Source organism: Haemorhous mexicanus, chromosome Z (assembly GCF_027477595.1).
Source record: "Haemorhous mexicanus isolate bHaeMex1 chromosome Z, bHaeMex1.pri, whole genome shotgun sequence".
Classification (NCBI taxonomy): Eukaryota; Metazoa; Chordata; class Aves; order Passeriformes; family Fringillidae; genus Haemorhous; species Haemorhous mexicanus.
In genome coordinates this window covers 85,122,715-85,266,893 of record NC_082381.1, presented here as the reverse complement: position 1 = coordinate 85,266,893, position 144,179 = coordinate 85,122,715, and the positions used below count along the sequence as shown (strand labels likewise).

The window sequence follows — 144,179 nt, the reverse complement described above, 5'->3', positions numbered from 1 at the left end:
TCTTGTAGTGTTGTGTTAAGTTGTTCCCCCCTCAGTTATGAGTTGGACTGTTCTGTTTTCCCCTGTATCTGGTACGGTTCAGCCTTGGCTCACTCCACCCTCCTCCTCACTGCCCATCAACACCGCTCCTCCCATCCCTCAATGTATCCTTCCTGGACTCCTCCCTGGTGCCCTGCCTGTCACTCGGCGCCCCCTCCCTTCCCTCTAGAAAGTTCCAGCTGGGGCGTCAGGTGATTGGCTCAGGGGCCAGGTTTCCACCCCCCACATTCCCTTATTGGATGTTCTTCATTGTCACTCCCTCAGAGGCCAAACCCCTCTCCGCTTCCCATTGGTCCAAGGACTGTCTCCACCCTCATTTCTGGTGCCCTTCAAAAGCTGGTGTAAGCCGGGTTTGTGCTTTGTCTCCAGCTCTGGGTTCGTCTTCTGCACTGGGACTTCCCAGTTAATAAAGGCTGCTTCAACCCTCAGCTGGAGTCCCTCTCTTTCCTGGCTGGATTGCTGCCGCGAGTCTCCCGTCCTACGTAGGGAGCTGTCTCCACCACAGAGTGGGGCAGTCGTCCCTAGGCACTCTCTGGGTAACCCAAGCCTGAGGGAGTGCCCCCTACTGCAAGCAGCATGCTTGCCAGGCGGCTGTGAGGGTCGAGCCCTCTTCTGAGATCACTCGCTGCTTCAGTTTGGTGCCCATCATGGGGGCTGGGACTGCTTCTGGACCCTGTGGATGGAACTCATGGAGCCTTTGGATTATACCTTCGGACTGCCACCAGAAGTTCCTCTGGTCGTCAGACTACCTCCTGGTGAGCAGACCCCTTTTTGGTGGGTGGTGCTCCCGGAGGATCGGGGACGGTCGCTCCAGGCACCCGTGGAGTCGTCCCCCTCAGCAGGACCACCAGCTCCAGTTTCCTTTCCACCCCTCGCTGGACCTTTGGTAAGTTGATTTTTACCCTGCCTTTTTAGTCATTTCCATAGCCGACCCTGACTCGGCTTCCCCTATTTTGCCGGTTGGCATTTTGCTGCGCAGCTTCTTTTGTCCTGGCAGGGTTTTGGCGTGGGGTTTCTGCTTTCTTTCCTTTCTGTCCTTTTCTGGGGCGGTGGTGATTTGAGTCACTTTCCATCATTGTTACATTATGGGTGCTTCCTTATCTGCGGCTCAAAAGAGAGTTTATATTCAAGTTGCGGGTATCCTTGTGGGGGGGAATGTTGAATTTAAGAACAAGGATTTAAAAAGGTTAGTGAGGTGGTTGTTTTTCCAGTTCCCTGAAGTCTCTCTGGACCAGGTTTCTGATCCAGAGTTCTGGACTTTACCTACACATAAATTGCAGAGCCTGGTCAAGTCAGGAGAGACTTCCCTCCTTTTAAATACCTATTTGGCTTTCCAAATTAAATTATTTTACACTCTGGAAAAAAATTAAAGAAGCAACCGTCCTCACACAGTTTAGTCCCCAGTTCTACCCGTCCCCCTTGTCCTATCCCTCATCCCTCTCCTGCTTGTCCTAAAGGGGGGATTTTGAGAGGAGCAGCTCGCTCCAGCACGGCGCAGGGTGTCCACCATTCCCCTGGCTACCCTCAAAGTTCTCCTTCCCCCCACCCGAGGAGTCCTGGCCAGACTTTTCGGGGCTCTTTTCCTTCTCCCTCTTCCCTGGTTAGAAAATCCCCAGTTAGAAGACCCTCTGTTAAGTTTTGCCTGCCTCCACAAGATGGCTCCCATGGAGCCCAAGATGGAGGCAAGCACATGGCTTTTCCCGCCTTTTCTGTTTCTTCTCCCCACAATCCTTTTCGCCTGTCAAAAAACCTCTTCATGTCCCTTGACTCCTCCCAACTCCCCTCAGATGTCCCTCCCTCAGTCCCTCCTCTAGCTCCACCCACAGTCCCTCCTACAACTCCACCCTCAGCTCCTCCTTCGACTCCACCCTTAGCTCCTCCCATTCCCCCACCCTTAACTCCTCCCATTCCCCTGCCCTCGGCTCCTCCCATTCCTCCTCCCCCTTCCCAAGCTCCGCCTCCTCAAGCTCCACCCTCTTACCACTCCCAGGTGGTAAGTCAGGCAGAGTCACAGGTCGGGAAAGTCCCCTCCCCTTTTCCCAGCTACTCCTCCTCTCTCAGTTCTGGTTCCCACGCCCCGCCTCCCGGTTCCCACGCTCTGGGTTTTGGGGCGGGGGGGGAGTGGAGGCCCGGGAACCGGAGCCAGTTCCCATCCCCACCGTGGCTCCGGTCACTTACCATCCTGAGAGGGAGGTGGGGGCCCGGGTTCAGTGGGCCCCATTCCCGCACCATTCCATTAAGGAATTGTGCAAGGCTCAAGGATTTGTCCCGGGAGAGTGAGTATTTCCGGGGGATCCTGAGGGCCACTCTTATGGAGTCCACTGTAACCCCTGCAGACCTGCGACGGCTTTTCTCCTGCCTCCTCAACCCCACTGAATTCCTCATGTGGGAGGCGGCATGGAAAAAAGAGGTCGTAGCAATGCTTCCCTTGCTATGGGACAACCCCAGGCTTGCTTTCGATACAGCTGGAGATACAATCTCCACAGAACACTTGTGTGGGATGGGAAATTGGGCTGATGGCTGGTCTCAAGCGCGCTCCATCCCCGCGGAGGTGTTGCAAGAGACTGCTAAAGCAGTGGAGAGAGCGTTCCTCACCCTAAAACCAATGGTGCCCCAATTAACCTATTCTAAGATTTTTCAGCTCCCGGACGAGCCATTTGTGACTTTCGTCGAACACCTCCGAAAGGCTGTTGATTTGCAGGTGCAGAGAGAAGAATCCAGAGTTGAGATCTTAACTGAGGTAGCCTTGGCGAATGCCAATCCAGCATGCCGGGCTGCCATTCTCAGCCTGCCCTTGGAGCCTCCACCCACCTTGCAACACATGCTCGAGGTGTGCGCTCGAAAGGTCACTGTTTCCTCATTGGACACCGACCCAAGGAACCGCCATCAATCCCGGAGAGCTGCCGTCACTGCTGCTGTCAACGCCCTGCCTGCTGCTGAAGCCCTGCCTTTGGAGTCAGCCCTGTCGGCTGACTATCAGCCGTGCCCCTGCACCCCAGGACCAGCCCAAAAGAGAGCTGCCACCACTCCTTGCCATCTCTGCAATAAGTTGGGACACTGGATGCTGGACTGTCCCCTCAGACAACAGTTCCTCTAATTCCGCAAGGCCCAGGAGAGGCAGAGGAATGCCCAGCCAAAAAACTAGGTGGCAAGCGCAGTCCCTCCCTGCGCCAGGATATAAATGAGGCGGGACTTTTAACATCGTGCAGGGAGGATACCGGAGGAGGAGAACCGAGCCTGCCTGTGACCACCACCGGACTTGACAGAACTGTACCGGACTTGACTTGTCTTGATTGCATTCAGCCTAAGCCAATCCTAACCACCTTTTCTAAAACTGTCCCTTTCAGGTTGCAGCTGACCGAGCCCCTCCACCTTCGGGACACCAACTTCCATCTTGTCTCTGTGAGTCCAGAGTGCCCAGGTACTTGGACTGAGGTCGGCTGTAAGTATGTTGTCGTTGGAGACACAAAATTTACACCGTCAGACATTAACATCATCCCAGGTCTGCTGACATCTGACCCAAGCAAATTCACAGTAGCGCTGTACGCTGTCCACTCCCCCGTGTTCCTACCTAGAGGGCAAGTTCTCGCTCAGGCTATAACAGTGCCTGAGCTGACCTGGGATCTAGAGCATCCATATACCACTGACACCAACACCCACACAGTTGCCTGGGCCCAGGTCCTTGGCCGGGAAAAGCCACGTTTGACCTGCTCTCTTTCCCGGGGTAGGGTCTCGAAAACGATGCGGGGCTTGTTGGACACAGGGGCAGATGTGACGATCATTCCCTCTTGGGAATGGCCGTCGCATTGGGAATTGCAAGATGAGTCAGGGCAGATTCGGGGTGTTGGAGGCATTCAATTGGCGCGTCAGTCGAAGAGCGTCGTACAAATTAAGGGGCCGGATGGGCAATTGGCATCATTACGCCCATTCGTTTTAGATTATACAGAACCCCTGTGGGGGAGGGACCTCCTTGCCCAATGGGGAGCCAAAATTGACTTTCCCACGGCTCCTCAGGTTTTTCGGGCAGCAGTCACTGAAGAGCGCCCTATCCACAAACTAAATTGGAAAACAGATAAACCAGTGTGGGTAGTGCAGTGGCCGCTAAGCAAACAAAAATTGAAGGCGCTCAATGAGCTTGTTCAGAAGCAGCTACTTAAGGGCAATCTGGTGGAGACCATGTCAGAGTGCAACTCCCCAGTGTTTGTCATCAAAAAGCCCAAAAAAGATAAGTGACGGCTCTTGCACGACCTCCGCCAAATTAATAACGTAATACAAGATACGGGTTCCCTCCAACCAGGGATGCCGTCCCCCACGATGCTCCCTCAAAATTGGAATCTGGCCGTGGTAGATATAAAGGATTGTTTTTTCAAAATTCCCCTTCACCCTGATGATGCCTCAAGTTTTGCCTTCACGGTTCCCACCATCAACTGTGAAGCCCCAAGGAACCGTTACCATTGGTGTGTTCTTCCCCAAGGGATGAAGAACAGTCCTGTCATCTGCCAATGGTATGTAGCTTCCTTGCTGTCCCCAGTTAGGCAAGCAGCCAAAGACTCAATAATCAATCACTATATGGACGATATTTTGGTTTGTGCTCCAACTGACGATGTACTTATCCATGCGGTTGACCTGACAATCGATGCATTGGTTGCTGCAGGGTTCGAGCTCCAGGAAGACAAAATTCAATGGATGCCACCCTGGAAGTACCTGGGACTGGAGATTAGTAAGCGGACCACTGTTCCGCAAAAATTTGCCATAAAGACTAACATCCAGACCTTAGCGGATGTCCACCAACTGTGTGGATCTTTGAACTGGGTATAGCCTTGGCTAGGCATTCCAACTGATGACCTAGCCCCCCTTTTCAATTTATTGAAAGGGGGAGAGGAGCTTAGTTCTTCTAGGTCCTTTACCCCAGAGACACAGGCTGCATTGGAGAAGGTCCAAAATTTGATTTCCACCAGGCAGGCCCACAAGTGTCAGCCAGACCTGCCCTTTGAGTTCATTATTCTTGGTAAATTGCCACACCTCTATGGGCTGATTTATCAATGGGATGGGACTGCTAAGGGTAAGGACCAAGGCTCGAGAGACTCTCTTTTGATCATAGAGTGGGTCTTCCTCAGCCATCACCGGTCCAAAAGAATGACACTGCCACAAGAACTGGTTGCGGAACTGATCCGCAAAGCAAGATCGCGGATCAGGGAGCTTGCAGGGTGTGACTTTGGCTGCATCCACATTCCAATTCAATTGAGGTCGGGCCAATTTAAATTGGACATCTTTGAGAAACTGCTCGGCGAAAATGAAAGTTTACAATTCGCCTTGGACAGCTACACCGGCCAAATTGCTGTCGATCGGCCGGCCCACAAAATTTTTAATCAGGAAAATCAATTTGCTCTTTCATTAGAAAGTGTTCAGAGTCGTTCTCCTCTTAAGGCCTTGACTGTGTTTACAGACGCATCTGGAGCATCCCATAAGTCAGTTATGACTTGGAAGGATCCTCAAACTCAGCGGTGGGAGGCTGATATCACAGAAGTAGAGGGATCTCCTCAAGTAGCTGAGTTGGATGCAGTCGTCAGAGCCTTTGAGAAGTTCTCTGAACCATTTAGTTTGGTTACTGATTCATCTTATGTAGCTGGTGTAGTGTCCAGAGCAGAAAATGCCATCCTCCAGGAGGTGTCCAATGCTGCCTTGTTCAGGTTGCTCTCAAAACTAGTTACATTAGTCTCCAACCAAGAGCAACCCTTCTTTGTGATGCATGTCAGGTCACACACGGACCTGCCGGGGTTCGTAGCAGAAGGCAACCGGAGAGCCGATGCTCTTGCTGCGCCCGCTCAAATGACCCCACTCCCAGATGTGTTCCAGCAGACTAAGATCAGCCACCAGCTGTTCCACCAGAATGCTCCTGGTCTGGTTCGCCAATTCCAGCTGATCCGCGAACAGGCCAAGGCGATCGTGGCAACATGTCCCCAGTGCCAACAACTCGAAGTACCATCCGCCAGCGCTGGCGTCAACCCCAGAGGTCTCTCTAGCTGTGAGGTGTGGCAGATGGACATGACGCACGTGCCATCATTTGGAAAATTAAGTTACGTCCATGTCTCAGTGGACACTTTCTCCAGTGCAGTTTTTGCTTCTGCCAACACAGTGGAGAAAGCCTCGGACACGAAAAAACATCTCGTGCAGGCTTTCTCTATGCTGGGTATCCCTAAGGTCATTAAAACAGATAATGGCCCAGCGTATAAGTCCAGGGAGTTCCGGGACTTCCTGCAGCAATGGGGAATAGAGCATAAGACTGGCATCCCCTATTCCCCATCAGGCCAAGCCGTGGTGGAGAGGACACACCAGAGCCTGAAGAAGGTACTCGAACGACAGCACACGGCAGTGAAGGTGGAGTACCCCCAAGCCCAACTGTCCAAGGCCTTATTCACCATGAACTTTTTAAACTGTTCATTCAATGATTTGAATCCACCCATTATCAGGCACTTTGGACGTCACGAGCAGCTGCACCTGAAAGACAGGCCTCCGGTCCTTATTAAGGATCCGGAGACCTGGAAGACAGAAGGGCCTTACGACCTTGTGGCCTGGGGTAGGGGATACGCCTGCGTGTCCACTCCCTCAGGCCCAAGGTGGATACCATTGAAGTGGGTCAAGCTCTTCCTACCCAAAAAGGCTGATGCAATCGAAACGGTGGAACAGGTCGAAGAGGCTTGTTGGAGGAGGAAGCGCAAACCCTTTGAGGGTGACTTCAACATCATCAAGTGAGTCAAGCTGAACCCCTTTTGAGTTCAATTTTTTACTTATGTTTGTTTTGTTCTAGTGACCCTGACCTAATGGATCCATCACTTGCTGCATACACCATCCTCCTGGCAGTACTGTGGTCCTGTTTAACACCAGTGGACCCTTGGATCGTTCCCCAACCGAAGGCGAATGTCTGGCGGACCCTCGCACAAGTCCTCGGCCAAAATCACATCTGCCTCAACACCGCATCAGCAGAGGACCCGATGTTGTCTTGCCTTGTGGGGATCCCTCTCCCTTCAAAAGATTTACCTCCCCCATTTAACTTTTCCTTCGCCCCTTTATCCTCCAAACAAGGTGTTGTTGCCCCTGGGTCTAATCCCAGAATCCTTTGGAGAGCCAGAACCAAAGGGCTGGTACCTTTGAGTTCCGAGCCCCCTGAATTCAAGTTGCTCAGCTCCGCCAACGCCTCTCTTTGTTTTCAATTTGACTCCCCTTGGACCCCAGACCCTTCTAGCTGGCAATACCCAGTGGTACCGCAACCTAAAAAGGAGTACATGGCCCGATGATGGTGCAGTACCATCGCCAAAGTCAATGCAGCCGCCACTGCGGGAAATCAGCCTCTATCCTTACCCCGAGGTTTATTTTTAATTTGCGGAGACCGAGCATGGGCAGGCATCCCCTCTCGCCTCATCGGAGGTCCTTGCACCCTTGGCAGGCTGTCGCTGTTTGCCCCCATCTTAACCCAAATTATCAATTGGAAAAGTAAGAATGTCACGGCTGATTTGGCCCGTCCCAAGAGGGACCTTCAAAATCTTGACCCAGACTGTAACTCCGAAATTATTCATTGCTCGGAGCCCAAAGGAGTTACGATCACCCTATTTTTGCCCTGGGTGTCCATCGCTAAATCTCTGGGTGAATTGGCCCACCCAGAGTGTTGGGTGGTGAAACAAGCAAACCTTACCTCAGCTGCCTTATCGGACCTCCTGACAGATGAGGAAATTACAAGGAAGGCGACTCTCCAAAATCGGGCTGCAATCGTCTTCCTCCTCCTTTTGCACAATCATCAGTGCGAAAAGTTTGAGGGCCTCTGCTGCCTCAATTTGTCATCTAGGGCCAAGGACGCGAGAACCACTATCCAGAAAATGCAGAGCATGGTCCAAGAGATAAAGAAAGAGACTTCGGACTGGTTGGGGAACATTTTCTCGAGATGGGGACTCTCCTCCTGGGTCGAGTCAATCCTAAAGACTGTGTTCTATGTCGCTTCAGTTATTATTATTGTTTTAGTTGCTGCTTCAGTTCTGTGGGGTTTGTTAAAGAGACTGCTGAACAAAATTGTGCCCCCGTTGGACATGAACCAAGTAGTGTGCCCTGGAGAAAACTCGTCCAGCAAAGAAGACCGACACTCTTGGTTCGAGGACATTCAAGCAGACTCCGACTCCGAAAACAACGCTCCATCCACCACGCTTTAATTTTTTTTTTAACAAAAAAAGGGGGAGATGTTGTGTTGTGTTAAGTTGTTCCCCCTCAGTTATGAGTTGGACTGTTTTGTTTTCCCCCGTATCTGGTACGGTTCAGCCTTGGCTCACTCTACCCTCCTCCCATCAACACCGCTCCTCCCATCCCTCAATGTATCCTTCCCGGGCTCCTCCCTGGTGCCCTGCCTCTCACTCGGCGCCCCCTCCCTTCCCTCTAGAAAGTTCCAGCTGGGGCGTCGGGTGATTGGCTCAGGGGCCAGGTTTCCGCCCCCCACGTTCCCTTATTGGATGTTCTTCATTGTCACTGCCCCAGAGGCCAAACCCCTCTCCGCTTCCCATTGGTCCAAGGACTGTCTCCACCCTCATTTCTGGTGCCCTTCAAAAGCTGGTGTAAGCCGGGTTTGTGCTTTGTCTCCAGCTCTGGGTTCGTCTTCTGCACTGGGACTTCCCAGTTAATAAAGGCTGCTTCAACCCTCAGCTGGAGTCCCTCTCTTTCCTGGCTGGATTGCTGCCGCAAGTCTCCCATCCTGTGTAGGGAGCTGTCTCCACCACAGAGTGGGGCAGTCGTCCCTAGGCACTCTCTGGGTAACCCAAGCCTGAGGGAGTGCCCCCTACTGCAAGAAGCGTGCTGGGTGCTTGCCGGGCGGCTGTGAGGGTCGAGCCCTCTTCTGAGATCACTCGCTGCTTCAGATTCTCTCAGGAGAACCTGTGTTTAAATGAACTGTGAGCAGCCCTCCACAATGACAGGGATCTCACATACGTCCTTTTAGTTAAAAGGTAAGAAGTATCCCTTGACAAAACACAACGGTGTTGCTGTGTAAGGGGTGGAGAATACCATACCCTATTTATTTACTTATCGTGTTGCCCCATGGTGTATTTTTAATCTGCGGAGACCGAGCATGGGCAGGCATCCCCTCTCGCCTGATCGGAGGCCCTTGGACGTTTGGACAGCTGACGCTGTTTACCCCCAAAAAAACCCAAACTAATAATTGGATTGTGAAGAATGTCACGCTCAATTCGGCCCATCCCAAAAGGGACCTTCAAAATCTCGACCCAGAGTGTGACTCCAAAATTATTCATTGGTCCAAGCCGAAAGGGGTTGCGATTACTGTGTTTTTGCCCTGGGTATCTGCAGCCAAAGCTCTAGCTGAATTGGCCAACCTAGAGTGTTGGGTGGCTAAACAAGCCAACCTTACATCAGGCACTCTATCAGACCTCCAAACAGACGAGGAAATAAAAAGGAAAGCGACGCTCCAAAATCGGGCCGCCCTCGCCTTCCGCCTCCATCTACACAACAATAAATGTGAGGAGTTCGAAGGTCTCTGCTGTCCTAACTTATCATCAAAAGCCAAGGACGCAAGAAGAGCCATCCGGTTTGAATGGGCTAAACAAGGTGCCGGACACAATAAATGAGGATGTTTGTATGAGGAAAGGTGTGAGTCTTTTGTCTCAAGCGTTGGAACTCCACCTGACAAAAAGGCTTTACGTAGAACAAAGAGTTTTACTTGTGTGCAGAGTGGCCAGCAACGGGAGTCGCTCACACCATGCAGCGCAGTACAGCAGTGCAGGAGGGGCTGTGGCGCAGCAATGCCCGATTCATGGCCTCCATGAGCCGCATCCTGGAACAGTATATTCATCTGTTTCAAGATGACATACTGATTTCAATGGCCTCTCTAACATATGATGTGCCAGATGGGCCAAAGCGATGGGAGCGAGTGTCAAGGAAGGACGTTAAAAAATGGAAGAAGAAAACATTCAAGAGCTATAGACTGTGGCATTAGCATTAATCAAGTTATAATAGGAGCCCAGCTCAGTTCCATGAACCAGCCTCTGGGCTGACTGACAGAAGCTCACAGCATATGGGAGCTCTCCTAAGATGCAGGCGTCGTATTGGTTCAGAGTCTGGGGGCACATGGATAGACCAATGACCTGTCTCGACCTGGGAGTTTTGAATGGGCTAAAACAGGTGCTGGACACAATAAACGAGGCCGTTTGTCAGAGCAAACAGGTGTGACTCTTACGTCTAAAGCGTTGGAACTCCACCTGACAACAGATGAAGTCTAAGGAGCCCAGAAATACCAAAGCAACAGAGCAGTGATTTTTTTTTTTTTTCCATTAATCAGATGACTTGCATGTGTTCGAGGAACTGAACATTGGTATCTATCTTTACGTGAATTTCACACATATAGAAAAAAGAGTCTTATTTGTGTGCAGAGTGGGGCAGCTGGAGGCGGGAGTGGCTGGCAGCAGGAGCGGCTCACACCATGCAGTGCAGTGCAGCAGTGCAGGAGGGGCTGTGGCGCTGCAATGCCCGGTACATGGCCTACATGAGCCGCATCCTGGAACAGTATAATCATCCGTTTCAAGATGACATACTGATTTCAATGGCCTCTCTTACATATGATGTGCCAGATGGGCCAAATCGATGGGAGCGAGTGTCAAGGAAGGACATTAAAAAATGGAAGAAGAAAACATTTAAGTGTGATAAACTGTGGCATTAGCATTAATCAAGTTATAATAGCATCCCAGCTCAGTTCCATGAACCAGACTCTGGGCTGGCTGACAGAAGCTCACAGCCAATGGGAGCTTTCCTAGGATGCAGGCGTCGTATTGGTTCAGAGTCTGGGGGCACATGGATAGACCAATGACCTGTCTCAACCTGGGAGTTTTGAATGGGCTAAAAAAGGTGCTGGACACAATAAACGAAGCCGTTTTTCTGAGCAAACACGTGTGAGTCTTATGTCTCAAGCGTTGGAACTCCACCTGACAACAGATGAAGTCAAAGGAACACAGAAATACCAGAGAAACCGAGCAGTGATTTTTTTTTTTCCATTAATCAGATGACTTGCATGTGTTCGAGCAACTGAACATTGGCATCTATCTTTATATGAATTTCACACATATAGAACAAAGAGTCTTATTTTTGTGCAGAGTAGCGCAGTTGGAGGCAGGGTTGTCTGGCAGCAGGAGCGGCTCACACCATGCAGTGCAGTGCAGTAGGGGCTGTGGCGCAGCAATGCCCGCTTCATGGCTTCCATGTGCCGCATCCTGGAGCTGTATAAGCATCCCTTTCAAGATAACAAACTTGTTTCCATGGATACTTGTATTGTACTAAAAAGTTTATCTAGTTCTTGCTTCTGCTCTAGGGGTTTGGTAATTTGCAGTGATCACATGGTTTGTCCCATTCTTCTCACCTGTAAACCCCAGTGGTAATGGTTTGTGCCATGTTTACTCGTCCCCTCGCCCCTTCCTCACTTATATCCCATTGGCTGTGGCCCCCATCCTCCGCCCACCTTCCCCTTCCCCTTAAAATCTCCCAGGAGGAGACCCCAAGCTGCTCTTTTCCCGTGGGACGTTGCTTGGATCCCTAGGTGACTCCTATCAAGGAATAAAATAGGACTTTGGTCCCAAGAAGAGCGCCTCCAGTCTTTTACTTGTGTCCTTGTAAAGGCTGCAAGGGGACAAGGGTCCAGAGCTATCTGAACGCCCCAGAGAGATCAGCCTTTACGTAGAACAAAGAGTTTTACTCGTGTGCAGAGTGGCCAGCGGCGGGAGCGGCTCCGCACTATGCAGTGCAGTGCAGCAGTGCAGGAGGGGCTGCGGCGCAGCAATGCCCGATTCATGGCCTCCATGAGCCGCATCCTGGAGCAGTATAATCATCCGTTTCAAGATGACATACTGATTTCAATGGCCTCTCTTACATATGATGTGCCAGATGGGCCAAAGCGATGGGAGCGAGTGTCAAGGAAAGACATTAAAAAATGGAAGAAGAAAACATTTACGTGTGATAAACTGTGGCATTAGCATTAATCAAGTTATAATAGCAGCCCAGCTAAGCTCCATGAACCAGCCTCTGGGCTGACTGACAGAAGCTCACAGCCAATGGGAGCTCTCCTAGGATGCAGGCGTCGTATTGGTTCAGAGTCTGAGGGCACATGGATAGACCAATGACCTGTCTCGACCTGGGAGTTTTGAATGGGCTAAAAAAGGTGCTGGACACAATAAACGAGGCCGTTTGTCAGAGCAAACATGTGTGAGTCTTATGTCTCCAGCGTTGGAACTCCTCCGGGCAACAGTTGAAGTCTAAGGAACACAGAAATACCAGAGCAACCGAGCAGTGATTTTTTTTTTCCATTAATCAGATGACTTGCATGTGTTCGAGCAACTGAACATTGGTATCTATCTTTATATGAATTTCATACATAGAGAACAAAGAGTCTTATTTGTGTGCAGAGTAGGGCAGCTGGAGGCGGGAGTGGCTGGCAGCAGGAGCGGCTCACACCATGCAGTGCAGTGCAGTAGGGGCTGTGGCGCAGCAATGCCCGCTTCATGGCTTCCATGTGCCGCATCCTGGAGCTGTATAAGCATCCCTTTCAAGATAACAAACTTGTTTCCATGGATATTTGTATTGTACTAAATAGTTTATCTAGGTCTTGTTTCTGCTCTAGGTGTTTGGTAATTTGCAGTGATCACATGGTTTGTCCCATTCTTCTCACCTGTAAGCCCCAGTGGTAATGGTTTGTGCCATGTTTACTCGTCCCCTCGCCCCTTACTCACTAATATCCCATTGGCTGTGGCCCCCATCCTCCGCCCACCTTCCCCTTCCCCTTAAAATCTCCCAGGAGGAGACCCCAAGCTGCTCTTTTCTAGTGGGACGTTGCCTGGATCCCTAGGTGACTCCTTTCAAGGAATAAAATAGGACTTTGGTCCCAAGAAGAGCGCCTCCAGTCTTTTACTTGTGTCCTTGTAAAGGCTGCAAGGGGACAAGGGTCCAGAGCTATCTGAACGCCCCAGAGAGATCAGCCTTTACGTAGAACAAAGAGTTTTACTCGTGTGCAGAGTGCCAGCGGCGGGAGCGGCTCCTCACTATGCAGTGCAGTGCAGCAGTGCAGGAGGGGCTGCGGCGCAGCAATGCCCGATTCATGGCCTCCATGAGCCGCATCCTGGAGCAGTATAATCATCGGTTTCAAGATGACATACTGATTTCAATGGCCTCTCTTACATATGATGTGCCAGATGGGCCAAAGCGATGGGAGCGAGTGTCAAGGAAGGACATTAAAAAATGGAAGAAGAAAACATTTACGTGTGATAAACTGTGGCATTAGCATTAATCAAGTTATAATAGCAGCCCAGCTCAGCTCCATGAACCAGCCTCTGGGCTGACTGACAGAAGCTCACAGCCAATGGGAGCTCTCCTAGGATGCAGGCGTCGTATTGGTTCAGAGTCTGGGGGCACATGGATAGACCAATGACCTGTCTCGACGTGGGAGTTTTGAATGGGCTAAACAAGGTGCTGGACACAATAAACGAGGCCGTTTGTCAGAGCAAACACGTGTGAGTCTTATGTCTCAAGCGTTGGAACTCCACCTGACAACAGATGAAGTCAAAGGAACACAGAAATACCAGAGCAACAGTGCAGTGATTTTTTTTTTTCCTTAATCAGATGACTTGCATGTGTTCGAGCAACTGAACATTGGCATCTATCGTTACCTGAATTTCACACATATAGAGCAAAGAGTCTTATTTGTGTGCAGAGTAGGGCAGCTGGAGCCGGGAGTGGCTGGCAGCAGGAGCGGCTCACACCATGCAGTGCAGTGCAGTAGGGGCTGTGGCGCAGCAATGCCCGCTTCATGGCCTACATGAGCCACATCCTGGAACTGTATAAGCATCCCTTTCAAGATAACAAACTTGTTTCCATGGATATTTGTATTGTACTAAATAGTTTATCTAGGTCTTGTTTCTGCTCTAGGTGTTTGGTAATTTGCAGTGATCACATGGTTTGTCCCATTCTTCTCACCTGTAAGCCCCAGTGGTAATGGTTTGTGCCATGTTTACTCGTCCCCTCGCCCCTTCCTCACTTATATCCCATTGGCTGTGGCCGCCATCCTCCGCCCACCTTCCCCTTCCCCTTAAAATCTCCCAGGAGGAGACCCCAAGCCGCTATTTTCCCGTGGGACGTTTCTTGGAGCCCTAGGTGACTCCTATCAAGGAATAAAATAGGACTTTGGTCCCAAGAAGAGCGCCTCCAGTCTTTTACTTGTGTCCTTATAAAGGCTGCAAGGGGACAAGGGTCCAGAGCTATCTGAACGCCCCAGAGAGATCAGCCTTTACGTAGAACAAAGAGTTTTACTTGTGTGCAGAGTGGCCAGTGGCGGGAGCGGCTCACACCATGCAGTGCAGTGCAGCAGTGCAGGAGGGGCTGCGGCGCAGCAATGCCCGATTCATGGCCTCCATGAGCCGCATCCTGGAGCAGTATAATCATCCGTTTCAAGATGACATACTGATTTCAATGGCCTCTCTTACATATGATGTGCCAGATGGGCCAAAGCGATGGGAGCGAGTGTCAAGGAAGGACATTAAAAAATGGAAGAAGAAAACATTCAAGTGTGATAAACTGTGGCATTAGCATTAATCAAGTTATAATAGCAGCCCAGCTCAGCTCCATGAACCAGCCTCTGGGATGACTGACAGAAGCTCACAGCCAATGGGAGCTCTCCTTGGATGCAGACGTCGTATTGGTTCAGAGTCTGGGGGCACATGGATAGACCAATGACCTGTCTCGACCTGGGAGTTTTGAATGGGCGAAAAAAGGTGCTGGACACAATAAACGAGGCCGTTTGTCAGAGCAAACACGTGTGAGTCTTATGTCTCAAGCGTTGGAACTCCACCTGACAACAGATGAAGTCAAAGGAACCCAGAAATACCAAAGCAACAGAGCAGTGATTTTTTTTTTTTCCTTAATCAGATGACTTGCATGTGTTCGAGCAACTGAACATTGGCATCTATCTTTACCTGAATTTCACACATATAGAACAAAGAGTCTTATTTGTGTGCAGAGTGGGGCAGCTGGAGGCGGGAGTGGCTGGCAGTAGGAGCGGCTCACACCATGCAGTGCAGTGCAGCAGTGCAGGATGGGCTGCGGCGCTGCAATGCCCGCTTCATGGCCTCCATGAGCCGCATCCTGGAGCAGTATAATCATCCCTTTCAAGATGACATACTGATCTCAATGGCCTCTCTTACATATGATGTGCCAGATGGGCCAAAGCGATGGGAGCGAGTGTCAAGGAAGGACATTAAAAAATGGAAGAAGAAAACATTCAAGTGTGATAAACTGTGGCATTAGCATTAATCAAGTTATAATAGCAGCCCAGCTCTGCTCCATGAACCAGCCTCTGGGCTGACTGACAGAAGCTCACAGCCAATGGGAGCTCTCCTAGGATGCAGGCGTCGTATTAGTTCAGTGTCTGGGGGCACATGGATAGACCAATGACCTGTCTCGACCTGGGAGTTTTGAATGGGCTAGACAAGGTGCTGGAAACAATAAACGAGGCCGTTTGTCTGAGCAAACATGTGTGAGTCTTATGTCTCAAGTGTTGGAACTCCACCTGACAACAGATGAAGTCTAAGGAACACAGAAATACCAAAGCAACAGAGCAGTGATTTTTTTTTTTTTTTCCTTAATCAGATGACTTGCATGTGTTCGAGCAACTGAACATTGGCATCTATCTTTACATGAAATTCACACATATAGAACAAAGAGTCTTATTTGTGTGCAGAGTGGGGCAGCTGGAGGCTGGAGTGGCTGGCAGCAGGAGCAGCTCACACCATGCAGTGCAATACAGCAGTACAGGAGGGGCTGTGGCGCTGCATTGCCCACTTTGTATCCTCCTTGAGCCACATCCTGGAACAGTATAATCATCCCTTTCAAGATAACATGTTTGTTTCCATGGATACTTTTATTTTACTAGAAAGTTCATCTAGTTCTTGTTTCTGCTCTGGATGTTTGGTAATTTGCAACACAGTGATCACATGGTTTGTCCCATTCTTCTCACCTGTAAGCCCCAGTGGTAATGGTTTGTGCCATCTTTACTCGTCCCCTCCCCTCTTCCTCCCTTATATCCCAATGGCTGTGGCCGCCATCCTCCACCCACCTTCCCCTTCCCCTTAAAATCTCCCAGGAGGAGACCCCAAGCCGCTCTTTTCCCGTGGGACGTTGCTTGGATCCCTAGGTGACTCCTATCAAGGAATAAAATAGGACTTTGGTCCCAAGAAGAGCGCCTCCAGTCTTTTACTTGTGTCCTTGTAAAGGCTGCAAGGGGACAAGGGTCCAGAGCTATCTGAACGCCCCAGAGAGATCAGCCTTTACGTAGAACAAAGAGTTTTACTCGTGTGCAGAGTGGCCAGCGGCGGGAGCGGCTCCGCACTATGCAGTGCAGTGCAGCAGTGCAGGAGGGGCTGCGGTGCAGCAATGCCCGGTTCATGGCCTCCATGAGCCGCATCCTGGAGCAGTATAATCATCGGTTTCAAGATGACATACTGATCTCAATGGCCTCTCTTACATATGATGTGCCAGATGGGCCAAAGCGATGGGAGCGAGTGTCAAGGAAGGACATTAAAAAATGGAAGAAGAAAACATTTACGTGTGATAAACTGTGGCATTAGCATTATTCAAGTTATAATAGCAGCCCAGCTCAGCTCCATGAACCAGCCTCTGGGCTGACTGACAGAAGCTCACAGCCAATGGGAGCTCTCCTAGGATGCAGGCGTCGTATTTGTTCAGAGTCTGGGGGCACATGGATAGACCAATGACCTGTCTCGACCTGGGAGTTTTGAATGGGCTAAAAAAGGTGCTGGACACAATAAACGAGGCCGTTTGTCAGAGCAAACACGTGTGAGTCTTATGTCTCAAGCGTTGGAACTCCACCTGACAACAGATGAAGTCAAAGGAACACAGAAATACCAGAGCAACAGAGCAGTGATTTTTTTTTTTCCTTAATCAGATGACTTGCATGTGTTCGAGCAACTGAACATTGGCATCTATCTTTACAGGAATTTCACACATATAGAGCAAAGAGTCTTATTTGTGTGCAGAGTAGGGCAGCTGGATGCGGGAGTGGCTGGCAGCAGGAGCGGCTCACAACATGCAGTGCAGTGCAGTAGGGGCTGTGGCGCAGCAATGCCCGCTTCATGGCTTCCATGTGCCGCATCCTGGAGCTGTATAAGCATCCCTTTCAAGATAACAAACTTGTTTCCATGGATATTTGTATTGTACTAAATAGTTTATCTAGGTCTTGTTTCTGCTCTAGGTGTTTGGTAATTTGCAGTGATCACATGGTTTGTCCCATTCTTCTCACCTGTAAGCCCCAGTGGTAATGGTTTCTGCCATGTTTACTCGTCCCCTCGCCCCTTCCTCACTTATATCCCATTGGCTGTGGCCGCCATCCTCCGCCCACCTTCCCCTTCCCCTTAAAATCTCCCAGGAGGAGACCCCAAGCCGCTATTTTCCCGTGGGACGTTTCTTGGATCCCTAGGTGACTCCTATCAAGGAATAAAATAGGACTTTGGTCCCAAGAAGAGCGCCTCCAGTCTTTTACTTGTGTCCTTGTAAAGGCTGCAAGGGGACAAGGGTCCAGAGCTATCTGAACGCCCCAGAGAGATCAGCCTTTACGTAGAACAAAGAGTTTTACTCGTGTGCAGAGTGGCCAGCGGCGGGAGCGGCTCACACCATGCAGTGCAGTGCAGCAGTGCAGGAGGGGCTGCGGTGCAGCAATGCCCGATTCATGGCCTCCATGAGCCGCATCCTGGAGCAGTATAATCATCGGTTTCAAGATGACATACTGATCTCAATGGCCTCTCTTACATATGATGTGCCAGATGGGCCAAAGCGATGGGAGCGAGTGTCAAGGAAGGACATTAAAAAATGGAAGAAGAAAACATTTAAGTGTGATAAATTGTGGCATTAGCATTAATCAAGTTATAATAGCAGCCCAGCTCAGCTCCATGAACCAGCCTCTGGGCTGACTGACAGAAGCTCACAGCCAATGGGAGCTCTCCTAGGATGCAGGCGTCGTATTTGTTCAGAGTCTGGGGGCACATGGATAGACCAATGACCTGTCTCGACCTGGGAGTTTTGAATGGGCTAAAAGAGGTGCTGGACACAATAAACGAGGCCGTTTGTCAGAGCAAACACGTGTGAGTCTTATGTCTCAAGCGTTGGAACTCCACCTGACAACAGATGAAGTCAAAGGAACACAGAAATACCAGAGAAACCGAGCAGTGATTTTTTTTTTCCTTAATCAGATGACTTGCATGTGTTCGAGCAACTGAACATTGGCATCTATCTTTACATGAATTTCACACATATAGAGCAAAGAGTCTTATTTGTGTGCAGAGTAGGGCAGCTGGAGGCGGGAGTGGCTGGCAGCAGGAGCAGCTCACACCATGCAGTGCAGTGCAGTAGGGGCTGTGGCGCAGCAATGCCCGCTTCATGGCCTACATGAGCCACATCCTGGAACAGTATAATAATCCGTTTCAAGATAACATGCTTGTTTCCATGGATACTTGTATTGTACTAAAAAGTTTATCTAGTTCTTGCTTCTGCTCTAGGTGTTTGGTAATTTGCAGTGATCACATGGTTTGTCCCATTCTTCTCATCTGTAAACCCCAGTGGTAAAGGTTTGTGCCATGTTTACTCGTCCCCTCGCCCCTTCCTCACTTATATCCCATTGGCTGTGGCCCCCATCCTCCGCCCACCTTCCCCTTCCCCTCAAAATTTCGCAGGAGGAGACCCCAAGCTGCTCTTTTCCCGTGGGACGTTGCTTGGATCCCTAGGTGACTCCTATCAAGGAATAAAATAGGACTTTGGTCCCAAGAAGAGCGCCTCCAGTCTTTTACTTGTGTCCTTGTAAAGGCTGCAAGGGGACAAGGGTCCAGAGCTATCTGAACGCCCCAGAGAGATCAGCCTTTACGTAGAACAAAGAGTTTTACTCGTGTGCAGAGTGGCCAGCGGCGGGAGCGGCTCCGCACCGTGCAGTGCAGTGCAGCAGTGCAGGAGGGGCTGCGGCGCAGCAATGCCCGATTCATGGCCTCCATGAGCCGCATCCTGGAGCAGTATAATCATCCCTTTCAAGATGACATACTGATCTCAATGGCCTCTCTTACATATGATGTGCCAGATGGGCCAAAGCGATGGGAGCGAGTGTCAAGGAAGGACATTAAAAAATGGAAGAAGAAAACATTTACGTGTGATAAACTGTGGCATTAGCATTATTCAAGTTATAATAGCAGCCCAGCTCAGCTCCATGAACCAGCCTCTGGGCTGACTGACAGAAGCTCACAGCCAATGGGAGCTCTCCTAGGATGCAGGCGTCGTATTTGTTCAGAGTCTGGGGGCACATGGATAGACCAATGACCTGTCTCGACGTGGGAGTTTTGAATGGGCTAAAAAAGGTGCTGGACACAATAAACGAGGCCGTTTGTCAGAGCAAACACGTGTGAGTCTTATGTCTCAAGCGTTGGAACTCCACCTGACAAGAGATGAAGTCAAAGGAACACAGAAATACCAGAGCAACCGAGCAGTGATTTTTTTTTTCCTTACTCAGATGACTTGCATGTGTTCGAGCAACTGAACATTGGCATCTATCTTTACATGAATTTCACACATATAGAGCAAAGAGTCTTATTTGTGTGCAGAGTAGGGCAGCTGGAGGCGGGAGTGGCTGGCAGCAGGAGCAGCTCACACCATGCAGTGCAGTGCAGTAGGGGCTGTGGCGCAGCAATGCCCGCTTCATGGCCTACATGAGCCACATCCTGGAGCAGTATAATAATCCGTTTCAAGATAACATGCTTGTTTCCATGGATACTTGTATTGTACTAAAAAGTTTATCTAGTTCTTGCTTCTGCTCTAGGTGTTTGGTAATTTGCAGTGATCACATGGTTTGTCCCATTCTTCTCATCTGTAAACCCCAGTGGTAAAGGTTTGTGCCATGTTTACTCGTCCCCTCGCCCCTTCCTCACTTATATCCCATTGGCTTTGGGCCCCCATCCTCCGCCCACCTTCCCCTTCCCCTTAAAATCTCGCAGGAGGAGAACCCAAGCCGCTCTTTTCCCATGGGACGTTGCTTGGATCCCTAGGTGTCTCCTATCAAGGAATAAAATAGGACTTTGGTCCCAAGAAGAGCGCCTCCAGTCTTTTACTTGTGTCCTTGTAAAGGCTGCAAGGGGACAAGGGTCCAGAGCTATCTGAACGCCCCAGAGAGATCAGCCTTTACGTAGAACAAAGAGTTTTACTCGTGTGCAGAGTGGCCAGCTGCGGGAGCGGCTCCGCACTATGCAGTGCAGTGCAGCAGTGCAGGAGGGGCTGCGGCGCAGCAATGCCCGATTCATGGCCTCCATGAGCTGCATCCTGGAGCAGTATAATCATCCGTTTCAAGATGACATACTGATTTCAAGGGCCTGTCTTACATATGATGTGCCAGATGGGCCAAAGCGATGGGAGCGAGTGTCAAGGAAGGAAATTAAAAAATGGAAGAAGAAAACATTTACGTGTGATAAACTGTGGCATTAGCATTAATCAAGTTATAATAGCAGCCCAGCTCAGCTCCATGAACCAGCCTCTGGGCTGACAGACAGAAGCTCACAGCCAATGGGAGCTCTCCTAGGATGCAGACGTCGTATGGATTCAGTGTCTGGGGGCACATGGATAGACCAATGACCTGTCTCGACCTGGGAGTTTTGAACGGGCTAAACAAGGTGCTGGACACAAAAAACGAGGCCGTTTGTCTGAGCAAACATGTGTGAGTCTTATGTCTCAAGCGTTGGAACTCCACCTGACAACAGATGAAGTCAAAGGAACACAGAAATACCAGAGCAACAGAGCAGTGATTTTTTTTTTTCCTTAATCAGATGACTTGCATGTGTTCGAGCAACTGAACATTGGCATCTATCGTTACCTGAATTTCACACATATAGAGCAAAGAGTCTTATTTGTGTGCAGAGTAGGGCAGCTGGAGGCGGGAGTGGCTGGCAGCAGGAGCGGCTCACACCATGCAGTGCAGTGCAGTAGGGGCTGTGGCGCAGCAATGCCCGCTTCATGGCTTCCATGTGCCGCATCCTGGAGCTGTATAAGCATCCCTTTCAAGATAACAAACTTGTTTCCATGGATATTTGTATTGTACTAAATAGTTTATCTAGGTCTTGTTTCTGCTCTAGGTGTTTGGTAATTTGCAGTGATCACATGGTTTGTCCCATTCTTCTCACCTGTAAGCCCCAGTGGTAATGGTTTGTGCCATGTTTACTCGTCCCCTCGCCCCTTCCTCACTTATATCCCATTGGCTGTGGGCCCCATCCTCCGCCCACCTTCCCCTTCCCCTTAAAATCTCCCAGGAGGAGACCCCAAGCCGCACTTTTCACGTGGGACGATGCTTGGATCCCTAGGTGACTCCTATCAAGGAATAAAATAGGACTTTGGTCCCAAGAAGAGCGCCTCCAGTCTTTTACTTGTGTCCTTGTAAAGGCTGCAAGGGGACAAGGGTCCAGAGCTATCTGAATGCCCCAGAGCGATCAGCTTTTACGTAGAAGAAAGAGTTTTACTTGTGTGCAGAGTGGCCAGCGGTGGGAGCGGCTCCGCAACATACAGTGCAGTGCAGCAGTGCAGGAGGGGCTGCGGCGCAGCAATGCCCGATTCATGGCCTCCATGAACCGCATCCTGGAGCAGTATAATCATCCGTTTCAAGATGACATACTGATTTCAATGGCCTCTCTTACATATGATGTGCCAGATGGGCCAAAGCGATGGGAGTGAGTGTCAAGGAAGGACATTAAAAAATGGAAGAAGAAAACATTCAAGTGTGATAAACTGCGGCATTAGCATTAATCAAGTTATAATAGCAGCCCAGCTCAGTTCCATGAACCAGCCTCTGGGCTGACAGACAGAAGCTCACAGCCAATGGGAGCTCTCCTAGGATGCAGACGTCGTATGGATTCAGTGTCTGGGGGCACATGGATAGACCAATGACCTGTCTCGACCTGGGAGTTTTGAACGGGCTAAAAGAGGTGCTGGACACAATAAACGAGGCCGTTTGTCTGAGCAAACATGTGTGAGTCTTATGTCTCAAGCGTTGGAACTCCACCTGACAACAGATGAAGTCAAAGGAACACAGAAATACCAGAGCAACAGAGCAGTGATATTTTTTTTTTTCCTTAATCAGATGACTTGCATGTGTTCGAGCAACTGAACATTGGCATCTATCTTTACCTGAATTTCACACATATAGAGCAAAGAGTCTTATTTGTGTGCAGAGTAGGGCAGCTGGAGGCGGGAGTGGCTGGCAGCAGGAGCGGCTCACACCATGCAGTGCAGTGCAGTAGGGGCTGTGGCGCAGCAATGCCCGCTTCATGGCTTCCATGTGCCGCATCCTGGAGCTGTATAAGCATCCCTTTCAAGATAACAAACTTGTTTCCATGGATATTTGTATTGTACTAAATAGTTTATCTAGGTCTTGTTTCTGCTCTAGGTGTTTGGTAATTTGCAGTGATCACATGGGTTGTCCCATTCTTCTCACCTGTAAACCCCAGTGGTATTGGTTTGTGCCATGTTTACTCGTCCCCTCGCCCCTTCCTCACTTATATCCCATTGGCTTTGGGCCCCCATCCTCTGCCCACCTTCACCTTCCCCTTAAAATCTCCCAGGAGGAGACCCCAAGCCGCTCTTTTCCCGTGGGACGTTGCTTGGATCCCTAGGTGACTCCTATCAAGGAATAAAATAGGACTTTGGTCCCAAGAAGAGCGCCTCCAGTCTTTTACTTGTGTCCTTGTAAAGGCTGCAAGGGGACAAGGGTCCAGAGCTATCTGAACGCCCCAGAGAGATCAGCCTTTACGTAGAACAAAGAGTTTTACTTGTGTGCAGAGTGGCCAGCTGCGGGAGCGGCTCCGCACCGTGAAGTGCAGTGCAGCAGTGCAGGAGGGGCTGCGGCGCAGCAATGCCCACTTCATGGCTTCCATGTGCCGCATCCTGGAGCTGTATAAGCATCCCTTTCCAGATAACAAACTTGTTTCCATGGATATTTGTATTGTACTAAATAGTTTATCTAGGTCTTGTTTCTGCTCTAGGTGTTTGGTAATTTGCAGTGATCACATGGGTTGTCCCATTCTTCTCACCTCTAAGCCCCAGTGGTAATGGTTTGTGCCATGTTTACTCGTCCCCTCGCCCCTTCCTCAATTATAGCCCATTGGCTGTGGGCCCCATCCTCCGCCCACCTTCCCCTTCCCCTTAAAATCTCCCAGGAGGAGACCCCAAGCCGCTCTTTTCCCGTGGGACGGTGCTTGGATCGCTAGGTGACTCCTATCAAGGAATAAAATAGGACTTTGGTCCCAAGAAGAGCGCCTCCAGTCTTTTACTTGTGTCCTTGTAAAGGCTGCAAGGGGACAAGGGTCCAGAGCTATCTGAACGCCCCAGAGAGATCAGCCTTTACGTAGAACAAAGAGTTTTACTTGTGTGCAGAGTGGCCAGCGGCGGGAGCGGCTCACACCATGCAGTGCAGTGCAGCAGTGCAGGAGGGGCTGCGGCGCAGCAATGCCCGATTCATGGCCTCCATGAGCCGTATCCTGGGGCAGTATAATCATCCGTTTCAAGATGACATACTGATTTCCATGGCCTCTCTTACATATGATGTGCCAGATGGGCCAAAGCGATGGGAGCGAGTGTCAAGGAAGGACATTAAAAAATGGAAGAAGAAAACATTTTCGCGTGATAAACTGTGGCGTTAGCATTAATCAAGTTATAATAGCAGCCCATCTCAGCTCCATGAACCAGCCTCTGGGCTGACTGACAGAAGCTCACAGCCAATGGGAGCTCTCCTAGGATGCAGGCGTCGTATTGGTTCAGAGTCTGGGGGCACATGGATAGACCAATGACCTGTCTCGACCTGGGAGTTTTGAATGGGCTAAAAAAGGTGCTGGACACAATAAACGAGGCCGTTTGTCAGAGCAAACACGTGTGAGTCTTATGTCTCAAGCGTTGGAACTCCACCTGACAACAGATGAAGTCAAAGGAACACAGAAATACCAGAGCAACAGAGCAGTGATTTTTTTTTTTCCTTAATCAGATGACTTGCATGTGTTCGAGCAACTGAACATTGGCATCTATCGTTACCTGAATTTCACACATATAGAGCAAAGAGTCTTATTTGTGTGCAGAGTAGGGCAGCTGGAGGCGGGAGTGGCTGGCAGCAGGAGCGGCTCACACCATGCAGTGCAGTGCAGTAGGGGCTGTGGCGCAGCAATGCCCGCTTCATGGCTTCCATGTGCCGCATCCTGGAGCTGTATAAGCATCCCTTTCAAGATAACATGCTTGTTTCCATGGATATTTGTATTGTACTAAATAGTTTATCTAGGTCTTGTTTCTGCTCTAGGTGTTTGGTAATTTGCAGTGATCACATGGTTTGTCCCATTCTTCTCACCTGTAAGCCCCAGTGGTATTGGTTTGTGCTATGTTTACTCGTCCCCTCGCCCCTTCCTCACTTATATCCCATTGGCTTTGGGCCGCCATCCTCCGCCCACCTTCCCCTTCCCCTTAAAATCTCCCAGGAGGAGACCCCAAGCCGCTCTTTTCCCGTGGGACGATGCTTGGATCCCTAGGTGACTCCTATCAAGGAATAAAATAGGACTTTGGTCCCAAGAAGAGCGCCTCCAGTCTTTTACTTGTGTCCTTGTAAAGGCTGCAAGGGGACAAGGGTCCAGAGCTATCTGAATGCCCCAGAGAGATCTGCCTTTACGTAGAACAAAGAGTTTTACTTGTGTGCAGAGTAGGGCAGCTGGAGGCGAGAGTGGCTGGCAGTAGGAGCGGCTCACACCATGCAGTGCAGTGCAGCAGTGCAGGATGGGCTGCGGCGCTGCAATGCCCGCTTCATGGCCTCCATGAGCCGCATCCTGGAGCAGTATAATCATCCCTTTCAAGATGACATACTGATTTCAATGGCCTCTCTTACATATGATGTGCCAGATGGGCCAAAGCGATGGGAGCGAGTGTCAAGGAAGGACATTAAAAAATGGAAGAAGAAAACATTCAAGTGTGATAAACTGTGGCATTAGCATTAATCAAGTTATAACAGCAGCCCAGCTCAGCTCCATGAACCAGCCTCTGGGCTGACTGACAGAAGCTCACAGCCAATAGGAGCTCTCCTAGGATGCAGACGTCGTGTTGGTTCAGTGTCTGGGGGCACATGGATAGTCCAATGACCTGTCTCGACCTGGGAGTTTTAAATGGGCTAAAAAAGGTGCTGGACACAATATCCTCTGCCCAACTTCCCCTTCCCCTTAAAATCTCCCAGGAGGAGACCCCAAGCCGCTCTTTTCCCGTGGGACGTTGCTTGGATCCCTAGGTGACTCCTATCAAGGAATAAAATAGGACTTTGGTCCCAAGAAGAGCGTCTCCAGTCTTTTACTTGTGTCCTTGTAAAGGCTGCAAGGGGACAAGGGTCCAGAGCTATCTGAACACCCCAGAGAGATCAGCCTTTACGTAGAACAAAGAGTTTTACTCGTGTGCAGAGTGGCCAGCGGCGGGAGCGGCTCACACCATGCAGTGCAGTGCAGCAGTGCAGGAGGGGCTGCGGCGCAGCAATGCCCGATTCATGGCCTCCATGAGCCGCATCCTGGAGCAGTATAATCATCCCTTTCAAGATGACATACTGATTTCAATGGCCTCTCTTACATATGATGTGCCAGATGGACCAAAGCGATGGGAGCGAGTGTCAAGGAAGGACAGTAAAAAATGGAAGAAGAAAATATTCAAGCGCGATAGACTGTGGCATTAGCATTAATCAAGTTATAATAGCAGCTCATCTCAGCTCCATGAACCAGCCTCTGGGCTGACTGACAGAAGCTCACAGCCAATGGGAGCTCTCCTAGGATGCAGGCGTCGTATTGGTTCAGAGTCTGGGGGCACATGGATAGACCAATGACCTGTCTCGACCTGGGAGTTTTGAATGGGCTAAACAAGGTGCTGGACACAATAAATGAGGCCGTTTGTCAGAGCAAAAACGTGTGAGTCTTATGTCTCAAGCGTTGGAACTCCACCTGACAACAGATGAAGTCAAAGGAACCCAGAAATACCAGAGCAACAGAGCAGTGATTTTTTTTTTCCTTAATCAGATGACTTGCATGTGTTCGAGCAACTGAACATTGGCATCTATCTTTACATGAATTTCACACATATAGAACAGAGAGTCTTATTTGTGTGCAGAGTAGGGCAGCTGGAGGTGGGAGTGGCTGGCAGCGGGAGTGGCTGGCAGCAGGAGCGGCTCACACCATGCAGTGCAGTGCAGTAGGGGCTGTGGCGCAGCAATGCCCGCTTCATGGCTTCCATGTGCCGCATCCTGGAGCTGTATAAGCATCCCTTTCAAGATAACAAACTTGTTTCCATGGATATTTGTATTGTACTAAATAGTTTACCTAGGTCTTGTTTCTGCTCTAGGTGTTTGGTAATTTGCAGTGATCACATGGTTTGTCCCATTCTTCTCACCTGTAAGCCCCAGTGGTAATGGTTTGTGCCATGTTTACTCGTCCCCTCGCCCCTTACTCACTTATAGCCCATTGGCTGTGGCCCCCATCCCCCGCCCACCTTCCCCGTCCCCTTAAAATCTCCCAGGAGGAGACCCCAAGCCGCTCTTTTCCCGTGGGACGTTGCTTGGATCCCTAGGTGACCCCTATCAGGGAATAAAATAGGACTTTGGTCCCAAGAAGAGCGCCTCCAGTCTTTTACTTGTGTCCTTGTAAAGGCTGCAAGGGGACAAGGGTCCAGAGCTATCTGAACGCCCCAGAGAGATCAGCCTTTACGTAGAACAAAGAGGTTTACTCGTGTGCAGAGTGGCCAGCGGCGGGAGCAGCTCCGCACCGTGCAGTGCAGTGCAGCAGTGCAGGAGGGGCTGCGGCGCAGCAACGCCCGGTTCATGGCCTCCATGAGCCGCATCCTGGAGCAGTATAATCATCGGTTTCAAGATGACATACTGATTTCAATGGCCTCTCTTACATATGATGTGCCAGATGGGCCAAAGCGATGGGAGCGAGTGTCAAGGAAGGACATTAAAAAATGGAAGAAGAAAACATTTACGTGTGATAAACTGTGGCATTAGCATTAATCAAGTTATAATAGCAGCCCAGCTCAGCTCCATGAACCAGCCTCTGGGCTGACTGACGGAAGCTCACAGCCAATGGGAGCTCTCCTAGGATGCAGACGTATTGGTTCAGAGTCTGGGGGCACATGGATAGACCAATGACCTGTCTTGACCTGGGAGTTTTGAATGGGCTAAAAAAGGTGCTGGACACAATAAACGAGGCCGTTTGTCAGAGCAAACACGTGTGAGTCTTATGTCTCAAGCGTTGAAACTCCACCTGACAACAGATGAAGTCAAAGGAACACAGAAATACCAGAGCAACAGAGCAGTGATTTTTTTTTTTCCTTAATCAGATGACTTGCATGTGTTCGAGCAACTGAACATTGGCATCTATCGTTACCTGAATTTCACACATATAGAGCAAAGAGTCTTATTTGTGTGCAGAGTGGGGCAGCTGGAGGCGGGAGTGGCTGGCAGCAGGAGCGGCTCACACCATGCAGTGCAGTGCAGTAGGGGCTGTGGCGCAGCAATGCCCGCTTCATGGCTTCCATATGCCGCATCCTGGAGCTGTATAAGCATCCCTTTCAAGATAACAAACTTGTTTCCATGGATATTTGTATTGTACTAAATAGTTTATCTAGGTCTTGTTTCTGCTCTAGGTGTTTGGTAATTTGCAGTGATCACATGGGTTGTCCCATTCTTCTCACCTGTAAGCCCCAGTGGTAATGGTTTGTGCCATGTTTACTCGTCCCCTCGCCCCTTCCTCCCTTATATCCCATTGGCTGTGGGCCCCATCCTCCGCCCACCTTCCCCTTCCCCTTAAAATCTCCCAGGAGGAGACCCCAAGCTGCACTTTTCCCGTGGGACGTTGCTTGGATCCCTAGGTGACTCCTATCAAGGAATAAAATAGGACTTTGGTCCCAAGAAGAGCGCCTCCAGTCTTTTACTTGTGTCCTTGTAAAGGCTGCAAGGGGACAAGGGTCCAGAGCTATCTGAACGCCCCAGAGCGATCAGCTTTTACGTAGAACAAAGAGTTTTACTTGTGTGCAGAGTGGCCAGCGGCGGGAGCGGCTCCGCACCGTGCAGTGCAGTGCAGCAGTGCAGGAGGGGCTGCGGCGCAGCAATGCCCGATTCATGGCCTCCATGAGCCGCATCCTGGAGCAGTATAATCATCGGTTTCAAGATGACATACTGATCTCAATGGCCTCTCTTACATATGATGTGCCAGATGGGCCAAAGCGATGGGAGCGAGTGTCAAGGAAGGACATTAAAAAATGGAAGAAGAAAACATTTACGTGTGATAAACTGTGGCATTAGGATTATTCAAGTTATAATAGCAGCCCAGCTCAGCTCCATGAACCAGCCTCTGGGCTGACTGACAGAAGCTCACAGCCAATGGGAGCTCTCCTAGGATGCAGGCGTCGTATTTGTTCAGAGTCTGGGGGCACATGGATAGACCAATGACCTGTCTCGACCTGGGAGTTTTGAATGGGCTAAAAAAGGTGCTGGACACAATAAACGAGGCCGTTTGTCAGAGCAAACACGTGTGAGTCTTATGTCTCAAGCGTTGGAACTCCACCTGACAACAGATGAAGTCAAAGGAACACAGAAATACCAGAGCAACAGAGCAGTGATTTTTTTTTTTTCTTAATCAGATGACTTGCATGTGTTCGAGCAACTGAACATTGGCATCTATCGTTACCTGAATTTCACACATATAGAGCAAAGAGTCTTATTTGTGTGCAGAGTAGGGCAGCTGGAGGCGGGAGTGGCTGGCAGCAGGAGCGGCTCACACCATGCAGTGCAGTGCAGTAGGGGCTGTGGCGCAGCAATGCCCGCTTCATGGCTTCCATGTGCCGCATCCTGGAGCTGTATAAGCATCCCTTTCAAGATAACAAACTTGTTTCCTTGGATATTTGTATTGTACTAAATAGTTTATCTAGGTCTTGTTTCTGCTCTAGGTGTTTGGTAATTTGCAGTGATCACATGGTTTGTCCCATTCTTCTCACCTGTAAGCCCCAGTGGTAATGGTTTGTGCCATGTTTACTCGTCCCCTCGCCCCTTCCTCACTTATATCCCATTGGCTTTGGGCCCCCATCCTCCGCCCACCTTCCCCTTCCCCTCAAAATTTCGCAGGAGGAGACCCCAAGCCGCTCTTTTCCCGTGGGACGATGCTTGGATCCCTAGGTGTCTCCTATCAAGGAATAAAATAGGACTTTGGTCCCAAGAAGAGCACCTCCTGTCTTTTACTTGTGTCCTTGTAAAGGCTGCAAGGGGACAAGGGTCCAGAGCTATCTGAACGCCCCAGAGAGATCAGCCTTTACGTAGAACAAAGAGTTTTACTTGTGTGCAGAGTGGCCAGCGGCGGGAGCAGCTCCGCACCCTGCAGTGCAGTGCAGCAGTGCAGGAGGGGCTGCGGCGCAGCAATGCCCGCTTCATGGCCTCCATGAGCCGCATCCTGGAGCAGTATAATCATCCGTTTCAAGATGACATACTGATTTCAATGGCCTCTCTTACATATGATGTGCCAGATGGGCCAAAGCGATGGGAGCGAGTGTCAAGGAAGGACATTAAAAAATGGAAGAAGAAAACATTTAAGTGTGATAAATTGTGGCATTAGCATTAATCAAGTTATAATAGCAGCCCAGCTCAGCTCCATGAACCAGCCTCTGGGCTGACTGACAGAAGCTCACAGCCAATGGGAGCTCTCCTTGGATGCAGACGTCGTATTGGTTCAGAGTCTGGGGGCACATGGATAGACCAATGACCTGTCTCGACCTGGGAGTTTTGAATGGGCTAAACAAGGTGCTGGACACAATAAACGAGGCCGTTTGTCAGAGCAAACACGTGTGAGTCTTATGTCTCAAGCGTTGGAACTCCACCTGACAACAGATGAAGTCAAAGGAACACAGAAATACCAGAGCAACAGAGCAGTGATTTTTTTTTTTTCCTTAATCAGATGACTTGCATGTGTTCGAGCAACTGAACATTGGCATCTATCTTTACATGAACTTCACACATATAGAACAAAGAGCCTTATTTGTGTGCAGAGTAGGGCAGCTGGAGGCGGGAGTGGCTGGCAGCAGGAGCGGCTCACACCATGCAGTGCAGTGCAGGAGCGGCTGTGGCGCAGCAATGCCCGCTTCATGGCTTCCATGTGCCGCATCCTGGAGCTGTATAAGCATCCCTTTCAAGATAACAAACTTGTTTCCATGGATATTTGTATTGTACTAAATAGTTTATCTAGGTCTTGTTTCTGCTCTAGGTGTTTGGTAATTTGCAGTGATCACATGGTTTGTCCCATTCTTCTCACCTGTAAGCCCCAGTGGTAATGGTTTGTGCCATGTTTACTCGTCCCCTCGCCCCTTCCTCACTTATATCCCATTGGCTTTGGGCCCCCATCCTCCGCCCACCTTCCCCTTCCCCTCAAAATTTCGCAGGAGGAGACCCCAAGCCGCTCTTTTCCCGTGGGACGATGCTTGGATCCCTAGGTGTCTCCTATCAAGGAATAAAATAGGACTTTGGTCCCAAGAAGAGCACCTCCTGTCTTTTACTTGTGTCCTTGTAAAGGCTGCAAGGGGACAAGGGTCCAGAGCTATCTGAACGCCCCAGAGAGATCAGCCTTTACGTAGAACAAAGAGTTTTACTCGTGTGCAGAGTGGCCAGCAGCGGGAGCGGCTCCGCACTATGCAGTGCAGTGCAGCAGTGCAGGAGGGGCTGCGGCGCAGCAATGCCCGATTCATGGCCTCCATGAGCCGCATCCTGGAGCAGTATAATCATCGGTTTCAAGATGACATACTGATCTCAATGGCCTCTCTTACATATGATGTGCCAGATGGGCCAAAGCGATGGGAGCGAGTGTCAAGGAAGGACATTAAAAAATGGAAGAAGAAAACATTCAAGTGTGATAAACTGTGGCATTAGCATTATTCAAGTTATAATAGCAGCCCAGCTCAGCTCCATGAACCAGCCTCTGGGCTGACTGACAGAAGCTCACAGCCAGTGGGAGCTCTCCTAGGATGCAGGCGTCGTATTGGTTCAGAGTCTGGGGGCACATGGATAGACCAATGTCCTGTCTCGACGTGGGAGTTTTGAATGGGCTAAAAAAGGTGCTGGACACAATAAACGAGGCCGTTTGTCAGAGCAAACACGTGTGAGTCTTATGTCTCAAGCGTTGGAACTCCACCTGACAACAGATGAAGTCAAAGGAACACAGAAATACCAGAGCAACAGAGCAGTGATTTTTTTTTTTCCTTAATCAGATGACTTGCATGTGTTCGAGCAACTGAACATTGGCATCTATCGTTACCTGAATTTCACACATATAGAGCAAAGAGTCTTATTTGTGTGCAGAGTGGGGCAGCTGGAGGCGGGAGTGGCTGGCAGCAGGAGCGGCTCACACCATGCAGTGCAGTGCAGTAGGGGCTGTGGCGCAGCAATGCCCGCTTCATGGCTTCCATATGCCGCATCCTGGAGCTGTATAAGCATCCCTTTCAAGATAACAAACTTGTTTCCATGGATATTTGTATTGTACTAAATAGTTTATCTAGGTCTTGTTTCTGCTCTAGGTGTTTGGTAATTTGCAGTGATCACATGGGTTGTCCCATTCTTCTCACCTGTAAGCCCCAGTGGTAATGGTTTGTGCCATGTTTACTCGTCCCCTCGCCCCTTCCTCCCTTATATCCCATTGGCTGTGGGCCCCATCCTCCGCCCACCTTCCCCTTCCCCTTAAAATCTCCCAGGAGGAGACCCCAAGCCGCTCTTTTCACGTGGGACGATGCTTGGATCCCTAGGTGACTCCTATCAAGGAATAAAATAGGACTTTGGTCCCAAGAAGAGCGCCTCCAGTCTTTTACTTGTGTCCTTGTAAAGGCTGCAAGGGGACAAGGGTCCAGAGCTATCTGAACGCCCCAGAGCGATCAGCTTTTACGTTGAACAAAGAGTTTTACTTGTGTGCAGAGTGGCCAGCGGCGGGAGCGGCTCCGCACCGTGCAGTGCAGTGCAGCAGTGCAGGAGGGGCTGCGGCGCAGCAACGCCCGATTCATGGCCTCCATGAGCCGCATCCTGGAGCAGTATAATCATCGGTTTCAAGATGACATACTGATCTCAATGGCCTCTCTTACATATGATGTGCCAGATGGGCCAAAGCGATGGGAGCGAATGTCAAGGAAGGACATTAAAAAATGGAAGAAGAAAACATTTACGTGTGATAAACTGTGGCATTAGCATTATTCAAGTTATAATAGCAGCCCAGCTCAGTTCCATGAACCAGCCTCTGGGCTGACTGACAGAAGCTCACAGCCAATGGGAGCTCTCCTAGGATGCAGGCGTCGTATTTGTTCAGAGTCTGGGGGCACATGGATAGACCAATGACCTGTCTCGACCTGGGAGTTTTGAATGGGCTAAAAAAGGTGCTGGACACAATAAACGAGGCCGTTTGTCAGAGCAAACACGTGTGAGTCTTATGTCTCAAGCGTTGGAACTCCACCTGACAACAGATGAAGTCAAAGGAACACAGAAATACCAGAGCAACAGAGCAGTGATTTTTTTTTTTTCTTAATCAGATGACTTGCATGTGTTCGAGCAACTGAACATTGGCATCTATCGTTACCTGAATTTCACACATATAGAGCAAAGAGTCTTATTTGTGTGCAGAGTAGGGCAGCTGGAGGCGGGAGTGGCTGGCAGCAGGAGCGGCTCACACCATGCAGTGCAGTGCAGTAGGGGCTGTGGCGCAGCAATGCCCGCTTCATGGCTTCCATGTGCCGCATCCTGGAGCTGTATAAGCATCCCTTTCAAGATAACAAACTTGTTTCCATGGATATTTGTATTGTACTAAATAGTTTATCTAGGTCTTGTTTCTGCTCTAGGTGTTTGGTAATTTGCAGTGATCACATGGTTTGTCCCATTCTTCTCACCTGTAAGCCCCAGTGGTAATGGTTTGTGCCATGTTTACTCGTCCCCTCGCCCCTTCCTCACTTATATCCCATTGGCTTTGGGCCCCCATCCTCCGCCCACCTTCCCCTTCCCCTTAAAATCTCGCAGGAGGAGACCCCAAGCCGCTCTTTTCCCGTGGGACGATGCTTGGATCCCTAGGTGTCTCCTATCAAGGAATAAAATAGGACTTTGGTCCCAAGAAGAGCACCTCCTGTCTTTTACTTGTGTCCTTGTAAAGGCTGCAAGGGGACAAGGGTCCAGAGCTATCTGAACGCCCCAGAGAGATCAGCCTTTACGTAGAACAAAGAGTTTTACTCGTGTGCAGAGTGGCCAGCGGCGGGAGCGGCTCCGCACCCTGCAGTGCAGTGCAGCAGTGCAGGAGGGGCTGCGGCGCAGCAATGCCCGATTCATGGCCTCCATGAGCCGCATCCTGGAGCAGTATAATCATCCGTTTCAAGATGACATACTGATTTCAATGGCCTGTCTTACATATGATGTGCCAGATGGGCCAAAGCGATGGGAGCGAGTGTCAAGGAAGGACATTAAAAAATGGAAGAAGAAAACATTTAAGTGTGATAAATTGTGGCATTAGCATTAATCAAGTTATAATAGCAGCCCAGCTCAGCTCCATGAACCAGCCTCTGGGCTGACTGACAGAAGCTCACAGCCAATGGGAGCTCTCCTTGGATGCAGACGTCATATTGGTTCAGAGTCTGGGGGCACATGGATAGACCAATGACCTGTCTCGACCTGGGAGTTTTGAATGGGCTAAACAAGGTGCTGGACACAATAAACGAGGCCGTTTGTCAGAGCAAACACGTGTGAGTCTTATGTCTCAAGCGTTGGAACTCCACCTGACAACAGATGAAGTCAAAGGAACACAGAAATACCAGAGAAACCGAGCAGTGATTTTTTTTTTTCCTTAATCAGATGACTTGAATGTGTTCGAGCAACTGAACATTGGCATCTATCTTTACATGAACTTCACACATATAGAACAAAGAGCCTTATTTGTGTGCAGAGTAGGGCAGCTGGAGGCGGGAGTGGCTGGCAGCAGGAGCGGCTCACACCATGCAGTGCAGTGCAGGAGGGGCTGTGGCGCAGCAATGCCCGCTTCATGGCTTCCATGTGCCGCATCCTGGAGCTGTATAAGCATCCCTTTCAAGATAACAAACTTGTTTCCATGGATATTTGTATTGTACTAAATAGTTTATCTAGGTCTTGTTTCTGCTCTAGGTGTTTGGTAATTTGCAGTGATCACATGGTTTGTCCCATTCTTCTCACCTGTAAGCCCCAGTGGTAATGGTTTGTGCCATGTTTACTCGTCCCCTCGCCCCTTCCTCACTTATATCCCATTGGCTTTGGGCCCCCATCCTCCGCCCACCTTCCCCTTCCCCTCAAAATTTCGCAGGAGGAGACCCCAAGCCGCTCTTTTCCCGTGGGACGTTGCTTGGATCCCTAGGTGACTCCTATCAAGGAATAAAATAGGACTTTGGTCCCAAGAAGAGCGCCTCCAGTCTTTTACTTGTGTCCTTGTAAAGGCTGCAAAGGGACAAGGGTCCAGAGCTATCTGAACGCCCCAGAGAGATCAGCCTTTACGTAGAACAAAGAGTTTTACTCGTGTGCAGAGTGGCCAGCAGCGGGAGCGGCTCCGCACTATGCAGTGCAGTGCAGCAGTGCAGGAGGGGCTGCGGCGCAGCAATGCCCGATTCATGGCCTCCATGAGCCGCATCCTGGAGCAGTATAATCATCGGTTTCAAGATGACATACTGATCTCAATGGCCTCTCTTACATATGATGTGCCAGATGGGCCAAAGCGATGGGAGCGAGTGTCAAGGAAGGACATTAAAAAATGGAAGAAGAAAACATTCAAGTGTGATAAACTGTGGCATTAGCATTATTCAAGTTATAATAGCAGCCCAGCTCAGCTCCATGAACCAGCCTCTGGGCTGACTGACAGAAGCTCACAGCCAATGGGAGCTCTCCTAGGATGCAGGCGTCGTATTGGTTCAGAGTCTGGGGGCACATGGATAGACCAATGACCTGTCTCGACCTGGGAGTTTTGAATGGGCTAAAAAAGGTGCTGGACACAATAAACGAGGCCGTTTGTCAGAGCAAACACGTGTGAGTCTTATGTCTCAAGCGTTGGAACTCCACCTGACAACAGATGAAGTCAAAGGAACACAGAAATACCAGAGCAACAGAGCAGTGATTTTTTTTTTTCCTTAATCAGATGACTTGCATGTGTTCGAGCAACTGAACATTGGCATCTATCGTTACCTGAATTTCACACATATAGAGCAAAGAGTCTTATTTGTGTGCAGAGTGGGGCAGCTGGAGGCGGGAGTGGCTGGCAGCAGGAGCGGCTCACACCATGCAGTGCAGTGCAGTAGGGGCTGTGGCGCAGCAATGCCCGCTTCATGGCTTCCATATGCCGCATCCTGGAGCTGTATAAGCATCCCTTTCAAGATAACATGCTTGTTTCCATGGATATTTGTATTGTACTAAATAGTTTATCTAGGTCTTGTTTCTGCTCTAGGTGTTTGGTAATTTGCAGTGATCACATGGTTTGTCCCATTCTTCTCACCTGTAAGCCCCAGTGGTATTGGTTTGTGCTATGTTTACTCGTCCCCTCGCCCCTTCCTCACTTATATCCCATTGGCTTTGGGCCGCCATCCTCCGCCCACCTTCCCCTTCCCCTTAAAATCTCCCAGGAGGAGACCCCAAGCCGCTCTTTTCCCGTGGGACGTTGCTTGGATCCCTAGGTGACTCCTATCAAGGAATAAAATAGGACTTTGGTCCCAAGAAGAGCGCCTCCAGTCTTTTACTTGTGTCCTTGTAAAGGCTGCAAGGGGACAAGGGTCCAGAGCTATCTGAATGCCCCAGAGAGATCTGCCTTTACGTAGAACAAAGAGTTTTACTTGTGTGCAGAGTAGGGCAGCTGGAGGCGGGAGTGGCTGGCAGTAGGAGCGGCTCACACCATGCAGTGCAGTGCAGCAGTGCAGGATGGGCTGCGGCGCTGCAATGCCCGCTTCATGGCCTCCATGAACCGCATCCTGGAGCAGTATAATCATCCCTTTCAAGATGACATACTGATTTCAATGGCCTCTCTTACATATGATGTGCCAGATGGGCCAAAGCGATGGGAGCGAGTGTCAAGGAAGGACATTAAAAAATGGAAGAAGAAAACATTCAAGTGTGATAAACTGTGGCATTAGCATTAATCAAGTTATAACAGCAGCCCAGCTCAGCTCCATGAACCAGCCTCTGGGCTGACTGACAGAAGCTCACAGCCAATAGGAGCTCTCCTAGGATGCAGACGTCGTGTTGGTTCAGTGTCTGGGGGCACATGGATAGTCCAATGACCTGTCTCGACCTGGGAGTTTTGAATGGGCTAAAAAAGGTGCTGGACACAATATCCTCTGCCCAACTTCCCCTTCCCCTTAAAATCTCCCAGGAGGAGACCCCAAGCCGCTCTTTTCCCGTGGGACGTTGCTTGGATCCCTAGGTGACTCCTATCAAGGAATAAAATAGGACTTTGGTCCCAAGAAGAGCGCCTCCAGTCTTTTACTTGTGTCCTTGTAAAGGCTGCAAGGGGACAAGGGTCCAGAGCTATCTGAACACCCCAGAGAGATCAGCCTTTACGTAGAACAAAGAGTTTTACTCGTGTGCAGAGTGGCCAGCGGCGGGAGCGGCTCACACCATGCAGTGCAGTGCAGCAGTGCAGGAGGGGCTGCGGCGCAGCAATGCCCGATTCATGGCCTCCATGAGCCGCATCCTGGAGCAGTATAATCATCCCTTTCAAGATGACATACTGATTTCAATGGCCTCTCTTACATATGATGTGCCAGATGGACCAAAGCGATGGGAGCGAGTGTCAAGGAAGGACATTAAAAAATGGAAGAAGAAAATATTCAAGCGCGATAGACTGTGGCATTAGCATTAATCAAGTTATAATAGCAGCTCATCTCAGCTCCATGAACCAGCCTCTGGGCTGACTGACAGAAGCTCACAGCCAATGGGAGCTCTCCTAGGATGCAGGCGTCGTATTTGTTCAGAGTCTGGGGGCACATGGATAGACCAATGACCTGTCTCGACCTGGGAGTTTTGAATGGGCTAAACAAGGTGCTGGACACAAAAAACGAGGCCGTTTGTCTGAGCAAACATGTGTGAGTCTTATGTCTCAAGCGTTGGAACTCCACCTGACAACAGATGAAGTCAAAGGAACCCAGAAATACCAGAGCAACAGAGCAGTGATTTTTTTTTTCCTTAATCAGATGACTTGCATGTGTTCGAGCAACTGAACATTGGCATCTATCTTTACATGAATTTCACACATATAGAACAGAGAGTCTTATTTGTGTGCAGAGTAGGGCAGCTGGAGGCGGGAGTGGCTGGCAGCGGGAGTGGCTGGCAGCAGGAGCGGCTCACACCATGCAGTGCAGTGCAGTAGGGGCTGTGGCGCAGCAATGCCCGCTTCATGGCTTCCATGTGCCGCATCCTGGAGCTGTATAAGCATCCCTTTCAAGATAACAAACTTGTTTCCATGGATATTTGTATTGTACTAAATAGTTTATCTAGGTCTTGTTTCTGCTCTAGGTGTTTGGTAATTTGCAGTGATCACATGGGTTGTCCCATTTTTCTCACCTGTAAGCCCCAGTGGTAATGGTTTGTGCCATGTTTACTCGTCCCCTCGCCCCTTACTCACTTATAGCCCATTGGCTGTGGCCCCCATCCCCCGCCCACCTTCCCCGTCCCCTTAAAATCTCCCAGGAGGAAACCCCAAGCCGCTCTTTTCCCGTGGGACGTTGCTTGGATCCCTAGGTGACCCCTATCAGGGAATAAAATAGGACTTTGGTCCCAAGAAGAGCGCCTCCAGTCTTTTACTTGTGTCCTTGTAAAGGCTGCAAGGGGACAAGGGTCCAGAGCTATCTGAACGCCCCAGAGAGATCAGCCTTTACGTAGAACAAAGAGTTTTACTCGTGTGCAGAGTGGCCAGCAGCGGGAGCGGCTCCGCACCGTGCAGTGCAGTGCAGCAGTGCAGGAGGGGCTGCGGCGCAGCAACGCCCGGTTCATGGCCTCCATGAGCCGCATCCTGGAGCAGTATAATCATCCCTTTCAAGATGACATACTGATCTCAATGGCCTCTCTTACATATGATGTGCCAGATGGGCCAAAGCGATGGGAGCGAGTGTCAAGGAAGGACATTAAAAAATGGAAGAAGAAAACATTTACGTGTGATAAACTGTGGCATTAGCATTAATCAAGTTATAATAGCAGCCCAGCTCAGCTCCATGAACCAGCCTCTGGGCTGACTGACGGAAGCTCACAGCCAATGGGAGCTCTCCTAGGATGCAGGCGTCGTATTTGTTCAGAGTCTGGGGGCACATGGATAGACCAATGACCTGTCTCGACCTGGGAGTTTTGAATGGGCTAAAAAAGGTGCTGGACACAAAAAACGAGGCCGTTTGTCAGAGCAAACACGTGTGAGTCTTATGTCTCAAGCGTTGGAACTCCACCTGACAACAGATGAAGTCAAAGGAACACAGAAATACCAGAGCAACAGAGCAGTGATTTTTTTTTTTCCTTAATCAGATGACTTGCATGTGTTCGAGCAACTGAACATTGGCATCTATCGTTACCTGAATTTCACACATATAGAGCAAAGAGTCTTATTTGTGTGCAGAGTGGGGCAGCTGGAGGCGGGAGTGGCTGGCAGCAGGAGCGGCTCACACCATGCAGTGCAGTGCAGTAGGGGCTGTGGCGCAGCAATGCCCGCTTCATGGCTTCCATATGCCGCATCCTGGAGCTGTATAAGCATCCCTTTCAAGATAACAAACTTGTTTCCATGGATATTTGTATTGTACTAAATAGTTTATCTAGGTCTTGTTTCTGCTCTAGGTGTTTGGTAATTTGCAGTGATCACATGGGTTGTCCCATTCTTCTCACCTGTAAGCCCCAGTGGTAATGGTTTGTGCCATGTTTACTCGTCCCCTCGCCCCTTCCTCAATTATAGCCCATTGGCTGTGGGCCCCATCCTCCGCCCACCTTCCCCTTCCCCTTAAAATCTCCCAGGAGGAGACCCCAAGCCGCTCTTTTCCCGTGGGACGATGCTTGGATCCCTAGGTGACTCCTATCAAGGAATAAAATAGGACTTTGGTCCCAAGAAGAGCGCCTCCAGTCTTTTACTTGTGTCCTTGTAAAGGCTGCAAGGGGACAAGGGTCCAGAGCTATCTGAACGCCCCAGAGCGATCAGCTTTTACGTTGAACAAAGAGTTTTACTTGTGTGCAGAGTGGCCAGCAGCGGGAGCGGCTCCGCACCCTGCAGTGCAGTGCAGCAGTGCAGGAGGGGCTGCGGCGCAGCAATGCCCGGTTCATGGCCTCCATGAACCGCATCCTGGAGCAGTATAATCATCCCTTTCAAGATGACATACTGATCTCAATGGCCTCTCTTACATATGATGTGCCAGATGGGCCAAAGCGATGGGAGCGAGTGTCAAGGAAGGACATTAAAAAATGGAAGAAGAAAACATTCAAGTGTGATAAACTGCGGCATTAGCATTAATCAAGTTATAATAGCAGCCCAGCTCAGTTCCATGAACCAGCCTCTGGGCTGACTGACAGAAGCTCACAGCCAATGGGAGCTCTCCTAGGATGCAGACGTCGTATGGATTCAGTGTCTGGTGGCACATGGATAGACCAATGACCTGTCTCGACCTGGGAGTTTTGAACGGGCTAAACAAGGTGCTGGACACAAAAAACGAGGCCGTTTGTCTGAGCAAACATGTGTGAGTCTTATGTCTCAAGCGTTGGAACTCCACCTGACAACAGATGAAGTCAAAGGAACACAGAAATACCAGAGCAACAGAGCAGTGATTTTTTTTTTTTCCTTAATCAGATGACTTGCATGTGTTCGAGCAACTGAACATTGGCATCTATCTTTACCTGAATTTCACACATATAGAGCAAAGAGTCTTATTTGTGTGCAGAGTAGGGCAGCTGGAGGCGGGAGTGGCTGGCAGCAGGAGCGGCTCACACCATGCAGTGCAGTGCAGTAGGGGCTGTGGCGCAGCAATGCCCGCTTCATGGCTTCCATGTGCCGCATCCTGGAGCTGTATAAGCATCCCTTTCAAGATAACAAACTTGTTTCCATGGATATTTGTATTGTACTAAATAGTTTATCTAGGTCTTGTTTCTGCTCTAGGTGTTTGGTAATTTGCAGTGATCACATGGTTTGTCCCATTCTTCTCACCTGTAAACCCCAGTGGTATTGATTTGTGCCATGTTTACTCGTCCCCTCGCCCCTTCCTCACTTATATCCCATTGGCTTTGGGCCCCCATCCTCTGCCCAGCTTCCCCTTCCCCTTAAAATCTCCCAGGAGGAGACCCCAAGCCGCTCTTTTCCCGTGGGACGTTGCTTGGATCCCTAGGTGACTCCTATCAAGGAATAAAATAGGACTTTGGTCCCAAGAAGAGCGCCTCCAGTCTTTTACTTGTGTCCTTGTAAAGGCTGCAAGGGGACAAGGGTCCAGAGCTATCTGAACGCCCCAGAGAGATCAGCCTTTACGTAGAACAAAGAGTTTTACTTGTGTGCAGAGTAGGGCAGCTGGAGGCGGGAGTGGCTGGCAGTAGGAGCGGCTCACACCATGCAGTGCAGTGCAGCAGTGCAGGAGGGGCTGCGGCGCTGCAATGCCCGCTTCATGGCCTCCATGAGCCGCATCCTGGAGCAGTATAATCATCCCTTTCAAGATGACATACTGATTTCAATGGCCTCTCTTACATATGATGTGCCAGATGGGCCAAAGCGATGGGAGCGAGTGTCAAGGAAGGACATTAAAAAATGGAAGAAGAAAACATTTACGTGTGATAAACTGTGGCATTAGCATTAATCAAGTTATAACAGCAGCCCAGCTCAGCTCCATGAACCAGCCTCTGGGCTGACTGACAGAAGCTCACAGCCAATAGGAGCTCTCCTCGGATGCAGACGTCGTGTTGGTTCAGTGTCTGGGGGCACATGGATAGTCCAATGACCTGTCTCGACCTGGGAGTTTTGAATGGGCTAAAAAAGGTGCTGGACACAATATCCTCTGCCCACCTTCTCCTTCCCCTTAAAATCTCCCAGGAGGAGACCCCAAGCCGCTCTTTTCCCGTGGGATGTTGCTTGGATCCCTAGGTGACTCCTATCAAGGAATAAAATAGGACTTTGGTCCCAAGAAGAGCGCCTCCAGTCTTTTACTTGTGTCCTTGTAAAGGCTGCAAGGGGACAAGGGTCCAGAGCTATCTGAACGCCCCAGAGAGATCAGCCTTTACGTAGAACAAAGAGTTTTACTTGTGTGCAGAGTAGGGCAGCTGGAGGCGGGAGTGGCTGGTAGTAGGAGCGGCTCACACCATGCAGTGCAGTGCAGCAGTGCAGGAGGGGCTGCGGCGCTGCAATGCCCGCTTCATGGCCTCCATGAGCTGCATCTTGGAGCAGTATAATCATCTGTTTCAAGATGACATACTGATCTCAATGGCCTCTCTTACATATGATGCGCCAGACAGCCCAAAGCAATGACTTGCCTGTGTTTGAGCAATTGAACATTGGTAAACATCTGAACGTGAAATTCACACATTGTCATAGGTTGACAAGGGAGTGAGTTTTCTCAAGTAGCTAGAGCCAAACCAATCAGTGGTCAGATTTGAATATTGATACCTGGTGTAACCACTGAAGACATGGATGTGCCACTGAAAACACAGGGGGTTAAAAACCAGAGAATTCCCAGAGGACTTTCACTCTGGTCAGTGAAGAGTTCTGACCTCCCCTGCCCAGCCACAGGCCAGGAGGAGCAGGGGAAGACACGTGGCCTGGGCTGAGGTAGGCCAGGAGCCCCAGACAGAGTAGGGGATGAAGGGAATGGAACTGGGGCTGCCCCTGCAGGATGGAGGTGTGGAGAAACACTGGGATGTCCTGGGCAGCTCCCACCCAGAGAGAGAGAGTGCCTGTGGCACCTTCAAATTTGATATGTCCTGGCAGCATGCAGGTAGAGGAGAAAGTGAAGGTGGGGGAATGTGCCCAGCCATGGGAGTCCTGGGCAGGCTGCTGTGAGATTTCAGCCGTCCTGAGGGCAGCAGAGCCTGAGATTTTAACCTTTTCTTAGACAAAGAAAACTTCGCAAAACACTAATTCTTCTTGATCTGAAAGAGAAGTGAGACAACCTGGGAGCTGAGATGTCAGAAGAAAGAATGGGAAAGAATCCTAGGTGGGAAAAGATGATGGAGTGGCCTTTGTCTGGACTTTTTCTTGTATAGCCATAGACTGAGCCAATTTTCCTGTAACACAGAGACTGCATTTAGGGGGATGCAGTGGTTTGAGCCAAGAGAGTGACCTGCTGCAGTGATTCCCCATGTAGGAGTGAGAGCGACCTGCTGCAGTGACACCATGTGCAGGAGTGAAGTGAACAAAGAAAGATGAGGAGGGTGTGGTGGTGCCCTCTGTCTTCAGGGAAGAAGATCTCTATTCTCAAGAGACTGGCCTCAGGGGAAGTGAAAATGGGAGGGGAACTGTTTGCCCCAAAATGAGAAACTGTTGTTTCTTGGTACTTGGCAAAGTAGGAACCCCATAAGCAGTTTTGGTCCATGGACAGTGGTGAGAGCACTGTACATGGAAGGAGGAGGTCACAATGGCAGATTTTCTCCGTGCCATGTGTGACATGGAAACATAAGAGGTTTCAACTGTGTTTCCTGCGGAAGAATACGGTACAAGAGAGACTCCTCTGTCCCTTGATGAACTAAGAATTGATTATCTGAGATGGTGGTAACTTGACTGAGAATCCAAAGTCTTGTCTCACTGTGCTTTGGTGGAAATTGGCTGGGGGGAGGAGGAATGTTTGGGACTGTTTTAATTCTGAATTTTGCGTGTTCCTTATATTATAGCATAGGTTAACAAACTTTTCTTTTTATTTCTAAGCATTAGCCAGCTCTGTTCTGTTTCTGGACACATCTCAGAGCAACCCCTTGAGGAAAATTTTTTTTCATGGGTGCACTGGCACTGCACCAGCATTAACCCATGACAAAGAAATTCACACATACAGACTTGAAGACTAATTTGTGTGCACAGAGAGATGCAGCCAGGGGAGGGAGTGGCCGGTGGCAGGAGCAGCTCAGTGCCATGCAGTGCAAGGCAGCAGTGCAGGAGGGGCTGCAGCACAGCAATGCCCGCTTTGTGGCCTCCATGAGCTGCATCCTGGAAGAGTATAATCATCCCTTTCAGGATGACATACTTGTTTCCATAGATACTCTCACTTAGGATACACCAGATGGACCAAAGCAATGGGAATGAGTGTCAAAGAAGGATGTTAAAAAATGGAAGAAGAAAATATGAAGGCATAATGGACTGTGGCATTAGCATTGATCAAGTTGTAAGAAGCAGCCCAGCTCAGCTCCATGAACCAGCCTCTGGTTCCAGAACTCCAGAGGAACTTTCCTCCAGGGAAATAAAACCACAGCCTAGCAAACACACAGAGGAGAAGAGAACCACTCCCAGACCCAAATATCCATCATATGACAGAATTGCTACAGCCCTGGTGTGTCTCACAGTCTCTGTGCACATTTGTCAAAGAGATTCCCTTTTATCTCTACCAGGAGATAAAAAGGCAGCAAACTTTGCTAAAGGGGCAGGACAAGCTTAGTTTAATTCCAAAGGTAACAAGCACTTTGGATGGCAACCACACAGCTGTGACCAGGCAATTCCAACCCACAGTTCCTGAACTCTGCATGGCTTCATCAGGCGCCAGGAGGGAGATAACAGCTTATGAAGTTACTAAACAAACATCAAAACATATCTGAATGCAAAAAGGCTTTGTACTATTATATTAAATGAAATCCATGATAGATAGCTAAGTCACAGGAGGCCAGTTGCAAGCCTTTGCTGCTGTCAAGTGATTAATTTCAGTAAGAACATTGAAAAGAGGGAACAAGGAAAATGGATGAGATGCTTACTCCTGTGGCAGAGAAAGCAGTGGGGGATTTTGCCCACATTAGAACTGTAGCCCTGTGCTCAGAGCTGCCATAATAAGACATTGTAATTGCCATTGTATTGGCTCCACATAATCTTGACAAATAGTAAAACTCACTTTTCTCTGAAACAGCAGTTAATAGCAGGAGGCAAAGACATTTAAGAGAGGCTGGGTAACAGTACTGGTCTGCCGTTTCCCACCCTAAAAATGGTGAGATCAAGTCTAATAATCTAACATTTAAAAAAGAAAATCCATGTGTTGCAATTTGGAGCCTCTAGTTTCCTCTCAGGTGAAAACTGTGAATTCCTAGCACTTGAGAGAGAGCAGTTTTAATCTTTAGAAAAATAAACCAGAGCTCACTACATGACTTAGCTAAATGCCCATGGTAAGGATTTATATACAAAGGGTATTGGAGCTCATAACACTTTTCTCACTGCTCCAGTGTCATTGATATTCATAGGAAAATGGCAGAAAGAGAGGAAGAGGAATGCAGTCCTTGGGTTAGTATTTTCACAGACCAGTGAAACCTTGGAGCAACAGGAAAAGACCATATTGAACTTGGACTTCATGTGGAACTTCAGGAAGATCACAGGCTTCACTGATGACTGAAGATTGAGGGAACAATAATTTTGATATGGAGATCGTGGGTGTGTGGGCTTTGTGGATTTGTGGATTTTTTGGTGCTTTTTTTTTCTTTTTTTCTTTTTTTTTTTTTTTTTTTTTTTTTTTGGTTTGGTTGATTGGTTAGCTTTGTGGCAGAGGATGTTGTGGCATTTTTTATCTTTCTTTCATCTCGGGTATTTTTGGGAGAGGGAGGAAGCAGGAGGTATAGCAGTGCCAGCCAGGCAAGGAGGGGATTGTCCTGTTCTGCTCTGTACTGGAGCATTGTCACCTCAAGTCCTGGGGGCAGTTCTGGGTGTTACAACACGAGAAGAATATTACACCACTAGACAGTGCAAAGAAGGGACACGAGGGTGGTGAAGGCCCGCGAAGGGAAGCCATGTGAGGAGTGGCTGAGGACTCTGGGTCTGTTCAGCTGGAGAAGTTTGAGGGGGTGCTTCAGTGCAGCTACAACTTTCTGTGAGGGAAGGGGGGGCAGGCACTGATCTCTGCTCTGCGGGGACAGGGAAAGGACCCCAGGGAACGATCCCCGTTATGTCAGGGGAGGTTTAAGTTGGGTATCAGGAAAAGGTTCTTAATCAACTTAGCGGGCAGAGCGTGTGTGCTGCAAACCACGGCGCGTCTGCCCGGCTGCCGCGGCGGGCTGAGCGATTCCTGAACAGCGGCAGGCAGCGTGTCCCCTTCCATCGGCAGGGAACAGGCTGCGTGTCCCTTCCATCGGCGGGGAACAGGCTGCGTGTCCCCTCCATGGGCAGGGAACAGGCTGCGTGTCCCCTTCCATCGGCGGGGAACAGGCTGCGTGTCCCTTCCACGGGCAGGGAACAGGCTGCCTGTCCTTTCCATCGCCGGGGAACAGCCTGCGTGTCCCTTCCATGGGCGGGGTACAGGCTGCCGCGGCCACGGGCGAGCCCTGGAGCAGCTGTAGTTCCCTGGTCGGGGACCGACTGCAGCCGGCGGCGACAGGCTGGTCGCTACGGCAGGCTGCGAGCTCGGCTGCGTGGCTGGCTGCAGTGGCCGGCTGCAGTGGCCGGTTGCAGTGAATGGCTGCATGGCTGGCTGCAGCGTCTGGCTGCCGTGAATGGCTGCGGGACTGGCTGCAGTGAATGATTGCAGTGGCTGGCTGCAGCGCCGCCCGCCCCGTCGGGTACACAGCGGAGCGATCGTGGCGATGACGAGACGGTTTTCGGGAATGATGAAGCAGGGAAGCAGGACCGGGGGGTGGCAAGAGGGCTGAAAGAAGGGCCAAGCGGATGCTGTAGGTCAGTCTCTGCTCCCTGCCAAACACAGACAAAATGATCCGCGTTGTGGCGCACTCAGCTGGTTTTATGTGCTAAGGCTCCTCCCACAGCCCCGCCTCGCGGGCATTTTTGGCGGGCATTTTTGGCGGGCATTTTTGGCGGGCATCCGGGCATTTTGCTCCGGCAGCAAATGGCGGGCTCACTCCCAGTCCGACCATGGAGGCTTTGTCTGCTCTGAGTGACTGCCAGGAGAACTCTTCCTGGGGACAGGGCTGCAAGCACATGTACAGCCCCTCTAGGAAAATAACATATGCTGAGGCATAAGTGAAAGTCAGATTGGTCCTTCTCACACTGGAGCAGGCTCCCCAGGGAATGGTCACAGCACCACACCTGATGGGCTTCAAAACAATGTGCTCAGGTGTGGAATGATTCTGTGGTGGAATCCTTAGGCTGCCCTGTGCAGGGCCAGGATTTGGATGGTCCTTGTGGGTCTCTTCTAACTCAGGATGTTGAGTGATTCTTTGATACCTAGTGCTCTGCATAAACTCCACCAGCAAAGCCAGGTGGTGTTTGAACTCCCCATTCCTTTGTGGCATAACACAGAGTATAAGGTAGGAGAGCAGAAACTCACTTTGTGAAGTTGAAAAAAACCCAAAAAACTAATTCCAGAGTTAGACTTTCCACGGACATACATAGGAGGTGAGATGTGTCTACTTTCAGACACATCTCACCTCCTATGAGCTCTCTGCTGCACTTCGTCAGTCATTGGATTCTCTCAGATGTGCATCCAGGCTGCCTGATACTGAGGGTCCAAAACTCATGTGGATGATGGGGCACAAAATTCTAAGCATGAAAGAGCCTCTGTCCAATTGCAACTTCCTTCTCAGAAACAGGATTTAAACTTTGAATATTGTAACACAAATTCTAGGGCTTGAGCAACTTGGGAGTGCCTAGATGACGCTGCAGTCTGACAGTGTTTGTATTGAGACGTATGTTTTCAAAGGCCAGAGAGCTTTTGAGAGATTAATACAGCTGCAGCCAATTTCACATACAGAGGTCTGGGACTTCCTTTCACATATTCTGTAAAACACAGAGCAAATGGGAACCTGAAACACCTACCAGCAGAGATTCATAGATCTCAAAGGAGGATTGATCATAGCCTTCTGCAAGCATGACCTTCTGTTTAACACAGGCCATAGGATTTCACCTACTGTGGTGGAGGGAATTATTCTTTCTTTCTCCCTAACTGAACACTATCAAGCCCAATAACTTGCTGGTGGCTGAACTATAGCTTATCATTAAGCAAGACATCCAGTCTTGGTGTAAATGTTCCATTGTGAATTTACCACCTTCTCTGCCAAGCTTACAAAGTACTTACACACCTTGACTGAATTCATTCTTTTTCATTTGAATTTATTTGACCTAACCTTCCTGCTACCCAATTTTATTATGCTTTAGTGCACTAGACTGAATACTCCTTAATATAATTTCCCTGGTTAAGACTGTTAAACAAACTATCACATTCCAGACACCAGGGACCAAAATGGGCACTTTCAGTGTAAAAATCTGCTGTACCAACAGACCGAGGTAGTTCAAAGGTTTTGCTCCATGGCAGGATAAATTGAACTGGGACAGCCACAGAGAAATACCCTGTCCCACTTGTACCACCCCTGGTGTTCCTGAGCTCGCTGAGTAAATCAGCTCAGTGAGTTCAGCCGTAAGAAATCCAGTACTATAAAAGTGATGGATCAGGATTTTGTTGGCTTGCTGCCTGAGCTCTGTAGGCACAAGCCTTACCCACACTGGGACAGGGAAAGACAGTTCTGATAGACTGAGTTAGGCTGTGAGGAATTCGCAGTTTTGGGGAACCGTGGTAGATTTGCACCATCTGTGCAGAATGGTCACAAAGCACACAGTAAGGTTAAAGCTGATCTCAGGATCTGAGAATGCAGACTTGAACTTAAACATATGGCTTCCAGCAAAGCAAATCAAACTAAACCAACCCAAACCTCCTTGCTTCAACCAGAGATTCCTGAATTAATCTACAGTGTTGGTCAGGGCCTTCAGCACCATGTGTGGACTTCTGGTAACAAAAGAACATAGGAGGAGTGACAATTTATAAATAGAGTTTGAACACCAAGATGGATGATCAATCCCAGAATGCATCTCTCAGACACTATATCCTGAATAAACACCAAAAAAGAGCTGCTGTGTCTGAAGTGAACAAATGCAAGACAGATTAATGAACTGACCTGAATAAAGGCAATCCATTTTTCATATTCTTTTAAAATATTATCTTTTCCCTCTTTCTAAATAAGTGACTGGAATGTTAAATCAGTTAAGTACATCAATTTGATAAAAACTATGCAAATCTTTAAATATATAAAGGCACCATCTATAACATTGACAGTTCAGATAAAGGGTTTAGTTTTAGTGGAAAATAAAAGTTCCCAGTATGGAATGGAAATGCAAACATTTGTTTTATTTATTTTTTTAAAGTACTTTGTATTTTGTACTCTGACAGTTACAAATTGCATGGGTAATTTATTGAAGTTTTCTCTCGCCACAAACACAGTCCTCCCTTCATGAAAAGGCTTGCTAATATCATGGGAGGCTGGATAGAAATGCAGAACTTGAGGGACAGTGGGAAGGAAGATAATAAACACAGAGAAATGACACAGATTAAAGTAAAACAAATAGCAGGCAGTGGTTCAAATTACAAAATGCTGGGGGTATTGAAAATAAATTTGTCATATGAGCCAGGAAAATGCCTGCACTACACAGCATTCCTCTGCTTCCTTCCTAACTTGGGAGTCACTATCCACCTTTTTTTCCCTTTGAAGGGGAACTGGCTGTTACTGATCTGCTGAGCTCAAACCCTTGCCTATCAAGGAAGAAAAGAGCACAGCAAAAAAGGATGGAGGTAAAGACACTTCTTCAGTTTCCTTCTCTAAAGAAAACTTCCCCTTCCCTTTCCCCTTCCTTTTCCCCCCTTCCCTTTCACTTTCCCCTCCCATCTCCTGTACCAGCACAACAGAGTCCACAGTGATGTTGAACAAGGCAAAAACATAAAAATGATGCAGTAAATAAGGTTTTGGTGTTTATTTTAACCCAAATAATTTCACAGACCTGGTTTAAACTGCAGCTGTATCAACAGGGCTGAAGGGATGGCAGGGAACTTCGTGTGCTGCAGAAAAAAAAAAAATGTAGGATCTACATGTAACTACTCCCAGGGGAACCATTCAGATTAAATAGTTTGCTGTGCCCATTCTGCCTGGGGAGAGCAAATTCTAGGGCAGATTCAGCTCAATGAGATTGCATGGCAGTTAGGACCTTGCTAGTGCCAAAGTGTTGTGTGGTGGGGTTTTATTTCCCTGAGTTAATGTACTTAAATGGTCCTTTAAAACTAGAGTCTCTAACCTAATTTTGACTTTGCAGAATCTGAATGAGGAAAAGAAGAAATTATACAGGTGATGTGGAAATCTGAAGAGTCACTTAAAGACCCACGACAAGGTGTTATAAAAATTACAGTGAATTAGATAAATGCTCAATTTATTACTTGGAAGCACTTTTGTGCCTCCTCAAACAACAAAGTAGAAGGCAGGCTAGAAATCCTACCCTCTGAAGTCCACTCCTGTATAAAACAGCACAAAAATCACTTTTACAGGGTCTTGAGTAAACTAAAAATATGGAGCCCAGAGCACTTCACATGTCTGCAATCAAGCCAGCACCAAAGGTGCCTATGATGAATGAGAAGCTGAATGTATTTCTTGATATTTAGGAGTTAGAAATCATGTAAGAGGTCCATTTTCAAAAGACAGTGCCATCATATCCTCTACAGAACTTTTTTTTTTTTTCCAATAAATCACTGTTTCTTGAGAACCTCCTCTCCCTGCCTTTTTGGGTATATTTTGTTTTGAACTTTCTTCTTTAAAGAACATAAAGAGCCATACAAAACCCAGTGCACTGAGGTCTGAAGCACTTCATTAGCTTTTTCTAGGGCATTACTGAATTGTTATTACTAAGAAACACAGAATCATTAAGGCTGGAAAGACCTCTAAGACCATCAAATCCAACCATTAACCCACCACTGGCAGGTTCACTGTGAAAACACCTCCCCAGGTGCCACATCTCAACAATTTTTGAACATTTCCCAAGACAGTGATTCTACCACTGCCCCAGGGCAGCCTGTTCCAGTGCCTGACCCCACCTTTTTGGAGATTTTTTCCCCTAATATACAATATAAACCTTTCCTGTTTCAGCTTCACTTTTTAGGGCCGACTCTCTGCTTCTGAGACAAGACTACGATTCAACACATGTTTTCATCAGTCTGCCAGAAGGCTGAACATCAGAAAGATGGCTTGATAAACTATCAGTCTTTATCTCCTACAGTTTTGAAAGTCAGTAATGCAGACAGATGGTGGCAAAACAATCCAAATTTCATGGGAAACTCAGAACTGACACTGTTTTCGCATCATTGTTAAGTTTCATCAGAAAACAGAAGCAGTAAAACAGCTTAATATGCACCGAGCATTTGCTCAGTATAAAAACACCTCAAAGATTATTAGCTGGTAACTCCACAGACCAAAAAAAGTCTCCAGGCAGATGTTGCAACATTCTACAGCAACAGGAGCCTGATCCAGCAAAGCTTTGGGTGGCTAAGTGGATTTGATTAGAAAAGAGATACTTTCCCTGGGAGGGTAGTAGCTCATTTTAAGCTGGCATTGGAGGTGGGAAGGGCCCAGCCCTTGTTGTGCCCAGGTCTCCACATCCTCCTGGATGAAGGACAGGTCTGTTCTGCTGCAGCAGCTCAGAGCAGCCTTCAGACTGCCTCTAAAATGCAGGAACTATTAAAAGGCCTAAAACTTAGCATGAAAAAATGCTTTAGACATCTGCCTCTATTGGAAAGATAGGACCCGTATCCTGTCTGCTCAAGGAAGGTTTCAGCTCAGTGCTGGGTCAGTGATTGGACTTGATGATTTTAGAGGTGTTTTCCAACTTCAATGATTCAGCAGTGGGGATTGTGGAGTGCACACATCCCTGGAGCTCCCCAGTCTGTTCCTCCCCTCCCAGACTGCATGCTGGGCTCTCATGGAAGGAAGCAAAATGCTGCAGCTGAGCACCTGCTGAAGCAGCACCATCATCATCATCATCAGCAGCAGCAGCAGCAGGAGCATCAGGGATCCTGGGCAAGGAGCAGCCCTCCCTATACATCATCAGGGGGTTCCCATCAAATCCTATTGAGTGCCATCAAAGCCCTGCGCTGAGCCACACGCTGTGCATTTATTTTCAGCACTACCCCCACTCCTTGCTGTACCAAACTCCTTGATTTAATTATTCTTTTGTCTTTCCCCCTCCCAGGCCTGCTGCCTCCCCTGTCAAAGCCTCGTCTTGCCTTGGGTCCCTGGTGCAGTTTGTTCCCGAAGCACACCTGGGTCCCGCGTGCTGGGCTGGCGATTCCTGCGGCGCTCCCAGATCCCGCTCAGCCGTCTCAATTAGCTCCTACTGCACACTTGGGTGTAGCACTAATGTGGCATCTGTGCAGCTCAGGGAATGTCTGCTCCATTATGGAGCTTTTCCATCCCTTCCAGGAGAGGAAGATTACTCTGCCCTTAACTGTATCACTGCCTTAGCTGGAGGGATCATCCTCTGCCTCCTTGCCTTGCCTACAGCCACTCAAGCTTCTCTGCAGATGTTGAAACTTGGGAAAAATGGTTTCTCTGCAAGGGAGGTGAAATCACAGACCATCAAGGCTGTAGAAAGAGTAATTTATTGGAAAAGTTGAAGCCTGAATCACAGAGCTGCACAAGGCTGTTATAACTGCTGTGCCTTGATTGAACTTTGTGTAATCCCAGCCAAGTGCTGCTCTTTGCCCTGTTTGAGCTGTCTGTAAAGCTGAGGAGCTCTTCAGGCTGCAGAGCAGGACTGTAAAACCTTCATCAGGCTCAGACTGCTCAAGCTGCTTGCACTAAAATGTGGACAAGGATTATCTTGCTGGGGATAGGTCCAGACTTTATCATGGATATTTTCCATTTGTACCCATGAAAGTGCTGCCCAAATTTGCCCCCGGTCTTCAACAGGAGACTGAAGGACAATGGGAAGGTCATACTCAGGAGACAGAAGTGCCAACAATTTGGATTGTTTTAAATACAATAGCAGCAATAAAGTGTCTAAAAAAGTAGTTTTTTCAGTAGAGGTGATGAGAAGTGAGAGCTAATGCTTTCTATCAAAGGTGATGGTTGTGCCCCTGGATCTATAGTGATAAAACAGCATTTTTCAGTAAGACACACAGTTGGGTTCAGAATTTTTTCTTTTTTCCTATAAAATTCAAGCTCTTAATATCCTGTATTCTGGGGATTGGTAGAGGAGAAATTGGCTAGCATAATTTTATTTGACAGACATCAAAGCTAAGAAGAACATTTTCAGTGCTGGAAGGTATATGTTACCACTTTTCATCCATCTGAGCTTCCTCACAGTATAACTGCTGAAGCTGCTGGCTGGTTTCAGCTGTATCTGCTGGACTGGGGAGGTCACAAAGAGATTTAATGAATGCATGTTTCAGGGAAATGAATCTTTAATCAAGAAAGGAGACTGTATTAATTTCTTTGCTGATTAGAACAGCTGAGATCTGCAGCAAGAATCATTAAAAAGAGAGTGAATAACAGAAATTTTTATAATCCTCCTAGCTCCAGGAGACAAAAAATAAAACAAGAAATGCTGTCACCATTTGAAAATTGAGGTGAGTGACCACCCTATAGCAGACCAGTCTCTCCCATTCTTCAAACTTCCAATGTTCAAAGAAGCAGTTGTTCCAATGCAGTAATTTGCCCCCTTGGATTTCATCTGTACCTAAAAGGAAGCAAAGCCAACACTGTCTTTTTCTCTCGTTTTGTCACTGATTCTGATTTTGCTTATTTCCTCTCGCATGTGCATGTCTCATAGAAGACAGCTGCAGTTCACCTAATTCAAACTCCACAGCAGTCTCCAATAACTTTGCTGGTCTGCCTGAGGCAAATAAAAAAGCTTGATGACTTTTAATGGCTATTAAACCCCTTGATTCCAAGAATTTTAATCCATCTCATTAAATGTTTCTCTGCCATTCATTTATCCCACTAGATTATTTGACTATTAAAAGACTAGACATCAGGATGAATGGGGACCAAACTTCTAAACTACCCTCAGACCACAATGAAATTTTTCCAAAGCATTTCAGCCCTTCACAGGAAATCCTTATAAGGCAGTGAGATCATGGAGACAGAACTGGACTTATTCTGGAAGCTCAGCTGCCTTTCCAAAATATAGAGATATTCTCCAAGGGCTGGGAATGATGGAGTTCTGTGGTCTGTTTCCTTCCATTGTACTGCCTAGCAGGTCCATGCATTCCTCAACATCTAGGGAACTTTTTTCACTCACAGCACAGTTTTTGGGGGCTCTAAGCAGTGCACAGGAACTGATTTATCTTCATTTAAGTGTTAACAAGGCGTATCTTCCTTTGAACTGGAAATACTTTAACTACATTAATCACTTCTCTCAATTAAACTTCTTTAATCCAATTTCTTCATTCAGAAGAACCCTGTATTTTTCACTGTGTTTCATGTTAATTTGTATGATTTCATTGCACACAATCTCAGTGTTACACAGAGGCAAGAATGAGCCGTGGGACAATAGAGAGAAAAGGATGTCCTGAAGCAGGTTTGATACTAGAGACAATCTCCCGTGGAAACTCACTATGAAAAAGATCTGAAATAGGTATTCTGAGCCACAGCACAGGTGTCCTCTCCTCATCCTTTAGGAAGAAACAAAATTATAGAAGCCCTTTTTCTAAGGGACCAGTGCTGAGCCAGTAAATCATTCCCCATGGAAGCAGCGCGTCGTTTTTCATGCCTCTCGGACCCTGTGATCTGCAGGCAGTAATTCCCTTTTGATTGGGGTCTTTTTTTACATACTGAGACCACAGCACATGATTAAAGTGGAATCCCAAAATGAGCTCTACTGCCTTCAGGGGAAAACTGTTTCTTCCAGAGCAGCCTCTCATGTCCTGCTGTGTCGCTCTGGGTCTTTTCCTGTGGCAGATATAATTTCCATATACTGTAGTAAATTTCAGCTAATCAAACAGCTCCACCAGTTGAAGACATTGTGCTGAAAACAAACCTTAACAAAATGTGCATGTAAAATATATATCTGTAATTTTGACTTCTTTTAGGAAAAGGAGAAAATCTCAATTCCCTCAGTTCTGTTTGTCAGCAGTGCCAGGGTTTGCATTCATAGTGGGTCCCTCTGTGGAAAACTGATTAAAGAGAACAAAATCACGGTGTGCTGAGTTTTATAAAAGTCTGTCCAAATCATCTGAGAGGCAGTTGACTCACTGTAGTGTAGGCTTGTCTTGACTACTATGGACTAAAAGTGGTTTCACAAAGCTCTTTGTGGTCATAAATGCTATCTATAACATCTTTCATGGTGCCTTTTCTGTAAGGTACAATGTGAGCTCACACACAGTGAATAATTAACAACCAATGGGTTAAGAATAGTGGTTACGGAAGCAGTTTCCAAGAGGGATTTTTTTCCTTTTTTTCTCACTTGACTTTTCAGAAGAGTATTTAAATAGTCAGAGACAGGAGGGATTATATCCTAGAGGTAATTAATATCAATCAGTCATCAAAACTAGCTGCTTTTATGAGCTCTAATGAATGAGGAGTCCAACAGCTTGGGGGATTATGCTGCACAGAGAAGTTCTGGCCATGTCCTTGCTCTAGTCCCTGGAGTATGGTGGAACTTTCACTCAGTACAGAGATTTCTCAGGGAAAGCACAGCCCATGGGAAGAAGCAGTACTCAGGAAAATGATGTCAGCCTGGAGCCCAGGAAGGACACAGGCTTTGGCTCTCCTTCTTCTGGAAAACTTTCATCAGTAGCTGACAACTGTTGTAACGTGGCTGGTGAAAGTCTGTGTGATGTCTGATTCTTGACTTTGTTTCATGTTTCTTCAGATCAAACCCATCAGACTGAGGCTGCCACAAACTGAGAGGCTCACCTGTTCTCAGAGGCTTGATTTAAGTGCTGGCGGTGTTTAAACTCAGCAAAATAGGCATAATATCATGTTCAACCTGAGGCACAAACTTTAAGGTCAAAGAGAGTGACTGAGAGATTTGTCAAAGTGATCTGGCTCAGTGGATAGAGTCAGCACCACAGACTCTCAAATTCTACTCAAAGCTGTTTTAAGCACTTGGGTTCTTCCTTTTTCTTTCCCTACGATCTCAGCATTTAAATAAAGACAATTTTTATCCCACTTCCAGCACAGTTAGATGTTTCTTTTGTGCACAATGCTTTAAATGTTCTTTAATTATCATCACACATAATTGAAGAGTATTATCAATCAAAGTACAGACAAAGGGACTTGGAACAGTTACAGCTGTGTTCAGCTCTTCAGATGAAGTTCACAACAGCTTCATGACACAGCATGTATCAGGCTCAGGTGCTGGCCACAGAAGTCACTACTCACCCAGGGCAGATATGGCAGGGGGGAAGCAAAGAATGAAAACAAAACCCCAAAACCTAAAGCTGGAATATTCAAAACGGATTTAGAGGAAGAAAGAGATAGGGTATTCCATGGGATTCTTCCTACCCAAACAAAACTACCAGCCTTCCTGAGTTAGTAATCTGGAGTTATACCTTTTCTATCATCTCATTCCAAAAAGTTGGAGTGAAGGCAACGGCAGGAAAAAAAATGCAGCCTTAACGAATACTGAAGTATAATTGATCTGGTTCATAATCACTGCTCCACAGGGACCAGCAGTGCTTTAAAAACAAGATGTATTTAATCACAGTGTCCCACTGACATAATTTCAAAGGCAGCTTCAGCTGCTCTCATCTTCAAGAGAAAACTGGCTTGCCCAGACTTCAATTAATCCCCACACTGTCCAATTTCTCAACATTTTCAACCTTGTTCAGAATCTTTGCACAAAATCCTGTCACATCCACTTATTCTCTGTTTGAGCACACAGGTCTTCAGCCAGAAAGGAAATATGAAAACTTTTACCCAAACTTTTTCTTCCCTGCACTGCCAGTGGTGTAGCTAGTTATTAACTTGTTTTTTTGACATAATCAAAGCTAAAGGTAAACCCTAGGGTTCAGTCTCCTCAACTGTAGTCCATTACAGAGATAGCCAGTCTTCTGGCTTATGCAAATAAAATTCTTTCCTATTTTGCCTAAAAATTAATTATGATTAAACATTTCTTCAGCATATGCTTCAGATTTTCCTAAAACTGTAAGATTTGCTTTTTTAAATAGGAAAATCTTCAGTCTGCTAATATACTCTTGTGTTTTGCAAAAATCACACTTTCTAATTCCCATCTGACATTACGTTGTTTAAGTAATTTTATTTAAACTTCTATACTTTAGAAGTAGACCAAGCCTCTGAAAAGCATACTAAATATTCACTTATGCTTGAATAGTTTTCAGTATGGAATTTCCTGTATTATATATGAAATATCAAATTTTTAGATAGCCTTGGCAGTCATCAAAAGCAGATATGAGAATGTAACACTCTTGCTGAACAAACCTGATCTTTATGCAAATAATTTCTTTCTCTTTTTAAGGCATATTTTCTTCTTCTAAGACAAACTCTGGTTCATCTATTTTTTTTTTAATTTTTATTTTTTTCTCCAGAGTATTTGCAGTGAAATGGATTACAAAGTATACACGCATTGTACTTCTAAACATAGGACCAGCTGTGCAAGGTCAGCTGTCATGTCATGTCCTCAACTGTGAGAAGTAACAAAAGTCAAAAGAAGAGTGAGACCACATTGGTAAGGATATATGAATATTTCTCTGTCTGTTCTCTCAGTTTCCAATGACTTGTAGATTAAGGAAATCCATGAATTGTGGGTAATACTGTATTTAACTGACCTTGATGAATGTTTCTTCCATGCATTTATCTAATTGCTATTTAGCATCTACAAACACTATGATAAAGAGCTCCATAGTTCAATTATGCACTGTGTAAAAAGCTCTTTTATTTGTTTCCAACCTTTGTCTTGTTAATTTCTTTTTGATACCATCTGTTCACTAAGAAAAGTACAGTAATTTCTTCTTTACTGCTTTTTTTTCCTTGTAACTCAGGATTTTCAGAAAAGCTTATGATAGAGAGACCCTGTTGAGACCACCTGGTCCAAACTTTTTTGCTTAAACAGAGCCACTTGGAGCAGATGTCCAGCTGGGTTTTGTGCACATCCACTGATGGAGATTTCAACACTTCTCTGGGCAGCCTGTCCCCAAATCTGACCATTTCCATACCTCCTGTCATGGCACTGGTCACTATGCAGGACAGTCTGACTTTCACTCCTTCCCACTGGCTGTTTCTACACATGGATAAGATAGCCCTGTGCCTTCTCTTCTCTAGGCTGAGCAGCCCCAGCTCTCTCAGCCTCTCCTTACAGTAAAGTCTCTTCCTCAGCAAGTTTTTATTTCTTGTACTGGGTGGCCCAGAACTGGACACTGGCACTGCAGATTTTAAAGAATATCTTTCATATCCTTCTTCATTCATCTCCTTCCTAGACTGAAGCTTCCTGGTTGAGCTGTTGGTCCTGTGTTAAGAGGCATTTTCTTCCCTTACTTATGCTTTTTACTCATCTTCCTATTCCATTTTGGAATCCATTTTGGAATCCATTTTGGAATGGGACACCCATTTTTCTTTCCTTTCATTCAGTGTGTGGATGCACATGCGTACGTGCAGCAGCATGAGGATGTTCTCTGTACATTCTCTAATTCTGACAAATCCTAATGTTCAACTGCTCTGTGACTGTTACTGAGCATGAAAAGATTTTTCCTTAAAATATTCTGGGTATTAGAACTCTGAAATCTCTTACCTGAATAAGCATTTCAACAGCTGGACCTGGAAAAAGCCAGGTTTTCCTTATGATAGTGGTGGTGCTCCACTGAGCAGAGTTTCAAAACTTACAGAGTGCTTACAATAAAGATGGGGACAGACTTTTTATTAGACCTCTAGCAATAGGAAAAGGGTAGTGATTTTAAGCTAAAAGAAGGTAAATTTAGACTAGATATTAGGAAGAAATTTTTTACAATGAGAGTGGTGAGGCCCTGGCACAGGTGAGCCAGAGCAGCTGTGGCTGCTCCATCCCTGGGAGCGTCCCAGGCCATGTTGGATGGGGCTCTGATCTGGTGGAAGGTGTCCCTGCCTGTGGCAGGGGATGTGGAACTGGATGGTCTGTTTGGGTTTAAATATCCATTTAAATCCAAATTATTCTATCATTCCATCATTTTGTTACAAATAAACCTTGAATAACTGTTTTTGCAATCCAGCATGTGCCTTCATGGTGAGGAGTCAGTCACAGGAAGGCATTACTGCCCCCTTAACAGTAACATTTTTCAGGCTTAACTTTTGGGTGTCTCTTTCCAGCTCTATATTGTATAATGCTAAGATCTCTGAATATATTACCTGTTTTGTTCTCCACCAGAAGTCATTTGCCACAGTGTAGAAATCTAGCTTAAAATATTTTACTGTGTGCTTACACAGTTTGGTTTAAAACCAATAGTTGACAACTCTTCTCACTGTGAATTAGAAAACAAATTTATTTGGTTTTAATTCTTTTAATTTCTTTAAGTTTTTAATTTCTGTTTTCTGGTATTTTCAGGATGATCATAATTAAAATGTGCAAGTACACATTTTCTTAACAGGCTTTTGTGCAGCTATCCAGTATTCCTTCTGACTTTACAGTTAATTTAACTATCAAGATCTATGTTATTTACAAATACCTTGTCCTTTGGGCTTGGATTGCTAGTTTCTTCCATAACTATTTATATTATAGGAACCCTAATCGATTACAGACCTTTGGCAATAGACACTATGCAAATGTAATGATATGATCCTCGCTCAGAAGAGCTTGCAGATTGAAAAGGTCAAAAGAAGACAACACAGATGGATGCAACAGATGAAATAAGAACCACTTGGATACTTTATACCTGATGCCAGATATACAGGATTTAAAGGAGAGTGGCAAAACTCTTCATATATGTGAAATAGAACACAGCTGGTGTGATAGCTGTGGAGCACTGGGATGAAGTCTGTCCTTTCTTGTACCAGCAGGAATTCACCGTGATTATTTCAAATTCAAGTAAACCTCATTTCTTCAATTATTCAAATAAATATTAATAAGAAAAAAATACTCCTTCTCATCCTCAGTCATGCTGGATTTTATAGAATTAAAGAAATTTGAAGGGAATAACCAATAAAATCCTCCAGAGACATTTGAAAACTGCAGTATGAGTTTAATTTGATGTAATTCATGCAAATCTCTGCCTTAGAAAAGTTAATAATTTAGGCCTCGTCTGGCATCTTTCCACTACAGGAACTGAACATATTTGCTATTTTAAGCTTCACAAAACACCTGAAAGCAGGTAAACAAGAGAGATCAGAGAAAGCACATCTGAAGCCTACCTATCGTGGCAACTGGATGCTATGGGAAGAATCAGAGCCCAAGCTGGGCGTAAGAGAACAGCACAGCTACTTGATTTTCTGGGGCCATGTAATTATCTCCACTGTGATTTAAGCTTGGTTTATGTGCCCAGTTGTGTGAAGTACATTTGACTCTACTCCAGCTTCTGAGAAGTTGGCATTTCTAGAACGTGGTGCTCTCTGCTGCAACATCATCCATTAATAAATTTAGGGAAAAGCAGTCTGTCTTCTTGGGACACCACCATCTCCTGTGGTTCTGGGGAGAGACTGCTCATTATAGCTCTCACAGAATCACAGAATGGTTTGGGTTGGAAGGAACCTTAAAGACCATCTCTTTTCAACCCCTTGCTATGGGCAGGGACATCTTTCACTAGCCCCGGTTGCTCCAAGCCCCATCCATGGGCATTTGAGTATGGGAAAAGTATCACAGTGCTCAGTGATGGGGCTTGTACTCCTTATACTTTATTCTATGTGAAGGTCTCAATTTCTGGTGAAGATGTGCCCATGGAAACAAAGGGAACAAGCTGGATGAAAATGTGATAGGATTACCCCTTTCCCTGAACATTCATGTACCTATGACTCCTCTTGGAAAGCACGTGTGTGACTATAGAGTCAAACAAATTAAAGCCTGGATGCACACCTAATCCACACCTAACAGTGAATTCCACTGCTCAGAGTCTGCATGCTTATGGCTATGACCTCTTTTAGAGATGGAGATGGCCCAATGCCTTGAGCCTCTCTGCTGACAACTAGGAGGACCTGACTCTTAAAATTGTTGAAAACTCCCATGGCTGGGACATCCAGTTAGGAATACCCTCTGTTTGGTTCTTGCAAGGAACAGCTGAATTATTCCTTTAAAGAAAGAGCTTCTTGCCATGCCAGGGATGTCCTCATCTCTGAGGTTGGTGAATGACTCAGACAACCATTACTCCACCGCTGTCTCCCCTTCACTGCCCTGGCGTCAGAAAACTCAGCATCTGAGTCTGTCACTGCAGGATCGGGAACGTTATCTACAGGAATCAGAACTGTCACATGTATTTCAGCTTCATACAAATACCTGCATCAAGTTCCCAGCATGGTCCATGGAAAGCTATTCAGCATTGTCAGTGGAATTTAGTAATTTCAGAATCAGCCCGTACTAAAGCAGGCATATGGGCCTTGAACCAATTTGGCTAAAATGAAGCACACAGTGCCATTTGAAATGGCCTGAGGTAGCCAAGACTGCCATGGCAGGGTGACAAAGACAACATGGAAAACATGGGTATATCCATGCTCCCATAGAGCAATATGTAGAGTCCAGGAAGGATAGTGCTTAAATGCAGGACCTATCCTGGACAAATTTCCTTTAGAAATCCTAATCCATGATCCAAATAAAAAGCTAAGGATGGTGATCCTTACCTGCTAGTCTGGCAAGGCACATGGGAAGAAGAGATTCTTGAGCAGCTATCCAGCAGTAATGAAGAATTGAACAGGATCCTGTAGATACTGAAATATACAGGATCACATGCACCTGGCAGCTTCAATCTAGCATAATTAAAATAGGGGTAATTGCCCCAAATCTGTGTCAATATGGTAGTAACTGCAATGGCCCCCAATTCCTTAATGCATTACAGTATTTTGTGCAACTGAATTCAAGCATTCAGTGACTGCATCTTTAGAGAGAGTCTAATTCAAGACTGACACTGCAGTTGCAAAACTCAGGACACCTGGTAACCTGACCCCCAGAGCTGTGCCTGCCTTTGCCCAGTACCAAACCCAGGACTAAAAAATGGCAACGGCTACAACAGAACTCAGTATGAGCAACAAAACCAACAACCTTTATGACTGAGCAGAAGGCTCAACACTAAAACTGTTGAGGAACATTAGTAGGTACATGATCAGGGACAAAAACATGGACAACCAAATAATGAAATAGTGGAAAAGCATATGCTAAGCAAGCCTTTTGTATACACACATAATAGAGATGTACGACTGAACTGTAGGCATCCTGATTTATGCTGATTTCCAGGTTTTAAATGAGTTGTTCTTGCTCATTTATGTGTCTGAAACTGTAAACAAGAAAATAATCCTTGGGACTCATAATTCTCAGTTGTTCTTGTACAGCCCCATATGCATTCCACGTGGTGATAAATGAGAAAAAAAAATCATACAGCTTTTAGCTATCCTTCTGGCTGTATCTCTTCACTGAATGAAATAATTTATCTGTTACAACATATTAAATCAGGACCAGGTACACACTAAGCTGGACAACACAGATGCAGGAAACATGGACACTGATAAAAAGGCCTGACAATGAGTCTTGTGGCTATTTCTTGCTTAAGCTGAAAAACTGCTGTATTTCAGTTCAGTTTTACTTGTGTATGTACAGAACTGTAGGATTAATTAATTATTGAAAGTACAGAAACATATTAATTTTCCCTATTTTTACTAGAGCTTTCTAAGACAGAAGGGTGGAGGGAACTGCCAGAACACTGACAGGAACAGGAGTCCCATCAAACACATTTCTTCAGGCACCTTTGAGCTTTAAGGTATGGAACAAACAAAAGCCAATGAACCAAGTCTGAACACAAAGTGCAATCAAAACACACTGCTATTTGGCAAGTTGTAATGGCACTTCCCAGATCCATCTCAAATTAAAGCCCCAAGCTGTGGTACTTTTTGTATGAGATAAGTTAAAAATGGGTTCTGCACCACTGAGTTTACAGAGCTGGGAGGGAAATGCAAGCTCAAGAAGAGAAAAATCTTCAAGGCCAATGGACAACATGCCATGATTGTGACACAGAGCCTCTCAGTTCTCGTTTCAAAAGTAGCATTTGTCAAGTTAGAAGCAGAACAGGAGCTGACACCTGTCATCTCCTCGTTTGGAGTAAGATGCCACACAGCACCTTGTTACTGGCACACTGCACCTTGGAAAAGATAAATGCAATATGGCCCAATATCCTTGAAAATGCACCACCTAGAGGTTTTAGTAAATTTTGTGGATTAACTATGCAAAACATCTCTAAACAATATAAACACTTTTCCCATATTCAGGATTTCAACAAGCACAGGTCTTACAGGTCTCCACAGCCAAGTCTCTGCTGTGTAATTTGCTTTTTGAGACAACCTCATTCACTGTCCCAAGGTTTGCAGCTGTGCTTTCCCTTGAAAAAAGAGAACCTGACCAGAGAATTATTCCTTTAAAGAAAGAGCTTCTTGCCATGCCAGGGATGTCCTCATCCCTGAGGCTGGTGAATGACTCAGACAATCATTACTGCACCACTGTCTCCCCTTCACTGCCCTGGGGTCAGAAAACTCAGCATCTGAGTCTGTCACTGCAGGATCGGGGACGTTATCTACATAAGAATGGCTCCCAACAGGGACAGACAAAGATAGAAAATTTCCAAATTTAAGCTGAAATGGAAGCTGCCCACTTCAGGGAATAGACACTGCTACTAGACCAGCTGTGCTTCCATCAGAAATCTCTCACTTGTATGTCAGTTAATGAAAATACAGCATGAGAAACATGACAGGACAGCTGAATGCACTGAGTAAGTCCAACTGACATCATCAGTTAAGGGAAAAAAACCAAAAACAATCCAGCATTTACTGGAAAAGAAAAAAAGCTCTGTCCCTGCCTTGAGGACACAGGAGAAGATGCTACACCATCAGGCAGGCAAGATGCACAGCCATCTCTCTATACATTCACGCAGATATGGAACTTAGGTTATTCCACCTGAAGTTCAAAGAGAAGTATTTTGCAGATGCTTTGTTAAAAGCAGAGATTCTAGCTGAGAAGATATCTTCTCAGCTAGAAAACTGTTCATACATGTCTGTACAAGAAGATAAACTTACTTAAAAAAACAAAAAAAACACCTTTTTTTCTTTTTTTTGTGGTAACGTGGGTTTTTCAGTCTGTAATCAGTGAGAGATGTTAAATTAGACATGAGAGAGAAAACCCTTTGGTTACAATTACCTTTATATTCTGATGCCCTGTGAAAGAAGACACACCAAAAAAAGGCAAATTTATCTTCCCACTTAATAGATGAAGTAGAGACAAAGCAGTTTGTTTGTCACTTTGGGATGTGTATCTTTATGATTTACCTGTAACATAATCCAATCAATATCTAAACACAGAGCAAGAGAAAGAAAGTGGAATTATCCGACTGTCACTGTGAGGACAACAAGCTGGACTAAAGTGAATTGCCTGACCATGGAAGGATTCCAGAGCTACCCACAGTGGTTCAGCCACACCTTCACATCACTTTTTCTACACTGCAGGTTATGAACACTGACCCTTGTAAATGCCACCCTCTGAGACCCCACCACTGAAGAGGACACTCTTCTACCAAGGGGAGGAATTCCAAACGTTTAAGTTTTGCACAGCTTCTAATTGCAGAGGTGTTTTGTCTGGAATTTAAGTACCTCCCCAGGGTATAGCTTAATTCCCTTTAGAAAGGACTGTCCCCCACACAGCCAAGTGATTAATGCCTGTGTGTAGATGAGCTATGGATTCTTCTCCAAGCAGTGCTCTCGCTGTTTCAGGTTTGAACCCAGGCAGGTGAACCACTTCACTGTTAATACTCAGGAAGCAACAGGGGTTGGGCATTTTAATCTCCAAAATGAAATTTCTTTCACCCTTGAAGGGTCCAATCTAAATGACAGAAGGACAGGAGGGCACCAATATCACACTTTGAGTAGCCTCACTATTACAAAGAATCATCACATCAGCTGAAGAGGTTACAAAAATCTATTTTAACACAATCCACCTGCAATCTGTTTTCAATGACTCCCTTAAGACTCCTTAAATGTAGGCGCTTCAGATACTTCATAATAAACACAGTATTTTACCATCTGCTGATGATACCAGGTCTTGTGAGCAAAACCTCTCCTGACTACAAAAGGCAGGCCATTTAGACTGCCTCTCTTTCTGCTATCCTCACTCTGCAAGGGGGTGTTATAATTTCTTTTTTCCCTTTTCCAAAGACATTATTCCTATAAAGCCTTGCAAAAGCACTTTTTATTTTAAATTGCACACAAGAACAGTTACACAGGTAACTGTCTGTTATTTCTTGCCAAAAGTAGAGGTCTTTTGTATTAAAAGCACAGAGCACATTCACAACTTTCTCTTTCCCCTACCCTGCCTTCCCCAAAATCCTACTTTGGCAATTATTGCTTCTTTACCCCCAAAAGAAAAGCCTACTGTGGCACTTTCTTCTCCCAATTCACTGACAGTTGAAAACAACCAAGGACAATCTACAGTAGGGAAGGAAAAATGAAGTTATTTCATTTGCTTGTCCCACCCTCAATCCCAAAGAACCACTACAGATTCTGTGAGTAAAAAGATCAGTATGAGACCAAGATGTATGCTGAAAGGCAAATAAAGAACCCACAAGGGTAATTTTATTTTACTTTTTATCTCAAGTTATATAAAATACAACTACTGGTCAAAATAAGTCCATGGCAAAATTACTGATTGTTTTATTTCTTTTGCTCTGTAATACTTCCTGGAGAGACTTAAGAGGGTGACTTCTGACAAGTTACTCTGTGACACACCCGGTACAGCCTGCTTTCCATGCTCCAGTACACATGATGGGGCTCACTGCCTCACTCCATGCAGAGCTGTGTGTTGTGTGTATGTTTACCCTGTTTATGCACCCACACAAATAAGAGTGCAGGGTAAAATTCCTGTCTGACATTCACATGGGTACCTTCACCTGAATGGGGTTCTACCTTTATGAAATATACAAGGATTTAACCTTTAAGAACTGTACTCCTCAAGACAGAATTTTATGTAGTTATTTGAGGGATTCAGAATTTATTAGAGACAACAGATGCATTATACACTTATGGTATTATACAGTGACATCAAGCCATGATAGATAACCTATTATACTCCAGTAAGTCAAAGATTTTGGTAACATACAAAAAAAAAAATCTTTCATTTAAAACAAAGTAACTTATTTCCCCTCAGCAACCCAGCTTGTTTGGTTTTCTTCTTTTCAACTGTCTGTTTTATTTAAAAAAAAATTATGCCACATGAGGTGCTAAGAGCCATCAGATTTTACAAAACAAAGTCAGAACTTTGTATAAGACTGTTAAAAAAATAAATCTATTGATGTTTTTCAATTTTCAACAACACTTGGTATTTAGAAGATGAGGCTTAAAGTATAAATCTACTTGCATCTAGTAAGTTGTAGCAGCCTCAGTGCCATCCTGTTCTTCATTCTATAAGGGTTCCTAAGAGCTAGGAACAGAATAGGCATATCAGCTTAAAAAAAGCCACTAGCTGGATGAGAGACATATCCAGTTGGTTTGTCAGTGCTCACTGTTTTACAAAATTCTTTGGAAAATACACTGAAAATATATGCAGAGTCACTCCACATGCAGAAACACAGATGAACACACTGGTTGGACTATTTTGCACTGATTCAGGCAAAGCTTTTCTGCTTCTGTGCCTGATATTCTCCATTTAAAAAGTGGACAGTGAAGTCTGGCTCTTCCTAAGCCTTACCTACTGTAATCACATTCCACTTGGGTTCCCATGCTGACATTTATAACTTAAGAGTACAGATTTAATAGGCTGTTGCTTAGTGCAGTGTATGAACAGGCTAATTCTAAAACACAAGACATAGTGAACAACCATGCATTTATAAAGGTCAATATTAAACAGTTTATATACACCTCTGCAAAGTAAAATGCTTTCTAGGATCGAGTTGATGATGTCTTTTAGTTTTTAATAAGGAGACAACCTTGGCCTGTCTGGTCAACTGGTACACACTGGGTCATGCCCATATCCTTCATAATTAGACTTGAGCAGGAAGAACAGGAAGTTTTCTTCAAAAGAAATAGATGAAAAATCCTACAATATGTACAGTTGAAAGGGCTGGGGGTCGGAGACAAGAATTCAAGTCAAATGAAGTGTGGCTGCTTCATAAAGATCAGAAATTGTCTGAGCACGTAGGATGCACATTCAAAACATATTAAAAGAACAAAAAAGACCTTGGTTTTTTGCAGAATTCTCTCTGAACATCTGAGAGGTCCAGGGTCTCAGAATTATACTTGGAAGGAGCCACAAAGCACCGTACATAGAACAAGTTCATGAGAAACAGAGGCAGTTGAGGGATAAACAAGTCTGACAGAAAAAAAACCAAACAAACCATAAGAAAACGATCATTACTACTTCTCCAAAGAAGACTGAGTTAAAGATAAGAGAGGCTAAAATACTGTGGCTCCTCTGTGGCACGGTGTGCTCCTAGACAACATGAGCACCAAGCAACTAGGATAATGCAGTTCTTAAGTCATACAGAGGAAAAAAGGGATAAAAGTACAAAGCAAAATTGATTCACAAATACCAGTCAGATTCACATTCAAATCGGTCCCTCTTATCTTTATAATTGGGAAGGATTTCTTCCTGACTTAAAATGTTATTTAAAAAAAATACAGGACTATTAGAGCGCCCTTTGAAGAGAGCCACACATTTATGAAGAGCTAATTACATTATTGATCATACAAACCAGATTCATTATGAACTCAACATGTGGCACAAAAGTAATTTCATGAGTAGTGTTATTCCAGCATCAAGTAAACTGAGAAGTGAAAATCCTTGCAAAAAGACACTAGTTACAAACATAATCCTCTAGTGTGCCATGTCTCAGCAAGAAAGATTAAAAAGACAAAACAGAACACCTCAAGACTGCAACAACAAAGGCTTTTATTAGAGTGAAGAATATATAATCACTGTATAGAAAACATTTAAAGTTAAAGCATGAAATACTGAACTGCTCACTGTGCATTCCCATTGCCGAGCCTGTTAGCAATCATTTAATTGGCTGCCTACAGCTGGGGTAACTCATCAGCACTTAAAAACACTTTTGTAAGCAGGCAAAAAATGACTGTCCGTTCTAACTGATAACATTGCCTAAAGGAGGAAATAAAGGATCATATGAATTACATTTAAAACTTATTCAAGGAACCAAATGGATTTGGGGGGGGAACGAGAGAGGATTACCATAGCCTTGTGAGGGGTTTTTCTGCACCAAGAAATTGTAGCCTCCCTGCTTTAGCTTTGTATCTACTTCTATTTTTAAATAAGAAAATATATTAACACATACAAGAATTCATCATTAAATCCAACCTCTTCCAGTTATCTTTGGCTTGAGAGGAAGTTGCTTACTTCAACCTTTGAGGCTCCCAAGGATGGTACAAACAATCATCTTCCTTTAAAAAATGGTTGGTTTTAAACCTTTAATGAACAGAGATTCAAAAAGCTTCTCTACCTTCTGAGTTCTCAGTTCTTCACACCATTAAATCTGCAGCTTTTACCTTCCAAAACTGTTTGGTTAAGTCCACAAGGGCTTGAGAAAGTCTCTGTTTTGAGCATTTGCTTTTTTCCACGAGCAGGCAAAAAGCTTATTTTCTCCAATACTGAAAGAAAAGAAAAAACACAACAGCACAGAGATTACTCAATCTGCTTTACTCTCAAAGAACAAATGCTATGAACAAATTGAACTCTGTGTTTAGAAACATCGTGAAATGTGTAAGGGTAGATGATTTTCACAACCTTTTAAGGGAAAGCAGAAGCCAACTCTATATACCCCTTGACAAATTATTTTATCCAATATAAACAGTCCTGCTGGTAGACATGCCCTATTTTATTTTGACATCCAGTAGGAAGAAAAACAGAAGCCCGGCACTGAGATGCCTGCATTCTCTGACGCAGAAGCACTGGGGTTACATCCTGGGGATATTTTAAATCCATGCAACTTCTACAGCTGAAACCGAGTTTGCTTCTAAACAGGTATCAGCCAAGCATTAATAAACCCCAAAGCTGTACAGTTACCGTTTAGGTGAGACACCCTGTATCCCACAAGCTTTCACTTTTCTAATCACTGCTTACCATTTCAGCCCTGAATACAACTGACTTGATCTGTAAATTTACAAGGGAAATAAAATGTAAAACTAGACACTTCAACTACAGATTGTTTCCTTCCTCTGCAGAAATAAATAATGCTGCTAAAATGAAAATGACTTTCCAGGGAGAAATGGCTCCTCAGTCTTCATTAGTATCAACTAAAATTAGTATGCACCTTTTCCTCCTCTTGAGAACTATTGTACAACACCATTAGCTTATTTTAAATGCTGAATTTATTTACTTTTGAGACAACTTTTTTTTAATAACCATTAAGGAGACAGGCAGTGCATGAAAAGGTCTGTAAAATATCTGATAAAATAACAGATTAGAGACACATTAGAAATTAAACTAAAGGCTTCATAACACAGCAGTAAACTGAACGCAATTTAGAATATTGTTATAAAAGAACAATACTGAGCTGATTCCAAAACATCCAGACTGTATCCAAGAGCTTTACTTAATGCAGTGACATACAGAACACTGAAACACCATGGTTACTATAATAACCAGCCTTGTTAAAAAGCTCTTAAGTGCTGCAGTAGACTGCACAGATTCCTCACAGGCCTATTCTGAAGGCAGTAAAAGAATAAATATCTAAAGGTGTTGAACAGCATTTGAAATGAAATATAGTGTGGCATTAGGCCAGATCTGCTGTTTACACTTGTGTCATAACACCTGTGTAGCGCTGGGTTTTTTTTCCAGACAGCTTATAATACTATGAAGAACAAGGCACTGGCAACTCAATGCAGAATTATAGATGAAGGAACTGAAAGCTTCAACTGGCCACTGAGTAAGATGACCCCTTTACAGCAAATTCACAACCCATTAATTGTTCATTTGTTTAACGATTTTGCAGACTCCATGAAGACTACAGCAGCAAATTCTTAAGACTGCCTCAGACAAAAAGGAAAGATAATGATTTTGATTGATGAAGTAATAAATATTGCTAAGAAGCATCCCATTTCACCCATAATATAGAGAATAGACATTAATTACACTCAGCTTTCATTGGGTTTTTTTGAAGTATTTAAAAAAAATACATTAATAAACCACAGATTCTTAAGACTTGTCAACTGCTGATTAATCTTTGTCTATTCTTTTTGCATCCTCCTCACACTTGCAATCCAGTATCTTTGCAGGAGAATGCCTGCAAGCCTAAATTTGTTAAGAGTGCAAATAAAGTCAGAAACAGGAACTCCAAAACTAGCATCACATAGAGTCTTGAGATGCCTTTAGCACTTACAAATCAAGACACTTGTTTTCCATTCTAGGCACCAGATGCCCAAAGCAAAAAGGAAAGCTAAAAGCACATAGGTTGCACACTCTGCAGTAGTGCACAAAGATTGCACAGAGCCTCAGAAAAATATGTCTGTGATGAAATTCAGCATGGGCCAGCTGGAGAGGTAAAAACCACAAAATAACATAACTGTATCAGGACTACATTAGTGGCTGTCACATCTGCTTATTTGGTATCCAAAGCATAATACACCAGTCAGCTTGCATATTAACACCCAAAAATATGAATGGAAGATGCAATCAGTGCCTGCAGGAATGTGTACCAGCTTTTGGCTTAGAACACCATTTCTGGGAGCCAGAATCACAGAATGGTTTGGTCAGAAGGGACCTTAAAGATCAGCTAATCCCAGCCCCTCTTCCATAGACAGGGACACCCTCCGCTAGACCAGGCTGTTCAGAGCCCCATCCCACAGAAACCTGTAATAACATTCTTGGGTACTTTTAAATATTCTGAACAAATCTGTCCTGTGATTTTAAAACCAGGGTTAAGAACTGAAGAAAGATCAAGCAAAAACAAGCCTGAATGGAAAAAGAAAAGGTCACCCAAATCAAACCTGTAATACACCTTCACAAATGCAGTAACAATTATCTGGGAGAGTGTGGCAGTCACCTAAGGCCAATGAAATAAAAAGGCATGTCTTAAAAAAAAGTGACTGTCAGTATGTAATGAAAAGAAAAGTCTACACACATACTGGACAAACTTAAAACTTCAATCTTGAATATTTCTAATAGCTTTTTTTTTTTTTATTTGAACCCTAAGGCAGATGCCAGGCATTTTTCACTTTGTCTGATGAAATTACCATCCTCCATCCAAAGTTCAAGGTAATCCATAGTGAATGACAACAAATTTTGCATCATTTCCATATAATTACACTTCCTTCTTTCACATCTCATAAAAAAAAATCTTAATTAAATATATACGTAAATGGAAATTACATTATTTCTTCTCATCCTGCACTACAATGCAATTCTTCAAAATAAAAACTAAGTTTGAAGAAAAGAACAGATGCTTTTCAGCAAAATGGATAGCCATAAGAATAGTTCTCCACATTTCATATTAGAATTTGACTAGCTTTCTGTAGAAAGAATCCATTTATTAATCTGGCTTTTCAGAGCAGTTTAATTTTTTCTCTTAATTCCATTTCTTGTCATGGTCAAATACTTAAGGAAAACATTGTAATATCTTAAATCCCCTATAAACACAAACTAAATGTCAGATGGTTTTTAAGGAAAAAAAAAAGAATTGGAAATTCAAAGCAGAAATGCTTTTGTAAACACAGTTTTATTGAACATGGGAATCAAGTATTTTATTGTCTTAGTGTGTATTGTAGTAATACAGCACAGAGTATAAGATATTAGGTTAAACACTTCACTCTTCAGAGAGGGCATATTGTAATAACAAAAATAACAGAGGCAATAATCTATTGTCAACCCAGATCATCAGGAAGAAGGCTGCTGTAAGGTCTTTCTTGGAGCCTTCTTTTCTTGAGTTTGAACATAATCCCAGCTCTCTCAGACTGTCTCCCTAACAGAGGTGCTCCAGCCCTCTCTGACAACTTTTGAAGTGCTCTGGACCTTCTCCAGCCAGTCCCTGTGGTTCCTGTGCTGGGAGCCCAGAGCTGGATGCAGGGCTCCAGGTGGGTCTCAGCAGAGCAGAGCAGAGGGGCAGAATCCCCTCCCTGCCCTGCTGCCCACGGGGCTCTGGATGCAGCCCAGGACACATCTGGCTCTCTGGGCTGTGAGTGCCATGGCAGGGCATGTGCAGCCTCTCACCCACAGCACCCCAAGTCCTTCTGGGCAGGGCTGCTCTGGGGCTGCTCACTCCCCAACCTGGATGGGCATCAGAAGTTGCCTGGTCCCAGACACCAGACCTTGCATCATTGCTAAGGTGCTTCAAAATATTTTCTAGGACCTCTACAAGCTTGTTCTCCAGTCCTTACAACTAAAACAGTTTCATCTTGTACTAAAATAAACTAAACATCTCACAGTGATGAACCTACCACTCACAACCTCTTGCCTTACTCAGCTACCACAGAGACCAGCAGCTGAGAAGAAAATACCTCACCTGTGCAAACTTGTGTATCTGCTCCACAACAGCTGCAAAGAGGGCATGGACACTCTCATCAATTAGACTCTGCATATAATGGACAGCTTCTTCATCAGACAGGTCCAAACGAAACTTGTCCTGCACCTGGAATGGGACCAGAAATGGCTAAAATTAGTTCAATGGTTAAAAACATGCATTATTCTATCAATGTATACAGAAGCAGACACAGTGATTTTGGCTGTTTAGTGGAGAATCTCTCTCTTTTAAGCTACAGCAGATTTTTGGAAATGTACAATGTTATTTAAAATAGCTAATTAAAGTCCTTTAATAAAAAATAGTGTTTAAATAAGCTAGAAACAATCCCCTATTCAAACTAGTAATTTCAAAGCTCAAGGTCAAAAAGCCAAGAGCAGCACTTGGAAATACAAGTTTAAGCAGGATTGAAATGCTATGAGAAAAAGAGGTAACATTCAACATTCACTAGAGAATGAAATGCTGCTTGAGAAAAAACAAAGAACTTCACATATGAAATACAAATTTGGAAGAGTCTGGATGATCCTAGTAATTTTATAAAGGATGTAAGACTTTATTACTCTAAACCTACTTTCAGGTAACGTTTGTCTTTAAAAAACTCTAAGTAGAGTTAGTAAAGAATAGGCAGTTAAGTAAAGAATACAGAATGGGAGGAAAGTGTGAGCAAAACAACTCTGTCAAAACTGACCTTTGTATGGTAAGTGAGAATTTCATTAACTGTATCCACCGGCCATGAACACTTAGTTGGAGACACTGCTACCCCTTACATGTTTTTTTTCTTTTGACAATAACATTGTACCAGTAACACATTCTGCTTAGTACTTGCAACTTGTATATGAGTTAAAATCTGAATGCTCTGAATGCACAATAATTAAGAATACAGAAATACCTATATTTTCCAATTTCCATCTTAGCAATGCCAAGAACATCTATGAAGGGGCAGTAGATGCCCTTCTATGGCTTCCAACTAATTCCAAGAAAATAGCTCAGAACTGATCCAAATTCCCCTAACATACTGGAGCCCAGCCCTAACTCCACTGAGCCTGGTTTTATCCTCTTCCTCCTTGAAATCTCTTCTGATTAGCCTAGATCCTAGCACTGCCTAAGCAACACTATGGCCATCATTTAAAGTACTAGTTACCTTGCAAAGTAGTGCTGGTAACAGAATGTAAATTGTCCAGCAAATTCACATTAGTTGTGGAAGACTTATTGCTGCCATGTAGACATATGCTTTATTCTCATAAAGATAAACCTCAAACAATTAAAGCTCTTGTGGAGACCATCATATTCAAGTATTTCAGCCTCCTGCATAATGAACTTGGTAAAATGGTACCAAACAATCTCTTTTACCCTATCTTTATGCCAAGCCAGAATGTTTCACATACTACGTAAATTGTTTCAATGATTAATTGTCCTGTTTAACAACTGTGACTTATTTGCTATCTGAATTTGTCCAATTTCCATCTCAAACAGTTGAGATCATTGAAACTTTTTATATTAAAGAGCTGTCAATCAGAAATGTCTCATGTAGGCAAATATCAAATGATTTAGGTTGTTTCTTAACCTTCTCATGGCTGTGAATGTATGACAGAGTCAAGTCTTCCCTGAACATTTTCCCTCAATTCACTATTTTTTAGCCATTGACAAAAATGTGAGCCAAATTATTTCAACAATTTTCACAATAAGGTTGAATTTGTGAGGTGATACTACCTTCATGCCCTAATTTGTATGCTTTTATGCAACAAGGATACCACATACTCAACAACCCTCTTTATGACAGCAAAAATGCTCCAAGATTTCAGTTGAGTGTTAAGTGATTTCAGCTTAGCATAACTCTGTGTTCCTTTGAAAGGCAAAATATTACAAAATAGTGCCCTTCAGCACTGTAACAAAAAGCCTAAGGTAGACAGCACAGTATGGAAAAATTATAGAATTTTAGAATCTTTTAGGTTGGAGAAGAGTTCTATAAAGATAAAGTTTCTTCATTCAAAATAACCATTATAACTCTGTTGGCGATATGTTTGAAGTAAGTATAAAGTAGTTTTTCCTCAACTTCCTCTCAAAAAAATGTTTGATCAATATGAAAGAATGGATTAAGCCAAAAAAGTTCAAACTTTCAATTAAGCATGTTGCCAGGGAGAGATTCAGCAGATTATTCTAAGAAGTTCTTGTTACGAAGAACTTTCATCTTCATAACAAACAAGAGGAAAAAGAAAGTTTATTAACTCCCACATCAGAAGTTTTAGACAGTGAATGATGCACACAGTAGAATCCAACAGAATTTAATGGACTACTCATATGCTTGCAATTATGCAAAAGCTTAAATACATCCCCAAATTACAGCAGAGATTTCTTTCAGATCTAGTTTAGTGCTCACAAAAAAGGTGATGTTAATGAGATTCATCAAAAGCACTAGCTCCATTAAAAAAAAAAAAAAAAGAAGAAAAAAACCCCATCACTGTAACACTCTTTTACCCAACTTTAGTAATCAAATACTTTGGCAATCTTCTGATTTGTTCACAGAAGACCTTCTCAGAATTTTTGCAGTTACTTATATTAAGATGTAATTTCATTCTATAGAATGAATGACTAATTAAACCCACCTCCTACAAAACACACTGGGCACACTGGTACATGTGCAAAAAAATTCACACATGGTTAGATCTTGCAATCAGTTTGCAATTAACAGAAGGATCAAATGATGCCCAGTATTGAGTCATTGCTTGAAAGTTTTTCAGCCCTGCATTAAAACTGATTGCTGAAACCTAGATGAGAAGAAACAAGGCAAAATTACAATTTACCTCTTGAGCTGCAACAGCAGCAACAAGATTAATACACACTGACTTACAGCTCCTGTAGGAAAGCAACAGTAATTCTTATTTGAAATCTCTCAAGTTCCAATGTGGGATGAGTTCTAAAAGCTGACAGTTTCTTACAGACCAGGTCAACAGGAAGAGATTTTTGCATGCTCTTAAAAACAGAGATGAATCTGGGGGTTGAAATTCTGATGAGATATACAATTATCTCATTCTACACACTTATGAATTATGACTACCATGAAGGCATCAAAGACATCCCACCTGAAGAATTAGAGCTCCTGCTTTGGTACTTAAATCAAGTGCATTGTTATAGTTCAGGATTTGTAAAACAGAGAAAAAAGAAGCTTGATTAATCTAGTTGAGCTTTTGCTTTGTTTCCAGAAAAGGAAACATTAAAGTCCATTTGATATACAAATACTCTTTTGAAACATTAAATCTCAAGAAGATAACTTGAATGTTCCAAGGATGAAGAGGCTGAATAAGTAAGAACAGTCTATCAAGATACTGACTTTCAACTTGAAACTAAATTAAAGTTGTCCACTTCCTATTCCCCTGAACAGAGGATCGTTTAGTATCAAAGTCCACAACAAGAGGACTGAAGTTCGTAAAGAAAATCTGTCAGTTACTTTGATACTGCTTCTGTTTTTCAAATAACAAAAATTAAAAGGGGAAAAGAATATCGAGGACAGTTCAGAAGAAAATATGGGGGAGTGAGGGGACAAGCATTTAAGTGTCATTTACTTGTGGCTTAACTGTTGATAATGAAAAAAAGAAGGGGATCATCACTTGCAGCAGAATCACACAGAAGATGTGAACTTAGCAAGATAACAAGTAAAAGATGGGGAAAAAATATTTTACAGGAACAAAAAGAAAGAAACACTACTTCACACCATGATTATCCCAAAAATCTAACTCACAGAGGAAGAGAACAACATCTACCAGAATAACAGGCAATGTTAACTGATTGTAAACTCAGACTCCATTCTTTTCCTTGAAGTGTCTTCAAGGAGAACTAAACTGAGTATTGTTTAGAAAATGGCATCAAAGCTGTCCTATGAAGCATTTCACAGAAAACGTAGAAAACTCACAGTAAGCCGCACAAAACTGTGTAAAATAGAAAAAAAAGGATGAAAAAAAGAAGAGATGAAATAGTCAAGAAAACACAAATAATCTTTTTAAGAATGGTAATTAAAGATCTGAGAAAATGGGCAGGCCAGGGTCTTCATTCAGTTGAATGAACCTCCAAGTTTAACCTTCTGTCTTTGGCTGTTTTGTGTTTGGAAGTGTGATGGGCTTAGGATTGAGTAATCATGTGAAAACACAGTTGGGAGCAGTACTACTGTGGGTAAGTGAACTTCCCTGCAGAGTTCCAGGACTTTTACTTGCACTTTCACCTTTTGTTCTCAAAGCACAAGACTGCCCTCTCCCTTCCCCCAAAGACCAGATTTTTGTATGGACTTTTTTTGTCCTCAAATCAGACTTACTGTACTATATGGACCACAGTTACTATATTAAACTCAGGAATTTTTCAATAGCAAGCATCTTCTCACTCATAAAACATTACTTAATGCTCAAGGTTAAGACAAACTTTGGAAATTCTGTGGAAACTTTTAGAATCTTCAGGGCAGCTCCCAAATCCATATTTCATGGATACTAATAGCTTTGTTTTACAGAATTACTGGTGGTAGTAATGTATTTTAAGGTAACATATATGATGTACATATGAGAACCCTTTGTTAATCCTGTTTAGTTTTCAGACAAATTATAAATCAGACATTCTGAAGACTGGTGGGTGCTTCAGTATTTATTCTTCCAGCAACATTAAGAAACACTGCTTATGTTTTATACAATTTTATCACACTAGTATGGGATTGCTCATTGCAACTTCAGCTGCTTTAAAGAGAAACTTCAGTATCCTTTTCCAGTGCCTCACAATATACACTGGATATAAGCACGACTAAAACGAGACAAAGAACAATTAAGAGCAAAAAAAAAAAAAAAAAAAAAAAGGAAAAAACCCAAAAAATATATATTTAAAAAAATATTTTTACTGTTTTGCCTTGTAATTATTACAGTAGTCTGCATCCAATATTCATGTGGCCGAAACTGGCACTAAGTGCTTGGCTTAATCCTTATCACATTTCATCTTTTTCAGTAAATACTTTCCTGCTATTCCTGTTGCTTATAGTCCAAACAACTCATACCACAAACTATTCAGATGCTTCATTTGCATGAAAAACTTAATTTGAGAGACTATTCTGACAACAGAGTCTTTGTTTCCATAGGTTCAATTTGAGCAAAATGTGGTTTCTAAATAAGCCCATGTAGGCTTCTCTAATTTTTTTTTTTTTTAACAGAAGATAACAAAGATGTTAGTGAACATCTCTAAATTGCACTTCTGTGAAAACTGGGGTTTCAGCCACAATTATACTCAAAGATGATACTGTTCCAGCTCAGAATTTCATCATACTGGCCAAAAACTTATCATCAACTAGAGACTGATGTAAAGCAACAAGAGCACAAGAGTATTCTCACACTTGGTTCATGTTTTGGGGTTTACTCCAACTTCTGTATTTTTTCAATACTTTGAAATTAATTAATATGCATGAAAAAACAAAAGCCAAGAAACAAAAAAGCTGGGTGTGCAGCTGCAGTGTCATTACCCAAATGGACAGAGAGAGGAACGTCTGCTGAAGCAAAATAAGCTCAGTGGCAATGTGACACTTTTACAAAGCATAAACCTCCCTGGAGAAGCAAGAAAATACTACTGAAACAAACAGACTCTAATCAAGCAAAAGTGACTTTACTTCTCCTGTTAATTTCCTACTGGCATTAAAAACCTCAGGAAGATTTCCTACTCCACCTTTTAACAAATACTGCTGGTTTTGATATCCAGTCCCTAAAAAGGGTTATTAAGCTCCAACTTAGAAAGTCCCTTCCATTTCACTAACTTGGGAACTAACTCTCAATTATCCTTTGGCTGACTGGGGAGCACAGGGGAGGGGGAAAGCAGTGTGAGTTTCACTACAAGCCAGATGGAAAAAAACCTGAACAATTAGCTCAGGTTTAGAAACAAGGTAGCTCAGAAAGTTTCTGTACCTCCAGCCACATCTCTGCTTCAGCTTTTATACCTGTAGATTAAGATAGTTTACTTTGACATATTTAATGTTAAAGGAAAAAACACGTCTGCTCTCTTTTTGCTAATTTCCAAAAACCTCAGACTGATCATTTTCTTATCAAGGGGGGTGAGCCACCATCAGTGTAGGGTGCTCTCAGTATTACAGCCCACAGACAGACAACTTTCCTCTCTTATGATTTTATCCTTTTTTTGTGTCTCTCCAAAGGTGGAACCGAAATGAATGGGGCTACTTTCACAAACAGCAGTTAAGTTCCTGCTTATGGGAGCCAGGTATTTGTGCTTTCTGTGCTCACAATAACCTCGCCTATAACGCAGCATCTTTGCAGAACCTTCTTTAATCAATGGACATCTGAAACAGAGCTCAGTCAATTAGACACTGTCCTTTAATGCCTGCTGAGTCCTTTGTCTGCCAATGAATCATTGGTCCCTGATGATTTCTCATTTAAAGGTCAAATCTGCTATGAAGGACAGATAGAAACCATCTGGCTTTCCAGTAGAAAAATAAAAAGCTTTTTTTGTTAGGAGGTGACAATGCTGAATCCATTAGCTACATCTGAAGAGTGATGGTGCACCTCTTCCTTACGCAAAACTGGCTACATAATTGACTCCAGATTTTAGTCATTACTACTTAGAATTTATAGCACTGGCTAATTTTACAATGCCCAACAATTAGCAATTAGCACTGCAGCTGTGCTGGAAATGGAAAAGCAAGGAGCAATGGCAGAAAAAAAAGTGAGTGTAGCGATATCCTCATTGTATTATTAGTTAAGCATTGACAAGTCAATATAATGATTTCAGCCCAGTCTTTTTTCCTGAAATCTGAGAAATGGAAAAGCATATGAGAAGAGTGGAAAATTTAAAGGCAATTATCTCAGAGGCCAAAGAAAGGGAGACACAAATTGAGGAGAATCCTCTGCTACTTTTAAATTTAATTCCATTTTGTGACATTTTTGAGCCAGGTTTTCAGAAAAGCCTAAATCAGAGAGTGGCAGTAGGAGATGGTGTCATGAACCATGAGATGAAGCACACTGTACTGACAGCTTTCATTATAAATAGTATGAACAGGACAAAAGGAGATGAACGGATCAAACAGACAACTAATTTTAAGCTTTGCAGTTACTTTTTTTTGGTCAAAACTGACAAGCTTTTTACTATAAAACTAAACACCAAGAATCTGAAAAAGGCTTTTCCAGGTTTGAGGGTGGAGACAAATTTTGTGCAGTTGGTAATCCCTGTTTTCCAGGTTTTCCTATGGGGAAAGTAGTGATCAATACCGGAGTGAGGGAAGTGAGTCAGTACGACAAGCTTTCCTTCCAACTGGGAAGTCCTAACCTATTTTTCTGTAAATACGTGGTAAACTCACTGAGTGATACTGTGCATACCCACTGCAAGCAAGCAGCTGGTTCATAAACCAGTTTCCCATACACTCTTCAAGAATAGTGGTGAAACTTCAAACAGAGCTTTGTTTGTTTTCAGGTCAATGCTGACTCACTTATTTTCAGTCCAATTTTAACGGTGAGAATGCATGATTAAGGTCAGCACTGATTTAACTTCTGAAAACAAATGCTATGCAAAGCAAGTAAGAATGTACTGCCAAATTCTGATGTGCTCTAAATCTGTATATTCAGGTGAAGCCGTAAGGAGTTTCTGTTTCTTTTCATGCTAGCAGGAAAAAATTATCCTCATTGCCATCTTTCTCTGGTAAGTAAATGAGTTTGTGTAGTTTGCTCTCTTTTGTACAAGAATATTGTTAAAGTTCCTTCAGGGAGGACAGGAACAGAGTACCCAGATGTGCTTACACCATCCTGTGCCAATAAACTGTGTAAATGAGGTGCAGTCTATACTTATTTTACAGAATGTTGTATATGACATAAACTACTGTTCCAATTTTGCCTTTACTCCATCTGTGTTTCTCCCAAGCCATTTCATAACTTTTGGACAGAAACAACACTTGGACAATATAACTTCTGTTAGATTTTAGGTTTGATTATATAAGTGCATTCTGTCACTGAGCTCCCTGGGATGTCCCACTGTTATTAGATGGTAGAAGATAATTTGGGAAAAAAAAACTCCAAAACAGTCTGCCTCTGTTCCACAGGTTAGTAGTTATAGTCTTTAAGAATATTTTCCACAATCAGATTTTTCTAGAAAGTCTCATTCAACAGATCAGTATGACATTCTTAAAAAAAAAAGCCATCACAACTCAAATAATCCTGAAGTTTCCTTATGATATTACTTGGTTTCCTTCTATGACTAAGAGTAAGAAAGTCCTTCCAACATCTTCCCTTAACAACTCTCACTAATGAGCATACGATTATCAAACATCTATACACTACAGGAAATGACAAGAGACAATAAAACAAATCAAGACATGGAAAATACAAGTAGTGTTCTTCATTTTATTTCAACTTATTTTATTCTAGCCATCACTACCATACGGCAGGTGCAAATTTTAGATTTATTTAGAATATGTGTATGATTACTAAAATCAAACCTTCATTCTGGCTCTAAGACCATATAGATTGCCTGCTGAAAGTTTAGAAAAGGTGAACACAAAAATTATTTCTGAATGCAGTTTTTACACCCTTCTGTAACCAGCAGGCAGACACTTCCTGCAAAGCACCTTCCAGCCTTCTGGTGGGACAGGATGTCCCTTTGTGACAAAGATTAGACTGGGAGTTCAGCTACCATCTAACATTGCAATGCTTTCACTTTGAGGAAGCAAAATTTGGGCCATTAAAGAAAAGTCATTATTTAGCAATAACCTTTAGAATGATTCATGCCTACTTCATAACAGCAGTATAGCTACACCTACTGAAAAGTTCCAGTATCAAAGATCTTTATGCCAAACAAATTGTTTGACAAAATAATTGCAGTGTAGTATTTCAATAGGCATTATAAGATATACAATATATATACTGCTTCAGTAAGCATTCCTTTGTCTTACAAAAAAGGAAGTTACTCTCCTTGCAGTTTAATCATCAAACTAGTATTTAGATTAATCCAAACTGAAATACAGGTAACCTACCTTGTTGCCTCTAAGCCCAAAGCCTGATTGGCTCCAGGCCCCTAAAGCGAAAGAAGGGCTCTACAGAAAAGTGAATACAAGTGCTGCCACTACAGCACCAATGAGGAAAATGATGGCTGTGAACTTCACCTCTACTCTTCACCAGGACACCTTCTTAAAAACAGAAACATTTGTAAATCTCTGACTTTGACTTCTGTGAAAGTGATACCCTGGTTGAAATGGCTATTGACTTGTCTCACACATCAAAGGTAATTTAATTTTGCAGGTCAGTCCAAAATGGATCTTTACCTAATTTGAGTCTGTTGAAATATATATAGATTTTTTGTTAAAGCTTTAAGGAAAAAAATAAAAATCAATTGAGATGCTGAAAGCATTTATTCAATTTTTCTACAACAAGGTACAGTATTACCTTGTTAAACGACTGAATCAACTTGCCACTCACCCCAAGAGAGGCAAGGCATATTGTTCCTTTTTTTATTAGTTCTAACAAAGCTTATAACTGATTTCAGATGGGCTAATGGGTATTTAATACCCCAAACAAGTTTTCTAGCACTTTATTTAAAAAAAAAACCCCAAACAACAATGACCTATTCACTGTTATACAACAGGTTAAGATGATTCTGATCCTAGCCCATTTAAAGCTATTTTCTGGTTTATCTTTTTAAAGTAAAACAGAAAAATGAAAAATTGAGAGCTAAAGAAAAAACTACTTTCACAGGAGCTTTGAACATTGTCATAAGCATCCAGCAGATCATATTAACAAACAACTGCTTCATGGAAGGCTCCTCTGCTTACCCACTCTTTATGGATCCTGGGATGTTGTATTATTTTTGCACAAATTTAAGGAGTGTATTTAAAGGATAACTTTGAACCAAAAAGACCAAACTGTCAAAAGGATTCAGAAACAGATGAGCTGTCAGAAAAACCCAAAAGTTTATATAAGATAACAAAACTTGAGAGAGCTGAAGAATTTGGCTATCTTCCTTATGATACCTTACTGTGCGAGTTTTGTTTTGTTTTTTAAAGGAACAAGCACACTCTAAAATAACTTAAAGGTCCCAGGGAAGTAGAATCTTTCCTTCTCAAAGTGATTTGCATTCCTTATCAGAAACATTTGCCTTACTGCTTCAGTTCTATCTGTTTTCACATTTTAAAGCCTCTGTGAATGTACAACCTGCAATCTCCCACGAGAGTAAAAGTCACAGTTCACTGAGCTGCACCACTGTCAGAGCTCAGGATCCTAATAACTAATTGCTGCATTTAATCTAACAGTGATCTGTCATGTAACAACTAAGCTCGTGTTCTTTTCATGCAATGAAAGCACTGTTATTTCTACTTTGTAATGGAATTTAGAAGTAACCACATGGATCTAATTCAGAGCTTAGGTGGTCAGAGCGTGCACTGCTAATGCCACAGTTGTCGGTTTGATCCCACATGGACCACTCACTTAACAGCTGGACTTGATAATCCCTGTGGGTCCTTTCCAACCCAGAATACTCTGAGATACTGAATTTCCTTTGAGATTTTGCTGCCTTGTATGATCTCCAGATGTATGCAATACTGTTACGCTTTACATAATCTTGATTTTTAATTATTGTACATAAGTGAGCTGTAACATACTTCTCAGCTGTAGAAAAGACTTTCTGGCTTTCAATTCTGTACCTTGATTTGTTAAGTCAATAAAATTATATTGGAAATTTACAGTGAGTAAAAGAGTTTTAGAAGAGTCTGAAATACTCAACTATTGCTATATTATTATATTATCATTCTTTACAAATATTTCACAGAAACCAACATTATATTATCATTAATTACTGAAAGCATATACACTTGTACAGCATTTCTAGAGAGTTTTCCACCAAAAATGCAACACCAAGATGCTATTAAGAAACAAGGATAATTGCATGTTGATTAGTACCAAGTATAAGAAGACTCTTAGTAAAAAATATCAGAGCTCACAAGAATTGATTCAAGGCAAGGATGAACAACACTATCACACAAGCAGTGTCCTAGTGGAAGTGGCCCATGGCAGGGGGATGGAATGAGATCATCTTTAAAATCTCTTCCAGTCCAAGCCATTCTGGGATTCTGTGATCAAATGTCAGGGAACTCTAGACCAGTAATGAGTAAGATTAAAATGTGTCATAAGTCTCAAACTTATTGGTGCAAACATTAAAGAACCAGCACTTCTGAAGTTCAATGAAACCACTGGTTTGAGCTCCTGATAACCATTTCAGTCAAGCACAAACTTACCCCAAATTAGCCCCATTCTACCTTCTGATGCATACTTCAAATTTTACTAGATTTATGGTGCATTTATTAGTAGACTTTGCAATCTAAAAGACGTTCCCCCTCCTTACTGTATCACTCATGTTTCCAATGGGTAGGCAGAGCCAAATGTGCCTTCTTTATAAAGATGAAATCCTTAAAACAGGACTTGCATACTGTTAGGAAGGTCTCTTCCTTGAAAAGAAGAGACCTTCTTTTCAAGGAAGAGACCTTCCTTGAAAAAGGAAGGTCTCTTCCTTTTTCAAGGAAGGTCTATGAAAGTGTAGTTACTTCCAGAACTTGGAAGGCATTGAACCATTCCAGGTGCCTACTTTAGGCTTTTATCTCTCGTGTTCTAAGTAAGTAATCTACTCAATCTGTAGGGCATTTAGGGACAGAGGTGAGGTTCAAGTATTGATAAGAAGAAATAATTTGCTGTCATTTTCTCAGGAAAACAGTTGAGTGGAGGGAAAACTGTCATCTTTACCACAAAACACAGCACTTGTGACTAGCTTAGCTTCCTGGATATGTAACTGAATAGCTGCAAGAACTCTTTGTATTGATTTGAAACCAAGAAACTCTAAATAGAAATGCCTGGATCCTTGAAAAGAAAAGGAAAAATCTGTGCAAGTCACAATTTAGTTTTCTTTAAGGAAATTATATTAGTACATGAAACATTTATTTGAAGATTCCGAATCTCTGCTATCATAGCTTCTTGAAAACAGTGAAGAACAACCTATCTAGAGACAATCCACAGCTTGAATAAAAACTACAGTGAACTAATTTCCATTGGACACAGGCTCCACAAAGTCTTTTGGAGAATTAAAACAGATAGCCCTTCACTATAAATCAGATTATAAAAACCCCAACATTTGTCTAAAATGTAAGTGTAATGAAATCTAGATGGAGATGTATCCTGTATTTTTCATGTCAACTATTGCTCCAGCACCAAATGGAGAAGAATGACTTGAGCTGGTATAAAGGACAAAGTTAGAATTACAGGACACAAGTCTGCCTTCCCAATAAACAAAAACTTCTTGTTCATGAAGATATACCAGCCTGCTGGTTTTATATCTTCAGTATACTGGTTTTATGACTAGAAGAAGACTGCTTTTATAAAACCATCCATATCTTGAAGGTTTTTAGACTAGATGGAACAATCTTTCATGATACAGCTGGTGTTGACTGCTTCCTTCTAAGTTTGACAAGGTGGAAACACTGTATTTAGCTAAAGTACCCACTGGAACACAGTGCTAGAGCAGAGTGTGCAGCATTAATTACATGGATGATGAAAAGGCATTCTGTATTCAGAGGAACATGTGCTAAGTCCTCTCCAAGTACACTCTCCTATCTTTAACTTCAATGAAGAAAGAAATTGCTCAAGGTTTATAAAACAGGAGCAAGTATTTTCACGTGAGAATCAAATAAGTAATCATCACAAGTGACTGAAAATTTTGTAATGAGATGCCCTGGGTCACTGAAAGACAATGAAAGCTTCACAGTTACCTTTTTCACAGTCTTGTCAGGTTCAAGAGCAATATCTGGAATGTTGGCATCCACCATGAGGGAAAATAAATTCAAGATCAAGTTGGAATACCTAAGCAGAAGAGCAAATTAGGTAAAACACGTTGTAAACTGCACAAAAGACATTTTGTAAACAATTTAAGAACTCATCATCATCTAGCAAAGAACTGTTAATGCTTCAGAGATCCATTTTTAATACTAATTGAAAGTATTTATGTTAAAGAACACAAGATACAGACATACACTATCAAAGTTTAACCTTCAAAATCTCTTAAACTGCCAAAATTGAATAAAATGCTCCGATTTTGTTACAGTTTTCTAAAATCGTCAGAACATTTACTCAGAGACATATGAAATATAAACTAGGATTTCATATATTTTAATTTATAATGCCATTTTCTACCTCTGTTAGGATAAACACATGCTAGAATACTGATACAAAGGTTACTTTTTATTACAAAGTGATACAGCAGCATGACATATATTCAAACAGATGAAGTCTTCATAAGTGCAAAAAATTGTTTTTCCAATCACTGCAAGGGCTTTTGACATAATGAGTTAAGTATTTCACCAGATCCAAGTCTTCAGTTCCTCAGTTAAGCTCCAGCAATAGTGGTAGCACAGTACACTTAGGAAGTACAAATGTCATCTATAACCATTAAAAGACAAACCAAAAGCCAGTTTTCAGTTTTAAAATGGTGTTGGAAACACTCATGACTATTTTTTTTTAAAAAACACTATTTTGCCCTTGCAGAAAATTAACTGTCAGTTTCTTTTTCAGAAGATAACTTTCAAGCTGTTCAACACAAACTGGAATTCCCCTTCCTCTGCAAAAAGATTTAGTTCCCTTTAAGATACAAAATATGTTACTGACTTCACCATTTGAAATATTGCTTTGCTAAGAGAACCAGGAGCTTCACAGTTGAGAGAAAACAAATTCTTAGCAGCAAAACTTGTTTATTAGGAAGCTGCTGAATATATATCAGCTGACAACTGCAAGGAGTGCAAAGTATTTCAGCTAAACAAAACATCTGCTTCATAGCTGTATTTTACAAAGTAAATACTGCTCAAAAAACACATCTCTCTAGAAACACTTAGTTCCAACAAAACCTCTTGACACTTTATTATTATCTGGAACTAACACTACCTAAGACATTCCAATATAAGTTTTAAGACATTATAAGAAAAGCATTAAAGTCAACTGTTCGGCTAGAAATCCTCAGTGCCTTATTTCTTTCAGAAGTTTTACTTCACTTCCCCAAGGGCAGGGAGCTGGAGTCAGGAAAATTACTTTTATGACAAATTAAAAGAAAAGAAGGAAAGTTAACTCTACCATTTTGTTTCAGGTCTGACTAAGAAATATGGCAGTCAGGTTGCTCTGCTGCTAGAACAGACACCACAGACTTTAATCAATTTTTCTTCTACTTGCCTGAAACTAGCAGATTTCCTTTTAAACATGCTTAAATGTTACAGGTACATGCTCTGAAGTCTCCTCCTAGATTACTGGTACCTTCCGTCAGTAGTTTTCCCTTCAAACTGACACAGAATCCAAAGTCTCAGAGTCCTTTTTGCTCTTCAACCGCATAGAGGATAAGAGCTTATAAGCACTCTAGGTTATTGGAGCTATTTATGTGATGGAGGCTTGTAAAAAAAGATTTTAAAGGTCTAGGGATCATTGTTAGATGCCAGTTAAGAGACGGTTCTGTTCCATACAATGAACTACAAAGAAATTCTGATTCTTGAGGAATAAGATCACCTGAAGTTACTCATATGGGGAGGGGGAAATCAAGAAAAGGTAATCTGGGGAGGGAGTATGGAGTGGAAAAAACCCTAAAAATTAAGGAAGAACTTTTCACTATACCATCTGCAGATCTGTCCTCTTCCCCTCACCCCAACATTTCTATAACTCAGCAATTAACTGCAATCCTTCTTACAGGCAACATCTTTAGCAAACATGCCATGAGGTTTACAGCTGGGGAATTGACAGCCCAAACTCATCTGAGAGGAGAGATTTTGCTGAATCATCTGAGTTAGGAGCCTGACTTGTTAAAAAGCAAACACCATTATCAAGCAAGGTATATCACTCATCTTTGACATCTACATTACAAAGGCTGACATCCATCCACAGCCAGAACAAAATCTGAGCCTGGTTTTCCTAGTTTTAAGGAGGTTTAAGAAAGTACCTAAACTAAAACCTAAATCCTTCTCACATTACTCTTTGCTTTCTTCAAACTCAGTAAAAATTAACTTACAAAATTAATGAGTATTCAGCTGTATTGAAGGTTGATTAACTTCTGTTTTGAACATAAAGTACTGTTAAAGAAATTCAACATGAAAATTCTACTTATACATAGGTCTCATATATCAAGAAATGAACCCACATCAGGCAAAATGTCAAATTCCCATTACTTTGTTTTCTGAGAATGGCAACTTTTGTTTTAAAGTAGTTAATACCTCAAACATCTGCTTGATCCTAAGCATTACTTTTTTTTTTTTTTTTTTTTTTAAATTTACCAGACCCTTTGCATATAGATGTACTAAACCAATCAAATATTTAGGGTGTTGGCTTTGCAATACTCTACCAAATGTGAAGCTACAGACATGCACTATAAAGACAAGGCCAGAAAGGCATACAGTTATCTGCCGTCCCAAACTAAGGACCTGCTGACCTGGTTTAAGTCAAAATTCCTAAGTTTAAAATGCCTTAAGAATACTACCTTTCTTTCAGTGAACATGGACTCCCAATGACAAAATTCTCTTCTCAAGAGCATGAATACTCCCTAATCATTGTCATGTCACAGTTAGCTATAATAAATTATGGCATTTATTCTTCCCAAAGTATTTCCTTGCAGTCCAAACTCAGTGAATATGGACCTGATCCTACCCAGGTTCACTTCTGTTCTCTCTTCACCATCTAATCCCAGCTTTTAGAACACTATCCAGAGACGGCACTACAATCTTTCCAAAGGGGCAGCACTTCCCAAGGGCCATCACAGCTTTCCACTTATTGCACAGTGTTTCCATTCAGATCTGGACTGCAGCCTCAGTCACTAAACTGAGAACAGACTGGGGAAAAACTACTCCAGCCAACTAGACAATCCCACCCACACAGAGAAAGAAATCTCACCCCAAACTACAGCTTTTGTCCCTACTCCAACTTATCTCCTACTCCTCTGCCCTTACCTATGCCCAGTAACTCAAACTGAACAGCAAGCTTCTCACAGGATTAATGCAGGGGAAATCCTAACTTGGAAGGAACAAAAAAATGTAGAGCAATTTTCACTCTGGGAAAAAAAAATCTGAAATGCTCTGACTGACACTTTGCTGCCACAAATTGCCCAGAGAGGGTGCAGAGTATCCCCCAGTGGAGATATTCCAGAACATTCAGAACATAACCCTGTGCCATGTGCTCTGGGATGACCCTCCATGAGAAGGGAGGTGGAACTAATGAACCATTTTGTGATACTGTGGAACCTGCTGAAGATGTGTAAGCAGGAAATTCTTGATGGAAAGAAAATGCTGACAAGTAGAAGGATTTAAACATCTTTAAACAGGCTCAACATGTATAACAAAAGCATAAGAGGCTGCTCCAGCCCAAGTCCTGCTGACAGCCACAATTTGCTACAGCCCTGCAACACATTCACAACACAGCAGCTGCTCCTTCACTACAGCACTGCTGACAAAGACACTTGACTGATTACACTATTACTAAGAAAGTAGAAAGTATCTCCTTATTCCTACTCCCTAAGAAAATCCCCCAAACTAACCAAAGAACATACAATAAGGATCATATGCCAAACTGCTTAGAACCAGAAACAATGGACAAAACTATTCTTTCACTTGTAACTTTAAAATTTTTTTTTTTTCTCACTATGCAACATCCACCAGGAATCCTGATACACCAAGATACAGTACTTGAAATATGTAGAGAATTGGTTATTCCTCAGGGAAATAAAGAACTAAAATAAAGCACAATCTGATGGAGATGACAGAGTTTGCATTTTGTCTTAGCTATCAGAGGTTATGATTTCACACTAGGACAGAAAATCTGTCTGTGAGTGGGTTTCTGTCAATATGCAGAACTGTTAGAACTAAAGTGTTCCACAACCAATTATTCTTTTCTAACAAGTAATCTTAATTATTTTTAGTTCTAGCTGCTTAAAGTAATTGTTACAGTAATTTTAATATTATCATACCGTATTGTTGTTGAAAGCCTTAAGGGTTTTATCTAGAACAATGTGAAAATATTTTCCAATAAAGTGAGCAAGTATTGGCGATACTATAACAACAATTCCAGACATTAAAAATAAAACCATCTTGATTTACAGTTTAGTAGTACACCCAAATTACCATTATACTACACATTTAATGATGATCCTTGAAGCAAATCATTATATAAATTAATTCAATGAATAACCCTTCATTGACACAACAGGCCTTTCCACTGAAACAGCTAGGTTTAAACAAAATCAACTCAAGTATAACACAAATAAATACAGCATTACAAAACAAACTTTAAGCAAAGTTCAGAAGTTGGACTGTTCTCTGAAGCCACAAATATTGCTTGCTGACAACATGCCACTATTTTTTCAAAATGTTGAATGGCTTTTTAACTCATTAATAACTTCAGTTCCAAGACCAACTCCTTAGTCTTCCCCCTTTTATCAACTGAAGAACTACATGCAGCATTTTATTGTGTAACACTGGCTGCTTTCCATATTCCAGGTACTTTTCACATATGCTTACCATATTACCAATTTCTTACAAATACTTGAAAGTTTCCATTAGGTAATCTTTGATATTAAAATGAAAATCTTCCCTCTTCATTGAAGACGTGCTAAATCAAATCCCTGGACAGATCAGGAGAGCTTACCCGTCCTCTGTTCAAACAGAACAAAAATGAACTACTTGGCTCAGAAAGTTAATAGGTAAGTAATATAGTCACTGCAAAAGAATGAAGCTGCTTCTAAAGGTAAAAGAAAGATCTGTTGGTTCATAGACACCAGAGTCTAAAGAGTTTTTAGCTGCCACAATTCTGGGTATTTAAAGAAATTTCTAACATGCTTGATTGTCACTACAAGTTGCTAATTTTTGTCCCACAGGAGCTGAACTGAACTAAGCATATGTGTGTGTCATCTTCAAGCCAAAGAATTTGATCATCACTAATTTAAACTGGAGGAGAATCAAGCAGCAAATGAGTAATGACTTAAATTAAAATCACAGTTCCTTGATCATCAATAATCAGAGGAAAAGAAGCTTAAGGGCAAAAACATACCCAAAAAGAAATAAAATTTAATATCCCACTTGAGTTATGAAATGAAGCTATTTAAGTTATTAAACAAGCAAAACTGAGGACTTCAACTTGTACAATTACATTCAACCTCCACATTACATCAACTGCGATGTTTTCATTCCTTTGTTTCATACAAATTCTTGTGTTCTCATTTAAACAACCTTTGAATTTTCAACAGAAACATTTCAGCAATTCATTTACTGGCGTCCTCTCCTGCTTTAGAGCGGCTCTCATGAGTTCTGGCATAAACCCAGTGCTATTACCTGCGGAGATGGAGAAAGGCTGTGTAGCACTGCTTACGGAACTCCTGGTACTGCTCACTCTGGGTGCCTCCCATGCCTTCCACCATCTCTTTGTTCAGCTTCATCGGGGGAGGAAGGGGCTTGGGGTCCCGGCCCAAAATATAACCAAAGTCAATGTGAAACAGTTTACCTGTAGAAGAAGGAAAGGCAAACACTGTGCATAATAAAAGTTCTTGGTGCAAATCTTAAAAAAATAGAATTATTAAGAAGATAAAAAGCAGCTCCCAGAAAGTTTTCTGTATAGTTTGTAACAGTATATTTTTTTATCTTCAGCTGTTAACTGGAAATTATGGTTTTAAAGATGCAAAGCTGATTTAAAATTCAAGCTTTCTTGATTTTTAAACATGCAGAGTATACTCACAAAGACTGTACCAATACTGAAACTGGTCAATCGATATTAAATGCACAGTTTATATAACAGATACTACTAATTCTTAGCACCTTCCTTATAATTTGTTAGCAAATTTAAACATTAATACTTAAAGCAGTGCAATGTGTGTTTTGCATTTGGTTGCTGTGGCATGAAATACGGTAAATTTAACACACAACTAATATAACAAAGAGAAAGTAAGACTCATAATCGTATAAACAACCTTTCAAAGCCACTGAACACCAAAGATGAGTTCAATGCTGTTTCAAAAGTCTTTTGAGTTGTTCTAGTAGGGTCAAAAATTATCAATGGTTTTGAAATACACCGAAGAAACATCACTACAACTTCAAATTTGAAACTGGATTTCAAATCCACCAAAAAGTCTGTGTTACCCTTTTTCAGTACTAAAATGAATTGCCTCACTTCATCACTGTGTCTCCATTCTCAGTTCAAGTGATTGCATTTAGAGCACTTCTGTAGCAGTAACAAAAACTTGTATATGCCTCCTCTCTTCAAATGCACAAGGGAACTGCCCTTCCTATCAACAGCCTGCCATGCTGCTCACCATAACGCTCACATTAACTGGGGACAATGCAGAGTGTTCCCTTCCAATATTACTGAAGTACATGTGAGGTGTTATTGGTGGCAAAATGAACAACTGAACTCCCTTGGTAAACTTCAGTTTACCAGCAACTTCAAAAAACCTGAAATATATAGACTAACTGAAGAATAATTATATTATAAATACACAAAAATTGTGTTAATATAAATAAAAGTAAAACAATTCATAATTCTTAGGCAACCATTGTTTTAGGAATAATTTTGACTCAGTTAAATACTGTCCATGTTAAGCAGAAAAATGTCTCTTAATGTGTTCTGCAAATGTACTTTCAGTTTGGAATGTGTAATTCAAGCAACGACTTGAGCCATACCACAGCTATATAACAAAAAGATGGTGAGACTGCAGATATGCATGCAGATACAAGATCTTTTAAACAAGAAGGTAGAAAATTATTAGCATGATTTTTATCTAGACAAACACAGCACAGATGATAGAGACTTGCTTCAGAATTATGGAACTGAGCAGCATTACAGACAGGGGCGTATTTGCTTTGGGGTATTTTAACCAGCAGCTTGTGTATTCATTTTAAGACTTCCTAAGATTAGGTTCTTAGCGCTCTTGGAAAAAAAAAAATTGAGCAGTCATATTTTTCAGTTAATCACCTGTCTTTGACTGTTCCATGGAATAATAATGTAGTATCAATAGAAAAGGCTTTTTGAGATCTGTCATAAGCATTCTTCTTCAACTCAAGAAACAAATTCCATGACAGTCCAATTTCAAAGAGAGATCACAAGTATACTCAACAAGAGGCAAAGTATTTGCTGACTGACAAATGCCACAAGTATTACATTCTGCATAACTAATTGTGCTATTAAAAAACCCATTCCTTCAATATATTCTTTCTGGGTTGGTAAAGGAGATTCTTTTAGAGCTCATTTTTGTACACTAAATTTTTGAAGCAACCACATACAGAAGCTTTCATCATTAAGCTAGAAAAAATGTTTAACTGAAAAGTTTTGGGGACTTGCTTTCTATTCACTTATTCAAACCTGTCACCTTGAGTCAAGAGACAACATTTTGAATAAAACAGTAACCCCTGTAGCAGAAAATATTTTTTTTTCAGTTTGCTCTAGAGATAAGGAATAAAAGATGACAATTAATAATTTACACTGGTAACGAAGACATAAAACATTCAAAAATATTTCAATAATCGAGTGATAGACACTTAAAAAGTGAGATGAGGCCATCCTGCATTAACATGATAGGTTTCCTAGCTGTACTTCAAAATTCAGTTGTTTTTTAAGCTGACTTAAAATGTATGTACAAGCTCATATTTAAATAAGTGTATTTAAAACCTTTCAAACCTGTCTACTAAATACAGACTTGATTAATTTTAATTCAGCTCCTGCAAGATCAATTAAACCAGCACACCATGCTACAAACCATGGACAAAAGGCTCTTCCTGCTGCTGGCACAAAGCTGCTACATTAGGAGCAGCCTGAGGGAACACTGAAGGTCTAGAGATTTCTACAGTGGAAGCTGACTCGTGTTACCCACCAGGACTTAACAACTGAATAGGTGAAAAACAAGCCTGCTTTGGACAAATTAAATTTGCCATGTATTTAATACTGAAACCAGGTTATATTTATATTCTTATTTGTTAATACATAATAAATTTATCAAGTTAATAAAATCAATGATTTCAAATCTTTAAGACCATGATAAAAAGGTTGCAAGTCTCTCATATGATCATCCCAGGTGCCATTTGTATCAGGGTGTTACACTGACGATTCCACTTTCATTATAATAATGAATGTGACAATTTTCACTCAGACTAACTCCAATTGCAAGAATAAGGGGACCTCTGGAGGACATCTGGTCCAACCCCCTGGCTGAGCAGAGACACCCAGAGCCAGATGGCTTAGCCAGGGCCATATCCAATTTCTGAGTATCCCCAGGGATGGTCTCTCTATAACTTGTATCAGTCACTTCCCTGTAACAGTTTGTACTCATATCATGGTATTTATATATAGTAGTTACCTATCCTCCCAGTAATCCAGCCTTCATGTGAACTTTGTGCAACACTACTTTTTCTAAAGTACATTATGCTTTGTTATGTGTATTCTATAGTATGTTATTCTTTATGCAACACTACTTTTTCTGAAGTATGTAATTGTTTGTAAAACATGGTTTTACAAACAATTACACATCATTCAATACACAGTGTGAGTGTCATAACACATACCTTTCCAACTCTTAGATCGTCATGTTTTACCATGATCCAACTTCTTTTCATTTATTGTGCCTTAATTTAAAGGGTTCCTACTCTTTAGATATATTTATAAATTACAGACAAAAGTGGACCTCTACTTTGGTTTACCACGGTTCCCAAATGAGTGCTAAATCATAAAGGTTAGGGATTTTTTTGTTTGTTTCAGTCATGACTTAAACTATAACCAGGAGTTACTTAAGACAACATGTGAAACAGATCTCATCTTTAAAACTAGTGCACTAGAAATCACCCTGTCCTTCTCATTTATTTTACTGTAGAAAGAGAAAGACACAAGGCATTTACTGACTGGAAGAAGATGAGAAGCTTCCAGGAGTAAGCAGTACACATATAAAAAATTATTTAATTCAGAATCTAAAAGTTAATACCATTGGGTACTTTTGAGCTTTTGTTTTTTTAAGTTATTTTATTCTATGAGTTTGACTACCTTTTTCCACTCCACACCTCATTTTCTAACATATGGGATAAAGAGGAAAGGCCACTGGAGACTTCAAGGATATGACACAAAACATGGAAGTTACCCTGACTACCAGTCAGGGCGTCAGGGATTTCAAAGTCCATCTGACTTTCTTTCAGCGATCTTTGATTAAGTGAAGCATGGACCTGTAGAGAATAAAAATTCATACCTGGTCCTTGCAATAGCCAGTAACACCTGACTGCAGTAGGAGAGGATGATCTGTCCATTACTTTCACTGCAAATACCTAGATTTTAATACAGGAGAAACTGCCTATAGAGCAGCACAAAAGATTGTTTCATTTTGCTAGAAAAAAACACTGAAAACCAGAAAGAACTCTGAAAACCTTAAAATGCAGAGGACAGAGCAAATTAGATACAATTACTGAAATAAAGTAACTCTGATGGCAATTTTCTCTTAACAGTAAAAAAGGCAAATGATTTATACTACTCTGTTCACATTGCTGGGGAAGAACAAAAAAAACACTAAACGAAAACACAAAACAAACATTTCATTACTTCTTTGTAACCCTCAAGCACCACTATTATTTTAACTTGGCCCATATAAAAAAATATACAATTTAGTTATTATTTTAACTAAATTCCTATTTTAAATTCAAAGCAATAGGATGAAAAGTCCTTGATGAAAATGACTAGATGGATGGGGTGTTTTTCTGGCTTTCCCAGCAAATTCTAATGTTACTGTCAAAATTTCTCTTCTGCTAACAGACCAGTGGCATGATGAAAAAATGGGAATGCCTAATTTACTTTCATAAGCAGCATCTTACCACTTTTCTAAGACTACACAACAATGAAAGTAATGTGAATTTTTAAGAACTTATTCAGAACACAGGTTTTGAAGTCAGTATGCAGCAACAGATGGAGGTAAAGTTTAACATTGTCACCCATGTAGCTTGTCTTAAACATTATAACTCACCTCCTTCCCCCAAGCTGTCCATTCTCAAAATACATTTTATTCAGGCATATTATAAGAAAAAAAACAGGTCTAACATTTATAACTAGATGACAAATGCTGTTCAAGGTACCTAGAAGAAAAAGTGTTTTCACAGATCAAAAGCTAAAAGGTTATGTTCTTTTTAAGAATAAGCCCCAGAGAAAATGGAATTCTAGAGAGAAATCTAAAGGACAAGAGTATGCATTAGTTTTTATTTTTTTAAAAACTAAGGCTGTCCTCTATCAAGACTAGTAACATTTAAAAACATATTTAAAATTTGTATTTTTCATACTACAGTATTTTACAACATTAATAAATGTATTTAACAATGTAGTTGTCTAAGTACTGATAGAGAGTGAATGTTTGAATCTTGCAGGTTTTCTATTTCTACATCTCAGACCTGCTCTGGGATAGATTTTTTGACTAAAAAACACAGGAAGTACAAATACATAGTGACATTTCATATAAGACTCTATTCAGGTCCTTGCTCTCTTTCTTGGCCACCCTTTCTAAGCAAGACTGAAGAATAAATGTGGTGTCAGTTGGTGACCACAGTTCTACCTCTAAGCATTAAATGAGAAGACAGCCCAGTGCTTTCATCTATTTACTTGTGATGCCAAAAGCAAATGTGGTTTTCAAGTTCTGAGCACCAAGTCTTTGACCTGCTCTTAGATATTAGTAACATAATTTTATCTACATAGCAATTTTCCCTCCTTCTACAGAGCAATGTCAAGTGTATGGCTCAGGTCAAAGCCCCTGTACTTTGGGAACTCATACTGGGCACTTGCATTTTCATGCAGGTGACCAGAGGTTACTGAAAGATAAGCTGGTCATCACTAGGGTGAGAGTAAGTTGGTCAGAAGCACACATAAGCAGTGCTATCAAGAAAGCTATTTGAATGTCTAGGATATCCTACAATATCTACACATAGCCTGGACCTTTGTGAAATCTCTGCATGTCTATAAAGCAAGTTGAAATTACTAAGATACCTCTAAAGGGACAGGAGACTTCATTTGTGCTATGAAAGCTGAAACACTTTCTAACTCTCCTTACAAATATACTGACTGCCATGCAAATATGAAGACATCCATATCTGGATATTTTATTAGTACCGAGATCCTCACTCTACAATCAAATCAGTGAGTGTAAGAGCTGCAGAACAAAATGTTCTCAGGGGAAGGCATGGCATAATTACAACGTAATAACCTAGTGCAATTTCCATGGAAGTTAACATGCTACACCCTGTATATCACAATCCACCTTCACAACCACCCAGATCTTCCTTCCAAGGCAACAAAAGGAATGTTAGCTGTTAAATCAGATGGCAACTTCAATATATAAATCAGTCTGTAATCCTGAACAGAGGCAGCACTGTTGTTGCCTAATCCTGGGCATAAAGCTGAAAAAGTGTCTTGTTATCCACAAACCACAGTAATATGCGCTATGGCTTTAGAAATAAGATTTTAAAACACAGACCAATTGAAAATGCATTTTGTCTCCCTGAGAAGTAAGAATTTCAAAGTTTTCAGAGAAAATAAATATCCCTGTCATGGAATACTGAGTGTTTAATGGTATTTGGGTTACCAGTCAAGACACATTTATGAAACTGATGCAAGTCTTTTTGTAATTTTTAACATTACTGATAGATAAGGATGTTCTGACTGAAGGTTCCCCACATCTCCTTCCAAACACACTTCTAGAATTGTCCTTGAAGTATAATGATACAGTACTAAAAATCCAGATGTCTTTTTCAAGACCAACAAAAAAGCTGCTCCATTTCTAGAACTATAGGCATAAAAAAATCATGAAAGGAGATAGAAATTATTTCATTTGGTAACTGACATCTCATGCAAAACCCCACATTTCTAATGTGTAGAAAACAATATGTTTTTATGAACTTCTGTATCTAGTGCTTAATATTTAAATTACACTGTACCTATTATAAGCATGGACATCTGTATGTTACGAGATGATGCATCAATTCTATTGAAAGGAGTCTAACAGATGTGGCTACATTCACCAAACCGAAAGGTTTAGCCAAATAAAGGATAATGATATGTGAGAAATATATGAACCCACACCTGGTACCCAGTATTCTTTACTGGAAAACTTCATTACATGAATATCATCAGAAAAAGGATACATACAGAGTCATATGATTTCAGGAGAAGAATGAAATTAGCTTCTTCTAACTTAAGGCTAAGGGATTCTCAGTAGCAAGAAACAAGCCTTGGTAGCAAGTCTTTGTTGTACTTGGAACATGTGGAACATAAGGATTTCTCTTCATAGCTCACAAAAGCCCTCAGTTTGTGGCAGACTGTGGGTTTTCAGACTTGGAATGTACGATGGATGTGCACTGCCCTCTGCTGTACTCCCCAAATTCTTCCAGTAAAGCCACCATGCTGTACTTAACATAGACAGGTAAGATACACTTTATCCCAAATCAAAACACTGAACTATTACTACTCTCAGCATGCAAGCAGAGCCTGCTATGGAAAGATTTATACCCACTATCACAGATAAACAAGAGACCTCCCAAAACAGATCCTTACATGATTGTTTGTATATTTTCAAACAGATACGGTAAAATACACTTGCTTCAGTTGTTCCCCCATGAGCTTAGAGCAAGACCTTTTACCCTAATCAAGACCAATTGTTAATTTTCTACTCTTTCAGACTATCATGGTTAAAAGCAGCATATGCTTCAGCCTTACCTGTAACTAACAAGCCTTCCACGTGGATGGGTCTCTTTTTCCAAATAACATTTTTAATTTAAACGTTTCTCATTCAATAAACGTTTCACTTCATAATAAACACTTAACCAGAACTCTTAATTCTCCACCACTATGTAATGAAGGTATTCAAGCAATCAGAACTCCTAAGGAAGCTGTAGTTCAAAAGCAAGCAAGCAAGTAAAAATAAGCCAAACAACAATTCAAAAAGATGTTCCCCTACAAGAAATGTTATTTGTCAAAACTTTGTGAAGCACATGCAGCTACACATGAACTCATTTTCAATGAAAACAACTGAAATTCCCCCTATCCCACAGCAGTGATTATAATAGTTGAAGTAGTTGTATTTTCAAGTCCATTATTTCCTCTAGTTAAGAAATCATCTTATCACACACTGGAGCAAATATTACCTTAAATGAGACAATACAACTTACATTTTAAAATATAATCTAGTCTGCAATACTCAGTGGGTTATATTCATAAGGAAAATGCAATGAAAAAGTACCAACACATTAGAAATTAAACAACTGTTGCTATAAAATTATACTGCTAAAAAGAATTACCTGTTTTTGTTAGCAACAGATTATCCAGATGTCTATCTCCAACTCCAAGGATGTAAGTAATCACACAATAACCAGCTGTAAAAAGTAAATTGTAAACATCAGTATGAGTATCTTTCCTGGAGAGAAACAAGTTCCACACAATTAACAACAGCACATTACATTATTTTAGCTCTAGTTCACTAACAATAAATATACCACAGAGACTTGGGGCAGGAGTGGTGCTGGTGAAGAATAATCAATGTCAGAATTATGAAGAATGTTTGCAGTACTAAAACTCTAGAACTTATTCAGTACTGTCGGGATTTTAATTTCTTACGATACAATTACATGCCTAACCCTTAAAGACTAAATTAGTTCAATACTGGGATAAAGGTTCTTCAAAAGAAGCTAAAATATTTTGAACAAAGTAAATGTACATGTTTTGAACTGTAGCTATTTTAAGGCTACTGTAAACAAGTATTAGGCATGGATATGAGCCTGGATATCCATGTCAGCAGCATTCACAAGATCAGCAGTGATAAAAAGCAAACTGTTTCAATTGTTGCTTTCACTCACTAACCAGAACAGTCTGAAGTAGTTCTAAAAACTGCACCATCAGAAAGAGAAGGGCAAAGGAGAAGATACTGTGGAGTCACACCTGAATGCTCTTTTTTTTTCCTTTTGTTACATTTTTTTTTAATTTTATGCACAGCAAATGTGATATTTTAACATGGTCATTAGCTTACTGAGCATGAACTACACTACCACTTTTTCTTTTAATATAAATGTAACCACAGACCCCAAAATGCCTAATGTTTTCAAAACCAATTAGAATTTTGATACAGATGATTTATCATTACATAAATGCTTTACATGTCCCTGCACTATAAAGACCCTAACTCACAATACAGAGAGGGCAGAGATAAGAATACTGCTGGAAGCAAAGAGTATTTAACTCATACTCTCCTTTAAGAATGACCACGAGGTCTTGTGTGTGACATGCCAGGCTTAAAATTATTCTTTTCTCTGCATTTCTGAGAGCAAGTACATGCACAGTGCCCTGTTTGCAGCCAGCTAAACTGAAATAACATAATACCTCATCCACCATCCCCTTCAGATTTCACCTAAGAAGTTACCAGCTGTTAGACTGTAACTCACCACAGCTCTTAACATATGTGTCCATCACCTCTGCGCTGATTCCATAAGGGCCAGTCTCACTAGGGGCATGTTTTCTGAAGAAGTTCTGGAGAGAATGCCAGGAAGATATTTAGTTATTCCACATAATACCAAACCGAGTCTTTAGGAAATAAAAAAAAATTAAATCAAGACCACACATGGCCATTATTAAAACCTGTTAAACTAACAACCACCACAAAACCGTAGTTTAATATTACTGTATTTATATCCTGTCTCAATCATCATATTCTTATACTCAACACAGAAACTGAAAAGCAGTTTCCTTTATTAAATGTTTCAGAAAAATGACTATGCACTCAAAAGTTACTAATCAGTAACAATGAGTGACAGTACTTCCAAGGCAAACTGTTAAGGTCACATTAACAAAAACTAAAACAAGATTAACAGTCCTGCTTTATAACTACATTTGGAGAGCATGTTCTTACACAGTTTAGCATCCCTGCTCCTCAATAAAACCAACTGCTGCTATTGAGTTCAAAAAGAAAATGAGCCTAAGTCAGAAAATGGAAAATCTCAATTTCCTATGAAATGTGGTCAGGGCCAAACAATCCTCTTAACCTTCTTGAGTAAGAGAAAACTCAGTTAGATCCAAGCCTATGGAAAGTTTCTTCCAGTAAGCACAATCTAAGGAAGCACTGTAAGAAGAGTGTAGTAGTCCCCTGGACAGCATGTAAGTTACTGAAATCATAATGAAAAAATAAGACGCTTATGTAAATGAACTTCGAAAACATGAACTGCAATTTTAAGGTGGTTGATAGAAGGTAAGTAATACTGAAACACTAAATCACCTTTTCTCTCCTGGAGATCTGTGTTTCACCAGGCAACACTGATTTATTGGCTTTAAATCTTTTCAATAATTAACACGGTAGTTATACAGAGTGCTCATCTTTACTAAAGCTGCTGTGAAATCCAAAATGAGTACTTCCAAAAAGAGTAAACTAAACTTCTACAACACCTGAAAGTGTTCAATTGCTTTTTATTTCCTTGACCTATGATGCCCAGCTATTTTATCGTGTTTCAGCACAGGATAATGACTCTTTTGGTGCAATGTCTATTTAGATTAAAAATTCTTCACTGGAATAATTGCTCCTTATGTCTGCATAGCAACTGAAACAATAGGGCACCTATTTCCAGTCACATGATGTTGTAAGGAATTGAAAATAACAGTTTCCCAGGCATTTCTAAACAGATTGTTTTAAAAAACATGTAATGGAATGAACCATGAATAGTACACTTCCAAAATTACAAAGGATTGTCAAGAAAGCACTGTAAAATTATTGACTGTGCTGATATACCTTTTCACAACCTATATGGAATAGAAAGCGAAAAAAACCTCCAAACTTATGTAACTTGATGCTGGTCACTGATTAGTATTTGGTAAGCTTATTTGTTAAGTAAATGATAACGAAAAATGTTAAACAAGGTAGATCTTCATATTTTTAACAGAGGTAGTTTATAGGAGCTGAGAGCTAGCTTGCTTTGGCTCACAGTCATCTGAGAAAAAAAAAAAGCAAACTTCAGTATCATCGACACAAAAGGAAAAAAGAACCATGAAAAATCAAATCTAAATAAATATGCTCTATTTTCATTAATAAATCTATAGGCTGCTTACCTCCTATAGCAATTTAGTATGTTTTTATCCAGCTATATTTATCTCAACCAGCTGAGTTCTGCTATCTAGCTTGTGTGCTGGGATTGAAACCAGTATGAGTTTTGTGTGCTACTACTCAGTTTTGTGTCTCCCCTCAAATCCATGAGAATTAAGAAAATCTGTTAACAAAACCAAGTTATAGTACCTATACATCCACTATTGAGGGCAAACAGGCCTCAGAAATTATATGAATGAATTATTTAGTTGTTTCATGGAAAAAAGAAAATAACTAATCCAAGCACTGATTGACAAGGTCAAATGAATGAAAGACAAACACTCTGAAACAATGCATGCAGCAAAAAGTGTCAGGTATCCACCATTCATCATTACAGCAAAGCTGGGATTTCAATATCATAACTAAACTCCACTGTAATTTATTTAAATAGTGTTATTTTTAGAACATGAGATACTCAAGTGGTCATTTACGTATACCTTTCTAAACAAACCCCAAATGTTTCCAGCTGTAATTTCTCTTCTAACAGATCAAAAAATCAGCTGAGAGACTAAGAATTTTGCACAAGATCTACACCTTCAGCTTACACTGTTTGATCATAAGACAATTTACAACTCCCCCATCACATACCTGTATAGTTTCCTCAGTAGCAAGAACTTCTGCAACTGGTACTGATGGAATAAACTGCATGAAGCCTATAACAGAAAACAGCCAAAAGAGAAAATTTCCAAAGCACAGAACTTTCTAACTACTCATGATACATGTTTATGAATGGACAGAACTAACAGACAATCATTCAACTGCTTCTCATAGGAAAAAAAAACCCTTTTTTTAATCCCATTTTCTAATCTCCTGCTTTCAATACTTTTAAAACAACTTGTCATTAACACCAAATTAACTTGCAAAAGGTGTGTCTTCACAAGTTTTCAAGATGAGAGAAAGTATGTTGATGGCTTTCTAAATATTTGTTCAGAATGTATTTAAAAGTAGTCAAGTTTGACTTTTTGTTTTTCTCCTCCATTTCATGGAAAAATCTCTAAATATAAGTGTTAGGCTATTTATTCATGATCACACTGCAAGCCAGCAGCAAAAACTGGTAACTGCTGATTGTCATTTACTCCTAAATCCAGACCAGGCTCCTTTTATGGAGATATTTGAGTCACCTATGAAACACTGTGGTGACTCAGATTGTTTACTTCCACGGCTTAAACTCTAACAAGACTTTCTTACACACTAAGAACACAGAGAGGAGATTCTTCTCCATACTGTACTTTTAGGAAATAAGTGTATTCATACCATGTTTTGTACTAGTTGCCAGCACTTTATAGGGTGTCAGCTTCAAATCCAGATTCTCTTTTCTTAACAGCTGGAAAAAACCAATAGAAAAAAGCAAAGATTAATGCAACAGAAAGGCAAATTCTATTAATAAAAGGATGTGTATTGGACATTGATCTCGACTGTTCTTCACTGAAACTGATAATGAGAGAGAGCCTGTTTGGCAATTCTGTATTTTTTTTTCCTTAATCTACAAAGGGTAATTGCTCATCTATACAGAAAAGAAAAAAAGGCCACCTAGAGATCAGAGAACTCTGGAATTACCAGCAATATAAGCTGTATTAACAGTGTTTAACAGTCTTGCTTTTGACAAGGAAAATCAAGGAAACAGAAAGACAAGGATATAGATTAATAATTTTCACCTTATCCATGAGTGAAATAATCTGAAGAATAAGTTGGTCTTGACGTAAATCATCACCATGCTTAAAAATTACAGGATATTTGCCTCCATCTTCTGTCTTGAAGAATAATTGAGCAGGCATTAAGGCACTCTGCAAAAGGAAATATACTACTAAGCTGGTTCACAGCAGTGCTCATATTAACACATTGCTACAATGGAGCTCAGAAATAAAATCTTTGAATTGTATTTGCATTGCCTCAATAGTTTATAGTGTACCACTTCCAATTACCAAAAGTGTAACTGTATTTTAGTAAGAAAAATAGCTTAATGTTTTCCTTCCTTTTTTATCAAGGATATATTCTCCCTCCCTGCACCCCACAGAAGAAGAAGAAGAGGAAAGGACAGGAGTATTCAATTTTTTCCTGTGTGCATGTAATTCCAATCAACAAGGAAGCACTATGCAAAAGGTCACATCAAAACAAATTTAAAGTGATCAGATCAAAAAGTGAAACAATTATAGGATAAGCAAGAAAGAACTCCTAGGGGCAAGTAATCTTAAACAATTAATTGCTTCCTTAATCTATTTAGCAAAAGCAAAAGTGCCTTTTTATATTATTATTTGAGAAAGCCCATTTAATTGTTTGCAATTTTTCCACGTAAAATGGGTCAAAGGGGATCAATTATCTACATGAATGTTAAAATCTACTGCAACTAACCAAGTCACTTCCCTCCAGAGCAAACCAAAAATAATCGAGGTACAGAGTTTAATCTTGAGCAGTAAGATTACATTTTTAAATTAATACCACAAAATTATTAAATTCCACAAGTAAAGGCAAAATTATTCTTTATGTAGTCCTACAAAAGCTAATGTGATGTCCAAGGGCACCAAAAATCAGTAATTCTTTCCTTTTTAATTCTATTTGTTTTTTTATCCCATAGCCCAGAATGAGATATTAAATGGAAAAATATTAACTGTCAGAATTAGGAGAAGAAAAAAAATCTCTGATTTTGAAACAAGTTACATCTCACATTTTTGGTCCTACATTTTTTGCACAGCTACAGAAGACCAATATGTAAAAAAATGCCTTGAGTTTGCCCTGAAGAACTTCAGCTGTTATTACTGATAGGAAACATTTAGCTGCTGTGCCAGCAATCTGTTTCTCCACATTCCTTCCCTAACTCTTAAATCATACTCATACAAAATGATGATTTGCAAAAGTTTGCTTTCCTAACAAAATCTTTTCAATACTGCCTCCAACCAAAGGTGCAAGAGCATGCAACTGCAGAAGCCTAGGCTTCAAAGGAACTAACTTGATACAGAAAGTAGCAAGCTAGAACTGATAGAAAACTATGCACAATATCTCTGATTTTAAGCAAACTCAAATTACAATACAGCCAACAAGGACTCTGATGAAACTACTGTGAATAATAAATCTAGGACCTATCAGAGATGACAGATTTAACACTGGCTGTCATAGTACCCTACATTAATTCTTTAAGTGGCAAACAAAAGCCTCTGGACCTAGGCCCAACTTGTACAGAAAATTTTGGTCATCCTACAATTAGATTGCAGTCACCTATAGGAGCTGAATTCAAATTTATAAAATGGCCCAACACCACTGAGCACAGGTAACAACTTACACTGCAAAAATTAACTTACATTTCAAGCAGTAAAATGAACAAAATAACCCCAGCCCTTTCAACAGTGCATGGGCTGTTTTACAGTCACAAGCAGCAGCTACAGTTTGGTTTAAGGAATTACCAAACACAGGGATATAGGATTTACCTGTCAGCTGACTGCAACTACATGAAAGGACCACGACAGTGGTTTCCACTCTCTATCAGCTATGGAATAGACCCACAGATCTAAATGAGACATAGCACACCTGCTTTCATTTACTTGATTTTAATCTTTAAGTGTTACAGTGTTACTCCTGTTGAACACACAAACAAAATTCTGGGAAATTTTGAATTTCATCATCTGTATTACTTTATAAAGACAATTTAAAATTTAAAAAATTAAATTCAAAACAAAAGAAAATACAGAGTTATTTAACCACCAAAAGAGCATGCCACAATTGCATTTTGCCTTGACTATATCTGTCCCTTTAAATCTTTCAACTGATGTTTCTAAGCTTATGATTCACAAGATTTGTATGTATTTCAGCTATTCAGAAGCTCTCACTTACCTTGAAGAGTGTGGCTTTTTCAGGGATTATTCCTTTTATTTTCACCTGAGGTTCCAGAGGAAGTGGAATAAGTTCCATATCTGCTAAATTCATCTTTTCATTATCAGCTAACAATGCCTGAAGCCTCTCATTCTAAAAGAATGAAAATTTGTTTAAGAAAAAAACCCACAAAACATAAAACACATACTAGGCATATATGAAGTCAATAAACAAAGGATGCATTACTAACGAATATTCAATTTATTCAATTCTTTATCTGTACAATGAATCAAGGTTTCACTAATACAATCCAGGAAAATAAAAACTTTCTATTTCTCAGTAATTTAAATAACAAAGGAAATATTCCATTTAGCGTTAATATAGTCAAGAAGTTTTCTAAGTTCCAGATATGATCGTCTCAAAAAAACTTATTCCTAAACTGCCTGCACAAAGCACAGGATGATTTGTTTTCCATACCAAAATTAAACGTTAGTTATATTTCAGAAATTGATAAAAATCCAACTCAGAAACTTTATATCTCTCAATTCCACCAAGGAACTTCCTACCACCAAGTAGAAACCAAATGGAAAATAGCTTGCACTGATCTGATTTCCAGACTTGCTTGACATTCCTACATTTGTAGTTATCAGAAACACAAAACTCATCAATTTTTGAGTGTTTTACACTTGGTGTCCTACATACTAAAGGTCGAATACTATAAAGTCTCTAGCCTTTTCCCTTGCTGAATATAAAAGATACAGACAGATGTCAAGGAGGCCCACAACTGTTAGGAATAGTTCTAGTGCTTAATTGCTGCTAGCTAGATTGCAATCTAAAAGTAAAAGCCATGTATTTCTTAGTTTTACAGAAATTTCTTTAAAGAATATACAACTGAACACTACCAATGCACAAGCAGGAAAGAAATCTTACAAACTGAAAAATTCTCCTCTTCTTTTAGCCTTTGTTACTGATACACAGAGCAAGTTGCCTCATTTTTTGTTAATAAGTGCTTTATTTTTCTGCATAAATATACCCCATACATTTAAAGAAACCATCACACTGAAAAACCCATGTTTAAAAATACTAATGTGTGTCAAAGGAAAAAGTTACACACAAAGAGAACTCCCTCTGCCATTTCCACTTTCTTTCCCAGACCCACCTGTAAGGTGCACTTAAAACACTTTAGCTAAGAAGGACAAAGCTTCTTGAAATGTATAATAGAAAGTCTTTTCCTCAAGACCCAATAGAAAGCAGAATTCTGTTAAATACATACCTCATAGAAGAACAGTTTTGTTGCTCTCAGAACAAAGGAAACCTTGCTGGCAAGTGATTTTCACTTTTCTGTCCTGGCATATCACCCACATGACAATAACCTGATATTCTCCCACATCCCCACAAAATGTTCAGTTACATCATCAACTATTTAATTATTCTCTAATCTTTCTTTGGCCAAAACACCCCATGAGTGTTCATAAGGGCCTCTTCTGTTTCCTATCTACAAACTTTGAACAACCTTTGGAACTTTGAACTATCAGAACCTTTCTAAAGTTTGTTCACAAAATTAACCAAAAACATTACAAATAACCAAAATTAATACAGAAGGATGGACATTTGTTACAGATCTCAGTGCTAAGGAACTTTAATGAAAGGCTAACATTCCTACTCATTGTCAAATTTAGGCCACAGACAGGCTTTCCAACCCTTTAGTTACCTTTTTCTTACGATTCCCACTTTCACGCTGCACTGCCTTCATTACATGAACCAGCCGATCTACAAATGTCTGCTGGGCTGCCAAAAGTGAGCGCATAACTCTGACAGACTTATCACCCTAAGAGAATGAAAAGTAACAGAATTAATTCCTCATTCTTTAATTATTTTATCTACAAATCGTTCCTTTGTTCTTAGACCTTTGGGCTTTTAAGAGGTTAAGTGAATAATGATCAATTTCCCGTCAATTCAAAAGGTATTTTCTGTAAAACACAATCACAGTCACTGTAGCTGGCAATCAATTATCTGACCTAACAGTGCACTTCAATTTGCTTCAGCAATTTCAGTGGTGAACAGTCATGCATGACAAACCAATTCACACAGCCAAAGTAAGTTACTATGGATAACTGTGAAATATTCTTAGGAAGCACAAGATCAGATTCAAGTAACCCCCCTAAAATTGGAAATAATATTAAGTGTGAGATACATGGAAATATGTAAAGACTGCATATCTGCTAGAAAGTAAAACTTCCAATTCACAGGAATTTTTTCGGCTGTTTTAGGTTTTTTTTTTCCCTGCTGCTCCAGCACCCTCTGCTGCCGACAGACAGAACAGCGAGTGCTGTTTCTGAGTTCCAGACGAGTCTCTCCACTCAGTGCCTCAAGGACAAAAGTTTACAATAAATAAATAGTAAATAAATGGCATTGATTACACAAGGCTTTTAGAATGTTTTAGACCAGTGTAAGGCAGAATATTTTAGAACCAATATGTTACTAACAGGAACAAGCAACAAAAGAGAAGAAAGAGTTCTCAGTATTTGTTCTTTTCCTTTTTGACAGTTTCTTCAGCTTACAAATTCAAATTATGAGCAGGAGTGGAATGCATGTGACATACATACACAAAAAAACCCAAGTCATCCTCTTAGACCCCTGAACCTTTTTAAGGAAGAACTATCCCAAACCGTTACAGACTTCCTCACACAGAGGAGTTACCTTCAGCAAAGCCTGACTGAATCTTCTCATCACGTTTAGGTACATTTCGTGAGTCTTTGGGTCCCTCTGCTGAGTATCTTGGTCTTCACACTCCACTATTACATACCTGGAGCATAAAAACAACCAGAGTTATACCTTCCTCTTGGAGCTACACAATTTGAGTGAAACACAGTAACCCTGTATTACAGACCTGGAACTAAAAATGAAGATGATCTTTGAGATCTTTAGCTCAACCAACAGCTGAACTCTTAAAATTTCATAGTGCCCAATTCCATCTGGATCAGGAGAGTCTATCAAAGTATCTGTAGTTTTTCACTTCCAGTGAAGTGTCACGACTTGAAGAGGACACACCTGAAGTCCAAATCATATGAACATGTTTTCCGAGAATGTTTTTCACTGTGATACAACCTGCTACATAATTTAGTGGCTGCAAACTTGTTATTCAAGAGCACCTACAATTCAAGGAGAATCTCACCCTACCTGCTCCCTGTTTTACCTTTAGAAATGGTGGAAGGAAAAGTATTGGTCCTAAAGCAGCTCAGCAGAGTCTACATGCCAGAGTTTCCATTTCTAAACTATGAATTGGATACAAAACTTAATAGTACAATCTGGACACCTACACTGAAAATTTATTTTGAAGTTAAGCAGTCATTTGGAATGCTTTTGTCTAAATTTCTACTTGCAGCACTGACAAGCAAAAAGTAGCTATTAATTGAAACCTATGTACGTATCTTTTTTCTGTTGGTCAATGTATCCCTTAGAACCACCCAGCAAAAGCATTCAATAAAAATATAGTAAAGTAAAAACATATAATAAATACTATTAAAAAAAGAAAGAAATTAGCATCCCAGAAAATTTTCAAACACTGCCTTTGGATTCAAAAGTGACTAATTCAAACAGTCTCTTGGACATTACATGTCAGTAAGAATTATACCTTCCTTATGTACTTGTGCAGAATATCTTCATGAGAGAATAATTGCAAGACAAGACTAGAGGTCTGTCATTTGCAGCTGATCAGATTTGAGTAGTCTTATTTATAAATACACAACATATTACATCCACTAAAATAAGGCATATGTAACTTACTCCATGTGTACAACCCCAATAAAATCTGTAACTAAAGATTCCTCCTAGGTCCTTGATAATGCAGCATTATAGACTGTTCTCTCACAAATGTTTGTATAAAAGTCCAAAGTCTGCACATAAACTTGAAGGAAAAGGAGAAGTAATGAATTGAAACGTGCCATATTCATCTTCATTTGTTAAAAAGCCCTAGACAGTTTCTAAAAGATATCTTGAAGCAAGGAGTAAGAGTAATGCTTCATACTTGGGTAGATGTCTCGTATGTCCAAAGAGAAGACAGAAAAAGCAGTAACACTGACTTCTGAGGCCACGGTTAAAGGACAGGTTAGCTCTACAATGACAAGTGACTGAGCAGGAGGTTTCATTTTCAAGGGTTATTGTACTTTTTCCATTGATTATTTTAGTAGCATGCTGTGTCTGGATAGTTGAAACATACAATTGATCAGCAGCCATGAGGATTTATGGCTACGTCAGCTCATACAGTGGTTTCAACATTTGTATTTTGTCACTGAGAAATTGAGATGTCTGGAAAGAAAACAAAGAATAAATTGACTAGGGTTCTTGGTTAGGTGGACTTTTCTTATTTGTTTTGTTGAATTTATTTTTTTTAAGTTGTAAGTCAAAAAACTCCACTGAGTTATGGACGTTTGAGCTTTCTGCAGACGGAGTGTCTGAGATGTTGCTGAAATGTAAGAGAACATTGTCTATCAAGCTGATAGAAGTAAATTAAGCTACCAACAGCTTAATGAAGAATATTTGATTAAGTCAAGCACTTGGTTTCTATTCACACCAATTGAGACTGCAATTATTTTAATAATTTATATTTAATAGTAATTTTTAATGAAGCTGAACATTATCTTTGGCCACTGCAACAGAAGTAACTATTGCTTGCAAATGTACATAAATAATTTGGTTAAGCATCTTAAAATTCAACCTACTAAAAATAATTAAGGAATAAAATTTAGTTATAAATGGAATCTCTCAGCATAGTTTACAGGTTTCTTGAAAGAATTTTATAAAAACTGTTGGTTATGTCTTACATCACACATCACACTTAGCTCCCAATTTCCAACTTATGTGTGGCTAATGCCGATCTGTGGTTAATGCTGTTACCACTCTAAAACATGATCAAATGCGTTGGTATTTTTAGGTATTTGATGCAGCTACAAAGGTTACAAATGAGAATGCGCCTAGGTCTTCCTTTTAAAACACAAGTATATGCAAGTAAATAGCTCTGAGTGTTGTGCATATGCAGATGTTTGTACGCTAATACACACATAGACTCACACTTTCACACAGTACAGCTCTATTCATCTCAGCTTGCTTCAAATGAGAAAATTTCTCCATGCAAATACTTGTGCAGAAGGCTTGCAGATTACTTAGACATCTAATTTTACTCTTAATACACTGAGCTGAGACAAGATCCTAAACTAAGCAATCCTACCTCTCTAGAGTATAGATGAACTAATATTTACAACTAAATTTCCCTCTTAAGATTGCACATATCTGCAATGACATTTTGTTTGTGCTCATAACCATAAATGGAATAAAACTAAATTAGATTACAACAAAAAAAAAAACCCAAACTGCTTTATGAATCTTCCTAACATATACCTTTGATTAATATTTAAGTGCATAACTTCAGTATTCTAGCCAACACTGTCAAACATTATAAGCACAAAAAGTACAACCACACAGACAGCAAAGCAGAGCAAAAGCAAACTTAATCTCCTCTCCAACACCATAAATAACTTGAATGACAACTTTTAAAATAGTTAGGCTGCTTTTTGTGACATTGTATGCAATGCTCTAGACATCACCTTCTTTAGTCTAACAGTAATGCACATTTCTACATTTTATTAGCCTCCATTTATAAATTACTATGTTTAAATGCATATTGTTTTAAATCTACTACTTTACCCTGAGAAAAACTGAGATTCTGAAGCTCTCAAGACAGGTCATCTTTTGATGAGCATCCTTCTGGGCATTATAGCTTTGATTTCAATTAAATCTTGATACAGTATAAATAAACCGTTTCTAACATACCAGTACAAGTAGTTTGCCAACGTGGAATTTTTGCATGCCCGTGATATCAAGAAAGTGCAAAGGTCTTGCTGGAAGGGATTTAAGAAGGGCAAAAAAAAAAAAAATTAAGTTACAAAGAAATCTAAGTATCTGAGAGACAAAGTTAAGGAAAAACACCAAGCAAATAAAAGAGTTGTGAGAGATATATTTTCTTCTAAAATCTGAATCCAATCCTACCAAACATTTAAATCACAATAATTTAAATATTCCTTTAAATCCAGCAACACTACTAAAATTAGAAGGTCTGCTACTCCAGTAATGTATTTACCAATGTATAAAAAGCACATTGTGTTCTCCAAAAAGAAACCTTTAATGTAATTTCTACTTTAATATGTTACTCTTTGCTCCTATGCAATTGCATCTTGCTGTAAATACCATAGCATCCAACTCCCAAAGAGATTTCCCACTCAGTTTTGTATCCAGAGCATTTAACAATCTTGAAGATGTTCTACATTTCAAGAAAACAAATTTGTATAGCATACCCAGCATTTAGCTGCTTCTTCCAGGTTTAATAGTCCAGGTAGCTAAAAAACTGTGTATCTTTACTGTTATATGCTCAATTTGAGGTTTATTTTCTATGCAGTATTAAGACTCAAACAGGACAATTTGCCACAGGGAATGGGTCATTAGTTCAAAGACCAATTAATCTGCATATCAGATTAAAATCAGATTCCTTCAAGATGTCTTTACCTTCTATCTACCCATTCCTATTACTTGTCTGGCATAAACTGAATTTAGTCTTTGGCAGAAGTAAATCAAGTCAGTGTCTCACTTAGTTTCAAAAAAGATGACATGTCAAAGAAAACAAAAGAACAGACTGCAGAGACTGAAATATCTGGATAACTGTTTTCTATTAAAAGGCTGTTTTAGAACACCTTTGCTATCACATAATAATTTTCTCTGTTACAGAACAATACTTTAACTTCAATTTCCAGTCCCCCAGCTTTGGGTACTGTGATCATGGACATAAAGAGACACCCAGTAAAAAAATTCAGTTAAGCTATTGCTATTTTCTTAGCATTTACTTTAAATCTATATTCTTAAATATTCAGTGAGATTTACCCAAGGGATTCAAATATTCACACACAAAAGCAAGAAAGAGTACCAGGTCACTAGAAAAGTACTATAAATACCAAGTAAATCATGTGACTTACATCAAGGTTTTCATTTTCTGCAAGCTCTTTTGTCTTAGAAGTAAGAGGTGGAGAGGAAACAGGTGGAATAGGACTCATAATCTGGGAACTACACAAAGGAAAACACGCAATTGGTATGATTCAAGATTCTTGCTTAGGGGCCAGGGAGCATGCATGGAAATCACAATCGATTTCACTTCCACAGCATAATAAATTCAGAAAACTGGAAGAGTTTCTTTGCTACCTCTCTTTGAAGGTAGCATCCCAACCCTGTTTCAGAACAAACTGCATGAGCAGCAACTTTGACAGCTGCAGTTCCTGAAAACAGCAAAAATCTGTGCCTGGAGAGCTATACAGTTTGTGCCTGTGAAGGACATTCACTTAAACAAACTTTGCATTTTATTACATCTTCCATTCAAAATAAGCAGACATAGATAGGAATTCAACAAATCTGCATTTTCAGGAGCTTTCTCAAATGTTCTAAGATGAAACTGCTAATACACAACACCTGCAAGCACTAGTCTCTGGAATGAAACTACACAGAGCAGACAAATGCTCATTTGCAAGGCAAAGTTTTCAGATGGTAAATTTACCTGAAAAGAAGTAATTAAATAGCTCTCCTAAGATCTAAGTATCATTTGAGCCTCAAAATACACCACCCTTCCCACAACACCCACTTTTACAGCTTTGCAGTATGGTCAATGAAAAGCTGTAGAACTGTAATACAAAAAATATGCCCTCATGTTACAAGGCATTAGAAGTTTAAGACTGAAAATTCTAAAAATCTGTAACAAATATTCACTGAAGACTTTGGTTACCAAGTTCATTTGCACTTTGCTTGATACTTTATTAGCTACCTCAGTCTTTCTTTTGGACTCCTGCCAGTATAAGAAGTATGCTTCCACAAGTCTTCCCCTATACCTTCTTTTGCAGAAGCAGAATGAAATTTCTTTTCACTTCAAATTGATTGGACTTTTAGATCCACATTCTGTGATGAAAGCGGGGAGTGGAACCTCATATAATTTCAGTGAAGACATCTTAACTTTTGCAAATACAGAAGGAAGAAAGAGCAGTGATTTTCCTGCTCTACAGAAGTTTTCTTCCTTTTGTGTAGTAGAAGCAAAGGCCACAACTTTAACACTGTTTGCTCTGTAAACTAAGTATAATCAGGAAACACATTTCATGAATGCTCAGGATTTTATAGGTTTGATTTTATTCTTGGGTTTTTTTTTTAATGTTCAGATTAAAAATAGCATGATGAATATGCAAAGCTCCCCTAAAAAGAAGGAACAATTTGATGTGTTAGAATATTACATGTTTCTGCCTTTCTGCTGGAAGTTTAACCTTCTTACCTGTCTATTTCTGAAGCATTAGATCCAGATGTTGTCATAGTTTCTGACATGGAACCTTGACTGTCCCTCTTGCTAGGCTCCAGGCCATTCTTTATGTCATCAAAATTTTCGTATTTCAATGCTTGGACTAACTGTAGCAGGTACATCAGCAAATCCTTAGGGAAGAAAAAAAATCCAAGTGAAATAAGGGTGTCAGTCAAAGAAAACTAGAACTCCTTCTGTTTACAAAATTATGATTTACAGATAAACTTAAGTCAGGATTTAGTGATCTCTAATAACACAGAAATGGAAGTCTCCCTAAACAAGCAATGTACCATAGCAACACTGGTGCTGGATGCAGTTTGACTCCCAAAAGATACTGCATTATCATACTACCATTCTTTGTTACTTAAAGACAGTAAGCTCTAACTTAGTGAATATTCAGGTGCAATTACTATGTTAAAATTCTCTTTAGTTAAGCTACCCTAATTGCTTCCGGCATCCACAGAATAAAACATTCAATTTGTGTCTCAAAAGAGGAAAACTGAAAATTCAAGCATAAATTGGACTGTGATATCAAGAATGGAAATTCTCTTTTCTCTTATGGACTATTTTTTTTATCCTTTGTGTAGCTGGGGATCTAAGAGAAAAAAAACAAATATCTAATCTGTTTTAGATTAAAGAACAGATTTTTAACCACTTGATGTCTAAAATCAGCTTATTGCCTTTACTGTTCAACTTCTTCTGTTTACTTACTTTCCAATACTTTGTAAAAAGTACGTTTTTAATGTCATAGCAGTATGACCTAGGCTATTGAAGTAGGCTTGAAAAAATATTATATACTTATGCTCCCTATTTTAAACTCCATTGATTGCCAAAGATTGAAGAGTTATGGTAAAACATTCAAACCTGGATTCACTTTTTTTTAACTGTCAAAATAAAATATATAAATCATTGATATTTAACATATTAGATTCTATTTAGTGGGCTCTATTCATAATCACAGCTCATCACATTCTAATCAGTATACAATTAAAAAGACCTCATTTCCACAGATAAACTACTCATTTTCTTTAGCAAAAGAGTATGATGATATACTGAATTCACCAGATGGAACTGCTGAAAATCCTTCCATTTACTATTTAAGTTCAGAGCACTTCCACAGGTTAACACTCAAAATTTATCACTGTTTTTTGGTGAGAGGTGTTTTACCTTGTTTAACAAACCAGACACTACTTGGCAGCTCATGCTAAGACAACTAACAATGTGTGACACTTAATTGTGTAAAGACTGCTCCCCAAAAATGTTACAACAAATTTCCTAAATAAAAGGAAATATTTTGTTTTCCTTTACCAATATTCATTAAAATGTCATGAAAAGTAGCAAACATTTCAAGGACTCAATGAGATAAAAAATCCTGGGACCAGCTGACTTTTCCATGTACCAACAGACAGTGAATACCTCATCATCAGCCTGCTGAAGCCTGGCGACAGCATAGCGCCGCACCGTTGGGTTGGTGAAGTGAGATGACAGAAGCTCCAGAGAGTCTTCCACATCCATGGGCTTCCACTTGCCCAGCAGCTCCAGTGCTTGCTTTGCCTCTTGTGGTAGATCCCAGTTGACACACTTCAGGAACTTTGTCAAGGCCTAAACAGGAGAGTGGACAATTGATCAGTAGAAAGCTAGCCAAAGGAAATTATTTCAAAAACTAATGTCTCACACAAAGGTAGAACTAGATTCAGATTATATTTACATAAGGACAGACCTGGAAAAGCTTACTGAAAAGCTTCCAGCCCAAACCATTTAACAACTCAACTTACCTTCTCCTGATGAGTAAGGTAATATCTGAATTTCCACACCAAATCCTGTTCCTCATACGTTAGTTGCTTTGTTGGTGGATAGCTCACTATGATCTACAGTCAGATACACAGTCAGAAAGCGAGTTTAAAAATGTAAACAGGCAAAATCAACAAGTTAACAAAGTATACTGTGAGACAGTACAACACTGACAACACAAAAATTGAATTGACAGTGCAGGCAAACACAGTCACTTTAAGTGTACCACTCACACCTACATGACATGCACAAAATACACATTCTTAACCCCCTAAAAATGGTTTAAAAAAAATGAACAAGCACCTTGTGTTCCTTTCTGAGTTGGACTCTTCTATCTAAGCACTCTGAAACATTTCCTTCATGATTTTCTATAAACTGAAATTAACTGTATTTTCCTTAAAACTGTCACCACATATTATTACCAACCTACCTAATAAAACTGAACTTAGCCATCATGTGACTGACTTACATTAAGCTGGTCTCGTGTAGTTGCATTAGGCTTCAGGTCATGATCAGAAGGTCCACTTCTTAAACTTCGAGCAAGTTTGTGATGTTTGCTTTCTACTAAGTTCTCCTAAACGCAGAGGGCAAGTCAATATTTATAAATACTAAATTTCAGAGAAAATTACTATTGAAGCAAAACCATCTAGAGAAGACTCACCAGTCTCTTGAAAAATGCATGAAAATTCAAACTGAAAGTACAGCATCTTCTGGCTTTTTTTTTTTTTGTTTATTTTACAAAAAAAACCACCTTTAATAATACCTGGAGGGTTGTTGGGAGTTTTGAGAGTCTGTTTCAATTTCTCACTTAGCATTAACAAACCCTACCTTGCCTTTTAGTGAATTGCTGCAAAATCTAAGCATTTCAGTCAACACATCCATGACTGACAGCACTCAAACGTGCTCAACACTTCATAAACATTTTCTTTAGGATGATGTTTGCAGCATAAAGCTTTGAATGCAAGAAAAAAACATCTCAAAAACTTTTCCCACTGTTAATATCATGTTAGCAACAGTAGGAGCCACAATAGGAGCCACAGTGCCAACGAGTTTTCAGCAGCCAAGGCAGTTTCCAGCATTGTCAGACTTGCTATTGCAGTGTTAGATTACACGGTGCTCAAACAGTGTTGCCAGTACAAGCCCACTTACATTAGGGTTCCCAATGCTGCCAATACCAGTCCCACTGAATTGGCATCCACAATAATGGAAATCTTTTCTAGAACTGTACTTAGGCACTGTCTACATGAAAGACAACATACAAGAGAGTATAGGGAGAAAATATTTTAACAGAGGAAGTGACCAAGAGTTATTACACCAGTCTCTAAATTCTACATTCCTCTTCTTCAGCTTCCTCTTATCTACCCACCCTCTAACCTCTTTTGCCAACAATCCCCCTTCTCTGCTTTCTTACACCTCAGAAGCAAGCACATTATGCATGGAAAGAAGGAGGTGAACATTTGCATTAAATCAATCCTTGTATTTAATCTAGCAGCAGCAGAAATAAAAAAAAAAAAAAATACAAAATTCAAACGCACTGATATTTCTCAACTGGTTAAATATATCTTGCCACTGGAATTTGAAAACATTTAAGATGGCAAGCTTTCATCTACATTTATGAAAAGTTCAACAGTAACTCTGTAATACAGATGGCACCACATGTAGCATGCTTACCATAGACATCTGGGGATCTGGAATCTTAACAATTTCAGGACTTGTCAAAATTGGAGATGACTCATCACCATCCTGAATGACAAAAAATTGTAAGCATATTAAACATTTCAAGTTTTAGGGAGAAAATGTATCATATTAATGCATTGTGAACTCTACTACATGAAGAAGAATGACTCAACTGCTGACAGTTTTAAGGGAAAAATAAAATAATAACCAGATTATTTTTCTTGTCTGTCTCTTTCCCAGATGACAAGCGATTTGGCAAGACAGATGGAAGTTCACTAGAGGAGACACAGCTTGACAGCTCACTACTATGATGCCACACAGGTGAGTGGAGAAATTTGCCACCATTGTCACGTGTCCTCTGGAAGCATGAAGAGAAACAAAACCAGGCTCTGTAGTTCCACCAAACCCACACAGTTTTTTAGAAAAACCACTACGTTGCAGAAAATTTATCCTAAAATTTCAACACTTTAAAAGTTCAACAGAAGGATGTATGTAACCTTATCTATCAGAGGTTCCACATGCTTAGAGCCTAATCTATGCCGTCTAAATAAGAAAGGGAGAAACTACAAGTGGCAGGCTTTTAATTTTTTTTCATTGTGTCTGGTTCCTGTTTGAACCAGACACAATGAAAAAAAATTAAATGCCTGCCACTGCATTACAAAAGTAGCAACTCTGTCTTCAAGACACACAGCAAATGTGGTTTTGTACTTCATAATACAATAGTTTCTGGAGGGTAACTAACATTAATAAACGCTATGAAAAGACATTTCATTTAAAATACAGAAAAAAACAGTCAAACTCAGAACAAAACAAACTCAGCATAACATGTGCTCTGCCATATTTATACTGAGTCTGTTTTCATTTATTTTGCTGTAAATTTGAGATCAGAATAAAATTTTTTTTACTTACCAACATTTCCCACAGTAACTAAGTTTTCAGGTAACTTTCTCAGGTGTCTTTCTGCCCCCATCCTCTTTTCTTCCCTACTTTTCCAATCACATATGCCCTTTGGGATAGCTTTACTTTTATACTTTTCAGAGGTAACTTTCAAAGAAGAGGTTGTTTCAAGGGGAGAATCATTTATCACTAACAAGATACATGAGTTTAAAATTGCCATTATCCACCCAAGAGAAACTTTTTTTCCTACTACATAAATTTGTGTTGCTGGCTACAGTAAAATATCTATTTATTAGATAATAATATTTATTTATTAAATATTTATTATTTTATTTTAATAAACAAATATTTGTTTAATATTTATTATTAAATAATATTTATTATTAAAATGCTTCTTTAGAAAGACACTTTTAATTGTATTTACTAGTGTCCTATGCCTTTCTGAAGTAACAATTTGACAAAAGTCAAAATAAGAACACACATATCCTTCCTAGTTAAGGGAAATAAACACACAGTCTGCTGGTGGCTGATGATGGTCCTAGAATATGAGCACGTTGCTTTTCTCATTAGTCTTTTTAAAAAAAAAGCATGTACACAAACATTGAAGAGGCAAAGATGACACTTGCTTACAGTATCTCTACTCTAAAAGCATACTGCCTAAATAATGAACTTAGCTCTGACCTCGCTGCACAGAAATAACAGCATCAAAGTATTTCCTTAACAACAAAATATGCTGCACCACTGACAGTAGACTGAATTGGGCTGGAGTCACAGTGAAAGATCAGCATTCATGCTGAACAATGCCTCTGCCATCTCACCAGGCAGAATGCTCAGATCATGTCACAGTAGTCTCATAAAGTCAAATTATATAAAAAACAATGAAATTGTTGCAGGTGGGAGGAATCCTTCTCATAAACACATCTGATGACAGACTGATTTCTATATACCAATACCTTATCTTCCAATTCCAAACTCTAAGGCTGCAATCTGACTTTGCCTTTATAGAAACACAAGATTCCAATCTTCCAGGGACAAGTCTCCACTCTGTTTAGAACCTTCACACAAAAGCCCTGTATGAAAAACTTGACACTGGAGGGGATTCAGTAGCAACAAGCTACTAACTTGCTACTAACAAGCATTTAAACTCTTCAGAGTATCCAGGTGCCATGAAGATTCTCTAGGGATAAGCAGTAGTAATACCCATTGCTGTATTTTTCCCCTCAGTGAAAAAATGATAAAATCAGATATATTAACTGAAAAAGGAAAGGTTTCAGACTGATAAAGTGGACATTTACCCCACAATTAGAAGTCTCTGGCAGACATTAAAAATTCAAAACTCCCCAGGATGAGAATGACAATAGCACTATTGTCTAAATTTTGCTTACTTACAAAACAACAACAACAACAAAAAGCCCTCCAGTGTTTCATGTCAAAATCCTTAGAAATGAAGGTTAATGAGTTTTTTTCCCCAAGACTAATGTTAAAAGAATGATTTGTACACTCATTGCTGGCAACACCTTTTGGAACCTTTCAAAAGAATCACGATAATGACTGTTTATTTTAAACTCTTTGAATGTAGTCAGATCATGATGTAGAGCGAAGCTGACAAGTTCTAGCTATTCAGTTCAAGCACCAGGAAAACCATTCCCAGTGTTTTGCTGCATGACAGAACAAAGCCTTAAGCTCAATCAAAACTTGCCATGTAATCAAGTTTTTCCAAGCATTCATGGGACAAGTTACAGTGTCAGGAGCAAACATTTTGAAACAGACTGCTTAATGAAATACTCAAGAATGACATTAGCTGTCCTGTGAAGGATGTCAGCTGTTTAACTACCCTTCTGTAATTCTCCATTACACCTTGAGAGCAACATGTGCAGCACCACAATCCTGACCATCCAAAGTTACTAAACCAAACCAGTGCCTAAATTAGCACTTGAATTTGGCCAAGTGCATACTTTTGAAGCGTCTTTCCTGATCATGCCCATATAGACAGCTTTAGTTCACGTCATGGAAATCTCAGAAATCCCTGACATCCTCTAACTGCCAACAACCACGTGGGATGTGATGAAAGACAGACCAGAGCACAAGTACACAGGGCAGACACTGGGCCTTCGGCAGCCTCTTCCCTCAGTGAATCTGCTCCTCTTGGCCTAGCACAGGCAGAACCTGAGATGACCTGCTATTCTGCCACCAAGAAACAAGAGCAACATCAAAACTAAACAGCAGGAACTTGCTTTAAACTGCTGTGCTACAGAGCTCTGCAGATATTTCACTACAATAAGGTCAGTGTGGGTGACTTTATACAAACATTAGTGTTCATTTAAGACAGTCCACAAAATTTGCAGAATTTTCCAAACCAGCAACATTCCTCTGTACTTGCCTGAAAATCAGTTTCAGAGCACAAATAAATAGGGAGGTTCTATTTATCTTATTTTTAAACCAAAACACCATTTAAAGTAACACCAATGCCAACCAACATCTCTCCCACAAAAAAAAAGGGCAGACAACCACTGGTGTGGACAGTACTTCTACCTTTAAATCCACGAAAAATCTCTGATAATCTAACTTATTTATCTTTTTTAATGAACTGGATGCAGCAGCGCAATTATTTACCCAAAGACATATTTCACTTGAAACCTGCACAAAAATACATTAGTGATAAATGCTGGTGTTATTTGTACTTGATAAGTCGCATAGAATTTCTGCCTAAATGGAGAATCTAAAGTGATGGTGTCATTACTAGCAGACCCTATCCCTCACGCCTCGACACTGTATTTAAATGAAGTTAACACAGAACATGGAAAGAGACTCTGCCACCTCACTTCATTGTAATTGAATGTCGAGTCAAAGAACCCCAAATCCTATCAGTCGCTGTTTAACAGGCTAGTTCTTCCTAAACACTTGAAAACAAATATATCAACAAAACTGTGACAAGTAATCTCCGCTTTGACTATCGGTCACAAGCAGGTGACAACAGAACCTTCTTTCATTATGCTCGGTGCACTGGATTGGTGATGGCCGATACATAGACTGCAGACTGTAATTGGAAGCATGACAAAACTGAGAAAACAGGCACTAATTTATGTACCATTTCCTACGGCTGTCAGAAAAGGGTCAAGAACTTGTTGGAAAGCTACTTTGTAACAACAAATCCTTCAAACTGCAGTTAGTTACAGCTCTAACACGTACTATTACACATTCAATTACTTTATTTCTGCAAGAGAAGCCAATTCATACTTATTATGCTCCATGCACTTTTAATATGCTTCAGAAACATCTGTTAAAAGAAAGGTGCATGCTTGGAGTCTGAATCTTTTTCCCTGTATCGTACACATCTATACAACCACAATGATGGAAAAAATAAGAAGTCATATGTGCACATCAGGAATAATTCATCTATAATGGCAGGCTGCTGGAGGTAACAGAGAGAAGTCATTTTTAGGAATGCCATGTTCATTTATAAAAAGAAAAGAGCCAAGAGGACACAAAGCCACTTATGTTTGCACCTGTGCAAGGTATAGCATGTTCTCATGGAAAGAGCTAGCTGTTAGTAGAAAGTTTCAATATTTTCATCATATTCTGTTATGCTCTCCAGACAAGTATTTCCTTTATTTCCACAGAAGTAAATAATATTATTTTGTTCATGGGGAAATCTGTCACATCGTAGGTTTTGTTGTGATTTGTAACACAAGATAGTTTTGCAACAGCACAGTCCTCTATAATTGCTAGTTCTGGGATAAGTGTACAGATGCATTGCAAAAAAAGGCATTCTAAAGGCAAAAAGATTTGAAATGTGTGGAAAGGTCTCACTGTCAACTACAGTCCCCAAAAAGAAATGCTAAACAGCTAACCTACACAGCTGCCTAAGACCAACTTTCATCCATATTACCAAAATTCACCAAGAAACTAAACTGAAAGTAAAATAAAGTCACAAAAAGAAAACCAAATCAACTGTCCCCCCGACAAAACTGACCAAAAAGCTCTAACCAAACACAGACCTCAGAAAACACTCCTGAAAGCCAAAAAACTCCAAGTTTTGCAATATATCAAATAGTTGAAGCAGATTCTGACCTGTTTTTTATTATTTTAATCCTGTTTTTTGCTATTTATTACTGTATTTTTCACTGCCTTCTTCAAAAATTTTCAGTTAGATCACAGCTCTTTCAGGCCAGGCCAACCAGTAATAGCCATACACACAGAAATACTTGTAATCCATTTTGCCTTATGTTAACATTTTGTGTAATGAATTAAGCTTTTTAAAATTCTCAGAATAAATGCTGCTTAATGTTAGTACCTCTGGGCTCAAGAGCACTCCAGCTTCTTTTCCTACCTTCTATGTCCTTCCAATAAAGCTGCATTATTTGTAACTTTCTGCCTTCTTATGAATCTAAACACGCTGAAATATCTAAGAAACAATTTTATTTTAAACCAGATTATAGATACACTGCTTTTTCCATCTCAGTGGACCTTTCCACAATACACAGAGTGATAATGCCTTCCAATACGACACTGATGTCTGTTAAGCTCACTGATAATCCTTCATCCCAATAAATTTTAACTTTAGAAAAACACTGAAGGTGGTGCTGTGCAGATCTGTTCAAACAGCAAGGAAAGATGTGAGACATTCCAACCTAGAAGTCTTTTACCTAATTACTCCACACCATTTTCAGTACAAAAGACTAAACTTCTATATTTTTTAATTTTACAGAAAATGTTCACCAGCAGAGCTCCTGTGCAAAGTTTTAATAACTCATCTTCTATAAAGCTGCCACTCAATACAGGTACATATCCTCCAGATCTAAGTAATAATTTTACATACAGCTGCTTGTAAAGTACTGCTGGGTAACTGAAGGAACTATAAATCAGAAAGTTTTTAATCACTCACACTTGTTAAATTCTGTAATCTTGAACTCCATTACACAAATGACTGACATCTGCAATCATGTTGCATCTATACTGTCTGATTTGTATGTACATAAACAGTTGCCACTGACAGCTGTCTGCTGCTCTACTGCAGCAGAATATTTCATCTCAGCAGAAAAACCCATTCATTTTAGGTGCATATGCTGCTTTTTAAAGACAACCATAAAGCCTGCAGGGCACATACCTTTTCGTAGTAAACTATTCCATATTCTTTATCATCGCACTTGACACAACGGAATTCAATCATCAGGTACATAAAATTGGAGCTTCGTTTTTCCCTCTGAGGAAAGAGCCACCACAGAGGTGTATCATTTTTTGCAAGGCATCAATCTTCAGCATTCTCAGTACAGCAATTACCTTACTTCCTTTGTGCTGCAACTGATTAATTAGGTTATCAGCTGCTGCAGCAATTATTTAGTTAATAATTTCATAGAACTACTTGAGACCGTATCACCTCATTCCCGACATTCTTACTACCTCACATTCCCACTTCATGATACATATTCATACTTAACAGATGAAAACCTGTTTTCATCAGCAGCTTCCAGCTGTGGGCTAAAAGGTATAAAAAAATGCAATGCAGAATAATCAGATGACCACTGGGTAATTGGTGTTTGGTTTTTTGTATAAATTATTACCTATAATTAAGCACATCAAAGTTAAAAAACAGAAGATATAGAAAAAGTAAATCATTTTTTTAAACCAACACCATAAAAGAGACAGAATCAACTTGGACTACAAAATTAGATTTGCAGCTTGTTCATCTTCAGAGGAAGATATGTTCATGTATGCATTTTTTAAATGCTCTACCTAGAAAAACTGCCTAGAACTTTAAAATCTAGGTGAGAAACAAGCAAGAAGTTTAACAATGAGTAATGCAATTTCAGTTAATTTAATGCATTTTTAATGGCTTGACTTTCCACCATAGACAAAGTGGTTCTCTGTTTAAAGCACAGGTCTAAAAATTTTATTTCACTGTATTTTTACTGTCAGTGAAGAAGAGAAAGCTAAAGGAAAAAAATGGGATAAAAAAGATGATAGGCTAATTTCTAAAAAACATCAAAATATTTTTAGAGGCTTATAAAACCACAGATTTTAGTTAAAAAAACAATGTGACTTCCAAACCTATGGTTACCAATACGACAACAAAGATCTCAGTGCACAGGAAAAAACAGAGCTTTTTGGTGCAAGATGAGTATAAGAAATTAAACAGTTTGAGCTGATTTTGATCAAGGAAGGTTAAAACCTCATTTAGGAATTAAACTACCAGATTATTTTATTTTTAAAAAAATATTTGTTCAAAACTACAAATGTCTTTTCTCCACACCCAAAGTTAAAAAAATAAAGTTGAACAGCTCTGAAGCCAAGGAACAGGTCAAATGTCTAAAAAGCTCCCCACAACAACCTAAAATACTAGAGATAAGTTAGTCATACCTAACAGTGTTTGCTCCAAGCTGTTCCAAATTATTAATAAAGTCTACGTTCCATGATCGAGTTCACTTGAAGCTGAAAACAGCTAAGACAGCTGTGTACATGGTGGATGAAATGCTGGACATAAGCTGGCCATGTGCACTGGCTGCCCCAAAACCAGCTGTGCTGAGCTACTCCTCAGCAGGGTGGGCAGCAGGTCACAGGAGGGGTCTCTGCTCCTCTGCACTGTGAGAGCCCACCTGCAGAGCTGCATCCACCTCTTAGGACCTCCACAAAAAATAGATGTGGACCTGATGGAGGGAATCCAGGAGGCCACTATCATACTCCAAGGGCTGGAGTACCTTTGCTTTTGAGACAAGCTGGGAGAACTGGGGTTGTTCAGCCTGGAGAAGAGGAGGCTCCAGGGCCTGAAGGAGACCTGCAGAAGAGCTGGAGAGGGACTTCAGACAAGGGCACGGAGTGAGAGGACTTTATTGTGAGAGTGCTGAGGCCCTGGCACAGGTTGTCCAGAGAGACGGTAGAAACCTCATCCCCAAAAACATTCAAGGTAAGCCTGGACAGGGCCCAGACTATCCTGATCCAATGGAAGATGTCCCTGCTCATTGCAGAGGGGTTGGATTAGATGGCCTTTAAAGTCCCTTCAAAACCAATCTATTCTGTGATTGTCATTATTGCTAAAGTAAAATCAACTTTAAGCTTCCAAAGAATTACTTTTTCCTTCACCATTTGCACTTGCAGTTGAAGGAAATAAAACCAAGCAGTTAAGAGTTAACCAAGAGTTAAATCTCCTAAAGAAGTGAAGGCTCATATTAGTATGATAAAACACCTCAAAATTCCAAACCTGATCCTACAATAACTTACCTCATTGATCATTTCTATTTCTCTAAAGGTGAGTCTGTCCAGCCAATCAACTTTCACCATGTGACCTTGCCGATGAGACTTGGTGAGCTGCATGAAAAAAAGCACAATGATCACATTTAAATTGCTCAGAGCAAGAAAAAGAACACCGAAGTTATAACAGAGATACTAATATGAAATCAGACAAAAAAAATAAAGGAACTGAAAAAACTGTACTCACCTTGTATAGCAGACACATAGTGACATAGTACACACCTTATAAACAGCCAAACCATGCCATAAAAATAAGTCTACAATCTAAAATACCAATACCCAGCAAAGACCATAATAATTATCCATGCATATCACCTTTGCATTTTTAACTGGCAAAACCAGGAACTTTTTCTGAACTAAAGTCACATAAAAAAGACATCCAATTTTTGTATTACTATGTTTCATATAGTAAAACCCACCAAGCCAAACAAAAATAAAGTATTTCATAAACTATACTGAATATTTCTGCCTGTGTCAGCCTTTCCTAAACATGAAAGGCTGTTTCCAGACTGGGACTACAACTGGGTAAACTGAAGATCTTAGACCAAGTCACAGACAGCCTGCTTTCTCCTTTTAGTCATCTGATTAGTAGCTCAAGTTTTAGTCCTATGCTTACAAACTACTGTAGCAATAGCAAGAAAGTTGTTTAAAGGACTCATTAAGAATGGAAGACAAGACCAGAGCATACTACTTGTAGTTTCAGACACACTAACAGAATTTTTAATGAAATTTTTAATGATAACTTTTTATCCAGCAGAAGACCACACCAATATGAAGACTGCCTTTTGGCTGCTAAGAAATGACACGTATTCTTAAAAAAAAAAAAAAATCAGTAATTATTGTAGAATGCAAGAGATGCAGAGGGACTAGAAGACATGAAGTTCCTTCATCTTTCAAAGAAATTAGCATCTGTCTAGAAAATGGCTAGCAAAGAGACCCCCCAAAATTACTCTTATTAGGGGAAAGGTTACAAACATTATTTCATTACCTTTGTTCTGTGGTCAGCCTGCCCACCCATGAGCATCTGAATGTGAACAGACAGTGACACTGACTGCCACTTCTTGCCCGGCTAAGGGACAGGCAATACAGAGACCTAGGTCAGCAGGAACGAAGGTACTGGATGCAGGAGAACACAACAGCAGCCTGCTGCTTCCACATAGAACTGGAGATGGTATTAGTACAAAAAAAACATCACAGAGGATTTAGGACTGGGAGATGTCCAGGTTGCACAATCTGTCAGATATGTGCACTAGACCTTCCATAGCTCAACACTAGAGGTACACTAAAAATAAAAGTCTTTATGAAGATAGAAAGTTGAAGAGTTTGCACCAATTTTACTGTTTCATTATTCACTCTCAAATCCTCACTAAACTGATGTCTTAACAGTACAGGCACAAGTATGTTGGGCTAAAGTTTGCGTAATCCAAGTCTTGGAGAAAAAAACTTGGTCACAAATTCTTATCTCATTTTCTTTTTACTGCACTAGAGAATAAAGAAAATGAAAGTTATTTTGTGTGTCTCAGAAGAAAATTATTAATGCATTAAACCTTTAAACCTCCCTTTTAGAGGAAAAAAGTTGTAATACAGCAATTAATTAGGTCTGCATACAAGAACTGGAAGATCTGTGAGCATACAGATACACATGAAGAACTGCTGCCTTAAATTAATATTTACAGTTTAAAATAAGAGAGAAGCTAGTATGCCTTTCAGGGAAAGAAGCATTAATCATTTGCTACTAAGTAAGATGCATCCCTTTAGATAGTATTTTAAAATTATTATTACCTAATTTCATTCAGCCAGCAGAAGGTATGGTGGAAATGAATGGATCAAAAAGAACTTAAGACTACTTTAAGTTTAAGTAGAATAAATTCACACACTACTCATGGGAGAAACCTTTTAATGTCATTCATGTTTGAGAATGCTAAAATACTCTTCCCATTAATATTCCTTAGTACACAAAAAATCCGCATTCACAATGCCTCCAGAATGCAAAGCCATGTTTTTTTTCATCAGTAGCAGTCTTACTAGCAACATTCATGTGTTTTGTGAGAGCACAACCATATGGCACCTCAACATGAAAGGGGGGACTTGCCAACAGTATCAATTATTTAAGGTAAGGTAAAACTCTTCGATCACCTACTCACTGGTTTTATACAAATTCCATGTAACAATAAAAAACACATACAGACATAAACTCAGAAGCACGTCAAGAAAGGAGCTATCTTTCAGATGGAGAAAAGATCCTTCCCAAGCTCTTCTCCAAAGTTAGCCATTATCCGGAAGATTCTAGTTTGGGCTCTGGTACTGATCTCAATCAATAGCACAACTAGAATATCAACAGAACAACTGGACAGGTCTGTTCAATAAACAGGAAAAAAAAAAACCAAACCAAGAACAACAAAGCCCATACAAACTTCCCATGTATGTACCTAAGTCCTAGTCCTTTTTTTAAGTCCTAGTCCTTTTACCTATATTTAAATGTACCTTCACACAGAGCAGCATGAGAAGGCATTCAGAAACTGGTAAATAAGTCACAGAAAAACTGAAGCTGATTGTGTTTGAACAATGCCTATTTAGGAGTGACACATCACAAGAACCTCCTCTGCTATGTCAACAGCTGAGCAAATGAAAGCTCCCATAGACACACTACCCAGAAACACTAATTTCCCTAGCATCTGATGGTAAAATGGTTTTACAAAAAGGACCACAACAAAATATCAGTCAAAACACTCCTCTTTCAGAAATTAGCATCTCCCAAAACAGCTTTCAGAAGAAAAGAATGGGGGCAGTGATGTTATTAGCTTTCTATAAGCCATTAACTACAACTCTCAAATAGGACGTGAAAGAATTCCCTTGTATTCCCCAGAGGCCTTGGGCCATCATCTTCCAAATGCCAAAACAGGCTAAAACAGAATGAGTTATTTTAAGACTGACGTACTCTATTTTATTTGTGCTTTTTGAGCTAGAGAGAGTGAGTGGTAATGTCTGCGTAACAGAACTAACATGAAAGGCAGGGCCTATACTTTCAAAGCCACTCTCAGAACCCACAGCATCCATCATATAACCATGTGATGAACTGGAAATAAGACTTGATATTTAGTATCTTTTTACAAGGACTCCTTAGGCCAGATGGCATTTGTTGTACTACGATCAAGAAATGGGGCAGCACCGGATTTAATGAGCTTTCCATTATAAATTCAGTGCAAACTACACTAATAAAACAGAGACCCTTAAATGAAAGTTAGTTTATCACTGTCATAAATCTCTAGATGAGAAAATGGTTCTGTCTTTCATTGGGAGTCCCACAAAGGTCAGCATAAAATCTGGGAGACCAAGATTAAGAAGAAAGCTCTCTGAATAGGCAGACTGAGCAATATGGAAAGCTTACGGTAAGCTTACCAGAATAATCAGAGATCATCTAGTAAAACAGCCCAGTAACTAACACACTCAGACCAATTTCAGTAGTTTTGATGGCAAGAATATATTCTGCCCACAAAAGCTCGGAGGCAAAAATACTAATATATATATTCATGAGCTTAAATGAATGAAACTAGGGTTAATTTTTGCAGTTCTACTCAAGTTCTTTCTAAAATATAGGTATGACATCACTTCTGAACACTATGCCACACAGCCTCAAAGATAACGGATGGTGTCTGAAAGAAACTCAACTGTTCTCACACGTCACTGTTAGGAAAAGTTCTTATTAAACCTAATGGAATTTTGGCTTTAAGCATCTTCAAGGCATATTCATGTTTTAATTCTTTACAAATAATTTAGATCTTAAGTTGCTCCAACAAACAGCTACATGTAATAGAAAGTTTTTTAAAAAAACACTTCAGAAGCAATTAAATATGATCAGCTTTAATCCTCTGTATAAATCCTGTGAAACACTTAACCAAAGGAAGAGAGCTATCACGTGAGAAAACAGCACTGGAAGCTGTCTTCATTTCTCTCCAGTGAAGTGCATGCTTGTCACATACATTTTAAAGGTTACTTGCTCTTCCATTACCTTTGCCAAGCGGCTCATTTGATCTTCAGAGACTGTACTGCTGGTTCTCCCAGGAGTTTTGGTGGGCTCAGAGCCATCAGCTTCTACATTGGGCCAGACTTTCAAGTCATGCATTCCTTGTCGAAACATACTGCAGGGAAAAACGCAGAATCACTTCAGTAAACTCAAAATAATACAGCTGTCAGGAATCAAAGTTGAGGAGCAACTGCAAGAAAATGAAGTTGCTTCCTTTGTCAAAACTACAAAATTGCATTAACTGAACTCTACTGCATAAATGTCTTGTACCTTGTGTTCTCCACAGCCTTTATTTTACTGGCACGTGGAGTTTGGAAGAAAATTGTCAAGTCAGAGATAACTTATTCGGTAAGTGGAAGAAAAATGGGTAATTCCCAAAGCCAGGGGGGTGGTACAAACACAAACTGAGGAGACAGCTCAACCTTCATAGTTTTATTATTTGTAATGAAGCAGAAAGTATTCCTCTTGACTTGCAAATTGTAACAGTAACCCTAGGTCTGCCAGTATGAAAAAAATCAACTACAAAGCTACCTAAGTTGCATTTGAAGATCAATGGCTATAAAGCAGCCTTCTGAGCTGCCAAATAATAATAATAAAAAAACCATACCAAGAAAAAAAATGCCAAAACTCGCCACACACCGCTTTCTCCACCAATGCTTGAAATTGAATTGATAATTGAAAGTGTGCAGTGAACAGAACTTTGCAGGGTAACTGACCACATATTTTCACTGCAAAACCCTGCTTACCTTGCACATTTGTACTGATCCACCCATAAAAGATGCCCCAAGAAATCAAATGCATTCATTACTTCTGCCAATAAGAGCTGATCACGTAACTCTAAAAACTTCAGGTAAATACAACTGACAGAAACATTTTAAAAAGTGAACCATTAAAAATGAGAAACAAGAATTAGAAAGACCATCTGACCTTTAATTTACTCATCACTTCATACAGTATTACTACAAGGGTTTTCTTTTAAAAACTACAAAATTCAAAAATTTTTTGTTGGTTTCTCTCCATCTACTTCATCCAAGTTCCACATGCTGGAAGTACGACTTGTAAATGAAATTTATTTTTAGCTTTTTCCAGGTAGTGTGTTTTAATGCTTTAACAGCTACAAGCAGTCTTTGGGGCACAGTCCAATTGATCAGGTTCAATCTTTTGCCTTTAGGCAATGTCATCCTTTTTTTTCAAGCAGTATCCTCAATGAGAGAGATATAACCTTTCTCTACAGTCACTTTTTGCATTCAAGCATCATTAGAGTAGCTTTCCTAATGATAATCTAAACTTTTCCTGCACTTCAGTCTAACCTTATTACTTCTCACCCACTGGAGAAAGGAAAAACAGGCTATTTCTCCCCATTTTCCAGCAGTATACAAATACTAGAAAAATGTTCCTACATTATTTTTTTCACCCTGACAAGGCATAACACTTCCTCCATCACACCTACTTGTTAGACATTCAATGATACAGACTCCCAGTAGTCTGAAATTTGACTGAAGTAGGTTAGAAAGAACAGAATACACCCCAGCTGAGTGGAGAGGGAAAAGATAGGAAAAGAAAAGGGTACAGAAGTGTCTCTGATGCACATACTTGTAAACAGGTTACATAGTCAATCTTGTTCACACATTTTACAAGAGCACCATGATGCTGAACCACACAAAATTTAAGATTCACTTCAAAGTACAAATCTGTTCCTCTCTTTTCCTGGGCAGCTGCTCCCCACTCTGTATATGATAACAATCAATTGCAAAAAAGTACCTGGGTCTTCTAATCTTCCTGTTTTTTCAGTCTCCTTTGCAACTTAGGTAAGGTTCTTTCAAAGTATTGTTCATCTCACTGATTATTATTTTAATCCTTCCCACCTTAGTATTTTACTGAACACACCCTCTACTGGATCATAGCATATTAAATTTGAAAAATACTGACTTACTGAGTAATGTTTTACCCCCTATAAATAACAGTGCATTCACAGCCTAACTGCAATCCAATTAAACAATTTTTTAAAAGTTAACAGTACTGGTATCTATGCAGTACAAGGGTGTAGATGTGACACGATTTCAGGACTCGCCATCTTAAAATGCAAGCTTGTAGATCATCAAAAAAAAAAAAGAAAAAAGGTGTTATACAGAACACTTCTTTTATACAACACTGCAGCAAGTGTGAAATCACACTCAGGAATAATCAGGAGCAAATCACCTATGCATCTGATTTTTTCAAACATGGAACTATTAACCTAGTTTAGAAAATATTTAAAAACTTATCTCTCATAACCCATGCTACATTACTATTCACAGATGAGCTTTAAATGTGCACTAGAGAAGAAAAAGAAGTATACCCATATTTTCCAAAGAGCGAGACCGTTGTTCCTCCCACAGGAACAGCTTTACCAGGTCCATACACATCCCAGATGGTCAGAGCCACCTGAGCATTTCGAGGCAAGTCTGGATACTTCACAGGCAGTTTCAGCCATTCATTCCAGCTGCAGAGAAACACTATTTATTAGTCATAAAGATTTACAATTCAAGTTACTCTCTATTAGTTTATACAACACAGATTCTCCTCAGAATAAAATTTTCTTAGGGCAAATGGACTATTTTCCTGTGGGCTTTAATCATTCAAACACAATGACGAATGGCTACACACAAAAAGAAAAATATTCTGGCTTGATGACTGAGTAGCAAGGATCAGGCTGTCAGCGACAGCATGAAAATGTATCACCCCTGGCCCCAGAAGTTACTTAAAGAAATACGACTTGCCCAAGTACACAAGTAGCAATCTTGTCACTTACCCTTTACACAAAAAGATTGTTTTTGTGCTGGCTGGATAACACTAACCTTTTGGACACTTGAAGAAGCATAAGCCATTTTATAGAAGACAACAGAAAACAAATCTTTCTGGCAGAAATAAATACTTGGTGCCCCACTAACTATGAGGAATATGAAATAAAAGGCAAGCCACTTACTTCCATCTAGTGCTAAAAGCCTTGTAGGAAGTCCTAACTGGAAGAGCAAGCGGCTTCCCCTCTGCAAACACCTGACAAGTTACATACAGGTCAGAGCAAGTCTCTTGGTACAGTCCCGAGAACTTCAGCATCGGATCTTCTAAGAGAGCTTTGTAGCTTTTCTGTTCTCTTTTTCCTTCCAGACTTCCTCTATGGGGGAGAGGGCAGGGGAGGAGGAAAAGAAGAAAACATAGGTAAGCCAGAATTTATTCTAAGTAAGCCAGAATTTATTCTATCCACAGTAGAAATCCTTCTGCATTTCCATAGCTTATACTTAAGAGTAGCCAGAAATCAGGCTATTCTCACTTTGCACTACTGCTTGTACGGAAATCCAAACACCAGAAAGGAACTCAGGATGTGAAATGCCGAGCCAACATGGAATGTACTGCTGTACTGATTTAGGCGGGGGTGAGGGGAAGAGCAGGGGGGGCAAGAATTACTTGTTTGTCTTTTAAATGGAGGTAACTTTTTCTAGTACAACCTGTGGATTCTCAGACAGACCTTAAGTAGGGCAACAATAAATGAGAAGACATAGGCTGCTATTATTAAAATAGACAAAACAAACATCAGACTACATGTGCTCCAAATACTATTTGGAAAAATAAAACCCAAAACAACTATAGTAAGTCAATTTTTAAGATCTATGAAATGCATGACAGGTTTTGGAAGTCAATCATCTCTCAAATCCACAACAAAATAAAGTTCACTTAAGCCGATTGTTCGAATAAAATTTGGTTAAAGCCTTGCAGCACTTTGCACAATGTTACTGTTAAGAGGAACTGAACGAATTTCTCAGGCTTCAGCTATACCACAATGAAAACAGACATGCACATTAGATACCTGTCTGTGGATGCCCAAGTTAAAACAAAACAAAACAAAACTTGAGGTGATGGTGATGGGAAAACATGTAGGATAATCCTCCACCAAACACAAATCTATTTGTTTCCATAAAACCATTTCAGAGTAAATAAACAAGTTACTTGCATGGAACTGACACTGTACACTCTAAGGATGACACACACTTCTAAGTGCTAAAACAAATAAAAAAAAAGGATAATTTTAATTTTGTTTGGTGGAATGAACGATCAAAGAGGTCACATGAATCTGACTCCTGATGGCACAGAACAGTGTGGGCTGGCAGGGACCTTAAAGAACATCCAGTTCTAACCCTTGTCATGAGTGGGACCACCTTCCACCACCATCACCTGTTAAGAAATTAAACAACCCTTAACAAGTTTCTCCAAGTTAGTTTCTCAGAAAAGTGCAAGATACTTAATGTAGCAGCATTTGGGTGGGTACACGACATTAGAGAGTCAACCACATCCCTCCTACTTCTCAAACTTCTCATTGCTGTGATGAAGTAAACTAACTTGAAGAACAAAACAAAAATTACATCATTGTAGGGTAACTCCAGCTTCAACAAAAGTGTTTCCACATGCTCATTTACATGCTGCAGCACCTGGATCTTGCTACAGTAAAACACCCCACTAAGACCACCATGCTTTCACAGAAGCATGGAAACAAGCAGCAAGAGTGTCACCAGTTTATCTCCTTCCCTTAACACTCAGGAGTGAGCTGTGTCACAGTGGTGGCCCTCCAATTCCCGAAGGAAACTTACAGGAAAGAACAGGCAAGACTATTTACAGAAACATGTAGTGACAGGGCAGGGGGGATGGCTTCAGACAGAGTAGGTTTAGATTAATTAGGAAACAATTCTTTACTGTGAGGGTGGTGATGCCCTGGCACAGGTTGCTCAGAGAAGCTGTGGCTGCCCCATCCCTGAGAGCGTTAAAGGCCAGGCTGGACGAGACTGGGACCAGCCTGTGATAGTGGAACGTATCCCTGTCTATGGCAGGGGGTGCAACAGAATGGGCTTTAAAGGTCTTTGTAACGCAAACCAATCTGCGATTCTATGACAGGTGAGAGGCTACGGGAGCCTGAACTGACAATCGCTGCCTTGGAGCACCTGAGGACACGGCACACCTGACATGCGTTCGCAGCACAGCTCCAGCCCGGCCCCCGCTGCCTCCCCGCGGGCCGGGACGCTGGCAGGGACGCGGCTCCGGAGCTGAGCCAGCACCGCCTGTCTCCGGGCACCGCCGGGCTACGGCACCAGCGCGCCCCGCCGAGGGGCGGGCGGCCCGTTACCCCCTCCCAGGGCGGCAGCGACCGCTCCCCTCTGAGCCCCGACGCCGCTCACTCACATCTTCAGCTGCACGTTGATGTCCAGGTCGCAGCTGTACACATAATAAAGCCTCTCGGTCTCGCCCATGGCCGCCGCTGCTGTTGCTCCCTGCCCGCCCCCTCAGCGCCCGCGGGCAGCAGCGCCGGCCTCCCCGGCCGCGCTCCGAGCATGCGCCGCCGCCGCCATCTTGAGTAAGGGAGGAAGGAGCCGTGCCGGCCCTCGACCAAAATGGCCGCCGGCCCGCGGCCGTCCCCGCTCCCCCCGCCCCTCCCTTCAGCGCCTCGGTGCGCGGCGCGCGACATGGCGGCAGCAGCGCCGCGGTGAGATGGCTGCGGGCCCGGATGGCTGCGGGTGGCTCCTGTGCCGCCTGAGGGCGGAGAGGGATGGAGCTTCGCAAGAGCATCACAGAGTGTCCTGAGTTTGAAGGGACCCGGAGGGATCATCGAGTCTAGCTCCTGGCCCTGCACAGAATGCCCCAACTATGGAGTAGGAGACGTGTCTGAGAGCATTGCCCAAATGCTTCTTAAACTCAGACAGGCTTGGTGTTGTGAGCACATCCCTGGTCAGCTTGTTCCAGTGCCCAGCCACCCTCTGGGAGAAAAATCTTTTCCTGAAACCCAACCTAAACTTCCCTGAGTCAGCCTCAGACCGTTTCTTCAGATCCCATTGCTGAGACAAGAATGAAGAGATCGGTACCTGCCACTCCTCTTCCCCTCAGGAGGATCTCGAAAACCACAATAAGGTGTTCCCTCAGTCTCCTCCAGGTCTAACAAACCAAGTGAGCTCTTAAGGCTTCACTTCTAGACCTTTCACCATCCTCATGGCCTCCTTTTGACCCTTACAGGATAGTTTGGCTTGGAAGGGAGCTTAAAGCTCCTTTATTTCCAGCCTCCTGCCATGGGCAGGGACACTTCCTCTAGACCAGGGCTCCATCCCCTAGACCAGGGCTCCCCCCGGAGCAGAGAGCTCTATCCAACATTGCCGTTATTTATATACAGAAGTTCAGAGCTAATAACTTCCAGCAAAGCCCCTCTATTATAATTAATTAAGTAGTTTTCATACAAGTTTAATCTCAGCTCAAGGAAAAGGTCTTCACCAGGGCTGGGGTCACACAATGATTCTACATCTGGTACAGGCAGCCAGAAACTACCTACAAAAAAACTACAGAAACTACAACTAAAATATTATAAATTAATGTATGATTAAAAAAATATTTTGTGTTTTGAGAATTAATACAATTGTGAGTGCCTTTAAGTGACAAATACAGATGCTATGCATATAGTCATTATTATCCTACACTTACTCTCTCTATGTAGGTAAAGCAGCTAGCACTGACAAACCGAAGTTTTGTGTTTTACGATACACCACAACTGCTGAACTTCTCAGGACTGCTGAACAAAAGTATAAAAAGTGCTATTTTGCTCTAGCTCACTGTAGTCAAAACACTTTTGGTCCTGAGGAAGAATCCTGACAGGTGCTCTCTCACAGCACAGCTCAGACTTAAAAAAAAATAAATATAATTGTCACCTGGAAACAGTGTTTTCCATTTTCACAGCAGGACAGGTTTTACAGGTGGATGTAGAAGGATGTCTCAGCTAGTCCTCTTCTGCAAGTCAGCAGCTATGAGGGAAGAGGCCAAAGCAGAGGAACAATGCTTCTTTTAAGTGAAGGACTTTTTCACCTCAACACTTTTTTCCTCCCTCAGGTACTGTGACCAGAAGGTCTTTCATTCCTGTTTCTCTAAACCAAATAGGAAACTAGAGAAGTCCATAACCCAGAACTTGTACCACTAAAATGAAGTCTTTGCTTTCCAACACTAACATGACATGTATCATGAGAGCAAAATATAATATAATTAAATTAACAAATTTCTCTGCACAGAAAAGATGATTTTTTTAAATCTGTCTTTTCTATCTTATTTCTTCACTTTCTGTTTGCATTTACGGTTTCAGCAGTCCTGGCAGCTGCTCTTCATTTGTTGCCTGCCTCATAATTTTTGATGACTTCTATTTGTTTGTTACTTTGGTTTCTTCCCTTTTTTTTTTTTTTTTTTTTTTTTTAATGTAAAATCTCTGCTTTCCATAACAGGAATAAACAAACATATTTTTCTCCTTGGGTGTGAAGAAAAAGTAAAACATAAACCTGGAAAAAATTAAAAGACAAATAAATCTCACTGTTTTAAAGCTAAGCAATGTATGTCTCTGTGCACAAGCAATAAGTACATTCATATGTGTGTACCTGTTTTGGTATGATTTTTTTGTCAGGAAAAAAATTAGATTCTTTTTCAATTAATGAAATTAGTGGTATCAATTTAATAATCTCCCACTGTATTGCACCACTATAGGCATTTTCAGATAATTATTGAAGATTTGTTTAAAGAGAAAAAAGAAAAGGAACAAGCTAAGGGAAAAAATTACAGAAGGCCTCTGAAAAAGGCATTAATAAAGGTTTTTTTCAGATTCCAGTATGTCTAACTAGATAACTAAATTAGGTGAGGCAAAAGAAGAGAAGAATGTTTTGGAGAGACATTTTTGACAATAAAATTGAAGCAAGATGCTATTTCAATGAGAAATGTCGCTTTATGCCACATTCTTATATTAATAACCTTACATTTCCAGGTTCTCATATACCACCACAGAGCAGATAGGAAGAGTATTTTTCACCTTGAAGGGTCCCAAAGCGCTTGGAAGAGGCAGTGATGAACATCCAGGGCCATTGCTTGTGCTCTGACACAGTTCTGGCTGGAGGTGATGGGCATCTGTACTGCCACACACCTGCAGCCAGTAAAGCTGAGTGGTGCAGATGCAGAGCTGGATAAGGACATTTTCCTGTTTTACTCTCTGCTGCCACTTCTGCATGTCCTTCACTTGCCATTTGTGGCAACATCTCTACTAAATGATAAAAGCATCCACAATGGGCTGTTGCCCCGAGTCAAGTAGTTCATATGACTCACAGCTACCCTTTCTTGAGCTGGCCCCTGCAGAGTGGTCTGTCCCTATCCCAATTGGTCAATCTCTTCTGTCTTTTAAGCTTTGTATGTGTTTTCCAGCTCTAAGTGCTGGGTTTAGTAGCAGACTGTGCTGGCTCAGGTTTCCCAGACACGTCTTGGTTGCCCTATCCTGGAAATGTTCAAGGCAAGGTTGGATGGAGCTTGAAGCAACCTGGTGTAGTGGAAGGTGTCCCTGCCCATGGCAGAGGAGGAGGTTGGAACTAGAGGATCCTCAAGATCCCCTCCAATCCAAACCATTCTGTGGTTCTATGATCCTACAATATAAGGATTGTTTTACTGCCTATGGGAAGGTTTTGTGGTGTGACACCTAGAGCACATAATGAGAGCACTTTGTGGTTGCCTGTTTCAGATTGCATGTTTCTGGTTTTGACCTCTTGAAGTAGGGCAGGATTATTCCAAGTGTTGCATTTCAAATGAAGCACATCTTTTCTACTGTTGCTGATCTGCAGCACACCCATAAGCAAACTCTCCTGGCAACTCTGCTTGGGTTTCTTCCTTAAGGAGACTAATAAATATGTGTCACAACGGAGCCCAGGAGTGAACTAGTGTGTAACTACATATCTGTTGATAGCAGGAACATGTTCTGGAAGCAAACCAGTGTCAAGATTCCTGATGCTCCAAGTACATTGTGAAGCAAAGTCTGACCTTCATTGTACCAACAGAAAAAAGAGCATCTGTCCCTTCTAGCCTGGGTTCTAGCCTGGGGTGAAGCTGAGAATGACATGAGGGACTGTTGGGAGTTACTGCTGGCCAGTCCCATCTGCTTATGGCCCCCAACCCCATTTCAGGGAGTTTTGTGTCCAAACAATACCATAGAAATCAGCCTCTTGCTCTTCCACAGCCCTGCTTGACCCAGCCATGGACTTCACTGAGCCAATTCCCACTCTTAGACTAATGTCCCATCCCCACAGAGATGGCCCCAGTCTGGACCTGCTCTGCAGCACTGCAAATCTTCCCTTCTTTCTGGTGGATGCAGTGGGAAAGCCCCTGACTTTCTTTCCTGGGACACCCCAGAAACATATTCTTGTAGTGCTGTAGTGTATACCAGAGTGTTTGGTCTTGAAACACCAGTTTAACTCAGCATATATAAGTGTTTAAAATTTCTTTAGAAAAAAGTGCACCGAGAGGAATCTATTTTTTTCTCATGAAAACTGTAAGTAACTGGCTAGCTATGCCTAGATTTAGTTTCTTGCTGATATTATGCCATTCTTGTCATAGGAAAAAATATAGCAAGCATGCAATTGACACTCTTCAGTGCTCTGCTCATGCATTAGAATCTCCCCTACCCCTGCTCTCTTTTTCAGTCTGATAGTTTGTCAGTTCCCAGAAGTCTGATGAGGTGAAACATTGAGAGAACAGTGAGAGCAATAGAGAGGTCTGCTGCTGACACAATTCTCTTTGGAGGGAATGGAGCTATTTTTCTTGTTTTGAAGCAGAAGTGTCACTTGCAGTTCACATTCGACTGATAGCCACAGAGAAATACGTAACCTTTCAATCCCACCAAGAAATATATGCCATCTTCCAGAGGACAGCACTGTTTCCTCATACACCATCTATTTTCTGCTGGTGGGACTACCACAATACAGAAGAGGACTGATCAGATGTCCAGCCATGCCCCACATTGCTTGTAAAGATTTTCAGCAAAGTTGTTGAAAATGGCTATGTTGTCAGACTTGTTTTATCTTTCCTGAATGTGGACATCTGTCCACTAAAAACTGGACTGAGGCATCTAGGAACTATACATAACCCTTAGTGCATCTGTCAGACGATAATCACTTTCTCACTAATGAACTGGAACAAAACTGACTTGGCAACTGCCTTTTTCCCTCTAGTAATATCCTGAGAAAGACTTTACATGCTGGGTGTACAGCAGAGATAGTTTCTGCTATTCAAATTCCACAGCGGTGATCAGGTTTTCAGAACCACAGTGGAGGAGTAGTTAGCCCATTGTATTTCCTTTAAAAATGGATAAGAATGGAGTTTTAGAAAAGAGCACCCCTTGCCTTCCCTTGATTTGTGAAATTTTACCTAGTAAGTTTCACTTTCCACCTGATTTTATATTTTTCTATTATTCCATGGCTATCTAGTAATATTCCCAGCCTATTTTCATTAAGTGGCCCTATGAGTAAACAAACTCTCATGTTTTCCCAGCCTTCTGTCCAAAATCATTTAGTGTGCTCAAATGAACCCAGAACTGGCCAGCGTCTCTTAGCTCTTCACCCACTCAGTCCCACCCTTTCCTGTTACCAGCACCAGCTGTTCAATCTGTCTCAGCAAGCTCCACTTTACAAGTTCCACTAAGACCATGAGATGGGTGTGCTAACTCCTGGTAAGAAACAATCTTTTTAATTTTGATACAGCCATAGGGGTCTGTTTTCTCTGAGCCCAATCCAGATTAGTGGATTCAAGGTAATTTTAGGAGCCCAATCCACACAGTCTTCCTGAGACATTTGACATACTGCTATGTCAGCCCTGTGCTCAGTTGCCATTGATGGAATTTAAAAATCATAGAATCATTCAGGTTGGAAAAGATCTCTGAGATCATCAAGTCCAACCACGAACCCAGCACTACCGAGCTTTCTCCTAACCTATGTCCCCATGTACCACATCTCCATGTTTAAAATCTCTCCACAAATGATGAAATGATGAAATGATGGAGAAGATGGGCATGTGAGTTACACTTAAAATTTGAGTTCTCCAGGGAATAGGTAGACCTAAACTAGAGTATTATTAAATGAATTTTTTAAAAATAGTGAAATATTTGTTCTAATAGATTAAAATAAGGTATGATTTTACCTTTTTGTTCTCAGTACCCTCAGGTTTCATCACATCAGCTGAATATGAAGCGCTGGACTTCTTTAAGCATTTAATTTCCATTGAAATGACAACAAAGCTCTGGACTTTCCTTTTGTTATAGAATAAGTCTCTGAAATGACTCTCTTTGGAGGAGTCCCTGAACTCATTCATATCTATATAACTTGAACTCAGTATATTAAGTTGCATTAGGGAAGAGTTTGGCCCATTAACTTTAGTTTTCTAATGCTGTTTAGTCAATAAGCCATTTAATTCCCAAAAAAAGGAAGGGGAAGGAATAATAATAATAATAACAGGAAACATGAAATGTCAACACCACCAATTTGGAAGGGGGGAAAAAAAAAAAAAGCTAAACCCAAACCAGAATACTGTGTCAGGTCATCAGCTAGAGAAGTTCAATGTAAGTTAAGTTCACTGAAATCAAATAAATTGTATTCAGTTACCTCAGATCAAGTCCTATCATGTAGTTACATAATTTTAGGGTTTTCAGTTCTTTCTCCCCTGCCCCCATGATAAATTTTTATTTTTTAAATCCCCAGTCTGCTAGACTTTGCAAGTTCAGTAGTCTGTTAACTGAGTAAGTAAAGATATAATGAAAGCAATAAGTGCTGAAACATCACACATGCAGTACATATCTCCAGCCAGTCCAATTTTATGCCTAAGAAGACTGGCAGAGTTCCTGCTGAGATTCAAATCCTATGTCAAATTTATAAACTTGTTTTCTCCATTCTCCTCTCCTATCCCCGTGCCCCATCAATCAGAACTTATACCTGGACAAAAGGCTGATCCATCATTAAGGAGGCAGGTTGCAGACAAATATTTGCACTTTTTTTTTTTTTAAAAAAAGAAGGAATAGCACTCATGCTTCAGGGCAGGGTCACCCTCTGACCCTAGGCAATCTGCCTCTCAATCTGCAGAGCACAGGCTGAAATAATGTGTCCGTCAAACACCCAGTAAACTTTTCTGCTTCTGCCTTTTGAAGATTCTTGGAGTTGCTGCATCTGCCAGCTGACACTCTGTCTGACTTTTAAAATATGAAAATCTCCTCCATATGCATTGAGCTCAGTTTTCTACTTAGCATTTCAAGAGCCCTAAGGACCTTCGGGGAAAAAAAAAAACATATTCTGAATTTTCAATTTTGATGACAATTTGCTTTCCCTACAGGATGTGCAGAAACACCTTGAAAAACTTGTCAGCTGCTAAAGGAAATGTTCTTTGCCATGGGAATGAGAGCATATCACTTTCAACTAACTTAGGGAAAACAAGTTTGACTCTGCACCCCATGCTTCCCCAAAGTAGCTGAACATCTCTTTTAGGTTGTTCCAAATAAGAAGCAACAATAATAACAACTGAAGAAAATAACAAACATAGAATCCCACAAATATGGGTTTTGACCACATGGTAAAGAAAAATTAAGTCCATCTATCCATCCATCCATCCATCCATCCATCCATCCATCCATCCATCCATCCATCCATCCAGTTGCAGAAGACTCCCATTTTCATAGCAGCCAAATCCAAATAAGGATTCAGGCTATAAACAAAAGATTATTATTTATTTAAAATTAAATTGTTATGTTGGGATACATAACTTTCCCTAGTCTGAGCTAGTCTCCCCTTGGATTAGAGTCAAGGAAGGAGACAATAATATTCAAGAGCACTACAGTCACGCTCACCTTCAGTAATTGTGTGAGGTCAGGATGTTCCACTATTTGCAGTCCTGTTTTTCTCAGACAGTTTGTAAAGAGAGCCTGGATGACCTACTTATATTAAACCCACTGTATATAAGCTAATATTAAATGGGGAGAATTCCCTCTTTTAGCTGAGGTTTATGTATTTTCTCTGTAACTTCCACATCACTAAAGGACACACTGGAAGTGTTCATTCTACGAGCACCAGAAATTGTGCAAATTTTTCAGGGTGTGTTGGATTTTGTGTCTTCTTTGCCGCAGAGGAAAGGTGCTCAGGAACTGGAAATATGAAGCTCAAGGTTTTCTTCTCCAACCAACATTAAGGACAAAACCATAATTGACCCTAAAGTGTTCAGGTACAAGTTATGGGGATCCCTGCTCAGAAAACCCCAGGTTACAGAATTCACTGGATTTCATTAGTCTGGATGCTCAGTATTCAACCTTCATTAGCGATCTCCAGCCAGATGAACCACAAGCTGAGCTAGGAACTGGGGTGATAAGTTTTGATTTCAAGGCTTGTGTTCCAGTATTAGACAGAAATTATCTTTAAACTAGTTTTAGACACTGGACTGATGACAGTTGAGGTTTTTGTTTGTTGGTTTGTTTGTTTGTTTGTTTGTTTGACATTACAGTATTTTCATGTTTTACATGGGCTAGACAAAGTGTATGAATTCTAACATAATTTAGCATTTCTGCTGCTAATCCTGATTTTGCTGTGACACAGACAAATCTGGTATTAAGCAAAGAAGTTGTTGCATAAACACAGAAAATGCTGCCTCTCTTCCTTTCAGTGGACTCAGAAATTCACACCAGAGCAGTCAGTTAGAATATTCAATTTTTACTGCAGACTATTTAAATGTTTTAAAATGGGAACATTCATTACAAATGCCTTCTCTAACCTTTTATTCAGGGTGAGATGCAAATAAAGCAGTGACTGATAAAGAGAGACATGAAAATGAATATGTATGTTTGCATAAGCTGTATTTCTTTGCTTCTGTGGAACAAATTCTGCTCTTAGTCCCATTTAAGCATCCGCTGCTGATTTCAGTGTAGTTATGAGCATGCAGCCGAGGCCAGGATAAATCCTTCCCTCCATCTATTGAATGACCAAACCAAATTTATTACAGATCCCATTTCTATGTGGAAGTGAAACAGGCCTTGATCTCAAGGGCAGGCTCTGCAGCATCGCCTCTGCAGCCCCGTGACATGATATGGGTATAAGCCTCACTCCAGTGGGTGCTCATGTTGGCTACAAAGGGAAAAAAAGTCCCACATGCTTCTGAAAAATCCTGGGGAATGGTCAGACAGACACCAGCATTTAGAAACCTGTTATATTCTTTTAAAAAGTATTTAATAATAAACAGAAGTGCTAAGCTCAAAAAAGCAAGTTGAAAATTCATAATCAATTTTGTCGTAGCCTTTCTTTCTTATTGGTAGGAAAAAATTACTCACTTTTCTCCCACCCTCAGATAAGACTAGGCTTTTGCACTCTATTAACCCCAGGGACTAAAAGATAGACTGTTTTCTAACAGGTGAATTAGTGCTAGATAGCATTACCACAAATGCCAAGTCATTAAACATGTAATTGGATTTTTTTTTTTTTTTTGCTATCTTAACTTTTCTACATTATAAAGGATCTTTACAAATTAATGACAGAATATGAAGCTGCCCTGAGAGCTATTTGCCCATTAAAAACAGGCATGAAAAACTCCTATCCCCATCACATAGAGAACTATCCTACCAATTTCCAATTACTTCTGCCACTGACAGTTCACTGGACTGTTAAGTTATATTCTGCACCATGCTGCTTAATGTGGTTAAGTCAGGCGGGTATTTTCTGCTTTTCTTTTTTCTTTCTTCGTCTTATTTCTAATTTTTTCTCTGATTGTAAAGCAATTAAGCAATGTCAGTAATGAAAAAGCAAAATTTTAGTACTCTAAAGGCGCAGTTAATTTAAAGATGGATTCCTAGAAATCACTGAATATATGCTCCTAGCACCTTGGTCCAATAATGTTTCTCTAAGTTTATTCAGGACCTCCAGTAAAAGCTTGTCCTATGTCATTCGCAGACGTACAGAGGCAAGAAGCCTTAGTAAAAAGCTAGAGAACTCACTTTTGTGTAAGTTAATGACAATGATAATATTAGAGTTAATGCTAATAAGGAAAAGGATTCGCAGTATGTCTTTTTTCCTTCCATTTTATGAGAACCTTCAATTGTAAATGCAGTAAAATATGGAAAAATGCCACTTACATGAAGAGTTGGAAACAAAACCAAAAAGTAAGGCTTTAGAAGCTCTTTGATGGGAAAACCTAAGTGATGGTTTTGTTAGCTTTACTATTAGGTGATCTAGTCTTTAAACAGAGATGTTAATGGTATCACTGAGAATTTAATATGGCAGTGAAGCACCCTGTGTCCATGATACCCCCTATGAGCTAGAGCTACTGGGGCAGCTGTGTTCTGTGTGTTGTGCGTGGTTTCACTTTTCACAGACCTCACGTCCTTGAGGTTCTTATGATATATCCAGTAAGGCACCTGCTCTTTGTTGGTTGGTGATTAAGTAACACACAATTCAGAAGATTTTTATATGCGATTTCTAGGATTTAAGTGGGATTTAAGGGAATATTTATTAAATAAAATATAATCCATCTCAGCATGGCCGAGGGTGAGATAGCCAAAATGTAAACGGACTTCATAAAAACATGTCAGATGTGGACTTTCCTTCAGGTTGCTGATAGGATTCTTTTTGAACCAGTTGATACCAGTGCTATCATTTGTGAGCTTAGGAGGAATTGTAACTTAGCCATTTCTGATTTAAAAACAGAGGTAATCAGTTATTATTCATAGAAGTTGTGTGATGTCTGTGAGTCATTTCAGTGATGCAA

At 41.6% G+C, this 144,179-nt stretch overlaps 1 protein-coding gene across 2 annotated transcripts; it reads right to left on the bottom strand.

The window, feature by feature from the left end:
• Positions 1–67,068: 67,068 nt before the first annotated feature.
• PIK3C3 (phosphatidylinositol 3-kinase catalytic subunit type 3) lies at positions 67,069–133,961 on the bottom strand. Of its 2 annotated transcripts, XM_059873483.1 has the most exons (25): positions 133,803–133,961; positions 131,560–131,748; positions 130,933–131,076; positions 128,580–128,709; positions 124,541–124,627; positions 122,433–122,528; positions 116,423–116,494; positions 115,221–115,325; positions 114,736–114,828; positions 114,377–114,562; positions 112,937–113,091; positions 111,606–111,693; positions 110,413–110,480; positions 107,284–107,389; positions 106,295–106,411; positions 104,605–104,736; positions 102,438–102,566; positions 102,037–102,106; positions 101,371–101,435; positions 99,098–99,182; positions 97,961–98,035; positions 89,996–90,164; positions 84,422–84,512; positions 71,647–71,772; positions 67,069–67,798 (listed from the first exon to the last, which is right to left on the bottom strand). In XM_059873483.1, exons 1-25 carry the CDS (start codon positions 133,868–133,870, stop codon positions 67,784–67,786), a joined length of 2,661 nt encoding a protein of 886 aa, XP_059729466.1. In that variant the 5' UTR covers positions 133,871–133,961; the 3' UTR covers positions 67,069–67,783. The 2 variants fall into 2 exon arrangements, with proteins under 2 accessions (XP_059729466.1, XP_059729467.1); XM_059873484.1 differs by lacking the exon at positions 122,433–122,528.
• Positions 133,962–144,179: the final 10,218 nt, after the last annotated feature.

Excerpts from the sequence above, each read along its gene's own strand:
- PIK3C3 (XM_059873483.1), bottom strand. The coding sequence starts at position 133,870 with ATGGGCGAGACCGAGAGGCTTTATTATGTGTACAGCTGCGACCTGGAC. Across the intron at positions 122,529-124,540 it reads AAATAGAAATGATCAATGAG|AGGGAAAAACGAAGCTCCAA; the intron begins GTAAGTTATTGT and ends CTCTTTCCTCAG. Across the intron at positions 71,773-84,421 it reads CTGACAAGACTGTGAAAAAG|GTGCAGGACAAGTTTCGTTT; the intron begins GTAACTGTGAAG and ends GTCCCATTCCAG.